This window comes from Drosophila innubila, assembly GCF_004354385.1.
Source record: "Drosophila innubila isolate TH190305 chromosome 2R unlocalized genomic scaffold, UK_Dinn_1.0 1_C_2R, whole genome shotgun sequence".
NCBI lineage: Eukaryota > Metazoa > Arthropoda > Insecta > Diptera > Drosophilidae > Drosophila > Drosophila innubila.
The window spans coordinates 9,138,240-9,249,744 of record NW_022995374.1 but is presented as its reverse complement, the minus strand read 5'-3'; the positions used below and the strand labels follow the sequence as shown (position 1 = coordinate 9,249,744).

General features: G+C 38.1%; 1 protein-coding gene and 1 long non-coding RNA gene across 2 annotated transcripts; both read right to left on the bottom strand.

The window, feature by feature from the left end:
• Positions 1–28,590: 28,590 nt before the first annotated feature.
• On the bottom strand, positions 28,591–92,420 carry LOC117783422. Its single transcript, XM_034620823.1, has 21 exons — positions 92,222–92,420; positions 89,094–89,114; positions 55,088–55,220; positions 52,371–52,576; positions 49,971–50,084; positions 49,069–49,278; positions 48,841–48,992; positions 48,236–48,380; positions 46,931–47,061; positions 46,097–46,256; positions 40,980–41,194; positions 40,642–40,723; positions 39,807–39,966; positions 39,375–39,511; positions 38,832–39,026; positions 37,234–37,599; positions 36,913–37,161; positions 36,381–36,391; positions 35,000–35,281; positions 31,629–31,976; positions 28,591–29,712 (listed from the first exon to the last, which is right to left on the bottom strand). The coding sequence occupies exons 1-21, from the start codon at positions 92,358–92,360 to the stop codon at positions 29,602–29,604; spliced, it is 3,567 nt and encodes a 1,188-aa protein (XP_034476714.1). The 5' UTR covers positions 92,361–92,420; the 3' UTR covers positions 28,591–29,601.
• Positions 92,421–92,631: 211 nt separating this feature from the next.
• Positions 92,632–98,347, bottom strand: LOC117783423. The gene is made up of 2 exons (XR_004617368.1): positions 97,970–98,347; positions 92,632–92,674 (listed from the first exon to the last, which is right to left on the bottom strand). It is a non-coding gene; the product is annotated as an uncharacterized LOC117783423 (long non-coding RNA).
• Positions 98,348–111,505: the final 13,158 nt, after the last annotated feature.

Below are 111,505 nucleotides of genomic sequence, written 5' to 3'. Positions count from 1 at the left end.
AGTTTACCCTGAAACCTTAAGGATTATAAAAGAGCCATTACAATAGGTGAGAGGCAGAAAGTAGAAAGAATTTTCAAATTTTCTAGTTGTTAAACAAATGCTTTATTTCTTATAATTTTGCTTTGGTTTTTATTTAATGTAAGGCAGTAATTTCTCCTCTTCCTTCTTTACACAAATAATTGCATGCTTCAACACTTTGTGCTTTATATTTGCATTGCCTACTTTCAGGCTGGGGATTAAATGCGCTCCAGTTCGTATCTTTCGCCTACTTACATTATTGAATTTCTGCAAGTCATATCTTTTATGCATTTCTCACTTTGACCGGCAAATGCAACAGACAGCTGCAATGGACGTCAACGACTATATCCAGCTTCCCCAGATTTTTCGCCTTCTTATGTCCGGCAGCTGGGGGATAAAGAGAGAGAGAGAGAGCGTTGTGTGTAAATTTAAATCAAATCTTCAGGCATGGAGCGAGTGCTGAAATGAAATCAATTTCTTTTGTAAGACATTTGAAAGGTTTCAAATGATTTTCAATTGTTGTTGCTGCCTGTTGCCTGTTGCCTTGGCCAAGTGATGACAATCTCCTGGAGCAACCAATGTATTGACTTCTTCTTATATGAGCTTCATAATCCGATTTCAGTGTTAAATGATTTTCCATGTATTGTGCTGCCAAGTGACATTTTCATTCAGCTTTGGCTTTTGTGTGCATATTGTGCAGTTCAACTTTAACCCCGCCGCGTGAGTTCAATAGACATTGTTGTTGATGTTTTTAAATTCTTGTACTTAACCCTTTTGACTGCACTCGCAGGCGAGTCGACTCATTACTTGAGTGCTTAAATGAGCGTTTGCTCTTGCCTCTGTTGCTGTTGCTGTTGTTGCTGTTTCTTCAACCTTTTGTGGCAATTTTGAGTGTGCACTAGAGTTTTTAGCTAAAACAACAAGAGGCCAAAGTTGTCGCCCTGCTCGTCATCATCGTCTGCTTTCTTAGTTGCAACGCAGCAGGTGCAGGATTCTGCCTCGTTTTGTTTGTTGCAAAGTGCACGCCAAGCGTCATTGATGCTGACGTTGATGTCGACGTCGGCGTCTACGCTGGAGTCTACGCTGGAGTCTACGCTGGAGTCGTCTACGTCGGAGTCTATTCGTCGGCATCTCCTTCATTCCTATAGTAGTCGTCAAGCTGCCACTTGTCACATGGCAACAGTTTAGTTTTCTAACCACTTGCTGCCAGTCGACATACACAAACATCTACACACACACACACACACTCACACACTTGAGTGTAAGTGCGCCTCAAGTTGCACTTTTACATACAGCAACGGAAATCAACGCTGTGCAAAAAGTGCCCCCAGTCGCCGGGCAAATGAATAGAAAACAGAAAACAGCAACTATAAAGGACAGAAGCCTGAGAATCGGTCGAGTCGACGCTTATGTAGTTAAGTTGTTGTCGGTAGAAAAACGATTCAGAGACAGGGTATGCAGGACTTGTCAATAAAACTTTTGTAACTGAAAGTAAGTAAGAAAATAAAATTAAATGATTTCAAAAATATAACTCACCATATACTCATTGTCACATTGTCTTTTACAGGGTATACCATAGTTGCACACATTCCTAACACTTGTTGTTATTGTTGTTGTTGTTGTTATGGCGGTTTGTCAACGTTGCTTGGCTTTTTAGCAAGTGCATGTCAAGAGGTCATTGGTTTGGCAAACGGCCTGACAGTTGATATAGCATATATATATATAGACTAAAGACTGACTGAAGGGATCTCGTTTTGGGAGCTTAGTAAATTTTAAAGTAGAGAAACCACAAGCTCTTCAAAAATTGGCACACTTTTTGACTAAGCGGAAGGCGGCTTCAATTAAGTTTACTTAGTTCGTTTCATGGAGCATGACTTTGTGCAGCTAGCATTTACCCCCCGGTTCTCTACACCCCTGTCCATCCAATTGTCTACCATTTTCTCGTGTTCTAGCTGCCACTTAGTTTAGCAGAATTTTCTCCCTTGCGTTGTTTTGTATGCATTGCAGATATTCTTGTTGTTTTGTTTCTGGCAACAGCTGGTCTCAAAAATTGTGTTAGTAATTTAGTAAAATGTTATAAAAATATATGAAAATAAGCATGAAATTGCAAAACATTTTTGGTCACTTTGGTTTCTGCATGCTTTGCCACAGCTTTTAGAATCAGTTTCAATTTTATTGTATTTGTAAATATTTTTGTTGCTTTTTTTGTAGCGTCTGTTTTGGATTTCTTGGCTATCGAATAATGCTTTAAAGCATATGATTGGTTTTTGACTGGCTTTTGGGCATTAACACCTAAACGTTTGACTAAGAGAAAAAACAAAATAAACTTAGGTAAGTTTAGCTTTAAATGCGTATTTTTAAATCAATTTAAAATGTAAATTCACTTTTATGTAAGAAATGAATTTGTTTAAATTTATTAACATGTCAACTCTATACTCTGTACTTTTTATAGCATAACATAACTTTATTTTCGGTAATTAAAGCAGATAATAGTGTAGTTTTTGGTCTAGAAAATCAAGTAAATATTGAGGCAGTAAAAGAGCTTTTATGCAGCTGTCTTAAGTCCATAATCTTAATGTAAGATCATTAAGCAGCTGAGCAATTTTATAGTTGAACGAGATTTTAATCGTTGGAGTTTAAGGTATATGAAATTATATAAAAAAGCAGATTAAGTTTATTAAAATATTGAATAAACTCAATTTATTTTATTTTATTATTTATTTTATTATTTTTTGGAAGTTTTTATAAATTTTAATCTACTACTTATATTGAAACAAAAATATAGCTTTGATTTCACATCTCTAACTGCCTATTTATTAAAGGTTTTTTTTCGGTAATTTCTAATCGATAACAATCGTCTCCGTGCGCATCTCTAAGCTGGAAGAACACAAGCGTTTCTTTAAGGCAATCGTCTTGGCACACCTCGTTTAATATCCTAGGGTGTGTGTGTGTGTTTTGTGTGGCACAATATTTGTGTACATGTGTGCATTGTTGCATAAGTTGTAAAAATAACCTGATGGCAGCCACTGCCGTTTGCCATGGCGCACACATGGCAAATATTTAGTTTCGATACGCTGCCTTTGGGCCAAACTCATTTAAATGCAAATTTTTAGCCAAGAAGCTCGTAGTTGGCACGCAGGCAAAGCTCTTGCCCAGACAATATGTGAATGGGCGGTGGGTGGTAAAGAGGGAGGGGGAGACTGTGGCTCTTGGTAAATTACTTGCAGCAAGTGCAGCAAAATTTAATAACTGCTACCAAGTATTTAGCCACAACATGGATGACTAAGCGATTAGAACTTGCCCTAAGGCTCTGCTTATATTTGTGTGAGTGTGTATCTGTGTGAAAGGATACTCTTTGGGAAATTATGCATAACTGCTTGATGAAAAATTTGGCGGATGTTGACCCCAAACTTCAATTTCAAAGAGCTGTTGCCCAGCGGGCATGGGGAAATGTGAGCCTTGCCTTTGGCATCAAGTGTGAAAAGAATTTTAAATGTGTGCAATTACTCAAAAGGATCACACACACACTCTCACACACACATACTGGCATGCATATGCACCTTTTTGCTGGGCACAGATTTATGTGTCTTGGTTTTTTTTTGTGTGTGTGTGCTAAAGTTTTGACCATCCAACAGCCAACAGTTGACAGAGCAGCAACCAAGTCCTGAATCCTTGCCCAGTAGCAGCTTTTCAAGCTAATGTCCTCAATCCGTTGGCACTTGCAACAGCAACACCAAAAGCAGCAGCTGCAAATGTTGTTGTTGTTGTTGTTGCTGCTGTTGTCGTTGTTGTTGTTGTTGTCTGCTGTTTCATGACAAATGCTTTTGTTTACCCCAACATAATTCTTTTGTGATTGATGCCCCTCCTTCTTGTTCCATCCATTGCCTCAATGATTTTTTCCCTGCATAGTGAGTACTACATATATGGCAGGACTATATATTTTTGTCGCCTCGCTCTATGACATTAGTAATAATTCTGTGCAGCTCGGTTCGTTGCTTGGCCAGTTGTCTCTGCTCTGCTTACGTCCTGTCAACGCGGCCTGTGCATCCTTATCTTTGGCTCCAGATATGTGCACTAGTTGCCTGTGCCTGTGAATTTGCCTGCGTATGAAGTATTTATGTTAAGGTAGGCAGCTCTTAAAGACATAAAGTATTTGAGGTTATCCATGAGAGTGGCAGTGTATTTTATGTGCGATAACTGAGTTAAATTTATAGCTGAGAATTTAATTATTTTAAAGACATAAAACTGCCACAATTTTGAATCAGCCTAAAAGTATGCTTTTCTTTAGTAATGTGTTTTAAAAATACGATTTTCGGTATTCTAATTCAGAATCAATGTCTTTGAAATGAAATATATACTGTTTAACCTTTTGCCATTGCCTAAATTAATATAAAAGTTAGCTTTTACTTAAAAAATATTAACATACTCATATCTTTTGCCATGACAAATTGAAAATAATTTATAGTTTATAATTGGCGTCGAAACTGTCAAACATTTTGTCTCTGCGCACATAAAGGAATAAAAAAACTCCTGAGCGAGGGAAAAACTTGGATTACTGGAAAATGTGTGGGATACAAGTTCATTTTACAAACTCCTGACGATGTGCAGCAGGATATTAAAAGGCGGCAGCATAAGTTTCAGACAGTTGCTGTCAATATTTAAAGTTCTTGCGCACTTTTTCCATTTGTAGGCTCTAAAATTATGCAAAGTTTGTGCGGAGCGTGAAGAGGTCACAAGGGGAATAATACAAAGACCTTAAATTATAAGTGAATACTGCGTGGTTGTTCTACATTGTTCGGGTATAAATTTACCGTTATATGGCAATAAGAAAGCTCGTCACAAACTTGCGAGCAAAGTGCAAATCAAACTAGGGGCAGAACTTAAAAGTTGACGTCGTCTTCGTCGTCGTCGTCGTTGCCTTCGCGTAAATTGACAGCACATTTCCGTGGCAATCTCCAGCCCGATTCCAACAGCAGTGGTCGCTGCAGGTAAAGGGAGACGGAGTGGGAGAGCGGGAGGAGCTGGGACAGCTAAGCTGTTAAAACAACTGACAACCACAGAAGTAGTGCGACTTTTACTGCGCTGCCGTTTCCGCTGCCTGCCTGCAACTTTGCGCTTCCGGCGACAGCCGCCAGTCGACGACAGTTGTTCAAAAGTCGGCAGGCGGCGTAGTTCTTTAGCTTCAGTTGTGTTTCTCTGCTTCCCTTTCTACAGCTTCTGCTTTTTCTATTGCCTTGGTGCTTTCATGTTGTTGATGTGCATTTGGCACTTGTTGTAATTGCTGTGCTTCCCCCCCCCTCGTGTCGTTCAGCGCTTCTAAGTCGCATCACAGTGCTGTTGAAAAAAGGCATGGCAAAGTTCACAGTTTTTAGGGTCAACTGAACAGCTCAGTGCAGTTGTAGTCTGTTTAACCAACTCATTGCGAAATTTATTACAAAATTCCATTAGCTTGGCTTGGACATTGTTCACAACCACAAAACTATGCAAATAAGCTGAGAATTTATTATGTAATGCGCGCAATGCGCTGCACTTAGGCGCTGACTGCGGCTCTGGCAAAGATTGGATGCCAGTCTGGTCAATGCGAACGGGATGAGGGATGGGGGATGAGGGATGGTGGGAGGTGTGGGCTGGTGTGGAATGGTTGATGAGACCGCAGCACGTCAGCACGCGCCGCACTCTGAAGCTCCGGTTGCTGGCCTAGTTCTTGGCGTTTTTGCGGCTGGCTGAAAGCTTTTTGGCGCTGGCTAAGGTGGAGGTTAACGGTACACAATGGACCGAAAGTGTAGATGTACGGCCGAGAGAAGCGAGAAACTGTGAAAGGGTCGACCCTAAGCGGTTGCCAGCTAATTGGGGTTACTTGCAACTTAAACTTTAATTTCATTTGCACTTAAGATATTAGTTTTCATTTTCAAATTCATTACGCTGTTTTCTGTGAACGCTGCCTGCATATTTTGCTGACTTTTTACAGATATATGGTATCATGCAGGAACTACAACAGATAACATAGCAACTGTTATAGTTAAAACTTGTAGACTTATTTAAGTATACTTGAATCAATACATTTATTGAACTTATACGTTGGTAAAATAAAAATTAAATATAGTATGTTTGATAATTTTCTCGAATTATGCATTAGCATTATTATTTTTCTTTTATATTCTATTAATATTTAAGTATTTAAGTATACTTGAATCAATACATTTATTCAACTTATACTTTGGTAATATAAAAATTAAATGTAGTATGTTTGATAATTTTCTCGAATTATTCATTAGCATTATTATTTTTCTTTTATATTCTATTAATATTTTTTAATATTTTTCTTTAATGAATGTAGTACGCTAACCTCTGATTGATAGAATGAAAATACAAATATAAATAAATATAATAAATAAAATATAGCAAGTATTCTTATTTATATCAACTGTCAATATATTCCGAATTCATTTGCAAACATTTTGTGACCTTATGGAAGCGTTTATTCTGTTAATTTGCCAATTTATGCGGCACAACAAAATACAAATATCTCTGGATATAACATACTTACAAAATTTAAATAAAAATGAAAACCATCAGAAGCAGAATCAGTAGAGAATTGAGCGTCTGTAAGCAGCAAGTGAGCAGCAGGCAATTGCAGGTCCGATTTTGCATTCAGATCAGGACATAGAGTCGGAGAAGGAGTTGAAGTCGGAGTCGGAGCCGGAGTCGACGTTGTTCAATTTATGCAACGGCAACAACAAAAAAATTGCATGCAAACATATATTTATATGACTGCGCCCACCAGCTGAGTGTGTGTGTGTGTGTGCGTGTGTGTGTTGTGTGAATGTGTATGAATGTGTGGATGCTTGTATGTGTTTGTGCATGGTGCCATGCATAAATTCGTAACTTGACCGCTTTTAAGTTGCATAAATTCTCGAATCCAAAGTGTCAACAGCACGAAATGCTGCTGTTGATTGTTGTTGTTGCTGTTGTTGCTGTTGGTGTTGGTGCTGCTGGTGTTGTTGGTGCTGTGCTCAGCTCAGCTGGCCATGCGTTGATGATAAGCTTTACGCGTTCGCTGCTTGATGTCGCATTGTTGTAAAATACAGCAACAGCAACAAACAACATAGCACAGCACACGACAACAACAGGAAGCGGGCATTGTGTTGGTGCAAGAAAGATGGCCGCTTTGATCCGTGTTGATATCAGGCCACTGCAACAGCAGCAACAGCAACAGCAGCAACAGCAGCAACAGCAGTTGCAACAGCAACAGCGAGCCAACAACAAGACAACTGAGGCTGAGCGAGTGTTAAAAAAATGGTATGGATTATGCGACAAGTGCAACGTCTGTGCAGCCATTTTGTAACTGACAGAGAGCAGAAGAGAGAGAGAGAGAGAGAGACACCGAGTGTATGCGTGATAGAGATAGAGTAAAAAATAGTCACACTTTTTTTCAGTTAGTCTGCGTTTAGTTGTTGACTCGATGCATCGCTGGGTCACCTATGTCCTTTTGTCAAGACCTCTCTCAGACTGTCAGTCACTTTACATTCAGTCCGTCTGCCGGCTTTTCATGCTGGACAGTTGCCTCGTCAGTTGGTTCTGTCTATTGCTAGTCTGTCACACATTTCCCATTCATTTAGTGTCATTTCCCTTTTGGTTGCGCCTTCCACCCCTTTGAGTTGAAAGTGTTGAAATATGCTGGGTTAGTGTCAATCGTTTTAGCAAAATGTCATTTTATGTAAATTACTTGCTTCGGTTGGTTTTAGAAAATACTTTACTCTCCAAGTATTAAAAACTTAATATTCAAAAGCTATTTTAATCAAAATAATCAAACATCATATCATTACGAAAAATTCTAACTGCCATAACTTTAAAAAATCTTAACCGATTTTCCTGCGAAATGTCAAATTTTTCATTATTTGACCTCTATTTTTATTACGCATAAAAATTCAAATATTTAATTTTTCAACATAACTGTCTATTTTTTTCTTATTTTATAGGCTACTTTTCATTATTCCTGTTATTCTTTCTTATCAAGAATATTATAAGTATGTAAATAATAATTAATAAATTTTTTTTACGATTTTTAAAGCAATAAAATTATAATATTCAAGTTTGGTTTAGCAAATGATAGTCTTTAGTAACAAGACATGATGTTATAGAAATGTTGATAGCTTCGTCAAGGTATAATCTGTCTTTGGCTTGCTTTGGCGTTGGCAAACAAATAAAATTAATGCCAAACGAGTGCACAGTATCGCAGAAGTTTTTCGGCAGCCAAAAACAAAATTAAAAAAACAAAAAGAGAAGCTGCTCAACTAAATTTTAGCTGCCATTTGTTTGTCTTAGACAAAGGCCAAGAAGTATCAAAAAAGCTGCAGTTGCTTGCTCAAGCGTCACACAGATACACACCCACACACCTACACACACCAACACACACACACACAGATTGAGAGCGAGCCGTAGCGCATTTTAATTTGATACCTTCATTTATTCCTGTGCGCGTACAACTTAAACAAAAGAAACTGAAACTCAACCTGAACGGGTTGTGAGTTGTGCATCTGCATCTGCATCTGCATCTGTAGCACAATTTCCATCCTCATTTGAAGTTGCAACTGAATGTACATCTTCACCTGCCGGTAACTCTTAGTGCGACTCTTGCCCAACTTCGAAGAAACTTCACTTTTAAGTTGCTTAAAAAGTTGTCACAGCGCTTAAGAGCTAAGCAGCTCAGTGCCCAATTGTGAGGCAGCTGCTCCTAGAGCAAGAAAAGGAGCCGGAGATGAAACTGAAGATGCAACTGAAGCTGAAGCTGGGGCCCAGCTGCAGTTGAGTGCAAATGAGTCCGCTGTCCGGAGGAGACCCATCAAGTTGCAGCTACGTCTCCAAAAATCTGTCCTGTCGCTGACTTGCAGCTGCTTTTTATTGCCGTTGTCGTCGACTTTGCTTTTGTCTTATTTCTTTCGTCTTCCCACTGTTTGGCTGCTTGGCTGTTTGGCTGGCATTTATTTATTTTTATGCTGTGTGTTTTTTATCGCAACTTTTGCTTGCTTTTTTGTTTATGCGTAATTGTTGATAACTTGCTAAAGTTTTTATGCTCAGCCCCATAAAAGGGTAACTTGGGTGCATTTAATATGTTAACTTTTACGCAACTTTAAATATTTTTTTTTATCTGTCTATTTTTATAAATAGATTAACATAAGTTAATACCTAATATATATAATTTTATTTAGATTTCAGTCTCACAATGAACTCATTTATTCTCTCTACAGGGTATGCCCAAGTCGATCAGCTATTAAAAACTGTACTTACTTACAGCTGCCTTCACTAAATGCAACTTTAACTGCTTTGTCTTGGCCATTGTTTGTCCTGCTCTCTAGCGTCTTCTGCTTGAGTGATCAAAACTTTTGTAATTTTATTAAGGCACATGCCCGAAATTCGACAACAAGTTGACAAAGCCCTGTCAAAGATTTGTAAATGTTGTCATTAGCTCGAAGATACAGATACATATACTAAATACGCATAGATATTATAGAGGTGGCAGCTGCTTGTTGGCTGCAACTGTGCTGCCTTCATTTATGAGCATTGGTCCATCAATGGCCCAAATGCAATCAATGCCGCACAAAACTTGTGCTCCTTTATCCAGTGTTCCTCTATACATACTTATGAGTATGTATGCATGTGTGTATGTATGTAAGTATGTGTGTATGTATGGGGTATAGGCCATGGCTTTGAGGTGGCTGCATATTCCTAGTTGGGCAGTTTGCTTTTGTTGATTGTGGAGCCTTGCGTTTGATTTCACTTTTACTTGGTCGACTTCAGCTGCTCCTCCTCCTGCTCCTGCTGCTTCTGCTCTGTGTGAGTTGGTGAGCTGGCAAAGTGCTCCTTTGGCGCAATTTCATCACAATTTGGGTCAATTACACGCACTTGTCCAATTGAATATGCACGTGTGTGTGTGTGCGTGTGTGTGTGTGTGTGATGACCTCACTTTTTGCCATACTCTATCAGTGGTGGAGCTAAGCGGCCTAACGAATCCATAGAAGGCATACGGAAGCCAATGTTGCCAGGGTTGCCATGCCACTGAGCTCTTTCTGAGCCACTGCGTTTCTTCTATTGTGTGTCAGGTTGAATGTGTATACTTTACTTCAATGTTTCGCATGCTTCCTGATTTCACATGTGCTTTTCAGCGAGCTTTTCTCGTAGCGCCTTCACAGCGTCAGCTTGAAATTAGCATATAAGCATATATATATCATAGAAAGCGTACACATACAGCTACAATGTATATTTATGTGCGTTCAATCAACGTAATGAGCCAGTTCATTGAGCAATCGCCTTTGGATTATGACAGAGCGCAGTCATTAGAAGGCAACCTCAAGACATTTAATCGATGGCAATTTCATGTAAAGACTGTCAATAAAAAGCACAATATTTCGAGCAGAAAAATGTTAAGTTTATTACGGTTTTCAGTTTTATTATTAAACATTAACTGCACTGCTCAAAATAAAAAGAAACTTAGAGGCAAGGGCAGAGAGCAAGAGGGGAAACGACGGACGCATAGAAAGGAGGATAAAAGGAAGAAAAAACAACACTGCAACGAGGCGAGTGCGAATAATTACTGGCCATATAAAACTGCAATGGTTGCTGACCGAAAAAACAATAACAAATGTCCTGTATGCTGGCGGCTGCGGTGAATGTTGACAGGGCTGCTGCCAGTTCTGCTGACAGTGGCCCCAGTTCTCGTCCCACCGTCCCCCCATCCCCCCGTCCCCGTCCCCTCGTCACCGTGACGTCCTCTCTGTCGGTGGTGGTTCTGTTCCTGGCGCTGCAGCGTGCTGTGAAGCCCCAATGATCGATGTCGTATTGTCAGTTTCATAAAAATTCAAACAGCCAGCGACCGAAGCTGGCCCCACAGCGCGTAAAATGCTTTTGTCAAAAGGCTTAAACTGCCAACCAGCCACGCCCCCCTCCCCCTCCCTATCCCCCTTCCCTCGTCTCACTACGTATTCGCTCTGCTCAGCAAACAACTGCAATCCCGTTCTCAAACCCCAATTCTGGCAACTGCAACCAAGCTGCCTGGCAGTCATCTAGCCAACCAGTCGAGCCACTCCTTTGCTTTATTGTTGGCCATTGACGGCAACAAGAACAACAAGGATAACAATAACAATAACAACAAATACAAAAACAAAAAAAAAGAGTGGCCAGCAAAAGGCAAAAGACGGGCACGCTGCTGTAAAATGCAATAAATTAAACAATATCTGCGCCAAATTGCTGCTGCATTCGGTTTGTTGGGCAGAGGGGATTTTTACTGATGCTTTTGGCGTTTAACAATTTTTATGCGGCTTCGAACTTTTTTGTGTGCCAATTTTTTAAATGTTTTTAAATGTTTTTTCCTTCTCTCCTTTGTATATTTGTTTTTTTTCAATATTTTTTTCTCTCTATTGTTTTTTTTTTTGCCTACGAATCCCGTGCAGGTTTGGCATTTTATTTATGATCGCGTGTGGTTTTAATTTTCAATACGCCCCCGCCCCCGAACTCCCTGCTGATGATACTCGTAGTCTGTCCAGGCAATAACTTGGGGTTAGACCAAGTGCGATGTGTGTGAAACTTGAAATCCTAACACGTTCGTTCGACTGGAGACGACAATGGCAACTGTCAGGACATGAAAATGAATGAATGGCCGACATGGAACATGGCGACATGCACAGGAAACATGAAACAGGACCGGGCCACTAACAGTCGTACAAGGCAAGGCAATTTAATTCAATCAAAGACAAAGCTGGACACTGACAAGCACTGAGTTGCATTCCGACGAAGACTTATCGAACGATAGTTGTGGTAAAGACTTAAAACTGCCACCAACTGAACTTTATCGAAGGACTGGCAATAAAGCAAAGAACAAAGAAGCTCCAATAGTGTTCAAATGAAGTAACTTTTGATTTGATCTTTTGAAAAAAACAACATCTTCTATTGCTGCACTTAATTTCCCATCTAATATCAAGGCTTTTATGGTATTGTTGAATTCCCAGTGAGTGCAATTTACATTTTGACCTCACGGTGAGAATTTTGTCATTTGAATTCAAATTTTGGTCACGCTGATTACAAATACCAGCAGTTGGATGAAGGGCTTGAAAACGCCAGCTATAAATTCAGGCAAATATGCAAATCAGTTGCCGCATGGCTCATAAAATATTTACGCTTTAACTGATTGCGCATACGCCGCATGGTGCGAGTGGCGACCGGGCGACCGGGCGACTGTTGGATGCCGAAACCTGACCAGGAGACATTTGGGCAATTGACGGGCAATGTGGACAAGGTGGGGAGCCGAGTTAATTGCTCGAGTGCAACACTTTACACAGGCTTTTTGCTACTAAATTGCAATTGCTGTTGGCGACAACAACAATTGCAACGGCAACGGCAATGGCAACAACAAGGACTATAACAACAATAACACTCAACAGTGGCCATTAACATGTGGTATGGGTATCCAGACAAAGCCACGCCTCAATGTCGCCTCCGTGTCCCCTTGATCCTATAGAGAGCATGGTCCAGTTTCGGGGCATTGAAGCTGTCATTTTGCATTGTTCGCAAAGGTTTCATAATGCTGTCAATGCAATTAATTGCATAATATTGGATACTCACAGATACGCACATAAACTGATATACACACACTTACAAACGTATAGACAAATAAGTATTCAGCTCTTAAATTTGCACACACACACACAGAGTTCGACAGAAAATTCAAAATCAGAATATTGTTAACTTTAAAATTTCTGTCCGAGCTCATTCAATTCAGCACATTCAGCTGGCAGCTCATTGTTGTAGTTGTTGCTTTTGTTGCTGCCATTGAAGTCGCTTTATCGCATTACATAAATTTTATTAATATGAATTTAATGTAAATTGCATGACAAGGCGCTCGACACAGTAGTGTAACGTGTGTTCTCCGAGCGTTATAAAAAATCCTTAAGTGCCACTTGATTTCATTTTTCCGCGAGCTGACATTCAAGAGTTCTCTTGAGTTTTCAATAAGTGAAACTAAAATAACCGAAATAAATATACACATTATAAATATATATATTTTTCACTTTCAGTGAAATTGAATAAAACAAATCGATTATATAATTTAATTTTTTAGTTGATCTTTATTTTATGTTTTCTGATCTGTGATAATAGATAATAGATAATAATACATTATGAATATGTTTTACTTATAATTAGTGAGATGCTTTTAAGATTATGCTGACAAGTTTTGTAAAGGAACGATTTTAATTTCATCATAATATTTAGTATATAATTTTATTGCAAAGAAGTAATATTTCATTTACATTTATGTTTATGCACACTTTATTTCCATTGATATAATTTAATAAATGTAAAATAAAATAAAATAGTTAAATGGTTAACTAAATACCTAAATCATTGCAATTTATTCATATTTGAATTTTTCATTACATTTTTAAAGATATAGTTAACAAATTAGTGATGAGAAATAGTCAAGCTTTTAAATTTGCTGTTAAAAGTGCTGACAACTTCATCAACGCTCGTTGGCTATGTGTGTGTTAGTGTATTAGTGTGTGTGTGTGTGTCGGTTATAATCCTTAGTTTAATCCTTTCGCCATGCTTTGACACGCTTACAATTCACTTGAATGTCAGCAGCTAATCCGCGTTCACAATGAGGTCGTCTGCCGCTTGCCACATCCCACGCTCCGCTTACCACTCCGCTCTGCTTTTCTCTACACTCCTCTACTCTCCTTTACTCTCCCCGCCCCTTCGTATTCTATTCTCGGCTCTGCGACTTCATTGCGACACTTGACAACGACATTGGCGACACTTGTGACCCGCCTTAGCTCAAGTTTTCATTTAATTTTTGCGTTTCGTTGCCTTTTTTTATTCCTTATTTTATTTTTTGTCATTTTAATGCCCGCAAACAATTTAATTAAGCGGTTCTTTTTTTGGGCTCTTTTTTTTTTTTTTTTTTTTATATGCGCTCGTTCTTGGCTCATTTTTTATGCACCCACATCGCACACATTGTGACTTTCGGGTATTTGCCTCGCGCTCTTGCTGTGGTTGTCCCTATCTGCATGTTGTTTGTGTTATTTTCACTTTGTCAAACATGTTGACATTTCGTTAATATCCTGTTATATGCACCCCGCACACTCACATCACACACCATCACACCCATCAGACGATTCGCTCATTTTTATTTCGTTACACGTTTGTTTATTTGATTTCATTTCATTTTAAGTTTATGTGCTCGCCTTATTGTTGTTGGCTTCATAAAGACATTTAAAGTTTATGGTCGTTTTTCGGTATTTTTAACTTTTTGGTGGCCATAAAAAATACACACGCACACACACACACACATACATGCTTCATATACAAGCACAGACGAGACGCATCGCCTTGCGTGCCTGGCATGTATTTGGCTTACTTTGTGATTTGTATAAATACAGGAAACGGAAATGACAGTCACGACACGGAAATGGCACGCCATTTAATTTCCATGCAGTGTGGTCGTGACTTCATTGCTCCTCTCCCTTAACTTCCCATTCCCCTCTCTTTATTTCACTGGCTCCCTTCTACACATTGTTCCTTTATATCTCTTTGTGCCAAACAATAATACGCTCACACATACATACAAATACATGTAAGTATATGAATGTATGTGTACACGTGACTCTTACAGTTGTATTTATGCAGACATTTTGAAAATGATTTTATAATTTTAATTAATTTGTGAGTATGGTTTATTATTTGAGTAAGAGTTGACCAACTTCCAACTTTCATAACTTGAACAAAACCGATCCGATTTTTTAACGGAATGTCATTTTGATCATGGTTTGGCCTCTTAATTCATTCTGTATTCAAATTTTGTTCATATAGAAAAATTAATTATTTTCGACCCAGATTCGATTTGGATGGTAAGGGGGGACCCTTTGAAATTTTGAAAATTCAAAATTTTAAATCTCAAGTTGTCACTTTTAATCAACTCCTTATATAGTAATTAGTATAAAACAACACTTAAAATTGGATTCTGAGACTTTTCATTTTCTTGTAAAATATCATGTCAAAATTAAGAAATATTTTGACTCGTAATGTTGCTAGATCAGAGGCTTGAGCAACTTCGAATCGTCATAACTTTGTCAAAACCCAACCGATTTTCAAGCAGAATGTCATTTTGATCATGGTTTGGCCTCTAAATTCATTCTGTATTCAAATTTTGTTCAACTAGAAAATTTAATTATTTTCGACCAAGATTCGATTTCGATGGTAAGGGGGGACCCTTTGATATTTTGAAAATTCAAAATTTTAAATCTCAAGTTTTCACTTTTAATCAACTCCTTATACCGTAATTAGTATGAAACAACACTTTAAATTTGATTCTGAGACCTTTCATTTTTTTGTAAAAAATCATGTCAAAATTAAGAAAAATTTTGACATGTAAAGTAGCTAGGTCAGAGGCTTGAGCAACTTCGAACTGTCATAACTTTGTCAAAACTTTACCGATTTTCAAGCGGAATGTCATTTTGATCATGGTACGGCCTCAAAATTCATTCTGTATTTTAATTTTGTGCATTTAGAAAACTTAATTATTTTCGACCAAAATTCGTTTTGGATGGTAAGGGGGGACCCTTTGAAATTTTGAAAATTCAAAATTTTAAATCTCAAGTTTTCACTTTTAATCAACTCCTTATACCGTAATTAGTATAAAAAAACACTTTAAATTTGATTCTGAGACCTTTCATTTTTTTGTAAAAAATCATGTCAAAATTAAGAAAAATTTTGACATGTAAAGTAGCTAGGTCAGAGGCTTGAGCAACTTCGAACTGTCATAACTTTGTCAAAACTTTACCGATTTTCAAGCGGAATGTCATTTTGATCATGGTTTGGCCTCTTAATTCATTCTGTATTCAAATTTTGTTCATTTAGAAAAATTAATTATTTTCCACCAAAATTCGATTTGGATGGTAAGGGGGGACCCTTTGAAATTTCGAAAATTCAAAATTTTAAATCTCAAGTTGTCACTTTTAATCAACTCCTTATATCATAATTAGCATAAAACAACACTTTAAATTTGATTCTGAGACCTTTCATTTTTTTGTAAAAAATCATGTCAAAATTAAGAAAAATTTTGACATGTAAAGTAGCTAGGTCAGAGGCTTGAGCAACTTCGAACTGTCATAACTTTGTCAAAACTTTACCGATTTTCAAGCGGAATGTCATTTTGATCATGGTACGGCCTCAAAATTCATTCTGTATTTTAATTTTGTTCATTTAGAAAACTTAATTATTTTCGACCAAAATTCGATTTGGATGGTAAGGGGTGAACCATTGAAATGTGCACAAAATGTGGATCTAGATATAGTATGTTCTTCGAAGTCATACGACACCTTAACATTTTGAAATGTTTCTAAATTACCGAAATAGTTGTTTCGGCCGGAACTGAAACCGTAACCTATATTGGCTTCGGTTTGATTCGCTGCTGCTCAGTTTAATATTTAATCATATTTTGTAGGTCTTAATTTCTTTTCTCAATTCGATATGCAGTTAAAGCTATATTAATTTATTATATTTATTTGTTTTTTTTGTCAATACAAGTATAATACTTAACATGCAATTTTTTGTGTTAAACTTATTAGCACATTCACCAATATTAATGCTACTCATTAGTATTTAATTGCATATATATATATATTGATAAAAATATATATTCATAATTTGCAATTTTAACAATTTATGGGCTTGTGCATTTTTTTTGTGGGTTGAATCAATTAATAAATTAAATTATTTGCTGAGCTTAATTGCTTGTTGCTCAGCCTCGTTGGCCAAACAAAGGTTCAATTTATGCAATTTTTCAACGCTGTTTAATGCTTTTGTTTTTAATAATAATTTTACATTAAATATTTATTAAAATAAATTTTATTATCACACATTGACACATCAGTTTTCTTTTTTCTTTCTTCTTTTGAGACTGAGCTGGATTCTACACACTGAACTTTAGATAAAGCGCAATTTAACGTTATTATTTTTTGTTCGTGTTTTAGTTTTTAGCTTATCACACCGTAGAAGAGAGGGAGAATATTATTATTTGGGGAGCAGCTTTGAGCTGACATTTAAATTTCTGGCAAAATTTGTAAGCAGCAGACAAAGTGAAAGTCGCTGCTGATCTCGGAGCCTCAAAGTGCTGGTGTCATTCGCAGTCTTTGTGTGTAAGTTTGTGTCTGCGTCTTAGTTGCGTATCATGATATGCAAATTTTGGAAAAAACATCAAAGGCAAAAGCTCAAAAAGACAATGACATCCATCCCCTATCCCCTATCCTCTTTTCGCTATCCCCATTCCCTATCCTTCATCCTCTATCCAACTAAGAGTCTCTTGGCTTTCTTTCAGCGTCTCCGCTTTGGCGGCCCATTTAATTTCGACAGCTTTTGTTACAGCCAACATTTTATTTGCACGTTTCGTTTTACGGTTTTTGTCACTTGGCGTCATTTGATATTTCTCAGAGGCGGCACAACTGTCCCCGTCTCCCCGTGTCCCCTTGCCCCTGATCCGGACCCACCCAGAGACCAAGCCTCGCTTCGCCTTGGCTTTTGTTTGCTTTAATTAAAAGTTAAGTAGGTGCGAGCGCCTGAACAATGAAAATTGAGGATGGGAGGAAAGAGGAAAGAGGGCAAAGTAACATCGTACCAACGTTGCAAATGAAGTTGTCAACTTTCGCATTTCTAACCATTCCACTTCAGCTTCCACCACATTGCTACCCCTTAGGCACTTCAGTCTCAATTTCAACTATTTCCGCAGCCTGGCGAGGGCATTTTTGCAATTAATAAAGTTTTTGTGTATAATTGTTGCTGGTTTGCTCTGTTTGTGTAGTTGCAATTAGTTTTTGAGCTGCTTTGATGCCTTTTAGGCACTCAAAATTCCTCGCAAACGGATGGACACTGAACACTGTTGTTCATTGCAAAACTGCAAAGCTGCAAAACTGCATAACTGGCTGACAGGTGACGAGTGTCCTTGCCATCTGAGGCTGCATCCAATTTCAGTTTGTCCTGGCAGCTGTGTAATTAACGTGAACATCAAATAAAAGCCAGACGACAACATCAAGTATACGACTTTAATTATTTTGAGACAGAGTAGAAAGATTGATGTAATGCAGCTTATAACTAAGCAAAGCATACAACTAAATAAAGTATTAATTAATGGATTACTGCTTAATTCGTAAATAAAATTATCAAATTATTATTTTATTATTGAACAAATTTTCAAAACATTTTTTCCAAATTTTAATATCTTAGACATCCATAAAGATCTGCAGTGCAGTTAACAACTGTGATTTATATGACATCAACACAGTTGTAAATTGTATTCGGATTATTGCATTTACAAATAGAAATTATTTTAATAGCATAAAGAAGGTATCAGATATTTCGATTTTCCAACAGTCTGACAGCTTGGCATCAGTTTGTCCCTCTGTGGTTTGCCAACTTCACCTGCAGGGCAGCGGCATCGACATCGGCAGCGGCAGTAACTGCAATAACCAGTCAGCAATGAGGTAGCAGCTGGACTTGGTATAGGATGCAACCGCATCGTGTTGGCAGTCCGCAGTTCTCTATGTGCAGAGTCAGAGTCCGACCGATATTCTGTGGTGTTTGGGTTGTTTTAACAAATGCCCAGAGTGTCTATAATTTTCCTCCTTTTTTTGTACAATTTACACATTGTTTTTTTTGGGGTAGTTGCGTACTCGTATTTAAAATTGTTACTTGCTTTCTGTTACAGTTTCTGTTGTCTGTTGGCTGTTTCCTTTTTGTTTTGCAGTGTATTGCTGTTTTTCCGCTTCGCTATGTTTTGTGTGCAAATAAAATGCAAGTGCGCTACAAACAACCAACGACCGCAAATTGAGTGTTAATAAAGTCATGTTAATAACTTACACAACAGACCCAAATAATACAGAAAGAAAGCGAGAAAACGAACTGCAAAATGATGGCAAGTATGTACAAGCCCCTTCCCCCCTCCTCCCCCCTTCTTCACCACCATCCCTTTGAGAGTGGAAGGCAACTCGAGTGGGGGTGTGGCTCAATCTCTGGAAAATTAGCAGGGACTGGCCTCCAAAATTCATTGCTGGCTGCCACTTGCACGCATATGTGAGCCGTCGACTTTAATGAATTCCAGCCAATGCCCAACGTATGGTTCAGACCACTGGGATGCTTCACCCGGCCAACAGGCCAGGACATGGCCAGTAAGAGTAAGTAAGTGCGTCTGTCGTCGGTTTGTCTGTTTCGTCGCTCGATTTCTAAAACCAAACTTCCGGCTGCAGCAAAGAAACAGCACAAGCAAGAATATTGTCATCTACTGCGGCTAGACTATAAGATACGCTGGAATATATGACAAATATCTGCTCTGCTTGAACTTGAGTGGTTTTCTAGCCTATCATACCCTGTGAAATGTGCAGCCACAGGGCAGAGAAACTATTCGCTTTGGCTGTTAGCCAAGCCACAACAAAAGTTGTGACTGACGACTGCCTGGCAGGCGTTGCTAGCCAGCCAGTCAGCCAGTGAGAGCCAAACAACAAATGCCCTCACCTCACCCTAGGCAATCCCAGAAACAGAACAGAACAGAAATAGAAACGGAGCCAGTCCCAGCTTGTTGGCATTGCTATAGTCTCTGACAAAATTGCCGTATGCAAAAAAGAATAAGTCTTGCCTCAAAATTTCATTGCAATTCATTCGGCAACGTCGCCAAAGGAGAAAGTAGCGACGGCGGCTTCTCTTTTCCTGTGACTGTGACTGTGACAAAAAAAAAAGAAAACTATGCAAATGGGCGAGAGGATGCAAAGAGACGAAGGCTTCTTTTACGTCTCTCATCGTCGCTGAGCTTCAAACAATGCAGCAGCAACAAAACAGCAAACAATTTGAGGCATTCAAATGTGCAACCAGGCGGTCGCTGCCACCAACGAGCACCCTGCTTCAATCCGAGCAACCCCTCTGAATGTGTGAAAGTTACAGTGTTCTCCTTTTTTTTTTTTTTTGCTCCTTTTTGGTGTTTGTTGTTGCTGTTGTTTCTGGCTGCTGCTGCTGCAATTTGAGTGCGAAAAAGTTTGCATACCAAAACAGTAAAAGGCATTTATTCCAGCGTGAATCCGTTTGCCAGCCCCGGAGTGAGGAATGGATTGAGAGTGGGAGTGGGCGTGGGCGTGGGGGCGGTTGGCTGATTCAGATGCTGCTGAAGTGGCACTGAGTTCGACTTGCCTGCTGGCTACTTTGTTGGGGCGTGTAAGTGCAGTCAATTGCCTATGTGGGTCAGCATTGCATTTGCGCTTAATGAGCATAAATTATGCAGCAGTCGACGCATTAAGGACAGCATCGGCAACAACAACAACAACATCAGAAGAAGTAACGCGCTGCGAGCTGCTGCAACTTTCGCTTGTCGCATCAGCCTCATAAAATTTATGGCGTCTGCATGTATTTTAAATTCTAATAAAATGTAGCAAAAGTTTTTGGGCGCAACCCCACAAAAAGAACAACAACGTGTTCTGCTTCGACAGAGGCAGAGGCAGCTGTAACTTTTTGCTTGGCTTTTAAAAGTTACTTTTGCCACACACTCACACACTTGAGCACTCACACACTCACACACACACGAGCACTCACCTGCTTGCCACCTTTTGGCAGTCGAGGCTGGCTCACGGCAAATGTGTTTTGCAATATGAAGAAGTTGTGCGGCTGTTGCCTGCGTTTTCTCAGTTAAAGTAAAAGTTTACAAATTTCACTACAACATTTACTCGTAAATTATAATCAAAAAGGTGCCAGAATTCCAGAAGTGTGATGCTGTACGTACAAAATAAATAAACACACCCGTACAACAGCATGCACTTTAAAGACCAAAACAAGCGATTTTCAACAGACTTTGCAGTAAACTTGCCCAAAGGAGCAAATGTGCGTACAAATTGGTCTGCAATTTAAAATAACCAAAAAAAAGTTATGTAAATATGTATTTAAATATCTATAAAATGCTAATATTCTGGTGATTAAGTATGCAAATATATCTTTCATCTTATCTTTTTAATTTACCTATAGTCAGTAGTATTTAATTGAAAATAATAACAAATTTGCCTTTAGCATATATCAAAGGCTTTAAATGCTCATCGATTTGGAGTCTAATACTGTTGAAATCATTGGACAATTAACCTAATAGCAATTACAATTATTATGGTCCTGAATTTGATATTTATCAATAATGTTGCTTGTTAGATTACATTAATAAAGGTATCAAATTTGACATCGACTTGGATTAATGCCATATTTGAATGTGTTAAAATGACGATACATGATTTGAATGGATATTTTCGTAATTACTCAAAAGCAATATTGCGTGAAATGTGAAAGTTTCATGCAATGTAAACTGCAATTGCTGGATAATTAATGCGCATTGTATGAACTATGTAATTGAAGTAACCGCAAATTCTATTTGACACCTCAGACACAGACTTACCATACACATTGCCTGTCGGCTGTAATTATGTTTAGCATTTGTTTTGTATGTGCGTGTCTGTTTTTTGTAACATCTCCGATTTTCTCAGCTCTCACGGCTACCTTAATTCTCAAAGCCTTTGCCACGAAACTAACTTCAAATCAGCGACATTTTCTTGAAATTGCATTTCATTTCGTGTCGTTTGGCTTGCCAACAATTCAATTTATATGTTGTCTTTGTGCGATGGTTTTTAAGATGGGCGACAAGCACACTCACACACTCACACACACACACACACAATGTAGTGAGATTGAGACCAGTTCTAGTTTTTGCCTCTATGTAGCTTTCTATGTACGAGTAAGCGACAATTTGTGTTAGTGCAAATTTAATGCCGAAACGTGCACAGGCAGCAGGTAAGAGCCCAACCGCTTTGAACATCGGGCCAACAACCGCAGCTCGGTGAGTGTCTCTCACTATCTTGCCATTTCATTGCTCCTCTTTGTCACACCCTCGTCTTATCTCTTTCTCTCTGTCGCTCTTGCTTTGTCTGTGTGACGTTGTTGGTTTGGTTTTTGGTTTCACACATGCTTATACATGCATGCAGCAAGCAAGCGCAAGTCAAACAACTAAGAGTGCTACCTGCGACACAGATTGACTAAAAGATACCCTGTAATGTGATAAATATTTAATTAAAATTATCGAATGGACTGCATTTTTGTTATAACAAGTCACATTACTCTTAGCTGAGATATTTAGTTCGCTAAGTTGATCAGCAGTACTCAACTATACCCATTTTTGGAATTTCATTGGTACAGGGTATAAAATACTCAGTTGAGTGCAAAGCCCAAGTGCAGGCAATGCCAATGGGCGAGGCTGTTAGCTGACTTGGCAAAGTTAACTTTTGCCACGACAAAGTGACATATTAGCGTAGTCAACTTTACAAAGCACACACACACACACACACACACAAACATACACACATACACACACAGAAAGAGCGTAGAAGTTAAAAACTAAACTCTCAAATTCCTTAAGAGCGTGAAAGACACTTAAGGGTTAATTTTCTCGAGTTTAAACTTTCCCGAATAGGCAAGTAATGATCGTATGCATTCAAAGTACGGGAAAACTCGTAATATTTCCTAACCACAGTCATTTAGGCCATGTCCAAGGCCCAAATCAAAAACCAATTAGTGCTGCTATCCGTCAAAAAGTTATGCCGAATAATTGGCACACACAGTCAGAGTTTTAGCTTCATAATTTAAATCATTGTGTATACGCAGCGTGGTCCAGCTGAAATTTTCGTTTGCTATGAAGTGGAGAACGAAAGTTAATAGTGAAAGTCCTCGCGGGAGCCAGGATCAAATATTCTATGCAAATTTCATAATTGCGAAAACATTTTCGTGTTGGCTAATTATAGACTTAAGACAACGACAACAATCTGTAATTTGTGGGGCTAACATAGCTTAACTGGCATTTTAAGTTCTTCAAATTACAGAGCCTGGTATTAATTAACTCTCTAGGACAAAACTAATCGGTTTTGGATATTTGTCTAGAGACAAACATTTGTCTACCGTAAGCGCGAATAGGAACTTTTATTAATAACACTTTTAGTTACAGTCTTAAACTTTAGGTCGTATCTAATTTACTGTTTATAAAAACTATTGAAAATTAAAATTTAGTACAAAGGCAAATTATCTTTATGCAATCATTAAATACATATATTAAACTATGTGTTAATGACATAAGTGGCATATTAAACCGAGTACACTTTGAGTTTTTATGCATCTCGACTAAAATGGTATTGTAAATTAAAATTCATTATTGACACGTTAATGTATTGGGGAATAAATGTGCGTTAACATTGTGGAAAAATCTAATTAAATTTGAATAAAAATAATTAGCATATTAATGCAGTTGCAGTTATTTGATTTGTGCAGTCAACCGCAATGTCTGGTTAGTTGAAGCTCCTCTCTTCATGATCTGGCAGCTATTGTTATTAGTACGAGGATGTGAATGTGAAAACGATGCGCAATTTATTAATTATCTATAAAGCACTTTTAATAAACCAAATTACAAATACAATGCGCCATTTCATACCTGTTTGTACACTGCCTTCCACATGTACGATATTCAATATTATTCATGTCAATAAGAGTTATGTTTATTAGTTTTCCATCTACAAAAACAAATGAAAATAAAAATGCAATTTGCATTTATTGAAAATATAATCAGTCAGCGAGCTACTGCGGCGACTATGGACACTCAAATGGTTTGATGCAAACATTCAATCAAAATAATGAAATTGTCCAATGAATTTCATAGAATAAATTATACAATTACCTGACAATATAACAACTCTGCGGTTAGCTTGTCAGTTAAGTTTAAACAATGGCCACTTACACTAGGAAACCAATTAATTTTTTTTTTTGAAAACTGATAATTAATATCCTATTAACAACAATTCTATATTTAGGTTTAATAGAGCATAATCAAACTAGTTAAAAATAAAGATGGGGTGATGAATATTCAAGCATATAAACAATGTCAAATTTGAAAATATCCCTTCGATAAAAATTAAGGAAACCGTTCCTTTGTCAACACAATTTGAAATCCAAAAAGCTATTAAAAATATAATTTCATTTGAGTCGATTTTTCATAAATACTAAGTAAAATTCACTTTACATGAAAGTGCTAGCATATAAATTTCTGAATACGCACTTAATCTTCAAACACATAAAACTAAACAACTCAACAGCTATTCAGCTTTATCTCCATTCCACTTTTTTTTTGGACATCATCATCCTTTCATCGCACACGTGCGTTCAGTTGTTCTCCTGTATTTTAAATATATATATAAATTGCCATCACTTTGGAAACCTAATCATCGCACCCAAGAACTGCGTGAATACCCTGGTTCACACGCAGAACATGTAAAAAATTCAACATAAATTAAAAAGGCCACATTAGTTAGTTTTTTATATGAACACACGTATAAGGACACACAGGAAGCACTGTCAATCCCAATTCCTGAGAGAGAAAGAAGCCCCATCACATTCACCCGCATCTTTACGATTTATTTACGATTTAAATCCGCGTAAGCAGAGAGCGAAAGACTCGATTCTGAACCCAAATCCAAAGCTGAGTGTGCGCCTAATGCGCATTGAATAAAGTACTAAAAAAATAATTTGCAAACTGTGTGGCATGCAAACTGTGTATATCCTTGATATGGGGCATAAAAGGGCAACCCAAAGCGGGACTCCCGACCGTATTACCTTGTCTCGCTTTTCAAATTTTATGCTTTTATGTACGAGCATTACGTATACGCAGTGCGTGTTATACTCACTTCCGGTTGCCGGCATGCGTTCCAGGTCGGTCCATGTTTAATGTTGTTTTGACGCCGCCATATTAACCGGAAAGTGGGTGAAGCAAGGGAAGTCCAGAGCATGGAGCTAAAAGACAGGAAATGTGCACCGCCAGGTACTTTCTATGTAAATGTGCGTCACATTTGTTTAACCCTTTTTTTGGTTCCGTATCCCAAATATTTATGGCTGCCGGCGTTGGGCATATGTTTGCCTCCTGGCAACGTTGCTTGGCAATTTATTTAACCTTCGAATGCTTGCCTGTTTGCCGCCTGCTGCGTGTGTCACATAGGTGTCGCCACCTTAATGTATATGTATGCCCCATTCCAATGCTTCCCCTTTGATTGTCAATGTGTATAAGTGTGTGAATGTGTGCAGTCGTATTAAAATGGATTTGTTTGCATGAAATTTGCGTAGATTTGTTGCGCATTATATATATATATATATGTTGCCTTGTAGCTGCCTGTTTATTTGCCTGGCAATTCCGTATTGTGCTTTTCCAATCGGTTTGCGGTTGCCAGACAAATCAATGAGATAGTGTGTGTTGTATAATTCACAGCATGAATAAGTGCTGTTTAAACACACTATTCTATTATATAGGTATGTTCTCAATGTCTAAGATATCAGTTATATAGAAATGTATAGAAATTTATAAAATTTAACGTATATTTAATATTAAAATAAATAAAAATAACTTACAGTCTAAAATAATAAAATAATATTAAACGTATATTTAATATTAAAATAAATAAAAATAATTTACAGTCTAAAATAATGCCTCTTTTCAAGAAATTTTACCTTTTCTCACTCAAGTACCGTTCAGTCTGACATACTTTATTTATTTATTTTTTTGTGCGCTTCTGCCATTTTTATTTAAAATAAATTGTACAAAGCGTTCGGCAAGTGACCAAACTGGCCGAACAATAAAAGCGGCTACATTAATCTTCTGTGGTGGCAGCAGACGCGGGTCGGAGTGTGGGGATGGGAATGGGGCTGGGGCTGGTGGTGATGATGGGGTATGAGGGCACGAGATGCACCCTTTTGACTCAACTGCTTGCCAATTTCCGCTTGCAATGCTGTGCATTTCCTGATGGCGTTTGTCCAGTAATTCCCCTCCTCATGCCGCACTCAATGGCTGGGGCGATGAAATTGCTTAAATGTAAATAAATCAGAGTGGTAAGAAAATTTCAGTGGTCAACTGGCAATGCTTCGCGTTGTGGCCAGCGTCGTTGGCGTTGTTGTCGCTGCGTTGTCGTTTCTGTTGTAAGTGTCGGCTTATAAATCAACAAGCTGCAGTGTGCTCAACAAAATGGCTGACAGACAGACGCAGCACGGACGAAAGAAAGCCGTGAAGTCGCATTAATGGCGGCTTAAGTGTGCAAGGGCAAAAAAAAAATGCGCTTAATTGCATGACGTTCATTTTCATTTTTCGCACACTTTCAAGTGCTTTTATTAGCTCGGCAATCGCATAAATCACACGGCGTGACCACAGACCGAAGGTCGTTTGTCATTTTTAACAATCAATTAAAAACAAATGTTGCATAAATACATGAAAACTTTTGCCAATGCACTCGAACAATTACAAATTGTAAACGAACTCGGTTTGCCATTTATCATCGTTAGATTCAACCAGCGCAAAGCCAGACAGGCAGCGACAATTAGAGGGATAGAGATAGAAACAGAGAGAGACAGAGAGAGAGAAAGAGAGAGAGAGAGATAGACATAGTAATTCGCCTAATAAAAATCAAGCGCAAAATGCAACTGCTTTAAATGGCAGCTCCTAAAATCGAAAATGCACTTGTCGAGCGTCACTTTGGGGTTGAGTCATAGGGGATGACTATAAGTATGAGTACTCGTATCTGTCTGACTGAGTGAGTGAAACTCATTCACTGAGCAACAACTGAAATGAAGATTGCATTTTATGTACCACATAAAGAAGCTGCAGATACTTAAGTTAACAGACAGGGGACTTAAATTTCCACAGAGTCTGTATAAATAGTAAGTCTGGGGTACTGGAAAATCATCAAGAGCCTTTGGGGTTAAATCAATCTGTCAGTGAAGCCTTTTGAATATTTGCATAAATAATACAAAAGAAATACAATGTTAATATTCCCATTAAAAATATTTGTAGGAATACATTTTCAATAAAATATTTCAGCTTTTTATTTACTGCATTTTATTTTTGTAAAGGTTATTGTGCTTTCGCTCTGGGATATTGCGTTTAGTTTAAAAATTGTATTGTTGTCCACTTTATATTTTGCTGTCATAAAAAACGGAAATATATTTTTGTACTTTGTGTGCAGACCGGTGTCATAAAATGCAAATAAAAATCACATTGCAATTCATTTGAAATATTTATTTGTGATTTAGAATACAATGGAATGCTATTTTTATGTCATCAGTCTCGTTAGCTCGTTCAAAACAATATGCAAATAAAATAATAATAAATTAAAGATCTCGGGGGAATGCTCAACTCTTGTCTCGTCTAATTGCCGCTTGATTGATGACGCTTAAAGGCAACACTAACACTGACACTAACACTAACAACAACAATGTGGACGACGAGCATAAACAGCCATTTAATTTATAATTTATGTAGCGAATTTTGATTAATTAATTTCCATTTAGCGTGTTACATTCTATTCCTATGCCATCCTGCGCCATCCTGTGGTCTGTGGCTTTACCTTTTGACATGTGACCGAATTAATTTGATTTTGTTGCTTTGCCTACCGTTGCTTGAGGCTTAAGTGCTGGTATTCATATCGTGCCAAATATTTGCATCTATCCTGTGGCTCTCAGTGTGTGCTTGTGTGTGTGTGTGTGAGTGTTATGCTTACGGTTTGGCATAACCTCACATCTAAAGAGGCTTTAACCGAACTGCGCTACCAAAATTTACAAGTCATCGACGCTGCGGTCAAAATTTGCATAATTTGCTTTCCATGTAGGCCCAGTCATAAATGATGTCTATAATATGCCCCTCAGCCCGACGACGATTTCTGTCTACACCTGGCAGTTGCTGTCCCTGTTCCTGTCCCTGTCGCTGTCTTTGTCTCTCGAGCATCGCCACTATCCTTCTGTTTAGTTGAGTCCCTGTCTGTTTGCACTGCTTAAGCGAAAATGGTGTTAAGTGCTTTCGCATACAAAATTTACATGGCTGACAATTTTTGAACGATGTATCGGCAATGTTGTCGTTGTCGTTGTCATTTCTCGTTGTCGTTTGTAGATTGTCGCTGTACTTGTTCTCATTGTTGTACTTGTTGTCGTTGTGGTCGTGTCGCTCAGCTTGACTTCCGTTTCCGTGTGTTTGTACACGCGCCCTGTAAATATTTGGCGTTTGCAACAAGGCACATGCCAAGCACACACATTCCCACACACACACATGGGACACATCCATGCTGCACTGGCCACGCCCACTATTTACCGCCTACGGTTAGCAAAATGTTTGTGAACATCAAATTGCAGCATTCGACTGATGATGTCCCTAAAAATGTTTGTCATCTCCGGTTCAATTGCAGGTCAATGAACTCCAAAAAATGGTGTACCGACAAAATAAAATTGTGTGTAATAACAAGTCGGAGAAGTATTTTTTAATAATACATTTTATTAAATTTAATTTATTAACTATTTTCATTTATTTTATAAATTTTAACTTAACTCTAAATACATTTCGAGTGTTTTCAGTTAAATATTTTACATGCAGTTGCTTATAATTTTATTAATTAATGACTTCCCATTTATTGTTAGTATTTATATGTTAAAGTTTTAGTTTTCTTTCCATTTTTTTTGGGCCACCATCTTTGGCGGTTTTTGTTCTTCGTGTTACGTATAAAATGCAAACATTGTGTTGCTAAATTGAATTAATTTCTGTTAAGTTAACCATTTATTATTAAGTTCACTTATCTGAGCTTGCTTTTAAATTCATTATGCCCTTTTTCTGTTTCCTTTATGAGTATGTAAACAAATCTGGTAATTACATTTCCTTTTTACGCTATGCTTAATGGGCCTTAGGACTAGACGAATTTGATTTACTTGTAATAAATTGTATTTATGCCTTAAGATCAAGCTAAATGTTAATGTCCTTTGGGGATTTTTACTCACAAACATAAATTAACAACAATAATCAATTTGTTCTTCTTTCATTTTCACTTACATTTTCACTTCCACTTTCCCTTTCACTTTCACTTTGCCTTACAGTTTTTCATTTACTTAGCTAAAAGTTTTCTAGATTATGGCGCTTAAAGCTGTTATTTAAAAATACATTAACAATTCATTCAGTGTTCACATCGTACAGCTAAGTTAATTATCATTTAAATGGATTGAATATTAATTAGAGCTCTAAAAGTAAGTATATAATTTTTTACACGGATGCTTAAATTAACCGGAAAATTTCGTTTTAGTTTTGTCAGCATGTTTGCCTCTGCGTTTAGTTTGCATTCTTTAGACATTTCACATGCTTTGTTTATTGTTAGATATTTTTTTACATTATTTGGCGCATTTTCTTTGCTGCTTTAAAAAGTGCTACATACTTTCAGTACCTATTCGTTTTCTTCCCAACCCCCCCTTTGCTATCAGTTCCTCCAATTCCCCTAAATGCTTTGGCGACAGTTCGATTTCAGATTTAAATTCTTTCCGCGCACATCACATAAGTTATAGTCAATTTTTACTAGGTTCCCCCGATACGTTTTGCGCTTTCCTCTCCATTCTCTTCATCTTATCTTTCACTTTATTCTTATTATTTCTTTTTGATTTGTTTCTGGCTTATATGATTGGCTCGTCTTTCATTTAGCGTCAAAAGCGCGTTCCCGTTCCATGATTGCGATCCTGGGTAATGAGCACTTCCTCGCCATTTAGTTGATGATGCAGCTCTTCGGGCACGGTCTTTAGAAGTTGTGGCTTGGCCTGTTACATAAAATTAAATGGAAAATGAGAACAAAATTTATGAGCTTTCTTCTTTCGTATCTAAATTTAATTTGAGTGCTGACCATAAACTATAGACTTAATCTTGAATAAATAAAGTATCTTATATTATGTTTCTTTGCTTCATAGGAAACTGTGAACACCCCTTGCTATTAAAAAATAACAAATCCATAGTCGTAGACACAACGACAAGTTGAAAGCAATAAAAAAGCACAAATAAAAAGAAAGAAGAGAATGAGAAATGAAATAACAGACAGCTAAGTGGCGTGGGCCATGGTCGAAAACATGAAACAGTAAAGAGCTCTGCTTTAAAATTAACGAGGCGCGCATTATTTGAGTACCCGGAGCTATTACGAATTCGCATTACCCGAATACGTCTCATCGCCCAACGCACTGGCAGGAAAGTGGGCAGTGTGAGCACACAGATGTATTGCTGGCTGGGATAACTGGGCGTATGCGTGTTATTTGGTTTCGTTCAGTGTACCGTTGTGCTAAATCTAACCATTTCCTGGTCGACAACTCCCCGGGCAACACCGCAACAGTCACATACAGTTGCCAGTCCCAAACCCTTGTCCTCCTTCTTTTTGTTCCGTTTCGGTTTCTGTTTCGGGTACTGGTTCTGGTTTTGGTCTGCTGTGCGCCTCGCTGCCTTTTGGCTTGCATTTTTCAAAAACTCTGGGGACACACACACACATTTACACACATTTACACACACATAAATGTAACAACAAGTCATTCAGCGTTGAAGAAAAGGCAAAATGACAGAAAGGGGCGAAAAAACATTGTAAATTCAGTTGCTGGTGTTGGTCCTTTTTTGCGGGCCATAATAATTGCAATCATTAGAGTCAAAAGTTGCCACACCGCAGTGTCCTTTCGCATGAAACTGTTGCAAAAAAAAAGTGCCATGAAGCATTACTCTATAAGTGCGACAGGGACGGATATCTCAAGTTCGTGTAATGCGAATTTTCAGCAAGGAATAAGGACAATGCAATGGCGGCAATGCCTGAGCCTGCAGCAGTCGCCAGGACTAACGCAATGCGCGTCGCCAAGTGTACACATAATGGCATATTTATAGAGCAACTGACAGAGACAATGAGAGTGACAGAGACAGAGACAGCGACAGCGACAGAGTGAGAGAGAGTGAGTGTGAGAATGAGAGAGGGAGCAGTAGAGCAAATGGCGATGGTTCTTTTTTTTTATTATTATACTGCGGCTGTCATTTTTATGCACATTCTGAGGTCATTTACCGTTTTGAACTTTTCCACTTAAATTTGAGTTTAAAATTTCAACTGTCAAGGATCAAGTGGTCCTTGTAAAGGTTTTTAAATAACAGAATTGTAATGTACTACGCTATGAATGTGCTTGCGGACAAGAAATAACACTTTTGTGATTAGAAGTTAATGAAAACTATTTTAAAGAATAACGTTATGTATTTAATTTAAGCTTGAGCTTAAAAAATAATCCTTTGATCTTAAATATAATAGCCTAATTAATAAAACACACTGTACCACCTTTTGCTTGAACTTTTTGTGAAGCGTTCAATACAAGTACCCGGAACATAAGGCATATTACTCAGCAATCCCTTGAGCAGTTATCAGACCAACCGCAAAAATCCATTTTCTGCCCCAGTGGCTGCAATTTATATAAAGGGCACAAAAGAATATTCGGGAGTGGGTTGGGCGTGGCCAAAGATAAATGTTTGCTTCCTCCTGAGCCACCCACCCTCCGAAAATCCACTTTGCATATTGATGCTTTCAACGTTTTGGACATTAAGCGACTTGTCTTCACTGGTTGCTATCAACAAGCAGCCAGCAGTCGAAAGTCGAAAGTCGAGAGTTGGAAGCTGGCAACCAACAACTGCCCAGCCAGGACTAGAAGTACATCAAACTGACACTTACCACATCGCTGCCATAAAGGCTCATGCCAACGCCGACGCCGACGTTAACGCCAACAATGCTTCCGTTTCCGCCGACGCCGACGCCAACGCCGGTTGCCGTTGCATGCTGCTGGACGGGCCCATTGCCAGCCGCCGCCGCTGCCGAAGATGTGGCCACCACTCCCATGCACGTCACTGGCTGCAGCAGACCATCGCCAGTGGTGACCACGCTGTGCGCAAATATAGGAGGCGGCGGCGTCGGCGAGAAGGTGGCCAATTGTGATGGATGTGACATGGTGACACCGGTGATGGTGCTGTTCGTTCCAAACATGGGACTCGTTGAGTACATTGGATGATGTGCCAGATCGATCTAAACGTGTGCGTGTGATAAACAGGAAGAACAATGCGCATAAGCAGGAATATAGAGAGAAACAGACAGAGAGAGGAAGAAAGACATGTAATGAATTATATACAAAAAGTTGGATGCGAATTTCTTAGATTGTGTTTGGTTTGAGCGGCAACAGCTGTTTACTGTTATAAGCATTAATTAACTAGGGATTTAATATCAAAATTAAGTTAATTCAATTAAAATAAATAAATAATTTATTTTAAATAATTATGGTAGATCAATTAATCAAAAAAAAATAATCCGAGATTCTGGGCTAAAATTAATCCAATGCGGTGTCAGAAGTACGGTAATCCCGGATTCTACTAAACCAAGTATAAAATACTTAAATCAAGCCCGGTTTTTTGGGGCTCTGTAATATTTGTTTTCAGTTAGATCAAATAATTTAGGGCTCTTAGACTTTTTTAGTGTCGATTTTTTTAATATCGTTGCCATTTTATCTACGTATTTTCCTAATTTAGGAATTATATCCTGAATACATACTTCAAAAAATTCAAGCTAAAATCAAGTTTTTTAAACTTGCTTTATAGAATGGATTTTTTTTTTCTGTGTATATATTTTGTACATATAATAAAACAATTCAAATTTAACATTTATCGTTATACTGGTATGTTAATGATTAAACATTAAACATGTATGTTTTAGATTAAACGTTTATTACATTTATTTAGTTACTATACTGGTATGTTAATAATTAAACATTAAACATGTATGTTTTAGATTAAACATTTATTACATTTATTTAGTTACTTGTTGCGCAACCCTCGCTGGCCTGGTGGCCCTAATTACAGTGGCTGCTTTGTTGACTTACACGCTCAAATTAATATATTCGCTAGATGTACTATACTATATGTATGCATGTTGTTGCGGAAATGTGGAGGGGAGCGCGAAGGGAAGGTTGTGTGTGTGTGTGTGTGCGAGTATCTGGCTGAGTTTGTGAATTTGTGTACGCATGTGTGGCTGCCCCGTGTATATTTGTGGCACAGCCAGCAAGGTGGTTGACTCTAGCACTTTTGTTATTGTAATTGTTGTTGATGTTGGGCTTTGTTATTGTTCTTCTTGTTGTTGTTGTTGCAAGTTACCATTGCCGCGCTCTGTGCTTATTTAGCCAATGTGTTCCTCTCCCACTCACAGCGCAACAATAATTGCCCCTTGGGATAAATGTGTGTGTGTGTGTGTGTGTGCGTGTGACGTTGTGGGTATGAGTTGTCCAAATGTTTGTGCGAGGCATATTTATAATGCTTACCCATGTATGTTTATATGTGTGTGCATGTGTCTGTGTGCGAATGTGTGGCCACAATTTATGTTGTTGTCTTAATGCTCTCAACGTGCTTTTAATGAAATTAATTTTCAACGTTAAATAAATTAAAAGCGAGTACCACAGATCGCAGTTAAAATGAGAAAGCCAATTTATAATTTAATTATACATTAAAAACAAGCTACACATAACATATTGTTTATCAATTAATAGTCGGTAATTATTTAAACTTCTTGTTCATTAAACGAGCATTTAAAAACTTGTGTTTACTAATTGCATTTCTAATAATAAAATTGACCACTTGTAAATATGTCCTTTGTTCAGTAGAAAACTCAAAGCTGATTAAATTATTTGTTTCTGTCCCGCTCCAATCTGTAACCTCAATGACGAACAGAATGGCAAAAACTGTACCACTAAAGCGCAGTTTGAGAACTTGGCAAAACAAACAACAAGAGAACACAACACCAACTGCGGGAACACAAAGTACAAATATAATCGAATTAAAATAATTGCCAGAAAAATAAAATACAAAACTGAAAGCTGGAAACTGGAAACTGAAAACTGAAAACTGAAAACTGAAATCGACGGCAAACAATTTTGCCTGCTGGCCAGAGAGTCTGAGAACTGTGTCGTGTACAACTTTTCGATAAATGACAATAAAGCCATACAATGTCATTAGGTAAATGGTTGCCATGGTTGTTTTGTTCCTGCTGGTCCTACAGCTTGTTGTTGTTGTTGTTGTTTTTTTGGTCCATAAAAGTTGTTTGCTGTGTGCACATTGAGAATGTTCCATGGCAACGTAAACGAACACCCTCACATACTGCTGAAGTGCATTTTAAGAGCAGCACACTCTGGAGGAGACGAGAACAACATCAATTCACAACTACAAATGTTCGAGTACAACATGAACATAACTCAAGTCATTACAATAATTGTTGAAATCAAAGCAAGCCATAGACAAAGGACCACAGGAACAGGCACCATTGGATGTCCAGCAAAACTGGTACATAAACTTTCCACAGCCTTGCACTGGTAAATTTTAATTGAATCCCTCTACCTTACTGGTCCAACATGTGAAGTATGAGTACAAGCTATCTGAGTATCTATTATTAAAGTTGAAATTTGTTTGAGCCAGAAAAATCAACATTAATTTAGGACTGTACTTTTTCGACGAGAATCTTTTAGACTGTTTTCCATGGAACGCATATAATCAACTCACATTATCAAAGTATTATAAATTTAAAAGCACCACATTACGTATACGTCGTGTTGGTATCAAATGGATTTTAAATTCCTTTCAGAATCAAGTTTGTATGTCCCAGTCATGAACAACCTTGGGAAGCAATACTCACTCTGTGTTACGCTGCGTATGCGTAATATTGTTGATATTTTTTTTTTTTGTCAATAGAAGACCAATATCTGCAAGTTGAATGCTGGGTTTTTGTGTGTGCCAGCTGTCAGTTTTCTAGTTTAGTCAGCTGCAAATGATTTATGAGTTGAATGTAATTGATTTTGCGCCAGCCCTTGAGACGCAATTAAAAATCTTATGGCATGGGCAAGCTGCTGCAGCCATAAATAAAGTGCAACACACTTTCCCGGGTGCAATAATAACAAAGGTTTCTTTCCAAATTTATTAAAGCAAAAGATACAAAACGAAAAATGCAATTAACAAAACATAAAACTAAACAACACTACGATAAGAGTCGCAACACTTGCGCAGAGTCTACACACGCGTCGCATAGCCTTGCATGAAGAGTGGGCCGGCCCCGCCCACATTATCGACCACAGCGCCGGCCACATAGCTGTTGCCGGTTGCCGTGGCCGCCTGCCAGTCAGCCAAAATTTCATCATCCATCATAACATTTACCTGGGAGTAGATGTTCGGCTCGGCTCGCTTTAATTCCGTCTGCCTCGGACGTCCCAAGGTGGCGCTGCAATAGGGCGTCAAACGCTGGACGCCGACGGCGCTGCCCACCAGTGGGGCAGTCAGCTCGCTATAGCTGAGCTCAGTCTGTGAAGTAAATAGTGAAAGGGAAAGAACGAGAGAGAGTGAGAGAGATTGTCAAGTCCAGTCAATCACTTTCAGTTTGCCCGACAGTTGCATAATTATCAAGTTGCCAGTTGAGCAAGAACTTTTCACCTGTCCTGCGACCAAATTGCAGCAGAGCTGTCTTTAAGTTTAGTTCATTGCAGGTTTACTTAAATCTTGGCATTGAAATTAACTTACATTATTGAGTTTGCTAATACAAAACTGACAACATATCTGTATTTTTCACACCTCTCAATTTGTTTGCTCTGAGTGTTGCACTACAGGAGTAGGCAGTGCCACGCCCACTGTCACTGTGTTAGACTCACATGCAGCGTCTGTTTCTAATGTGTCTGGCTGCCCCACAATAGTTGCCCCCTCCCTCAACCTGCTCGTTGCAAGCAACCACTTCCAGTTAGCAGCTGCAGTCCAAAGTCGAGCTACAATGCACACTTGCCGTTTATTGCATTTTGAGTTTGCCAGCTACCAACAACAGCAACAACAACAAGAACCACATTCACACACAGACATACATATAGGACAAGAAGAGATAGAAAATGCGCTGATCCTTTTTCAGGCTTTGCTCCTTAGCGATGTTTCAGCTCTTGCTCTGGTCTGGTCCGCCTGCAACTTATTTTTATTAAATTCGCAAATGGAAAATTTATATTGCTACAGCTGCTGCTGCTGCTGCTTCTCGTTGAATATCTGCTGCTTGTCCTTGTTGTTGCAGTTGTTGTTTCAGTTGTTGTTGTTGTTGCTAGTGGGCGTCGCATACACACAGAAAATTTCTACTTAAATGATTTTCAAATTATGTTGGTTTTGCTGCTTCTACTGCTGATACTCCTACACTGCCACTTTGCAACGCCCTTTTTACGGTCGTCGTTTTCTATTTATCTGCGCGACCTTCACCGATTTAGCCCGCAACGTTTTTTGTCTGCAATGTTCTTTGAATTTACAGCCAACGATAACATATTGCTGTTGTAGGTGTTGCCCCATGGAATCGCATTAAGAACGCTAAAATGTTGGCTAAATTTTTGGTATTCGCTTATGAATTTATTACAGTTTGTTTTCACCGTTAACTAACTGCCTGTTGAGGTCAATTTCATAGTTTTGTGAAAAGTTTTTATAATTTAAATAAACTCTTTTGAATTAAATTAAAATTGAACGTTAGTTGTCGGACAATGATCTGTCCGTATCATTTTTGTTTTTCTGTTTGGTTTGCTTGGCTGACCAGCAAAAACACCTGCAAAGCGGCCATCAATTGTGGCTTAAATAATGAACTGTTTGCTGGCCATAAAAACCACTTAACCTAAAATATGCGCAACGGCAACAGGAGTAACTGTATGGAATACACTCGTTTCTCGAGCTGCTTGCGGATACTCGACTGACCCGCCATTGGCAGACCCTTTCATAGGGTGGGTATCGTGGCTATAAATTAAGATGGCTGCCAGCTTGGACATGGCAACCATCTTGTAAAAGGTTAAATGTTTGACTGCCGGCTAAGTGCGGATTAGAGCTTAGTTGGGCATAACTCACCTTCTGTTGCTGTTGCTGCTGATGATGCTGCTGATGTTGCTGCTGTTGATGTTGCTGCTGCTGATGTTGCTGCTGCTGATGTTGCTGCTGTTGATGCTGCTGTTGATTGGCATAAGCGCCCATTTTGCTAACTGGTATAAGCGTATTATACTGTATATACTGGCCATGAGCCGTTGGGGGAGCAGACTTTTTATCGACCACCGCATAGGTGGGCATAATATGATCATATGTGGTGGATGTAATCACCGCATTCTGTTCGGCCAACGCAGCCGTTGCATAGGCACGATTGTGACCCTTTGTTGTCCACTCATCGTCGACATCATGTCCATCTGTCAAATGTCGAATGACAATCGGCATGTCAATGCATCTCTGGCAATTGTCAAGGACAGTCGATAACTTACCTTGTGGTATTATGTCTGGATTCTTATCAATGCTGTCCAGGCTGCTCGTCACATGACACGTCTCCCGGCCAATGCGATGCATATCCTGCACTGATTGGCCCCCATTGTGTGCCAATGTACCGATGCCCAGGCTGCCATTGTTGTTGCTGCCGAGAATGCCGAGGTTCGCATTGCCGTTGGCCGTGCTGCTGGTCCCGTTGCCCGGATGCGAGTAATTATTACGATCGCGGCCCGACGAGCCACGAACGCGAACCACGATAACTATGATGATGGCCACCAGGAAAATGCTGCCCAGAATGCCGGCGAGAATGCCAAGGAATGGCCGGATGTCCTCGATGGCGGGCGTATAGGCCATAGGCGATTGGTCTATCAGACAGTGGGAAGGGCAGAAGGCGGCAGAAGAAGAGATACAAAAAAATAACAAGAGAAAATTCGTAGGATAAGCGAGTGCTATAATAATTTTTCGAGAATGCATTGCATATTTTTCTGAATGCCTTTTTTCTAGTATTTCTCTCTCTCTCTCTATCTCTCTCTCTCTCTGCTTCCCTCACTCTATTTTGTTTCCTTTTTTGCATTGTTTTATGAGCTGCTAACTACGTTCCGTTGTCGGTCCCGGTTTCTGTCCTCGTTGTTATTGTCGTCCTTGTTGTTTTTGTTGTCGGTCCCAGATCCTGCCGCACGTGCTTTGAATTTATTGTTGCTTTAATGAGCTGCATGTGTGTTGGTTTGTGTGTGTGTGTGTCCAGTACTTGTGTGTGTGGTCCGTTGTAAGCCGCTCAGTGTTAAGGTTGCTAATTTTTGTCTCAGCCGCCGGCGGCATGTCGAGCATTTTTAGTAGCCAAATCTCCAAAGCCAAAGTAAAGTCAGAAACAGAAACATTTGCTCGAAATTTTGTCCGGATTTATTGTGTGGTTCTTGTTAGGCAAATTTAAAGCGAACAAATTATTCAAATTGTATGCAAACTTAGTAAACAAATGGAAAAATACGATATAAATATAAAATAGAAGTAATAGACAGATCTATTGCCATCGAATTGGTAACATTAAATTTTAATTAAACCAAGAAAAACTTATCAATTATTATGGTGTGTGTAGATTGAAAAAAAAATTGCAAAAGGAACACAATACATGTGAATAAACATTAAAAAAAATATATAAATAGTAAATATATTGATCGAAGGATTTAAACAAAATAGAAAAAATAATAAAATAGCAAAAGACATTCTCAACTTGAATTATAAATATGCATTGAAAAAACAAAAAATAAGGTAAAACAAAAGTAAACACAAGAATTATTTATTATGAAACAAAATAATAATAACACATTATAAACAAACAGATATCAGTTTAAAGTAAAAAATAAATGTAACAACAAATAATAAGATACAGTAATTGACTTACAACAAAATCAAACGTTTAAATTTGTGCATGTAAAATTAACAGAATTATAATAATATAAAAAATAACAACAAAAATAAAAAATATTAAAAGTGTTAAAGTTAATATACAAATAAATAAACAGAAGTTTTGCATAAAAATTAAAAGTATTCAAAATATATGTAGATTAAATAAAGATCTTAAGGTGAAAGTAGCCACTACCTTCATCATACGCCCCGTTGCCTACGCTCATAAACTCATCTTCCTCGCAAACACAATCACTTGTTGTTGGCTTTGTTGTTGTTGTTGTTGTGTCTGTTGCAGTTGCAGTTGCGATTGCAGATGGTGTCTTTGTCTTCGTTGTTATGTCATAAGCAGGCTTAAGAACTTGGTAGGTCTTGGTAAATGTTATTTGAACTGAAAGCGTGCAATCAAAGCGAAAGAAAGTAAGATAGAAACGTTAAGAAAATAAATGTTAGAGAAAGCAAAGAACTTAAAGCAAATTAAAAGACAAATCAAACCGTCATGCCCAGAGAGTCATGAGTAACTGTAACTGCAGTCCATGGCAAAACCAGTGGCAATTAATTTGTAGGCAACGACTGAACGAACAGGACTACAGGAAAGCCTAGGATAGTCCGGGACAGTGCAGGACATGCATGAAATTGCAAACCCATTTGCCTCTTCACACGGACACGCACACAAACACGCACACGGACACGCACACGCACCCGCAGTCCTTTTGTGAATCCCCGTCGGACAACTCACCCGTTTGCTTCTCGGGATCCTTTAGCGTATAGACCTGCAATATCGTCGCATTGCTCCGTCCCTTGCTGTTGTGTGCAATGAGGAAGACATTGTAGCCCATACCGGGCACCAGACCGCTTACCTCAAAGTACGGCTTCCTGTCATCCGTGTTCCCATGTAATGCGCGTCGAATCGATATTTGAATGTCCAAGGCAAAAACCACAAAAAAGATGGAGAAGTAGAGGGAGGAAATGAACGATAAATGAACATTGAAGGCTATTGAAGGCAACAGTAGGCTAAAGGAGGCTTGAGGATTGAGTCAGAATTGTGTCTCCTCAATGTCCTCATTGTCCTTTATGTCCTCCATGTCCATGTGCGTTGGCACGCCTCGTTGAGCTTTGTTGTGTAATGCAAAAGTCACACGGCGTGTGATTCGCATATCCGTCTACTCACTTTGATTTGTAAATTTTTGGATAACGCGTCGTTCCGTTCACATAAACCTCCATGATGAAGTCCTGCTGCAGTCCGCCATCGAAGCCTTCGATGCACTCGATTTGGAAGCCCGAGGATGTCTGATTGAGGAGCGTACAGTTAAGCAATGGATCCGGTTCGCCTGTCCAAGCACAGAAATTCATTTGTTTACGATTATTCGAATTCAGATTGAGATTCAAATTTAGATTCACATTGGGTCAGCAGTCAAGCAACAAATTGCCAAAGTTGCACGTGCCGCGTGACTGACTTCAGAAATCAATATGCCACAATCTAGCTGTGGCAACACTACCATCTGTAGAAGCAACAAATGCAACATCAACAGTTGCAACTTTTTGACTAATCCAGCAAAGCACCCAAAGTGCCAAAGTCATCAACAAATCAGCACAGCGGGCTGCCATCTGCCTTCCAAACTAAACATAAACAAAAACACAAAAGAGACACGGACACAGAGCAAGTAAAGACTAACAATGGATGACCCTATTGGATACCCTACAAATGCAGAGTTAGCTAGACTAGACAATGGGTCGGATTTGATGGCAAGTTTAAATAATTTTAGTATTACGCTGATCTCATACGAAATCCAATGAATTTCATATTAATATTTTATAGATGTCACATTCATGTATACCCTACACTTGGTTTTTACACCCTACTTAACTACCCAACGGGGTTTTGTCCGCTGTTCGGAAATAAAAGCAAAGGGACAAACACGCGAGTCACAGGCAGAAGGATGAGGTGGAGGAGGAGGAGTAGGAGGAGTGTAACTCCTTTACTGCATTCTGTTGTTGGTACTCACCTGCTGGGGCTATTGTGTACACGCAGGGTTCACTTTGATCGCCAATTTCGTTGCTGGCCCAACACAACAACGTGCCATAGTCCTGTGAATACAAAAGAAGAAGCCACACGAGGTGTGTGTGTGTGTGAGAGTGTGTGGATGTGAGTGACAATGCAATGGCATTTCGTTGACTTAATTTATGCATGCAATGCGGCGTTGGCGACACACCTTTTCAACCTTAATTGAAAATTCAAAACCGCAATTCGTTTGGAAAATTATGTACTGCCCGTATGGGGAAGTACATGAAGTGATTTATGTGCTGCCATTGTGTGTATCGGTTGGACCGACTGGATACTTACATTCTCCATCATGGGTGTATAGTGAGCAACACTGCGTCCACGGTCGACTGCCACGAGTGATGCTGGTATATCGGCAACCTCGCCTTGAGTTGCATTGAATTTCCAGACGTATGTTGCCTCCGCGGGATTTGCATCGATTTCGCATGCAACTTTAACGGTCTCCTGGCGTCCCGAACTGTAAGTAGTTCGCTGCCCGGCACGACAAACGGGCGCAACTGTGCCAAAAGAGATGCAGAAACGAAGAGTGAGTACGTGTACGTGTCTGTGCAAATTGGCAAGGCATTTGCATAATTAAAGCAAAACATTGTGAGACTTGAGTTCAATTTGTGTTTAAATGGCAACACGAACAACACGAGCAACACGAACAACTCGAACAATACGAAACAACAAAAGCATTCGTTTGCCACGTTTGACTCGTTTTGCTCAATTTGGCGTGCAGCAAACTGGCAACTTGCAACTGACAACTGGCAACTGGCAACTTTTTCTATAGTCAAAAGTTCTCTTAATCCACAGAGAAATAGATAAAAGTGCAGTTGCCTTGTTGCTTTTTATTCATTTGCGCCTGAAAGCAGGCAATGAAAATATTCAACTCATTTTGTTTAATCAATTTGTGGACTTGTTATTTAATATTTATTTCAATTTGTTGCATTGTTGTGCATTTCTATTTTGTACTTTTGTTTATTTTATGGATGACAACATCAATTTGTCTGGTGCAACATGTGGCAAGGCTAATGAAAGCTGATCGCTTGTCCTTTGCGTCTTGTTTATTGTTTAGATTTGTGTCTGTATGTCTGTCCATCTGTCTGTTTTTCCTTGTGTTTCTTGGGATTTGTTATAATTGCATTGTATTGCCTGTTAGTTAGTCATAACCAGATAATAACACCGTAACCGGTATCGGAACCGTTAACCGAAACTAACGGTTTGATTTGTAAAGTTGCTAGATCAGAGGCTTGAGCAACTTCAAACTGTCATAACTTTGGCAAAACTGTACCGATCTTCAGGAGGAATGTCATTTTGATCATGGTTTGAGCAACTTCAAACTGTCATAACATTGTCAAAACTTTACCGATTTTCAAGCGGAATGTCATTTTGATCATGGTTTGGCCTCTAAATTCGTTCTGTTTTCAAATTTTGTTCATTTAGAAAAATTAATTATTTTCGACCAATATTCGATTTGGATGCTAAGGGGGGACCCTTTGAAATTTGGAAAATTCAAAATTTTAAAACTCAAGTTTTCACTTTTAATCAACTCCTTATATCTTAATTAGTATAAAACAACACTTAAAATTTGATTTTGAGACCTTTCATTTTCCTGTAAAAAATCATGTCAAAATTAAGAAATATTTTGACTTGTAAAGTTGCTAGGTCAGAGGCTTGAGCAACTTCGAACTGTCATAACTTTGTCAAAACTTTACCGATTTTCAAGCGGAATGTCATTTTGATCATGGTTTGGCCTCTAAATTCGTTCTGTTTTCAAATTTTGTTCATTTAGAAAAATTAATTATTTTCGACCAATATTCGATTTGGATGCTAAGGGGGGACCCTTTGAAATTTGGAAAATTCAAAATTTTAAAACTCAAGTTTTCACTTTTAATCAACTCCTTATATCTTAATTAGTATAAAACAACACTTAAAATTTGATTTTGAGACCTTTCATTTTCCTGTAAAAAATCATGTCAAAATTAAGAAATATTTTGACTTGTAAAGTTGCTAGGTCAGAGGCTTGAGCAACTTCGAACTGTCATAACTTTGTCAAAACTTTACCGATTTTCAAGCGGAATGTCATTTTGATCATGGTTTGGCCTCTAAATTCGTTCTGTTTTCAAATTTTGTTCATTTAGAAAAATTAATTATTTTCGACCAAGATTCGATTTGGATGCTAAGGGGGGACCCTTTGAAATTTGGAAAATTCAAAATTTTAAAACTCAAGTTTTCACTTTTAATCAACTCCTTATATCTTAATTAGTATAAAACAACACTTAAAATTTGATTTTGAGACCTTTCATTTTCCTGTAAAAAATCATGTCAAAATTAAGAAATATTTTGACTTGTAAAGTTGCTAGGTCAGAGGCTTGAGCAACTTCGAACTGTCAAAACTTTGTCAAAACTTTACCGATTTTCAAGCGGAATGTCATTTTGATCATGGTTTGGCCTCTAAATTCATTCTGTATTCAAATTTTGTTCATTTAGAAAAATTAATTATTTTCGACCAAGATTCGATTTGGATGCTAAGGGGGGACCCTTTGAAATTTGGAAAATTCAAAATTTTAAAACTCAAGTTTTCACTTTTAATCAACTCCTTATATCTTAATTAGTATAAAACAACACTTAAAATTTGATTTTGAGACCTTTCATTTTCCTGTAAAAAATCATGTCAAAATTAAGAAATATTTTGACTTGTAAAGTTGCTAGGTCAGAGGCTTGAGCAACTTCGAACTGTCATAACTTTGTCAAAACTTTACCGATTTTCAAGCGGAATGTCATTTTGATCATGGTTTGGCCTCTAAATTCGTTCTGTTTTCAAATTTTGTTCATTTAGAAAAATTAATTATTTTAATAATCAACTCCTTATATCTTAATTAGTATAAAACAACACTTAAAATTTGATTTTGAGACCTTTCATTTTCCTGTAAAAAATCATGTCAAAATTAAGAAATATTTTGACTTGTAAAGTTGCTAGGTCAGAGGCTTGAGCAACTTCGAACTGTCATAACTTTGTCAAAACTTTACCGATTTTCAAGCGGAATGTCATTTTGATCATGGTTTGGCCTCTAAATTCATGCTGTGTTCAAATTTTGTTCATTTAGAAAAATTAATTATTTTCGTCCAAGATTCGATTTGGATGCTAAGGGGGGACCCTATGAAATTTGGAAAATTCAAAATTTTAAAACTCAAGTTTTCACTTTTAATCAACTCCTTATATCTTAATTAGTATAAAACAACACTTAAAATTTGATTTTGAGACCTTTCATTTTCCTGTAAAAAATCATGTCAAAATTAAGAAATATTTTGACTTGTAAAGTTGCTAGGTCAGAGGCTTGAGCAACTTCGAACTGTCATAACTTTGTCAAAACTTTACCGATTTTCAAGCGGAATGTCATTTTGATCATGGTTTGGCCTCTAAATTCGTTCTGTTTTCAAATTTTGTGCATTTAGAAAAATTAATTATTTTCGACCAAGATTCGATTTGGATGCTAAGGGGACCCTTTGAAATTTGGAAAATTCAAAATTTTAAAACTCAAGTTTTCACTTTTAATCAACTCCTTATATCTTAATTAGTATAAAACAACACTTAAAATTTGATTTTGAGACCTTTCATTTTCCTGTAAAAAATCATGTCAAAATTAAGAAATATTTTGACTTGTAAAGTTGCTAGGTCAGAGGCTTGAGCAACTTCGAACTGTCATAACTTTGTCAAAACTTTACCGATTTTCAAGCGGAATGTCATTTTGATCATGGTTTGGCCTCTAAATTCGTTCTGTTTTCAAATTTTGTTCATTTAGAAAAATTAATTATTTTCGACCAAGATTCGATTTGGATGCTAAGGGGGGACCCTTTGAAATTTGGAAAATTCAAAATTTGAAAACTCAAGTTTTCACTTTTAATCAACTCCTTATATCTTAATTAGTATAAAACAACACTTAAAATTTGATTTTGAGACCTTTCATTTTCCTGTAAAAATCATGTCAAAATTAAGAAATATTTTGACTTGTAAAGTTGCTAGGTCAGAGGCTTGAGCAACTTCGAACTGTCATAACTTTGTCAAAACTTTACCGATTTTCAAGCGGAATGTCATTTTGATCATGGTTTGGCCTCTAAATTCGTTCTGTTTTCAAATTTTGTGCATTTAGAAAAATTAATTATTTTCGACCAAGATTCGATTTGGATGCTAAGGGGGGACCCTTTGAAATTTGGAAAATTCAAAATTTTAAAACTCAAGTTTTCACTTTTAATCAACTCCTTATATCTTAATTAGTATAAAACAACACTTAAAATTTGATTTTGAGACCTTTCATTTTCCTGTAAAAAATCATGTCAAAATTAAGAAATATTTTGACTTGTAAAGTTGCTAGGTCAGAGGCTTGAGCAACTTCGAACTGTCATAACTTTGTCAAAACTTTACCGATTTTCAAGCGGAATGTCATTTTGATCATGGTTTGGCCTCTAAATTCGTTCTGTTTTCAAATTTTGTTCATTTAGAAAATTAATTATTTTCGACCAAGATTCGATTTGGATGCTAAGGGGACCCTTTGAAATTTGGAAAATTCAAAATTTTAAAACTCAAGTTTTCACTTTAATCAACTCCTTATATCTTAATTAGTATAAAACAACACTTAAAATTTGATTTTGAGACCTTTCATTTTCCTGTAAAAAATCATGTCAAAATTAAGAAATATTTTGACTTGTAAAGTTGCTAGGTCAGAGGCTTGAGCAACTTCGAACTGTCATAACTTTGTCAAAACTTTACCGATTTTCAAGCGGAATGTCATTTTGATCATGGTTTGGCCTCTAAATTCATTCTGTATTCAAATTTTGTTCATTTAGAAAAAATAATTATTTTCGACCAAGATTCGATTTGGATGCTAAGGGGGGACCCTTTGAAATTTGGAAAATTCAAAATTTTAAAACTCAAGTTTTCACTTTTAATCAACTCCTTATATCTTAATTAGTATAAAACAACACTTAAAATTTGATTTTGAGACCTTTCATTTTCCTGTAAAAAATCATGTCAAAATTAAGAAATATTTTGACTTGTAAAGTTGCTAGGTTAGAGGCTTGAGCAACTTCGAACTGTCATAACTTTGTCATTTTGATCATGGTTTGGCCTCTAAATTCATTCTGTATTCAAATTTTATTAAATTCATTAAAAAAAATTTATTCCTCTGGATCTAGATATTTACTTCGATGTCATATGTCAAATGATTCAAAATTAATTTGGTGTACCGATACGTACCGAAATAGAACCTTTTACCGAAATAGTTGTTTCGGAACGTACTGAATACGAAACCGTAACCTTTATTGGTTTCGGTTTGATTCCTTGGTCATAAAATTTGCCAACAATTGAACTTCAATGTCTGAAGCATTTCAATTGAGTTCTTGTAATCGCTTCTACTCACATCGTATGTCCAACTGGACGGGATTACTCTCGCCGTCGCCTTCTCGATTGCTGCCAACACAGGTGTAAATTCCGGTCCTTGCTCTGCTCGCATTTTGCAGGACGAGGCTCTGATTCGCCACGACTATGCCCTCGGCGGGGTTGTTCTCCAGAATTTCGCCCTGCAACGAAATCAATCGACAAAGTTAAAAGTCGAGTCGATGATAAAATTGAAAATTCGCACGCGCCAATAAATTTTAGATATGTTCAATAATTTATTGAGTTAAATTCAATTTGGCGATAACTGTGCACTGAAATAAATTTAATTTGAGGCTAATAACACTTTCATGTTGCCGCACATATATGCCCCGTGGCACAAACGGGATCCCTACTCTCTCTCGCTCTCTCTCGCTCGCTCGCTCTCTCTATTGGATAGATGGGCGTGACTGCATAATTTAGGGCCGATGCTGCATAAATTGTTAAGTGCTTTTACAGCTAAATAATTCAATAATAAATTCTATAAATTTCAATATATACAGCTAGGCATGTGTGCGGGTGTGTGTGTGTGTGTGTGTGTGTCGCTTTTTTGTGTATGCCTGTTAGCTCTAAAATATGCAACAATTATGTGAAGTAAGTGGGACGGATTTGCCGGGTGTGAGGTGCGGTTTTCGATTTGTTATGTGGCCTCAAGGTAATTTATGTATGAAATATAATGAAAATAATAACGTAATTCTAATAAACGTCTTCAATTTTTGCCTGTTTGGCTCCGGGCAAATGTTAAGCTAGGAATTTAACACATATATAAAATATACTTATATTAAAAAAAGAGGAAATTTATAGTGGCAATCGTACTTACATTGTGTCGCCAGCTGACTTTGTAGATCCACGGATTTGATTTGATGTTGCACTCAAAGAAGACATCGACGCCCTCACGCAGTGTTGCATTCAACGAATTTGTGCCCAGTTCTAGACTGACAACGGGTATATCTGTAAAATTTCATAGTTGGTGGTGAATAAAGGCGCTACCAAGGCAACTCTAAGCTGCACATTAAAGCCACAAGTTATTTATAAAGAGAACAAATTAAGAGTAATACAAATAAAATGTTGAAGCCCTAAGATGAAATTACTTTGTAAGCCCCACAAATTAGGCAATTTAAGTTGTGAAAATACCGTCGGCTGCCTCTAGTCTCTAGGGTGTTTCTGGCAGGCAATTAGGGTGTTAGTACTCTTGTTTTCTATTCGGTACATTTATTTATGTAAAAGCGCCAAGTGTGCGAAAATACACGTATTGAGCCAATGGACAGCTGAGATTTGTTTGGAGTGCGGGAAGGGCTCAAACAAGTACAATTTTAACTTAATTAAATCAAAATTGGTGCGCGGAATGCGCGAATCAATTAAGCTTATTAAGCAATCTATCAAATTGTGCAAACAAGCCGAGAGTCCGTCCCATTCCCATTCCCAATTTCAGTTGCTGTCTAAAGGGTTGCTCAATGGACCAAAAGTTTCAATAGAATTGGGGCAGCAGGAGCTGCATAAGTTGTAGTAAGTATTCAAAAAAAAAAAAACGAGTAGAAGTTAAAAGGTAAGCAAGCAAACGAAACCAAAGGCAAACAGGAAGCGGAAGCGATGCAAGGCGGGGTGGATTGCCATTTAAATTTTGTGCAAACAGGTCGAAAAACTGTAAAAGCGTAAAGATGGCTTCGCAGTCAGCTTCGCTGCTTGCGGTGTTTGCGGCGGGTTAAAAAGTTTTGCAAGTTTGGCCCAAAGTTTTGCAGGCCGCCGCTGGAAATTAATTTGCCAAACTTGCCACAAGTTGGCACACAGCAAAAAAAAAAAAACAACCAAAAATATAACAACAAAAACACTGTAAGAAAAATATATTATATCCGCTGCCTTTTGCAGCATTTTTGACGCAAGTATTTAAAGTCGATATCGGCAGAATAAAGCTTGCAGGAAAAGGTTAGAGCAGTGCCTTTCGTTTTCATTAAAAAGTTGCCCACAGTCAAATTAAATATTAAGCATACGCCACCTTGGAGCTTGAGCTTTAGCTCGTGCTTTGATTTTGCCATTGACAGACAGACAAACTGTAGCGACTGTAACTGTTTGATGTCTATCAGTGTGCAATTAATAAGCAGAGCAGGCGTATGTAAACAATACTCACGATAGATGTCCAACTTCCATCCATCCTCCATTCCCGATTCAGGTATCATGCTCTGCTCGGCGCGGCAGGATAGAAACTTGCCGCGATCGTCGATGGTGGGCGTGAATGTCAGTACCGATGTGGTCATATTACCATCCGGATTGGCCTGCAAAAAATATAAGAGATGGCGAAACAGTTAATAGCTTTGTGTGTCCTGCCAACCGAGACAAAGGAGCAGCCAACTCCCCAACTGGCACGTGCAATAGTCAGTCGTTAAAGCTGGTCTCTCTCTCCCTGGAATTAATTGAAGGCAGCTACGTGACTGCTGTTGAAGTAACTTCAATTACCACAAAGCATGTCTACCAATCGTGCCTTGGAGGTGCTTTGGCAGGGGAATGATGAGGATGCCAAGGCTTGGACTTGGGTACGTTTTAACAAGCTTCTCATCATTGAAATTTGCATGTGCATACCCTGTAAACTGATTAGCTAATGTAGAGAGTCTCTTACACTGGCACCTCGGAAAGAGTGCACAGTTACAGGTCATAGCTTAGTCGACTACTTGCACAGCTCGAAGTCACTGGTTTAGAAGGGTTTCCATGGGGGTAACTTGATACTTGGGTACTTACAATCTCATGGGTATTCTTCATGGGCGTGCTGCCCTTCCACCAGGTAACCGTTGGTGCCGGACGTGAGCCGATGACAACGCAACTGAGCTGATAAGAGTTCTCCGCCGAAAGCGGACGATTCTCTCCCTGCAGCTTAACAATCAGCGGACGCACTGCAGCACAGAGACAATGAGAGCAGAGTAATTTAATTAGATGCTGCCGATCGAGTTTCGGTATTGCAATACTCACAGTTCATGTCGAGAACGATGCTGCTGATAATTGGCGTTGTCAAATTATTATTCTCCGCCCGACACGTCAGCTGCATGTGAAGATTCTTGCGCTTCAGCTTGGGCAATGATAGCACATTGCCCACACGTCGCTCCGAGAGCGGATTGCCCAGACCAGAGCTGTTGAACATTGTATTGCCATGCCACCAGGTAACTCTCGGTTGTGGTCGACCTGCAGCAAGAAAGAAAGCAAAATTATTGAGTACATTTTAGGGGATGGCTGGGAATAAGGATGAAAAAGACGGGTCAAGAGTAGAGTACAGGGGGTGGTATATATCTATGTGTGTGTGTGTGTGCAACTGATATGTTTGTTATACGGCTTAGACTTGAGCTTGCCACCCATTTGCACTGCCAGCGTCAAATGCTGGCAGCGATTTAGCTGCTGTCTTTGACTGTTTGTTTATGTGCTTACGAGTGCAAGAAGTGCCCCTATGTGTGTGTATGTGTGAGTGAGTGTGTACATCTGTGTGTGTGTCTGTGTGTGTGTCTGTTCAAGTGCCTTTCGCTATTTCATTTGTTGTCTTGTTTGGCTTTTAGCAATTTTCAAGTGCTCTCAATGCAATTTGTGTGGGCATTGTTGGTGTTTCTTCTGTGTGTGCTCGTTGTGTGTTCGTTGTTGGTTCGTGCAGTCGACAGCGTTTCAGCAAATGTGAAATTAAATAAAATGCGAAATCTTTGCCTGCATTTTCATGCTCATCACTTTTAATTGTCAGACACAAAAAGCAGCTTCAACACTTGGCAAAAATACTCGTCCACTCGACTCGTCGACTCGTTGACATGATGAGGTGAGGTGAGAAATGGAAAGAGTGGGCTGATGAGCACTGGAGCACTGGTGGAGCGTGTGAGACGTGTGGATGAACTTACCGCCAATGGCCACGCACGTGACATTCACGCTGGAGCCCTCATTGTAGGGTCCCAGTGTGTGATCCATGATGGTGGCACCCTTGCTGTCCAGCACGATGATTGACTCGGGCGGAGCTGTTGCCAAAGAAGAGGAGCACATAGAAATTGAATTACAAATAAGTGAAATTGCCAAGAGATTTTTGATATTGACAGTCCTTAAAGAATCATTTGATTTTGACAGCAGTGCAACTAGTTAAAGTTTACTTTATGGTTTATTCTATGGTTACTACTTAAGAGCAGCAGCTGTTAATTTATTTGCCTAAATCAATATTTAAATTCCATTTAATTTTCATTCCCTAACAACGTTTAAGTATGCCAGTCTGTCAGTCTGTCGCTTGAAAGAAGAGCTGTCCAAATATTAAAGAGCTGCCTTGCAGTCACGACAGCCTGCCATGTTTCATTCGCAGGATCCGAGTCCTGGCTAGAGCCAGCTCAATCCAGGTGCTGCCTGAAGGTTGCAAGTTGCAGGTTGCAGGTTTCAAAGTTCAGCTCAGCTTTGCGCCATTTCTTTTATATATATATATATTTTTTTTTTTTGGTTTTTTGGTCTGACCACGATTTTCTTTTGGCCAAGTCTAGGGTCTTGCTGTGAAATAAAGCCGTAAATTTTCACCGACGTGTTGAGCAAACTTTTAATTTTCGCAAATTCGCCTGTTTTATTTGCCCACTTGCCACTATTTTGACTTGTTTGCTCGGCTGGCACGCGCCACGCTCCGATTATTCACTTGAAAATATTTTCATTTTGCTTGTAGGGCTTGCTGCTGGAAATGGGCAATGGGAAATGGAAAATAGAAAATGGGCTATATGCAATGGCTATTATGTCGGAGCTTAGCTCAACATATTTGCTGGCAAATTTGCAAAACATGTCCAGGACTTAGTGGAATCGTTTACCTTCTCTCTTTCTCTTTCTCTGCTCTGTCTTATTCTGCTGCTCTTCTCTGTTTCTATCTTCTGCAGTTCGTTATCCCTGTTCTTCCACTGTTGACCCGCAGCGTCTTGTTACCGCTCGCATTAGCAGTGGCAAGTTGTCTAAACTGTCCACCCAGGGCTGTGGCAACTTTTAATCTAATACTCGTATCTTCTTTAAACTTTTTGCCAACCGACGTATAAAGTTCTAAATCCAGCCATGGTTTTACGCTTCACATGTCTCAAACACACACGCAGACACACACACACACGCACACACATTGAGACACACACGCACACAATCACAGTTGGCAGAGCATTGCATGTTGAACATGCTCAAGAAGTTTGTAAAACATAACCACGCCCCGTTGACCAATGTCTCTATACGCTTCATCTAACAGCAGCGGCTGCGGCAGCAGAGGCAGCGACGCCAGCGTCGACGCTTACATCGAAGCCGACGTCGACAGCAACTATTTACCTACAATATTTTTATGGCCAGCCCAAGAAGTGGCCGTATATTTCAGCTAAACGCCTTTGCACTCGCAAATAAATTTTAATGGTAAATTGCAAGCTGTGGCCATTGCCTCCCCCCCGCCCCCCACAACCCATTGACCATGCTCACCTTGTCCCTCAGTTGGTAAAACGCGCCACAAAAAAATGTTAAGAAAAAATAATACTTCTGTTAAAACCGAAGTTTTAATGCACTCATACAAGAGTTGAATTTAATCAAATAAAAATACACTTTTTAAAATTTTATTTAAATATTTTAGCTCTCTGTTTCTATTTTTTTGTTTTCTTGACAAATTGTATTGGGTTATTACTTTTCGAAAGTAAATTAAAATTAATGTATATTAAAAATATGCAATATTTTAAATTATAATAATAAATGTTCTAAGTGACAACCTCTTCCTCCTACTTTAAAGAGTGTTAAAAATTAGTAATATCAACAGTTGAATAATTTCATTTGGATTCTTAAACTATTAATTTAATTTATATTTGGCACTACAATTTCTAAAGAAGCTAAAGAACCCAGAATGGGTAGAGAAATGAACGTAAAAACCATTTAAATAGCAAAAATTCAATTCAGAAGTTGCACGCTGCACTTTTTATACTCATTCAGCTTAAAGTAAAGGGGCGGGGGGGCGAAAACTTTTTGCCAAGTTGGCACTTTAAAAGCTGTTTGCGAAACTGAAGCAAAGTTACCAAAAGACAGAGGAAAATTGAGAAAAACTTGCTGGGGAAAAGTAAAGAACATATAGTTGGCGTCTCATTTTGTAACTAATGTGTTTGTTCAAGAGCTGAGTGCTGGCCCAGGATACCGAGGATGTCGCTGCACAAATTAGCTGCTCAATTATGCCACTATGTCATTGCAACTGCAACTGCAACTGCAACACCAAGAACTACATAGTGAACGGTGCACGGAGTAAGGTACACGGTAAAGTGCTCAATACTTACTTATGACAGTTAAATTCACTTTGGAGTTGCGTGTTGGGCTCTTTTGAAAGTCGACACGACAGCGATATTCGCCCGTGTCGTCCTCAGATGTTGACTTGATGGTCAGCGTGCCGGCACGTCCTTCCACGTGAAAGGACAACCGCTCCCGATACGTTTCGTCCGACCAGTGTGTCCCCTGTGCAAAATTCGAGTCGCGTGTATCGACACTGAAATAAATTAAAGAAGAAAAACAAATATAGCGAGAAGTAAAAGTAAAGCCAATTGTATCAAGTATACAAAAGTAAGAGGACCTCCAGCATTTTTCTCTAGTCGAAAAAACAAAGCTTAAAGCTGCCAAAGCGGCAGTCTCTCACCTTCCGTTCAACTTTTCCAAACTGTGTAATTGGGTTCTGCAATGAATTAATAATCCCCTTGATCCCTCCATCCCTCCAATTACGCTGTCGTAATTTATTGTTTTAGTTTGTAATTGTAGATTATTGATTAATTCAGCTGTTTTTTTACATTATTATGTTTCTTTTTTGTAGATTTACAGGAGGGTGTTATAAAAGTAACCATAATGAGCTCATTTCAGCGGTCAATCAATGTTCTTAAAGTTTTTCTTTTCTCATTCTGTCGAATGTTTGGCAATTGGCTTTAAAAGTTTCCATCAGGTTTGGTATTAGCCGAAACTTTTTATTGTTCTTTTCTGTGGCGTTAGGATGAAGTCTGTTTATTCACAAGTCTGATCAAAGTGAAAATGTGTTGAGCAACATTTTGAAATTTGTTAGTCTTAAAGGCAAGTTTAATTTATGCAGTATTTTTGAGCTGTCAACCTGATAATTTGATTAAAGCCGGATCTGTTTTGCTGTTTATTTGTGTGTTTTCTGCAATAATTTGCCATTTGAATTGGAAGTCATTTCGTTTGGAATTTATACTTGGCCTCTTTCAAAATTTGTTCAACTTCTTTGGTCAAAATGTACATAAATCTGACTAGCATACAAGATAAAAAGGCAAATAAACAAAACTCTAGATAGTATAGGCAATTTTTGTTGGATAGCTAGATGAGTTATATATTTGTTGATCTGGCTGATATTTATAAAGTCTGCCAGGTAAATTCGTATTCTTATAGTCCCTGATTATATGAGCAAGTTCCATGGCAACCCTCGATAACTCGACTCAGTTATTAAACTTGCAACTCTCAGTGCGCTCTTTGACAGCTTGCCAGCACTTGTCAGTGTTTTATTGCATTTCAGTTTTGATTTGCAGACATATGGTGCTGTAATGTTATACGCAGCGAGAGCTGCCATAATGAGGCAGACAGCGGGCTGGCAGCTCGGCAGTCTGGCAGTCTGGCAGTCTGGCAGCTCACATGTCAGTTGGTAATAAAAATCGCACTCGAATTCATCGATGCTAAATTGAAATGCCAGCTGCGAGATGATGCCAATAAAAGTGGGAAGTAAATTAAATTTTTAGCATTGGGCAAAAGTCCGAAATAAAAAACTGGCAAGACAAATGCCAATCGCAATGGCAATGGAAATGGGAAAAGGCAAGTTTCGTTTTATGATTAATTTACTTGCTGAGTGGTTTTTAATTACAAACAAGAGTTGAAGCGTGGCCTGCAAGTTGGCTTGCCTGAACTGTCGTTACGCAACGCTAATTACTATTTTCGCTCTAGTCATTTGCAAGTCCTTGAAGTGCTGAAGTTCAATTAGTTTCAGCCGCATGTCAATGGCGTTGACTGCCTGCTTGGCAGCCTTAACTAGCAATCAGCTAATCAGCGTCTCACTTTGAGTCTCGACACGCACACACAAACACACAAACACACAGACATACATATACACGTATACCAACCGCATGTATGCGTCCGAGTCTTACAAATCCAATTAAAGTTTTGCTCCTTTGATGTATGCAGACATAGTACTCGTATCTATAAGATACAAAAACCAAAAGTCTCTCTGGCAACAATGCCATAATGTTCGGCATGAATAATTGAAAAAGTTTTTGTGCTGTAAATGTAACCTTGAGAATTCAGGTCGTCCTCGAAGCCAAGAACTTTACTCAATTTAGAGGCTCGTCCTCGTCTGCCCCGCCCAGCCTGATTGCCGCCCTGGCTGTGTATAATTTTCTAGTTATGCTAATTTAATGGCTGCAGTTGAGCAGCCCACAAAACATGCAAAAAAAAAATGGCTTAATTAGCAGACATTAAATCAAAATGAAAAAGTGCCTTTCCCCTTCCCTTGCCCCATACGAAATACGCAAACTGACATGTGCAGATTCCATTCACTCTGCCACCCCTCACCCCACAACCCCTCACCCACAATTCCCTTGTCTGTCGACCAGTTGCTGGCTTTGAGAGGGTTGAGTGCAGATTGAGTGTGCTGAGAGGGTTGAGTAAGCAAAAGTTGTCTGTGGTAATCAATTTTGTTTATTTACGGACCTCTGCATGTGTATATGTGTGTGAGAGTGTGTGAGAGTCCGTGTATCTGTGGTGGTCGAAATTATTGTAGTACGTTTAGTGGATCTGCACTTGACACAAAAGCTTAAATCTTCAATGGCGAAACAGAGCTCAGAAGTGAGAATAATGTCACTGAAATGCCTGCTTTTAAATTAAAGCTGACACAAGAAAACAAAAACAAATATTCGATTGACTTGTGATGGAAGAGTTCACTCAGTTTAGAAATAATTATCGACAATTGTTATAATAAAGACATTCCCCAGCTGTACAATTTTTTACTCACCTGTAGATGGGAGTTTTCAGCCCAACCTTATACCAAATGACCAGAGCCACACGATCCTCATAGATGGGCGGGGTCACATTACAGGGCAGACGTCCAAGGGTGCCAATTATGGATTCCGAGAGAACGGGCGGACCTGAAAGCACAAGAATAAAAGAGAGATAACATGATGAGCTGATGTGAAAGCAGAAAGAGAAGGAAACAGAGAGAAGAAAAAAAAAACAAATGATGCATAATTAGCATGGGACATTAGCACTTTGTTATTGGGGCAGGCCAAAGCCATAGCCAGAACTAAACCCAAAGCTAAAGCTGAAGATGCCGCCAAGTGGCAAGCGAAATGCGAATGAAAAGTGGAAAGTGTAAAGGCAAAGAAAAATGCCACGATCTTTTACTTAGTGCCACTAATAATGCTATAAATAAAAGACAAAAGGCAAACGCAGAGAGTGGAAAGTGGAAAGTGTAGAGTGTAGAGTGAAGAGAAGATGGGAATGCGGAGGCCAGAGATAAAAGTGATGTAATGGCAGCGACGTCATCGTCGCAGTCGCCGCGTTTACATTAAAGTGAAATTAGCGAGCAAATCCTTTTTTTATGCTAATTTGTTCTGCTTTTTTTTTTTGTTCTGGTCTCGCATTCAAGGGTTTTGTTTTTGCCTACATTTCTGGATTTCTTTTTGGGTGCCAGTTTTTGAGTTATGTCTTTGGGGTTGGCTTATTTTCCGACTCTTTTGCTCTTAACAATTTTCTTTCACTCGTCATTTCCTTGTGTTATTTTTGGACAGCTCTTAAGTTTCGCATTATTAATGCATTTGCCTTTGTTTCGGTCATTGTTTAAAGTAAAAGATTAGTGTCAGTCTAAAGTATTTCATTTTAAATATTCTGTTTTCAACTGTTTGATTAAATAAAATATTAAAATTTAAAAAAAATAGCTGGTTTTTGGTTTAATATCTACATTAATTCTAAATTTTGTGATCATCATTTTCAGCTGATTGCTTAAATAAAAAGTTTGAATGTGATCTCCTTTCTGATTGTATTTTATTTTTCTAATTATGCAATTATATTCTTAGAAATTTCTTATTTCGTTTCTGTTTTGGCTTTGCTTTTGCTTCACTTTTGTAACATTTAAAAATGTATTTTCTTTATGTGGACCGAACCCAAAAACTTGTTAGCAGCCCTTTTGGCCATGTCTGTGTCTCTGTTTGTATTGTTGTTGCTAGTCCCTCGTCACTTTTTGTATCTTATTTAAATCACTTGTAAACTAATTTGCATTTCTTAGGCTCAACAATTTTGTCTTGTTGCCCAGGCAAACAAAGTTATTAAAATTTGTAAAGTATTTTTCTTGCATTTGGCAGCCGTCGTTGATTTTATAATTAAGCTGAGCGTAAAGGCTTTTCACGGACTTTGGGATTTCAAATTTCTTGAAAGTTCACATTGCTTTAAAAATAGATAGAAAAATGTTACTCCTACGATACTTTCTCAGTGTGTGTGTGTGTATTTTTATTTGTGTCTGTGCTTTGCTTTTTTAATTGAAAAGTCAGCGCATAATTTATTACCAGCGTAAACAATTATTATGATGGCTAACAATTTTGCATACCAACTAATCGAAGTCACATGCGGGTTATCTCACAGCCCACACACACATATACACACACAAGCCGGAAATCGTTCCGTTTGGTTTTTCGATGCGTCTCGTGCCTGGCTGTCGCCATGTTTTGATTTCCCGCTCATTTCATATGCAAATATGTTCGATTTGCCATTAGGCTTTGCCGGCATTGCTGGCGACCGCAATAATGACGCCCGTTGATGATGGCATAAGCACACACATTCATACACGCACTTACACACACACATACATATATAGATAGGGCGCAATTTACATTATCCTTGCGTTTAGTTAAACGAAATGCCAACATTAGCAAAGCATTTAATTATAGCAATTAGCTAATTGGAGATTTTTACTCAACCCCAACACAATTTATACGTAAATTGAGCGTATCCAACAACTTGAATAATTTCAACCAAAGACTGCCAAAAATCAATGGTTTAATGAGCAGGGAAATGCGAGTAAATATTCTGCTGACTCTGCAGCAACTATTAAACATATGTATATTTGAAAACATATTGCTATTGTGTAAGTTGTAGCATTGATTTTCTGAGTATTTCGTTAAAATACTGCTAAATTTATGTAGTGTATTCCGTTTAAGATTTAATGCAGAACAAGCCCAGACATGCGACTCGTAAATTTTAAGTGGCAGCCACGCCAACGTCTCCATTCCGGGACTGCAGGAAGTGCAGCTCGAAAGGATACTCGTTCGAGTAATAAGCAAGCAGAGAGAACTTTATGCACACAAAGTGCCATACAGATACATATACATATATGTATAAATGTACGCCAATGTCTGAAGTTTATTATACACATTCTTAATACTGTATATGCAGTGTCTTTATAAATTTTTATGCGGCGATTCAGTAAAAAATTAAGAAACGATATTCAACCTTTAAGCAAGGTAGCTTTAAAGTTAAATTTAAATAGATGCCAATGAATCGATTTAGCATTGCAATTGAGTTTTGTATCATAAATATTTCAACTGAAATGTAGTTAGTTTCAGGGAAAAACTAAAAGTTGCATTCCATCGAGCTGAGAAAACGTGTGTTTTATTTTCTCTAGTTGAAAAAATATTTTTTCAGTTTGATTAAATTTGTTTTGTCATCTGGTTATAAAACTTTAATTAGTTTTAAACATGAACATGTACGTTGAACAAACTTTATGTGTTAATTGTGCGCCCGCAAAGTATGCTATACTATTTTTATTTTGGGGGCCTATAAAAATGCAATCAACGTTAATTGCAGAGCACGACAGCAAAGTGGCCATTAAAACTGCCGCCGTTGCTGCTATAAATAGCAAAAGTTTGTGCTTGTCAACATTAGCCTAGACATAATAACAGCAGCAGTAGCAGCAGCAGCAACAACAACAATCATTACAACTAAAACACAAGCAAAAACAATGGGAACAACAGAGATAGCAAGAGAGAGCAACAGGATGGGCTTAAATGCAGAGTAGGCTCATTAGTTTGCAGACGCAGACACATGCCCAAAATGCATTAAAAGTCTACACATATGTGTGTGTGTGTTTGTGTATGCTGTGCATGTGTACAAGTTGTCTACGGTGGCAAATTAATGGCACATAAAATTATAACTCAACGCACTTGAAAGCGAGTGCGACAAGCAGCCAAAGGTAGCATAAATAGCTGGTGCCACATTGGATGTGGCAGCATTCACAGCTGCCAAGTCGAGTCATAAAATACTAACGGGAATCGGCAACAGAATGTGTGTGTGTATTCGTGTTCTAGTAAATGTGCCACCGCCACTTGGCTCTGTTGCTTCCATTAATTAAAAGCAATGCCATCTTCAGCAGCAGTCGCAACTTTGCCTCCTTCACTTTCTGGCCAACAATTCGCGTTGTTTTGACTTTTAGCACATTTATAGCCAATTATTTTTATTGGCAAGCCATGGAAAGAAACGAACACGCAAAGGTGTGCAAATAAATGGTCTTAAGTATCGATGCATGTGACGTTCAATTTAATTGCCGAGACTGTGGCATACAACAGTTCACAAAAGTCATTAAACGTCAAGTATCGGGCGAATTTAACAATTTCAAATACAATTAGGATATCGACAGATAAGTATATTAGAAAATATATAACATATTTGACATATGCACTTACTCTCCACTTCAGTTATTCATTTGTTGTTATAATTACTTATGAAACAATGATGTTAATTTAATATATCTGATATGACCACATTGTATTTTATGTGATGACCGCAACATGAAAAACACAACCCTGAAAGCATTTGACTTTGTTACATTGTAGAAGCAACAGCCGGTGTATTTGACATACAAACAGTAACTGATTTAAATGACTTTAATTAATAATGCCATTTAAGGTAATTAAATTTTATTAATCAGAAAAATGCTGGTAAAGCCACTTCACAAATGTGCAACAAGCTGCAACATCAAATGGTTAAAAAAAAGGTTGGAAATTCATTCATGTAGAAAAAAGAACTAATACAATTTTAACTTTAATAGAAAGAAAAGTCAGTTCAAAAAAAAAAGCTGACAGAAATTATTATGCAAATTTGCTTTCATATTAGTGGCACTGTGCAGTGACGAAGACAACAGCAACGGGAATGGAAAAGTATCAGAAAATTATAAGAAAAAAGTAAAAAATAATAAAAGCGACTCGAGACATGGCAGGGCAAAGTCAGTTGACAATGGCAACATTTGCTGATTTGACAAAAATGTGCTCAGACAAACGCAAGGCAAGCCAAAGGGAAAGCTATAGATAAAGAGAGACACAGAGATAAAGAGAGAGAGAGAGACAACAAGAGGCAAAGGGAAGCTGACAATGTTGGAACTTGAAGCCAAAGCCAAGAAATTGGCAACAACTGACAACACAAATTTAAATAAAAATCCTGTCAATATTTACAAAATAATAAAAATGAAAATAATAACAAAAAAGTGTAAGAAATAAGCATATTACAACGAGTAACGAAAATGTTGTTTCAAATGAGTGCAAACATTTGCATAATTTGCCAGAATCATGAGCCATAAAATAAAAGACAATAGGAGTCTTAACCCCTTAAACAGCTGATATTTATGGCCACGCTCCCAAGCCATTTGCTCGCTTTAAACTCAAATAAGCGTAAATGCTTAAATTCTAAATCATATTGAATCAAGTGCAAGGGCGCGCTAATTGTTAATGGTCGCCATTTTAGGGGTTGGGAAAGTCAACGCACATTCCCCTGGGCATATTTTCAAAGGTACTGTAATGGAACGTCATAAAATCAGAAGTAAAAACGTGAAATAAAAATCAAATAAAAATGAAAATAAAAATTTTCGAGTACAATTGAACGTGAAATCAAAGAAAGGACTTGACTTGACTCGATTCGACTCGACAGTTAAGCAAAATTCATCTACAATTAAATTAAATTTAAACTGTCTACCGCCTGGCGGGAGGTCTACAACTATTCATGTGTAAATTCGAACAAAAGGCGATTCTGAGGAAGTCGCCCTGTTAACATGGCGACAATTACGGTCTATGGTCTATACTCTACGGTCAATCTTGGCCTTTATTTTTTTCGCCATCCTTGTTCGCTTTATAGCCATTTGCTTTATGTAATGCTGCCAAGTGTTGTTGGCCAGGCCACGGCATAAAAGTAAAGGGGCCGCGAAGCCTCGGCCTTCTTGGCGCACTTTTAATGTGCAAGAAACTGTAACGATAATGATTATGCCTTATGTAGGGATATCTGGGTGATGGGAAAACACAGGGGGGGCGGGACAGCTGTAGTCGTCTGTGGGCGGGCCATGCAGTAGTCAATTGTGGGGTAAGTTGACTTTAATGTGCGCCAAAGTGGCAATTATTGGAAGTGCTTTTTCGACCAGGCCAACAGAGAAACAAAAATCATTTGCTCGACTCCTGATGATTTTAAGAAAATTATTTTAGTATTTAATTTAATTTCGTTGTAATCCAGTGGGAGCATCAACTCTCCCTACTCCAAAGCATCAGTGACTTGTTTAAAATTCTCGGAAAAACAATAAAATTGATGTTCTCTAAAACCGTATATGATACAGAGTGAATCTGAGTGCAGTTATCATAACTTTATCTCACATATATTTATAGATATAAATAGAAACGTATTTGGTTGCTCTAAAAATGCAGTATAAACTTAGATGGAGACCCATTGACTACGACCAAACTGCTATTAACCATGGCCCAAGAGCGCTTTACTGTCAAGTTTTAGTAGCCATTGTGTGTCTGTTACCCTTTCGCATAACATTATCTGTTGTCTATGTTTAAGGCCAAGTCTATAAGTACCAAAAGTGTATCCTTTGGCTATGCCTGGGCATATTTCTTACATTTTATGTCACCAGCTAAAAAGACGCTATTCGAATGGCATGTTAAGCCTGCCAGTCTGGCAGTCTGGCAGTCTGGGAGGCAGGTGGAAAGTGAACACATTGTGCGGAGTATGTAAAAAATCTATACACACAACGAAGCTCACACATCTTTAATGCACAAATCAAGTCAGTGGAGCACTTTTTCTATAAACATTTTCATTTTATGGATACTTAAAGAGGCAACGGGCTTTCTGGGCGCTTTTGGACAGTCTGCATTTCAAGTGCCTGTTATGCGGGACTCCTGTTACTCGGCCTCCTGTTCGGTCTCGCCTCTTGGCCATTACGAAAGCTCTTTGTGCTTGTCCTCTGATTTTGGCCAGCTTCTCGAGATTGTTGCATTAAAAAAGGGGTGCCAACACGTTGTCTATGTATGTGTGTGTGTAAGTGTGTAACCAGTTCATTGAAGCAATGCTCGTTTTCGTGTCGCTGCTTTTACTTTTATCTGTGAATGGCATCGGGTAATGCGTTTGCAGTTGCTGACTTGCCAAAATGCGCAGTCAGCCTTTAGTTTAGTCGAAAAGGTAAGCCCGAAATAACCCAATGAATTTAATGTGAATGGAAAAATGGAAAGATAACCTCACGTAGAAATAATGAAACGCACTTGCTCTGGCATTCTCCAGCTTCAACTGAGATTCAACAAAATTCCACAGAATATTTAAAGAGCGGAACATATTAAAAATTAGCCGAGAGTTTCCATTTATGAGAAAGCACAAATTACGCAGCTTAATGAATTTGTTGTGTGTAAAGCCAAGATACCGAGGAGAGGTTCTGCCAGAATAAGCACAACAAATCATCATCCAACACTGCCTCACACACATACAGATACACACACCCAGGGACTTATAAGTAGCATTTTGACTTAATTTCTACGCAAGGAATTTGGAAATGAAAATTTCATCAAAAGTCTTTTGCTTTGTATTATTTCCCATTTTATTTTCACTAATGACTTATTTTTTATCTGTATTTCGCCCAAGCGCTTTGTAATTTTTGTGTTTTATTGTTTGAAATCATTTTTTCCTTTCTGCGTCTTTTTGCCATCTTTTTCTTCTTGTGCCTTTTTGCCGCCTGCTCTTTGCTGTGAGAATATTTATTGCTCCCTTTATATATACTATACTTTATACATATACGAATATATCTTTTTCTTCCATTGGCTTCTGTTGGCCCATGCTCATTGATGTATTTTTTGGCTGTGCATATAGCCCAGGGCTGTTGTTTGTATATTTTTTGATAGCATTAGAAATTAATGAAATCAGTTTCGCAAAAATAAATGCGAAAAAATAAGGGAAATACAACAAAAAGCAATGCAGGGCATCAAATTGGAAATAAAAATTAAGCCCCAAGGCGTTTGTTTTGTGTACACGTATCTGTGTATGTATTGATTTGTTTGAACATTTATTTTATATTTGTCGAGATTGAATTTGGCCTTAAACTGCTCCAAGTGCATTCCGTATTGAAAAATATTCTATAGCAAATATGATTTTTAATTAACTGCCAGTTGTCTGCATTTTTGATAGGAATTTTTTGATTTTTCGCACAAATCAACACAAATTCACTACATGCAACTCTTTTGCCAAATAATGTAACCAGAAACAAAAAGGCCAACGAACATATTTATACTATAAAATATGGAATAGCCAACCGTCGAAAAAGGAGCGCACATATTTTTTATATAAGCATATAAAATACAATTTTCTTTGATTTATGCGCTCGTAAAAAACAAATAAAATTTACATGCACATAAAAAAGCAGCCTCTGCATACATATAAATGTGGATAATATAATATTTTGCAACCTAATATATTAAAAATATATGAAAACCAGAACCAAGTCCGACCCAGACAAATGTGCCGCTAGCCTCAAAGTGCGCAGCAAAGTATGCAGCAGTATTTTTTTACTCCCTTAAAAAAAATATAAAAAAAACTCAGACCGCAACATTTCCGCTCGGAATGGGTTAAGAACAGTAAAGAAAACGCCGGCGAGCAAAGCAAACAAAAAAAAAAAAAACACTCACATTCAACATACTACAAACAACACACAACAAAAGCGTAATGTGTGCGTAATGTATGGCAAATATGTGCACTGCACACAAATACACAGACACACATGCATAAATATGAATATAAGTATGTTACTCAGTTATGTATATGCAGTTGGGGGCACATAAATATTTCATTTAGTGTGTGTTGTGCTCCATTTACGATGTGTTACTTCGTTCGACTATAAAACTGAGGCGAGTTTTTATGCTCGCTTTCAACAATTGTTTCCAATCAGCTAAGCACTTGATTTTATTCTGATATTCAACTGTATTGTGAACTATTGTTTAATAAACGTTAAGAAATGAATAGCAGGAAAACGTCTCTCACTGTAAAGACCTATTTTATAGCTGATCCTAAAAGTATGCAACACATATTTTGTTGAAATTGATACCGAATATGTGTTCGACATAAGATTCATAAATATGGCATATTCAAATGAATGATTTAAGCTAATGTTGATTAACTGTTAAAACGTTCAAGCCACAACTCAATTGCTCGGTCAACGCTGCGGCAGTCGAATTAGATGGGCATTAGATTGCGTCTGAGCAACCGCGATCCGTTTACTGGTCTGTCAGGGAAATTAGCCAGCAACATGCACTTGAATACAAACTTGGCTATGGTCCGTGATGATGGCTGGATGAATGGACTGTCTGTCCATGTGTCTATCTGTCTGCATGTCTAACTGCTTGTGTACGTGCATGCAGCTCAATTACATGTGCCTATGGCGAATGCTTGAATGGTTGAGCACTGCTCGGGATTGGAAAATGTGGTTATAAGAGGCGCGTTAAACGGTTAAAGCAGTGTGCGTGTGTTGGCCAACGTAATTATGGAGTGGCAGTCTTAATGATTGGCTGAATGGTTAGGCACATGACCTCTTAGTTAGCCAAACACGGAACTCAATTAAGTCGGAGCCTGTTGGTTGCAGTTCGAGTAACTGACGCCGACACTTCATAACTTCATAATTCCCAGCCACACGATTAAACATAATTTATCTCAACAGAGTTGCCAGAGTAATACAAAAATAATATTTTCCCACAAATTCCGACTTCTGAAATAATTTCTATACAAATGCTTTGGGTTTCTGCAATGCAATCTAAACTAATATGGCAAGCACTTGGCTATATTCTGAGCTAGTGTTGCCAGGCACTGGAGCCGACATCCCTGTCGTGCCTTACTGCCAGCGCCGCACAACAAATGAAACGCTCTGTCATGTGTCAGTGCAAAAATACAACAGTTACAATAACAAGAGCAGCAACAACAACAACAACAAATGAAGGAACCAAAAACAAAGTGGCAACAACAGCACAGAACAATCAGTGGGTACATGACGCCAAGGCACACAATTCCCCCATCCCATTCCCCTACCCATTCTCATACTCATTCTCATTCCCAATGCCATTTCCATTCTCATTCCCTGACTAGCGCTCACAGTCATTGTCATTAATTTAGCTAGCTCTGCCCAAAGCAATAGCTTAGGAGTGCTCCGAAACTGGTCTGCTCGGTTCTGTTCAGCTCTGCTCTTGGCGTCGGCATGAGAGTGCAAAAAACTTGGCAGTTAAACAGCATCTCCCCGACCACCAACATATATTCAACAGAGCGTACAGTGGGCACATCAAATCCATAGTTTCTCCAAAAAACAATATGAATGAATTACGTAAATATACTCATGAATAGGTATTTTAAGTGATCTTGTGTCATCAATTCCTGGCTACAATATGTAATTCGATAACTCTATGGTATCTTATTGTTCTTTACTATTTTGTGTTGAGAAATACTTATTTTAAAACTTAATTTAAAAAACTTATTTATTTTAAAATAATTAAATTATGGAGATGGAATCCTAAGAACTTGAGTTCGAAAAATAACTGGGTTCGATTTCCACACGTTAAAAACTGTTATATATCTGTCTTGTTAAAAATCCTGCCATGATACTTAACAATGCTTCAGATAGCATTAAGCGTGATCATTATAATAGTTAAAGGAAAAATTACATTGTATACAATTTTTAAAGTATAACAAATTTGTTGTTAAATTAATATATCAATTAATAAAGCGTTTTTCTTTAAAATAAGTTTATTTATTTAGAATACTTTTTAAGGTATTATGTAATCTATCAATTTAATTATGATTTTTTATAGTTTACGCATTTACAAATTCTATTTCTTTATAAGATATTGACCATTGTACCTTATGCTACTAAGCCTCCCAGTCTCCATGGCCATTGGCATTGCAAGAGGTCTGGCGCAGTGTCTAAATTAAATAATTCCCACAACTGTTACACAGTTTCATGTTGGGACTGGGGCTGCCCCCATCTATGTTATGCTTGTGCTTGCTGTGTGCGAGAATGTTTGTGTGTGTATGTGTGTTGTGTCTAACGGTGTTGTTGTGTGTTTCATTTTTGCTATTTTGGAGCAACCGGCGGACTGATAAATGAGTCCCTAATATGAGCGCTGTTAATAAAAGTGGCAAATTAAACGTCAACCTCTGCAATTTTGTGCCATTTGTTGGGTCTCCTTGTCGTTGTTTTGTGTGGTTGTTGCTGTTGTTGTTGTTGGGCCCGCTGTTGCTTTCTCAACTGATTATTGTTGTTGTCTCGCTTTTTTAATGTCTATTTGTTTGTATTTACTATTCGAATGTGGAATGTCGAATCGCCCAAAGACAACTTTTCCTGCACTCGCACTACGTTTGTGTCTCATTAGTTGTTTGCCAGTTGTCGGACACGCCTCCAATGCGAGTAGACGAGACACTTGTTTGTGGATGGGCGGATGGGTTTCTGTTGTGGCTGTGTTGGTTTATAGTTTGTCGCATGATTTTGCAGTTAAATGCTTACAAAATGTCTGACAGCATCCGAGTCGGCCCTGGTCGGGTCGAACATGACTTTTGAGTTGTTTTTAATGAGCATGTGTTGAGCATTTTAATAAACAGCTCAAAGGGGTTTGCCTGTATGCATAATTGGACAACTCGTGTTCGATTCAAGGGCGTTAAGTATTTAATTAAATTTTCGCTTCAGCCACAAAATTATTTTTTTTTTTTGGTTGAAACTATTTAATACAGGTGACCTTAGTAATTAAACAATGAAAATGTCACAGATGCATTTAGGCACAAATAATTGTGTGTATTATTTAGATAAGCTTTTATTTTCTCGCAAACAATGTGCACAATGGGGCGTATAAGCAATGCGGATCTGTGTGTGTGTGTTGTGTGTGTTTTTGTGTGGGCAGCTGGCAAATAACATACAATAAAAGTCAAATCCATTGATTATCGATAATTTAGGCAGTCAGGCGTTTAGCCAATTGGGTCACAGGCAGCTGCCGTTGTGCGTGCGAATAAACAAATGAAAATGACCGGAAAAGAGGGAAATTCTATTAACGCCGAATTATTAACGTCACACTATTTGTAATTTATACGTTAATTATGCGCCAATGGAACTGGGAAAAGCAACAGCAATAGGGGCGGTCTGTGTTTGTGGGTGTGTGCGGCCTATAAACATTGATTATTATGGTTTAGTTGTTGGCAGCAACAGAAGCTGAGAGAGGATTAACGAGGAGAAGACGGGAAAGAAAAGTTGTGACAAGTGGCAGGCTAAATGCGGTCAAGCAACAAGCGCAAATGAACTACGAAAGTGACATGCGGCAAGCTGAATTCCTTGCGCCTTAAGATATGCAATGAAAAGTGTACAGTCACCGTGTCCCCTTTCCACTTCATGCTTAGATAACAGACTTAAAACTAGGCAAGTAAAAGTAACAGCCTGACATATTACGACTAATGTTGCCTCGCCTTGAGTCGCTCGAGAACTGAGCAAGCAACTTGAGAGTCAACAGCAACTATGACGACGATGACTCTCAGGCTAGATGCTCGGGGGCTGAGAGGGCGTGGCAACATGCATAACTAAGACTGCAAATGATAAACTTGCAAGACACCGCACATACACATACATACGCATAAAAGTGAAGGCAGCCTAAGTGGAAAGTATGTCAAGCTCAGTGACACAATAAGTACAGCATTGTGGATGGGGCCAGGGAAACGGATAGGAAGATGGCTGAAAGGGCTGGGGACTTGCCACAGTGCCACGTGCAAATTATAAGCCTGCATGTGTCGCCCACATCATCATCCCGTTTGTGCTATTATCTAAGCTTACGTTCAGTGCGTCTGTATGTGTGTGTGTGTGTGTATCGTACTTTCTTTAACGTTGCGCATACGCCGCATGTGCCACTAAATGCGTTTATTAATGCTTCTCCTTGGCCTAATTCGCAACACTTGTTTACTCCCTCTCTTCTATATGCCACATGCCGCCATTTACATGCATACATCATTTTGCATACATGATGTATTGTTGGATCTCGAAAGTTATGCTTCTGCCTGGGGAGGCGCTTATGGCTTATGCTGCTGCTTCTGGCAGTGTTCTTCTGTTTGTGTTTGCCTGAATGTCAGTGCAGAAAAACAAAAGCAATGAGCGACAGCAAAGCCAACGACAACAACAATAACGACAGCGGCAATGGCAACAACAATAGCGTAACAATGATAATAAAGGCGACAGGCAGATGGCCTTGTTTTCAGGTACTGAAGCAGTCAGGCACAAGGCGAAAGGCGAAAGGCGAAACCGACCCATAATAAAGACAAATGCGCACAACTTGCACAGGACACATAATTAACACAAGATGAGTGGGCAGGGCACCAGGTCCTGGAACCATTCACCAGGCAAATGAGGTAAAATTCAAGCTACTACAATGACAATGAAACTGCTCAAGCCTCTCAAAAATCTTGAGAAAACTACACAAAAATGCCGTCACCTGGGCATTGTCTTGAAGCACAAAAGCCAGCTAAGTAAAAATAAAAACAAGATGGTTATTATCAGAAATGTCAGAATTGCAGTCAGGTTTGCTTGACATTAAAGGAAAAATGTAAAGAAAGAGAGAGAGAGAAAAAAAGAGAGAGAAGTGCATAAAATGATTGGAATATGTACTTCGTTCTCATTTAAATATTCACTTTACAAGTTTAATTAATCTCAATATCGACCTAAATAACACTTCTTTCTATCACTCTCACTCTCTCTCTCTTTCTCAGAAACATCACTCAGCCATTGTCATTAAAGACTTTTAGGCATTGTATTGTAAAGTCTGCTTGTTGCTGAGTACGATGGGATACAATATAAATCGGCGCCAAAAATCACGACCCTCGACCTGCGGCTCCGCCCACGTCCTCACTCCCGTCCAGGTCCCCGACGTTCGTCACGTCGAAATGGCATAACATTAATCAAATTTGCGACCTAAAAATACTCAAGTCGAGTTTCATTTTTGTAGCGCAGACAATCAAAAAACTTTGCCCCCGATGCCAGCTCTTCCCTCTGTCATTTCTTCCTCCTCAAACGTAGTGTTCTGGAGATAAGACCATTTAGCAACGTTGTCATTTCTCTTGTTTCGTAACGTTGATTTCATTTTATTGTTACTGTCTGCCCCGAGTTCCAAGCCCCGGCCAAACTGTGGCTGGATACCCAGTAACTCTCGAACTTACAACTTGCCCCAACCCGAGGCAAGCGCACGCCTGTCATAAATCTTGTTTTGAATGTCCTGCCAGCGTTGATAGCGGCCGAGTCAAGTCAGTCGAGTCATCGATTCGCATATAGCCATGGCAACACATTAAATTAGTACACTTGATCGAGCAAAAAATATTTATGGCAAAGACCCGTTGAGTCAGTCGAACCAAAAACCAGCCGAGCCTGTCGAGCTTCACTGGGCCTTTTCAAGGACATGTCGCCAGTGAAGCGTTAACCGGCACGGGTGTGGGTGTGGGCGGGGGCGGAAGAGTGAACTGTTTCTGTAGGCAGCGCATTGTACCAGTTATAAATCTCGAACGCAAATTGACTGTGCAACGTTGCGACGCCTTTGAAGTGGACGGGAAACAGGCCAAGCGCCATTTTGTTTCTCGTCCTGCCAAACATTTCAGATCCGTTTGTTGCCGGTTTGTCGAGAGATACGCATTTGATTGGCATTTTATGTTTGTTTGTCGGTTTGACTTATGTTTCATTAATTTGTTTCTTTTTTATTGGGGTTAACAATGAGAGGAAGGCGCTGGCCAAACATCCTTAGACAACTGGCGATAAAAATTTGAGGTTAAATTATGAATACTTGATGTTCTATGAGGTAATAAACATCAAAGTGAATATTAAGTTAAGTGCGATACAAGAAAGATAATTTTCTGTAAATAAATAATTACTCAAGTAAATTCAATTCAACGGCCATCAAATATATAGATTGATAATTAATTCATATTCATCATCATAAAGCCGATTCTCAATTAAATTAAAATTCTGCAAAGATGTTGCATAAAATTTTTCATTCAAAATTAAAAGTTCGTCAATAATGCTGAATATTCAAGTACAGAAGTCGACAGCAGATGGTGAAAATGAGTTGCCACATCCATGAATACACTCATGAATGGTTGCTTGTAAACAATATGAAATTACAAAGTAGTTTATATATTCACACATACTCGAATAGCACGCTTCGAGTGCGAGTAATATTATTTAATGATTTTCAAGTTGAATTATTCTTATGTATATTTGCAACGCACTGGCAAAGATGATGCACTTCATAAATTCATTTGATTAAATCCATGAATTTTGCTTATATTTTATATGTAGGCGACAGATGGCAGCGACTGAAGGGATCAATGGGAGGGGGTGTTTCGAATATTTAAACAGCTTGAAGCAAATGAATGAAACTGGCGCCGGATTCCGGTGTCTGAGCTGTGCGTTGCTTGTCATATGCAAACGAAATTAAAATGCACTACAACAGCGGCAGCAACAGAAAAAGTGCGCATGAATGCATAAATAAGTGGACGAGAGAGAGAGAGATAGAGATCGAGTGTTTGTGTGCATCTAAAAGAAAGAGATGGAGAGATGACTGCTGTTCAGGTGTAGGAGAGACATTGGGGCCTGCATACTTCATTGAATGGTACTCGAAAGTATGCAACTTCAACATCAGCCAACGCTTAGCAAATTTATACATACCTACGATTACTTTGGATGCTACGAGTAGACCACAACAATAGGAACCACTAAAGCAGATATTAAATTCTAGAGTAATTCGTAAAAGTAAATATGCACCTTGAAGTTGAATTTATGCATGCAAAACATTTTCTGATTTCGTCTTGGTCTTCCTTTTTGTTGCAATAAACTTTTACAAATAAAGTGCATTTAAAAAGTACACCATTCCCATGCTACAGCATTTTCCTGTATCCTGTATCCCAGTCACACACACACTCACCCACACACACACACCCACTAAAAATGGGTCAAACACTTTGCAGCTCATAAGGAGTGCATGCCAGGCACGTACTTTCATACATATGTGCAACAAGACTGCAGCAAGAGAAACATATGGCGAGGGGTACAAGTGAAGGCTGCTCATGAGTCAGCCAAAGTAAAGTGCACACACGACAATGCGTATACGTCACGTTGTGCCGGCAACCTAATGCAATCGCGCTGCAAGCTGCGCTGCAGTTTGTCATGTGTCAGGGCTTCATGGAATTAACATACGCATTCCCCCTGCTCCTTCATATTCTATACTCTATTTCCTTTTCGACTTCTTCTTCTTCCAAGTTTACCCCTAAGTGCGGGCTTTGAAAATTATAAAACTAATGCAATTTAATGCGATTTCAGAATTTGTTGGTTAACTTTTTCAGCACATGTAAATATGTCACAAAACAAACTTTTCCATATGAAATGCTTGACTGAATGGCGAAAAGAAGATAAAATAAATTTGAAAGAAATATTTATAAGTTCTCACTTCATATTGCATCTTCAAATTACATACAAAAAATAAAATACATATTCTCTGACATTTCCTGTCATAAGTATTTTTGTCATGTTAAATAAACTTAAATTAAATTATGGACTGACACGAATAACAATACATATTTTTCTTTCCTATTTATTAAAGAAATTAAACATAAGAAATTCTTTGTTCTTAAATAATTTATATAATATAATAATAAAATTTTACAAATATCATAATTAAAGCTTCAAAGATTCTACACTTAATGTATTAAACATCTGATACTTTAAAGTCAATGAAAGACCAGTTTATTTTTTAAAACTGATTCAAATGAAATGATAAGCAATTATTTATCTTAGGTAAGAAGTTAATTCTAAGCATCTACATATGTAGTTGTTAGATATCCGGAAACATCCTTTGTTGACAATAAATTAGCATTTCTGTTGTGACCGCACTCTCGTTCGTTGAGTCAGCAGAAAGTTCCTGAGCAGGTCAACCTTTGTGCAGTAACTACCCTTCTATTGTGGTCTTAAATGTATATCTATCGATTTTGTCAAGCAGACACACATATACAAATGCCTTTGGCAGGCACTTTGCAGCCAAATTGAAAACTACAAGCCCACAAGAAAAACCAGAAAAAAATAAAAAAATAAATGTAGAGTGAGTCTTGACAGTGACCAACAACAGTCTGCATACAAGTGCAGTTGCAGTCTCAGGTCTCAGGTCTCAGTTTCCCACACAACGCCCGCCGGGTTATTTGTTGAGTTTTGCAAAATTTATGCTTGGCAGCGAGTCAAACGCTGTGCGGCAGGCGAGTCAAGGCAGAGTTTTTCGATGCCCCATATGGCAGTATGGCAGTGGAGCGCAATTCCCATATAAATTTAATGCGCCAACAGGCAAAGAAATGTGTCCTGCTCACTATGACTTTGACTCTGAGTTAATGCCAGGCAACATAAAAATTGCATTAAGCGCAACGAGAATTATGCAAGTCTGGCCACGGATACGGACACGGACACGGACATGGCATAGCAATCTCAATCTATTTTATGCCCAGCGGCTGTGTACAAGGACTAAGTAACTGGGCAGGCTTCTCTATGTGGGCGCTACAAAATAAGCTAATTTTACACATGATAGGCCTGACTGGTTTGGGCTTCGGCTTGGGATTCAGCCTGGTTTCTGGTCTTGTTTGTTCGGCAATGGCAATGTTGGAAATGAGGTTACGGTTGCATTTTACACGCCACTGAACTGAGTTGAGTGCATGATAAGGATTCATAATGCACACAGTCAAACATAATGGCAGCTAATCAGTGTAAAGAACTGAGTATTCTAAGTATTACGTATTCTTTGGCTACTTTGAATGGTTTACATTTAAATTTCTAAGCCGCTGCTTTTAACGTTAATGCAAAGCTAATACGGGTAGCTATTGAAAAGACGTTTAACAATGGCCTAACCCAAAGGAATGGGGTTCGAGGGCGTGTGGCTCAGCAAGCGACACACTCAAAGCTGGAACTCTACTTGACGCTGGGAGCTTGGGGTTTGACCAATTCCGGTGTCCTGCCCTCTCTCTTGACATTTATATAATTTTAGCAAAAATGATTTCTTCAAGCGTTTCTCTTGAGTAGACCTTTGGGTAAAGTTAATGGACTAGAAATTGCCAGCACAACAGAGCCCCGGGTTCGGCAAAAGGATAAACCATTGCAACAGTGAATAATGCGCATAATAAAGTGTCCAAAACATTTGTTTTTTTTTTTTCATTCTCCTTTATTTTTTTCAGATTTTTTTTCTGTTTTGTTTCTTTTACCGCTTTTTTGGCAGAACTTTTGGATGCGGGCTGGCCCAAGTTCCAAATTGCTTTAAATTTGTTGTAATGGCGCTTTAAGTAGTTTTCTTTTGGGGCTTTTACCGTGTGATTTATGACAGGCATGGCGCCTCCGGGTTGCCAGCATCTATAAAGCGTCGCATTCTGACATGCAACATATTTGGTATTGGAAAAATGTGTGTCAATAAATTGGATCAAATCGATGAGAGACTTTCTAATATCAATTGAAAATTGACTCTACATTAAAGCCAGTTATAGAACATTTGAAGGGGTTGCCATTTGTTTTGAACAGTCTATAAGGAGAATAGGTAATTTGACTTCATATTAGGAATTACCTTGATTTTATAGTATTTATTATTAACTAAAATTTACTATAAATAATATAAGTCTACATACAGATGACAGAGTTCAATGCTATGTTGGTGACATTTTCCGAGTTTGACGTTTGCATTTGGATCTGACCTCCCAAGGCCATTAGTAAATATTGACACAGATGAAAACGAGGCAAAAAAAAAAGAAGAGAAAGGAAAACAAACAGTGAACCCACACACATGAATACTGATAGACAAACCAATCTGAACGACGCAGTCGACTGTCTAGTCAACTTCCGCTATAGAAATTAAATGCGCACCACGCACATGTGTGACCCATGTTATTATTGTTGTTGCTGTGGTTGTTGTTGTTGCTTGTGCTGCTGGTGACTCTCTTGATGTGTTTGCTGAAATACAAACACTGCGGTGTTCATGTGAATCTGTGTGTATGTGTGCGTATGCCGCAAATAAATATTGCATAAAGTCAAATAGGCGCACACACAAATAAATAAACACACACACACATGAACACACACACACGCACACACAAACATACCCAGAGCAAACATGAAACGCTGTTCAGGCTGTGCCGGACAACCAACATCAGCATAAAACATAAACAGACGCATTAGCAGCAAATCATTTAAATATACAGAGGAAAAACGAGGACTCTGCTTCTGTCTGCGCGTCTGGAACAACCTAATAGCCACCCACACAAATGAGCCACCCCAACGAGCGACTAACTGACTAACTAATAGTATAAAGCTGGCAACAGAGGAATAAAGCCAGCGTTAGACACTGCCAATAAGCGAATTCGCTAGTGCTAACAATATTTTGCGAGAGTTGCCTCAACAATTTATCAATTTTATGTATACAGAAATTTTCGACGTATACGTAATAATAATTATGAACATTTCAAAGCACAATTTATAAATTGTTGACTTTCAAATCTTTTAATAAGATATACTGATTCTGATAGCAGCCCTCGCATAACTTCTATACTTGGATTGTGGTTTAAATTTGATACACGTTTCAAGGACAAAACCTCAACCATTGACCATGTACAGCATTTTATTTTATATTTGACCTAAAGCATTCCCCAAATGCGGCTAATTATGTATGCTTGGCATAAAAAGTAGTCCCAAAATGTAATGTTTGTGAGCAATGTTGCCATCTCTAAAGATGAATGTCTAGACACACACACACACGCCGAGTGACAGAGAAAGATAGAGAGGGAGAGGGAGAGAGAGTGAGGCACCTACAAAATGCTATATGGGGCTGTTGTAGCAGCCGGCTCCTCTCATACTTCTTAAGTTTACCCTACTTCCGAACCCCTCTTGGCAGGCAGTTGTTGAACAAAAATTCTTCAACTAAAATTGCAAAAGTTTTACCCCAACTCTGTCATTTGTTTGTGTGTGTGTATGTGTGTGAAAAATGGCCAAATAGCAACTAATATGGCGCACATTAATTACGACAAAATGGCGCTAATGTCGTCAGAGCACACTTCCGCTGTGCGTGTGGCTATGTATGTATGCGTGCATGTGTGTGTGTGTGTTGGTGTCGCATTTGTATGCGTGTCATGACGCGTTTTTCAACAGCGCAACATTTGCGCTGAATGTGTGGAGTGGCGTTTTAGGAGCACACAAAACGGCCTTTGATGGCATTGTGTTGGCATTTTATTATACTCGTAACTACGGGCCATATTTGTACTACAGCATATTATTCGGCTGACAAGGTCATAGCAACTGGGCTATTCATAAATATTTTCATTTTTAAATAAGCATTTATTTAGTTTTGAAATTTATATACTTTAATAATCAAGACATACTCTTGACAAATATCTGCACTACTTATAAAGTATTTAAATTATTAAGATTAACATTTTTAAAAATTTAATCAATTAAAAAAAATTACTTTTATTTATCCAAATTATTTAATATTTGCAAATTACTTAGTTATGTATAAAATTCCTACTGCTTAGATAAATTAATCTGCGAGACATTTCAGTTATACCACTTGTCTTTAATATTCATCTAACCAACATTTATTACTTGCTCTCTGTTTCGTTTTAATAAATATTTATACAGATTTACTACTACTATAAAAAGCATACAAGTACAGGACAAGAGATCCCCATTGTTTGCTACTCGTCTGTGGCCATTGTGGGTCAGTTGACATGCTCGACCCGAGTCATTGTTATAAATGTACACGAGCAGTTGTTGTTTTTCTTGTTGCGGCTTTGTGTGGCGACTCTGTCGCTTAGGTGCGAAAAGGCGTATTGTATTGCCGAAAGAGGATGAGGATGTGAATGTGAATGTGAATATGAATGTGAGTACAATGTGCGAGTTCTCATCCTCAAGCGCAACGCTTAAAATGTCCAATAGCTGACACTGTCCCCTCTCACATGTGGGTATATCTGTAGTCAAAAAATATAATATATCTTTTCTCAATACGAGTAGTTACCGCTATTTTTGCTGATATTATGGCCGGCCTTTACATTTTGCTTTATTAGCCATACAATGCACGTAAGCGCAGGAAGAACGGGAATATCGCTATCGGGCTCAAATAAAAACATGCCACAACCTTATACAATGTGCGGCCATATAAGGTCGACATATTCAACCGCCTATAGGTATGTGAGTAAGAACAGAAACACGCTCATATGGCAGCTACATATGTATATTATATATACGAGTATGTGATTTACGGCATTTCAATGCGTCTGTTTGCGCATCTTTTGAGTGGCTGTACAACATAATATGAAAAAAATAACAATATATATACAAAGTGGGCGTAAATGTTGTTATCAAAAAGGTACAAAGCCGTCATGGATCACAAAATGTAACGGAAAAAGGTCAGACAAATACACCTTTGTAACCATGTCCATGGCATTATGTAATGCACAAGGCAGGCCGACAATCAAATATGTAATATCCCACAATTTACTGTTATACGTTCATTTGAGGCAACAGTTGAAAAAAGCAACAAAAATTTCAAACGAAATATCATTGAAAGAAACTGAGAATATTCGATTCAGTTATCCAGGTTATGCTCGTAGTTGCCTAGCGAACAAACAGTTTTTGATGTATCGGATTTGGTCTAGATAAATTAAAAATAAATCCTTTTCATGTGCAAAGTCATTCAAATCGCATCCCCACATAGACTTAATTGGGATTTTAAGGTATTTTATTCAACAACAATGAAAAATTTAATAAGAAATTTGAGAAAAAAAATCTTACGTACACATGTGTAGTATTTAATACTTTATTAATGGAAAACAAATAATTTATATAAACGAAACTGCGATTTTTATGATTATTATTTTCAGTATAAATTCAGAGCATTTGAATGGGAAAAGGATTATAATATTACGAGGCCGGATATTTCGGAATAAAGTACAGTTAAACGTCAACAAATCCGTAACATTCATTTAATCGTATTGCGAAGGAACAAAAGAAGAAACAGGACAAAGCACAAACACACATTAGGGAGCGCAGTAGGCCAACAAATGTAAAAAGGATAAAAACATAAGACCCACACAAAAACAGGCAGACAGAAAGGCCAAAAGCAGACTCGGAGGGAAAGTGTTTGAAAATATGCACGTGGGATATGAGGAAAGAGCAGACAAAGGGGACGCTAAAGAACCAAAGCAAAAAGCAAAACAACCAAACAGGCAAGGCAAACAAACAATTGTTTAAAACAACTAAAGTGCGTAGCTGGCCTAAACAATACCGAGTGAAGTACAAAGCCGGGGACTGAGCCACAGTCAGAGCCAGTGGCAGAGCCTTTGGCTTTGAGCTCTGAGCTCACCTGCCACCTAAGCCCATTGCGAGGCGCAGCTGTCACGTGCTGGCAATGTGTGCGTGTGTGTGTGTTTGTGTGTGTCTGTGAGTCTGTATGCGCCTTGAAGCTGACTACAATATATGGCACGTCTTAAGCTTTAGCCAGGCGACTGTTGCTTCAGTCGCGCCCTTTGCTTTTAATGCCAGCAACAACAATAAAAATAACAACAGCAGCTACAACAATTGATGCTGTTACGCGCGAGCTCACACCCACGCACACCCAGACACCCACGCACACACACTTAAACATTTTTAAAATGCTACTTTCACGCAAAATTTAATCTCAATGACATTTGAGGCGAACTACTGACAAACAGAGAGAGAGGGAGAGATATAGGGAAAGGGGCGAGCTTTCTCTATTTAAACTCGCATTTTTTTTATTTATTTTGTTTTGTGGTGCTTTCGTTGCTGTGTGTTTGCTATTGGGGCGTGGCTTGCCTTCACATTTGACACACATTAGACAGCTAACAAGCATTCGTGTAATTGACAATGAAAATTTAACATAGCATACTTTTGTGCGCACTTCGCTTCGTTGAACTCCCTTCGAGAATTTGTTGAATGCGCGAATCAACGTTCTTTTGTGCGTGTGTGTGTGTGTGTATGGGCAAAGCAAAACCAAATTGATAAACATCAAATTAAAAACGCAGCAGAAACAAAACCAAGCAACAAAAACAGTCAGTAAATAAAACCACATAAAAGCCATAAACGACTGTGTTTTGTTGTGGCCTCCCAAAAAATGAAATCAGACAAAAATGCAGGCACGCACGAGTGTGGGAGAAGAGAAGATGCCTGCAAAACGATTTAGCCACAGACAATTTTGCAATTTAAAATGTTAGCGCAAATAAATAATTTGTGCGTGTGTACGTGTGTGTGTGTGTGTGTCACATACTGGTATTTGTAGAGATTGCAATTGGCAGATTAGCTTGTTTCCATATTTGGCTTTGTCCTTATGTTTAAGCGCTGCTAATACGCACATTTGTGAATTGAGTGGGCAATGGTTTTAGGGAGGGCGTGACTGGCGGTTGAGGATGCTTGTGAAGCGGACAAAAGATTAATGGTTTCTGTATACCTAATTTCGATTTGATTTTAATACGTCTGGCCGAGCACATTTGATTGCGTGCCACTGGCGCATTGAAATTAAGCACAGCAAAAAATAAAAATAAATATCACAATAAATGAAATGAAGTCAGCGATAAGTTGAGTTTGATATGGGTAAGCAGAGAGCTGGCAAGGATTGAGTTATTAGGGTAAATATCCTGAATCTATGGAAAATTTTGTGTCGCTTTGCAAAAGTTTGTTTAAATTTGCACATATAATACTTTAAGTTTCTAAACTCCATTCCATGATTGCTTTAATAAATTAAGATGAATAACATTAAAATATTTAACAGAAAGTGTTTTTGTCTAATTAAATAGATGCATATATTTTTTATTATCTACAAAAACCACAATACTGTGTCGTGTAGATTTCAGCGTCATTTCAGCTTGGCCATAATAGTGGTCGTAACAATAATGGTAACAGTCGCACAAGTTGTACATGGCAATTGCAATTCCCGCTCGAGTGGCGGCTTTTAAATTTTAATTAACTCAACGGTGCAACTACAATGAGAATGGCAATGCGAATGGTTACACTCACAGCCACAAACACACACACACGCACACACCGACACACACATCCAAAGCCAGAGCCATGGCACAGTCGTTGCAAAAAGTTATTATTTATTTCATGTTATTTTGTGCTGTTCCAACGCGCAGTAAATGGCGGCCATGCCGGGGCCAGTGACATGGCTCATACCCAGACAGAAGAGTGGTTGGCCAGTTTGGCTAGAAGGAAACTGCAACTGGGCTAGGCCATGTTCATTTATTTATGAGCATTTTACACAGCTCGGCACAGACAGTGGCGGCCTCAAAAACTATGCTCAGCCACAGGCTGCTGCATCGAATATTATGCAAATTTTTTTAATAATTTTTTTTTCTTCTGCTGCTGCTGCTGTTGATGTTGTTGTTGTTGTGGCTGCTCTGTCCAGTTTTAGGTTCCATTTCGTTGGCCATGCACCGCACAGCCATTCAAAAGTGTCATGTCTTTGTGATGGTTGATGGTTGTTACTCCCCTCCCGCAACCACTTGCCCTGTTTCTGGACTCGGAGTGCAAAAGTTCAACTGTTGTCTGTTGTTGTACGAGTAGGTGGCGTCCTTGTCAACGCAGCTTTTGTGCCTGCCTAGAATATATAACCCATTTTTGGCTTTTTACGACAACTACAAGGCGAAACTACAAACTATGCCCCATCCTGCCCTATCCTGTTTCGTTTTATCCTAACCCCTGACCTCTCGGTGTGTCTTTCTGTCTATGTTGCGGTCTCCGTCACATGCAAAATTTGTGTGTGGTCTAACAAAATCCCCGACAGAACCACCATCGTCATGTTGTTGTTCAGGCAAGCGAGACCCAACAACAGTTCACTCAAATTGCATTTGGTATCCGGTGTCCGGAATTCTCTGTCCTCCGTCCAAAGTCCACAGTCCGGTGTTCAGCGTTTTGTTTACGAACCGGCCTACAAAATAATGCAACTGCTGCTGTCACTGTTGACTCATGTTAAGAGTGCTTTTATAGTGTACACTCAGCACAATAAGCAAATAGTTGCAATTTTTAAGTGCATACCTTAAGGCGTGCCATAAAATCCATTTATCGCTGCATTTTTTTATTATTATCCTGCAAGTGTCTGCTTACGCTTAAAGTGCATTCATCCCATACACGAGTATAAATCATTATTTTGTCATATATTGGAAATGAACTCAATCTCGCTTTAAAATATGCAGACCTGATAGACATCTGTTAATATCATATTTCACTTTATTTAGCAACACATGGCGAGTCGCACCTTTTGGCAGCTTTGATATATGATAGATACATTAATAAAAACTCCTTCAAAATATTGTAAAATTGCAAAATATTTGCAAAGCATACAGACGTAGGCGTCGACTGTCATCTGTGTATGCAAATGATATGATTGAACGTGTGATATCATTCAAAAGTAAGTAAGTAAACTAAGTACTCACAGGGGAAAAGCACATTTCCTTTTGATAACTCACAATATTTTTCCATTTGTCAAGGGCGTCGAATGAGTTTCGGGCATATTTATGATATTAGCTTTGACATTGTGGCAAAATTTCATTTAAATTGTTTATTTCAGTTACATTTGTTATACACCAAAAAATTTTAAAAACATTTCGTTGGAATATCTTTTAGAATTCACAGAACTCACTGAGCATTTATTAAGGATAATCAAAAAATGTAAGGACAAATCAAAATGAAGAGAGGTTCAATTACAAGTCTACCAACCGCATTTCTTGGAAATTCTTTTTTATAAACACCAAATCTTTGTAAAATAATATTTATTTATTTTATTTCATTTCACAGCAACAGAGATTTTTTCTTTGAGCAATTGTGATATTGGTTTTGTAGGAAAATATGTAGAAATAATGAATGGAATTATAACGTGTTTTATTTAACAATTAAGAGCATGCATTGTCATTATTTTCTGTACTTTACAAAGCTTTGCGCTTTACGAGTAATGATTAAAAAATTGTATTCAACATTATTCGCGTTGTGGCTGACACTGCATGCAAGAACAAAGGCAACAGGGACAAGCGCCCAAGTTGCTTGTATTGCTGGCAGGATAAAGCGATAAACTGACAGGTTAATAATCTCGACTCGATAATCGACAGCTCGCAACGGACAGGCAACATGGTCTGACAGCAATGCTGAGATAGCTGTGCAACATACACGATACAGCGCAGGACGCAGGATACAGGACGAAGTATCGGGGCTTAGACAATAATGGCCAAGTTCTTGGCATCCTCGTATATGTGTGTGAGTTGCACATAAATGCGGGTATGAGTGGGTGGGCGAGTGTCAGAGTGGGTGTGGATGACGGGGAAGGGCGTTGGGCAAGGACCTGCAAGGAGCTTATTAACGTGCCGCAGACAGCTATTGGGAATTCCTCGGAATTCTTTGTGTTTGTGCGTTAAACTTTGCTCCGTTGATTGGCAAATATTTCAATTATTTTTTCATTTTGTCAATAAAATGTGGCAATCGAAATTTCTGTCGATTTGGCAAAAACATTTATAAATCTCATACTCCCGATACAAAACAAAATGCGTGCTTTATTTATGGGAGTCCAATTTTTTTTTTTAGCTCCAACAAAATTGTCAAGCGTCTGACACACATTCTGCCATGGAAGAGAGTTTGTGAAATACAAAAAAAAAAAATATCAGCAACAGAAAAAATGCAAATAAAATCATAAATTTATTAAAATGCAGTAGCAGAGCGAAGAGCTCCCAGTGCAAAGCCAAAATACATTTTCATGTTCCTGCAATGGAATTTACATGCAAATTTAAAAAACCAGAGCACAACACACACACATATTTACACTTGAGTGTGTGTTTGTGTGAGTGTGTGGCATATTTGACATATAGCCGCGTCGGTTTTACAACGTCATTTCTGGTTCTGTTGAAATATTAAAATGGATGGCACACAAATGCATATGGCTGTGGAAAACTCCGCCAACAAAAAGAAAAAAAAAATAGGAAACTATGAGAAATACATATTTTTAGCGCTGACAGATATTTGCTTAATCGATTTATTATTTGTTGCACAATTTCATAATGAACCGGCATTAATAATTCACGAGCAGACTTAATGTCCACTAAAAGATTAATCACAATTCCAAATGCAAACAAAACAAATAACTGTGTAGTCTTACTACCAATTCAGGAGCATAATTTTTAATTTTAAAAGCTTCTCAAAATATTTTAATAACAATTTTCGAAAATAATCAAGTTGGTGTTAAAAAAATGTATTTATTATATTCATAAATACAGCTGCAAAGGATTACTGCGACCTCATCACTTTCCTTAATTTTGCAATGCATTTAAATATCGTTGAAGAAAAAGTCGTAATTTATATATTTAAAGTATTTAAATAACCATTACTTCATATAACTTTGAATTTATATGCAATTGGAAAATGTATTAAATTTCATTAAAAGAAATGTTGTGCTTGCGGCTGAGAATCTTCTTGAAAACTTCACACATCTACTTTTAAATCGAAAATTTAAAGTAGCGAAATTGAACTTATCCTAAGTTGCTAGTCTTAATTTTACTTCGAGTGCAGCCAAAATTGCCACTTAACACTCAGTAAAGAAGCAAACAAACTTAACGTGCAGTTCAGTCACTTTCTAGACTCCGCTTTCTAAGCAGGACTGCTCAAGTCCTGGTGTCCTGGTGTCCTGTTGGCAGTACCTTAAGCTACTAACTGCCAGACTACCACTGGTTGACCAAGCTCTCTAGGGCTGAGGAGCATTGGCCTGTTACGCCTCTTTTGTTTAGCTTTGATTTAACATTTTGTACGTTTACTTTACAGTTTAACAGCCGGCAAACGCACGACAGCTTCCACACTGCCTCAGAGTCCTTCAGCCTTTGCTTTTCGTCCTGGCGACCTGCCTGTAGTTTTGTACGCTTTCACGTTGGCAATTTCATTTGGATCGGGTCGCTGTGGGAGTTCAAGCTGAAATGTGCTTTTAGTTTTTGCTTTTCTTTTACCATTTCGTGTGCCCACTTGCCCCTTTTGCAATATCCTCTGTCCTGGGCAAAAATAGTGTGCCGTAAAAGTGCGCGAAACTCAACTACGACTAGAACTCGACCAAAAGCTAGAGTTTGAGTCTGAGTTCGAGATGGTGTGGCAGTTGGAGCTGGAGTAGAAGCTGCTTTGGCTATTGCTGTCCCATGTGGAGGGCGAGTTGACAACTTTTTTTTTGCTGTCGTCGCTGTTGCCGTTGCCGTTGCCGCTGTTTTAGTTCTACTTTTTTAAGTGTAGTTGGTTTTACTTGCAGCGCAATGTTGACGCTTTTTTTATGCTATTTTTTTGCTTGCTTGTTCCAGAAAGTTAAATGTTTCTACGTCGCTGATGCGCAACCGGGCGGCACAAATGCGAAATGGCTACAAACAATTTGAAGCAATAAAATAAAGAGAGCATGCAAAGGGGAAGGGGGGGCGGTACTACAACTACAAGTGTAACAGCAACAACTACAATAAGTACAAGTACAACTGCAAGTACATCTAGTACGACAACACAACTGAATGCCACAATATCTGGCAAGCGAAATAAAAGCGAAATTTAATTGTAAAATTGTTATTGTGCTTTGAAGTGCCCGCTGGCAGCAGGCGGTTGATTCAAGTGGCATTGCGCTGTGCTTTTCGAGTGGTTCCTTGTGTCACACATTGCCCGCTTTCAACTCCACTCCACTCTCTACACTCCACAACACAACCGCGATTCTAATTGCCATTAGAGCACGTCCTGGCCGACTGCCTTGACTCGCTGCAATGGTGCTCCATCTGTCACATACTAGGAGTAGGGCAAGTTAATCAAATTTCGAGCTGCAAGCTTAGTACTTGACAATTAAGTAAGGGTTCTGCTGTTGGTGTTAATAAATACCTAAAAGATTATACTATTTAATATCAGCAACAGTCCAACATCAATGCAAAGTCAATACACCCTAAGCTACACTAACTGAAGGGAAAGCAAACAGAAATGGGAGAAAATGAAACGCAGCCATTGTAAAATCCTTGCCTTCTGCTCTATGGCAACAATTACATGTTTAATTAACTTTTTGTTATGACAAGAAGAGAAAAGGCGTTCGCTTTTCGTTCAACGTTCTGTTCTCTAATTAGAAAAGTGCAGTAACAAAGACGAGCAGAATGAACTTCAGGGCTGTACAGTGTACACTGTACATGTACATGTAACATGTATATGCAACGCAAGAAAGTATGCAACAAAATTGCCAGAGCTTCTACTACTGCTGCTGCTTTGCCACATCAAAGTCAGAGGTATTCAGAACATCGTCAGTTCGCCAGACGGTTAGTCAGTGTCAAATTTTAATTTAAATTTTGTATGCAAATGGCCTTAAATGTTGCATAACAATCTTAAAGCCCTGCAGTGCCTGCAAATTGTTATGAATGTGCATGTGCAGCAGGGCCTGTGTGTGAGTGTATGAGTGTGTGAGTGTGTGCATGTGTCTCTGCTAGGCTTAGTACTTACAATTGCAAGTTATGGTTGCCATTTGCAGACACAGACAGAGAACTTTGGCGTGGCATTCCACAGCTTTTCACTTTAAGCCTTTAAGGTGTTGCCCAGCAATCGGGATCTTCATCTCTCTGTGTGTCTATGTATGTTTGCGTGTATGTTAAGTGTATTTGTTGAGCTGCTAACGACTTAAAATTTATGATTGGTGTGCTGGCAAATTGGTAGGCTCATACTTGGGGCTTTAACTGCACTAATTTTCACTGTGTGACAGGCTCACCGACTAAATCAATCAGATTTAATCTTATATAAGGGTTTTGTCTTTCTCCCTCTTTCTTTCAAGCTAATGCATATTGACTACAACTTTTAGTTGTTATCGAAATTGTTTTAAAAAACTTTACACACCATGTAAATATTTACTTGTAATATTTAAAATATATTATTAATATTCTTTCCTTCTGCCAACGTTTTTTTCTTACTATTTTGCTCTAAAAGTTGCCTTGTATTTTATGCGAAAAGTTTAGCTTGTTAATTTTTAATTTTGGCAGCTCTTCTAGCTAGCATCATGTGTGTGTTGTGTGTGAGTGTGTGATGTTGGAAAGTTTTCTTCAATAACTTACAAGAAAAATATAAAATGTATTCTGTGTTAACTAAAAATGTAAGCTTGTTAAACGAGCAACTGCATATAAACATAAAACAAACAGGCAAGTGAAGCAATTAACAAGTGGGCGGTTACAGTCAAGCACGCTCGACAGTATAATACTCTGAGCCCAGGTACTCTGTACTGAAAGTTGATTTTCGATCGATAGTTCCTATGGCAGCTATATGGTTTAGGCAACCGATCTGAACCAAATTTGACCAAGATGTATAACACCAACTAAAATGCATATTTTATCAGTTTGGTTAGGACATCTCGAAAAACAAAAAACTTATTCAAAAAACTTGATCTGCGTACGGTATCCAGGAACCTACTTACCAAGTTTGAAGTCTCTAGCTATTATCGTCTCTGAGATCGACGCGTTCAAGCAGACGAACAGACGGACAGACACACAGACAGACAGACAGACGGAAAGAATTAAATAATTTGAAATTGAATTGTAGCTCGCCTGTTCTCAAAAGTATGGACTCACTTTTGGTCAGCCTGGACTCAACAGTTGTGTAGAGGGCAGAATATTTATGCATTCAGCTGTTTATAAAGTCGGCAGCAAGTCTAAGTATGCAAATCCTCGGGAACAGCAGTGAGAAGTGCCAAAGATTAATGGAAAACTTTGGCATTTTTAACGCAGCCAAAATAAATCCTAACTTCTTGTTGAAGAGATTTTGATTTTGACCAGCAAAAAAATATGAACCAAGGAAAGCAAAAAAAGGAATGAATAAACTTTTAGAGTCTTTAGCATACGCAACGAGGCCAGACACGCACGAAAGAAGTTTGGTAGCCTGCAGGCGCAGGTAAAAAGGCCACAACTGTTTATTTATTTATTTATTATGCGACCGACACTAAAATGTAACTAAAAACACAAAACACAAAACACGACGCCTGCCTGCCGACACATGACGTCTACACATGTTGAGTGGCATTTGGAGGAGGTAAATTCTGTTTCAGATTCTAATGCTGATCCTGATTCGAAGGCCTTCGTCGAGTTGACGTCGACGTTGACGCCGCTTTGATATATTATGCAGGCTTGAGGGCGGCAACAAATAATCAAGTATCAAATTCCACACGGAATGCTAACAAAAACACACAAAACGATTTTTTGTGCCCAGACCACAAGGGAGAGCATGAGAGCTGTTCAGGAATGGGATTTGTTTAGGCTGACTGAGTGGTTGTGTTTGCATGGGAGTGACTGTACATCTTCGTTGTCCTAAGCTGGCAGCCAAATGAGGCAAGACACAGGCCGCAAAAGCTCCCAAATTTTGTGGGATGCAAAAACAAAGCCAACTCATCAGAGTTCTTCACCCAGCTCAGGTGGAGTTTCGACTCTGGCTCCGTCTCCGGCTTTGGTTCGTGGTCTGAGTTTATGGCGCGTGCGACAAATGAACAAACGCAGAGACTGCAGACAATCTGCCTAGGTCACATTGTACTCTCTTTGGTGGGGGACTCTTCACCCACAACAGTCTTGTTTGTCTGAGCTTCTGGCTTTGTCTAGTAAATCGTCACGCAGAGCGTAAGGCAGGCAAAAATGCCTAAGCCGATTAACAAAGCATAATAGTTGCCAGTTGGCAACTGGCGACTGGCGACTGACGACTGGCAACTGATTTTCTCTCTCACAGTCCACCGACAATAAACTCTGAATAGAACTCGTCCAACTTGAGGATAGGCCAGAGCCTGAACCAGGACCAGGGAATAGGCAGCTGCAAACTCAACAAAGTTGTTTGATTTCTCTTGTTGACTTTATGTGCGTCCAGCTTGACACACACCCACACACCACTTTCAACACACACACTCTTGTTGTGGCCCTTGTTACTTATTGTTGGGTATTAGCAGTTTGTGGTAAAGCTTGCATTTTGCAAACTGTAAACATCTTTGGGCCAACTAGGTCAACTTGTAACATTCTACCAGACAATTATCACGCTTTTTAAATATTTTAATCAAGAGCTTATGATGTACAAAATGATGAAGAGAAAAAATTTAATTAATTTCCCAGCAAATAAAATTAAATTTGTATATATTTCGATAAAATGTTCTCTTAGCTATATCATATCAGTTTCAGTAGCAAAAAAAGAAATGTTATTCAGAATCAAGTTTAAAGTGCTGTTTTATAATAATAAAGATATAAGGAGCTAAGTAAAAATGAATGATTGAGATTAAAAAAAAAGTTTTTGGAACGAATTTAATACAATTTGAATTTAGAATGAAATTAGAGGAAAAACGATGAATAAAGTGACATTTTATTTCCTAATCGGTCCAGTTTTGACAACGTTATGAATGTTTAAAGTTGGTCAGACTTTTGATCTAGCAAATTAACAACTCAAAACTTTTTTTATTTTATTTAATATAAGCCATAGTTATATGCATACATACAGAACTTTAAAAAAATTATTTTTGGAAAAACCAAAATAAATTGAAACTACCTGAGAAATAAAGCAAAATTTTTTTAAGACTAAATAATAAAATTGTAAACGGATAAACTTGCTTTGGAGTTTTCATAAATTATGAAGAGAGTATTCTCAGTTCGTTAGAACAGTCCAAAATTCGTTTGGGTTTAATTTTAACATTTTTTTGTTGTGGCTTTGGACATTCTGTACGATGGAATTTGCGTAGAAAATCTCATAAGTCAAACATGAAATTCCCATGCAAAACTGTTTTGTCATTTTACTTGGCTGCCGTTGCTATTGCCATTGCTTCGGCTTTATTTGCCTGGTATTTGTATTATTTCTTTTCTGGCAATGATTTATTAGAACCTACTCGCATTGAATTTTTTTCTTTTTGGCTATGGCTCGCTAAGCTTTATTTGTTCATTAGTGAGTCGCTTTAAGGCGCTGAAAATATTGTTGCATATGCTGAAGGAAAGTTTAAGGAAACATGTTAAATTGATGCCGGCTTCGTTTGAAATGTATTTATAAGCAGCAGTTGAACTCTTTGGCTGTCTGGCAATCAGTTGCCTCAAGTGGCTATAAGAAATGAACTCATCTCAGCTGTCAGACTAAATGAGCGCAAATAAATTCAAGTAGGCTTAAAATTTCCACTTTTTTGCCTCGGCAATTGGGCACTTTTCCCACGTCTGGCGCTCTTCTGGCTAAAATATCCGCAGAAATTCATATACAAAAATAATATAAGAGGACAAAAAACGTCATGAATATCAACAATAGAAGGCAAAAGAGAGTCAGAGAAGGAGAGAGCGAGAGAGAGAGTAAGAGCTAAATAAGAACCGCAAATCTAAAACTAAGCAAAATGAATTCTATTTAACATTTGGGTAAAATTTCAATTTTTTTCTCTTTTTGGCACCCCACCCTCAAATAAAATATAGAAATCAACGATGGACTGTTTGGGGGCGTGGCCGGATGGAGGCTGCCTTTTAGTGACGTACGCGCTGTCTACTTAACAAAATGATAAATGTCCTTGTAAAGCCATGAAATGAATAAGTATGCGTCGAGTCTAAGGATGTGAATGTGTACGTGGCGTATACGCGTTTTGGGGATATAGGCCAAATAAGGCAAACAAGGACAATGTCCTCGGCAAACAGCAAGTAATCACAACAACATACGAGCGGCAGCAACTGCGCTTGAACTGGAGTATGCCAGTCCAACTCCTGACCAGCTATCACTTTGGACCCTAAATAGGCTACTCCAAGAAGCGGGCCAAAAGAACATGCAGACAGTTTGCCTCAAGAGCCTGTGGATTGCGAGTAAAAGAAAAATGTTGACAAACTCCTCGCAACGGCGACTTTTCCTTGCCGTTGTCATTCAACGCGATGTCAGTTTATTTTTCTTTTCTGCTTTTTTTTCTACGCTTACAGGAAACTGGCCCCAAAAATTGCTGCCCCACAGGCTGAGGCAGTTCCATAAGCAGCGATGGAATTTTTGCCTTTCAAGTCGAATCAGTGGCGAAAGTTTTTGGCCAGCAGCGAAAACTGCAAACGCACACAGACAGACACACAGACAGTGGGAGCAAGTTGGATGGATAGGTAGATGGCGATAGTGGGACAGAGAGCGACAGAGAGAAAGTGTGGATGCTAAAGTGAAGTTACGGAACGGGAACTATCCATTGTTGCTCATCGCTTTTGACCGACTAAAAGTTGTTTTGGGGCTTGTTTCCAGCAAGTCGCATCGATTTCATGTCGATGCTGTTAGCATTTGATTTTGATATCTTTCATTACTAAGCTGATTTTTGTTTTGGGGTTTAACCAGAGTTTCCTTTCCTTCCTTGGTTTCTTGACTTTGGCCGTGTGTGTGTGTGTGTGTGTGTGTGTATGATTCTATTGTTGTATGTTGTCTGGGCGTGGCAGCATCTGTTGTTGTTATTGTGGCATCTATTTGCTCTGGTCAATTTTGTGTGCAAATTGTTTGGGTTGTGTCCGAAATAACATCAATAATATTTTTGATGTCTATGGCGCACACAAAATTGTTGTTAAATGTTTGAAAATTGTTTTAGGGCTTTTTTATGTTTTTGTTATTTTTGCTGCTAAAATGGGTTTAATATGTGTGTTAAGCAGGATGTCTTTTCAATATCTCTAAAGAAAATAAAAAAAAAACTTACCAGCCAAGAGGTTTAATAGTGCTGTAAAACCAGAAAAAAAACATAAATTAAATAATAAACAACATAAATAAGAAAATTAAAGATAATATATAAGTTAAAGTAAAATAACCAATAAGAAGACTTAACAAATACAACGCAATCAAATAGAAAAAGTTTTTCAAAATATAATTGAAAATTCTTTTTATTTGAATTTGAATTCCAAATAGTTCGATTCTGTAATTAAATGCTTTTCCATTACACATACGCCCCATCTCACAATTTAACTCCACTAACATGTTTTACACTTGTAAAATCTTGGGAATCTCCCATTAAGCCTTCAAAAGTTTTACACTATGCAACCGCTTAGCAAACAACTTGCCGCTGTGGGCTACTGCAGCTTAGAAGTAACTCTAGAGTATAGCATGATATCTCTATTCAATATCTATATATGCTATGTATGAAGAGCAGCAGGCCAAGTTTGGAATGCTTAAAAGAGAGAGGAAGAAAGGAAGAGGAAGAGTGGGGAGAGAGAGAGAGAGAGAAGACGCTGGAACTTAACTCATCAGATTTGCCTCTAAATAAGCATTTATAAAGCTGCGTTGCGGCAACAAATGGCAAACTTTGTCCAAAAACAGACAACAACAAATCGAGTGAACAGAAACCCAAACATAATTTGAAAGTTTTTGCAGAAAATTTTGAGTACGTTGTTTTCATAGAAATGCGATAAATACTCGTTGTAGCAGGCAAAGGAAGTGGTTTGTGTGAGCCGTGGCGGTTTTTGGCTTGCAGTTAACTTGGAAAACATTGAAATGCCAAAGTGAAAAGTTTTTGCGCCAGCGCCTACAACAACAACAACAACAGCAGCAACAGCAACAACATCGAAATTCAATTGAAAACATATAAAATCTAAATTTATTAAAACCCTAACCACACTTCCTTCCTTATCGCATATGTATGCTGCATGTGTGTATACAGCAGCAAAGCACACACACACACACACACACACCCTGAAGAGTTTTCGACTGTTACCAACTTTGGCACTAAAGCGTTGTTCAAGCTACTGGAACAATATGCAGCCCAGCCGTAGGCGTTAGTCCTTCAGTTGGACGATTGCAGGCTGTGGATGTGGCTGTGGCTGTGGCTGTCGCTTGACTTGAGTCAAGTGGTTGTGGCTATGCTGTGGCTCAAGTGGTACTCGAGAGTGGTTGGGTCCGAGCATGTCTGGCCTCTAAATTAGTTGGCAACTACCCATGTGGCGTATAAGCAATATTCATATAACTCATACGTCATGTTGGACAGGCCAAGCGAATAGCACAAACTAGTTGAAATATTTATGCATACAGTTTTATTTATTCCTACAGTTTTCTGCCCTTAAATGCTTTTTAGCGTGATAACACATACGCAGCTTGGACTTACGGTTTATAATATAAATAAAATGTTTTCGAAAACTTAAGTGATTGTATTTTTAAAGGCGAATATCTCCACAATTTAAGGCAAAACAGTTTATAATGCTTCCATCGCCATTAGCGGTGTGTCAAGGTGCATTCTCTTACTTTGTGTATCGCTGTCTTTAGAAGCCATAAACTTAGCAAACTTTGCACAATGTTTATGTGGCTGCCAATGGCCGCGCTTATTGTTCAATTTGCTTGCCAACTTTGAGATGACTGAAAACAAAAGAAAAAAAAAAAAACACACACAAACTTTCCAAACTTTCTTAGCATAACACCGAAATATGCTACGCCCTTCAGCTTGCCCTTCATCTGGTGCCGTGCTTTAGTTGGCTTATTTATTAGCAACATATTATTATTTGGACTGCAAGTGGGCAAAAGTGATGGCCAGTGAAAGTTTTGGTGGCTGACCAGCTGGCGAGTGATCTCGACCCTCCAAAAAAAACTCAGACAAACTGAATAACAAGCCTTGAAAGCCATCGAATTGCGATGCCAACAGCTGCTGCTGACCATTAACAGTCGAGCAAAGTAAGTTTTCTTCATTTTGATATTGATGTTGATGTTTGTTTGTTTATTTTTTTGTTTTGCTTCAATTCGAGTCGAATCGAATCGAATCGAATGGACTTTAGGGGAAAGCATTAGACGATTACAAAGATTTTTTGCACATTTTGGGCAGCTGTATTGGGGCTTAGCTCTGGATTTGAAGCAGCCATCAAAATCAATTTCACATAATTTAAACTGTATTAAATTTGCACATAAACTTTGTCAAAATAAACCAGAAATTTCATTTATTCAATAATGCAGCAACAAAAGCGTCAGCCACAAAGGCGTACGCATATTCCTCACACACAATAAACTTTATGCTGATTGAATAAAAGTTGCACAGACACACAACGCTCACTCACACACACACACACACACACACACACACACTCCCGCACACATATACGTAGGCTGGCTTAACGGCAGTCAAACTTTTCACTTTAAATTAAATTTCACACAGACTCACACACTCACAAGGGTGCAAAGTGGAAAAAGTAGAGCAGCATTTGCCGCCAGGCGCAATCAATTTTTTGGCTCTGATGCCAAATGAATGAATAAAAGAGTATGATTTTTCTAGTCAAAACTGCTCAACTGAACACACTCTGCATGATTTAATAAAGTTATGCTTAATAGATAGATAGGTATATCAAATATATTGCCAACAGCAATTAAAACAGTAAAATCAAGTATACATCTGTTTCTCTATATTTATTACTATTATTCTTTATTTCCAATTTTTTTTAATTTAATTTATCTCCAGACAAAGATTTTCTTGTCTATAATAAATAAAAACAATATTAATAATTTATTCAACATGAAGTTCCAGTAAATAAACTCAAGAATTTATTGCCAACATTTTCTAAAAAATATATTACATAAAGCATATTTTAGAATTAAATTGCACTCTGCTCTGTTAAATTTGTTATAAATACAGCTGTGAATTGGATAATGGATGGAAATTAAATCACAATCACAGTTTAAAATAAATAATACTTTGTACGATTCTCAGGACTATTCTCAACTGAAAGTACAAAAGTTGTTGATTATGTCCTTTTCTATTTTCAGTGCTAATTACGGGTATTAACCTTAAATATAGGGTATTTATAAAAGTATCTTGAGGTTGGTAATATAATAAAGTCAGAAAATGAGTTAACTTACCATTCTCTTCCTCAATGTTCCGCGTCATTGTCGTCGAGGAGCTGACTCGAGCACGTGTTGCTGCCGCTGCATGGCCATTGAATGCGGGCAGGACGAGGCACAGCAGCAAGGACAACAGGCAGCTGACAGACAGGCACATGGTTGGCTCACTCTTTGATTGTGTTGAATTCGTTGCAAGAGTGTGTGGCTTGTGTCTGAAGTGTGGCACTTGTTGTTGCTGCTCTTCCAGCTCAATAGTGCCAATGACAATGTGTGTGAGTGTGTATATATGTATGTGTGTTTATTTGGCAGTTTTCGATGGCTACTTTCGGGCTCTACAGTTTTTTACACACGCACAACACTCCAAACATTTGTTGTTGTCGTTGTTGTTGTTAACGTGGCTTATTTGTGCATATATTAATTTGATTTAATTTGGCATTTTCATTTGTGTCCATTTACAGATTTTCGTAGAGGCTGCAAAAGAGAGAAGGGGAAAAGTAGAGAGGGGGGGGGGCAGAGTCAGCAAATTGTTGACATGTCAATAAATAAAGTAAAAGTACGTTGCCATTTTGGATAATTGCTGCTGCAATCGATGCAATTGCAAATGCAATTCCAATTGTTGTTGTTGTTGTTGTCGCAGTTGAAATTTATTTAATTGCCTTTATTTTAGGTCCACACAAATTTGGCAAGCACACACACAAGCATTGAGATTTATGTGATTTTTACAAATTTTATTGGGTTAATTTGTTTGTTTTATATTTATTACAGCTATATGCAAACGTTATTTATGTGGCTAAAATTGTTAATTTATGTGTTCAGTTGTTGCATTTGCCAACAGTACAACAAATTCACAAATTATGCAAAATTTTATGATTTTATTTAAAATGTTTTATAATTTACTTTTTTGCATGTAACCTGCTGAAACGTCACTCGAAATAAGAGCCTAATTTATTGCCAACAAAGTAAAACTGTAATTGATTTGAGCAACATAGCACAATGGAATTTATTGTAAATTATGTGAAATATGCGCACAAATATTTCGCAAAGAGAATTATTAATTTGCATTAGATTCCTTTTGGCATTAATAATGTAAATGTTTAATTAACTCAATTGACAATTTCACAATTGAATATTGAATTTCCAACAATTTAACAGGTAAGAAACGTAACTTAAAATGCACAAAAGATAATAAAGAATTCTGTCTTATAAAGTGGGTAATGGTAGTGCCGTCTCATCTTTTGATTCGGATGGATCCCAAGCTCATTACGAACCAGGCTCAACAGGAAGTTTCTTATCTAAAAATGGGAGCACATACGACTATTCCGGCTAGACAGCAACAAATCAGAACTTGAAGGCACCGTCAAGCAGCAACACGTACAAAATGGTAGGCATCGTCTCAATATTTTACAACATATTGCACTCACACTGAAGCGCTTTTAATTAAAGTATATTTATAACTTGGTCCAGGTTCAGGTCGAGGGTGGAAGGACTATGACAAGATATGGGGAATGGGGAGAGTTGTGGGAAATCATTTAAAATGCCGCTTGCGTACATATTTGTTATAATTTATGGTGCCCATATAAATGACTAACAACACACGGAGAACGAGAACAAGACGAAGACTAAGAACAAGAACAACTGGCAACGTGCTGGGGCGCAGAGTGGAAGATGTAAGCAAAGGACGAAGAGCACAGACGAACCAAAGCAGGGCCAAAAGAATGGCAAAACATGTGCCCAAGTATGCGCGCGTGTAGATCTTTAAAAGGAGCCAAGGAAGCGCACAGAACGTGCCAGCATCAAAGTTCAATATGACGACAGCCTGTAGATGTTGAAGTAACGCCAAAGAGCTAACGAGTGCAAATTTCTCTTTAGATTTTGCGTTGGTTTTTCTGCTGTTTCGTCTACCGTCGAAACAAGTACGAGTACGAGTAGAGTCGAGGCAAAACGAATCGAATCGACTCGTGTCGTGAAGCAGTCGCAATGCTTTTACTTTTACCGTAGCAAAAACTCAATAAACGATAAACAGGAAAACGGAAATCGGAAACTGTATACTTTCATGTTTCTACTCTACACAGAAACATAGGCAGAGAAACAGACACAGACACTAACACAGAGGCAGTGTCGCCAGTTTGCGAGACATTTGAGGCAGTTCGACGTGCTTTTATGATATATTGACTTGCTCTGTTTTATCGGGCCACGTCTCCGATGCTGCCAATGCTTTTAGCTCGGTGCACTAATTTTATTTTGCCACAGCCTCGCTGTTGACAAACTCGACCCATTTAAACTTGTACTATTTCTGTATCTCTATTCATTTTTGTTGTCGTGCCGCACACAGATCATAAATAAAAATTTATTAAACTGTGCAACTGTGACTCTGGAAACCGCAACTGTCAGACCAAACTGAGAATAGAGCACATTGAAAAATATTCAAATTTAATAATATTTTTTTTAAGTGGCGCATAATAAATCTTTATATGTTTATTTATCATACACTCCGTTGCATGATTGCCACGTTTTTTAGTCGCTGCGGCTACTGCAAATGGATTTCCATTTCAATGCCAACAAAACTAGCAACCATAGTTAAGCGATTAATGTAAATATTTTTAAAAAATTTTCACATCAAATATTTACTGAATAGAGCAGAAAATAAAGAATGCACCACGCTTCCTATTCAAATTGATGAAAAATATTTACAAAAACTGGCAAAACTGACGAATTCCATAAATCTGCTATTCAAATATTCGCTGTAATAAAATTTGAGTGAAAGCTTTGAATAAAACTATCAAAGGCCTGGCAAATATTTCGACACATATCGATGGAAAATTTTATTCAATTTGGAATCACGTCGAATTTCAGCTGAGTTTTGAAATAAATTTTTTTGAAAATGTTAAATTACAGAAAAATAAGGTTACAACATTAAAATAGTTTATAAAATGTCAGCAATTTTTGACAATGAATTACCAATTACTAAAGTGATATAATAAGCCCTTAAAATATTCCATAAAATTCAAAATAATTTTATTTACACTTTTTGTGGCTCAACAAAGTAGAGAATATAGCAAATGTGCTTCGGTGATGCTGCTGCTGCTGTTCAAAAAACTTTTGCTACATTAGCTAATATGAGTTCGAGCTGTTGCCCGTGTAGCGTGGCGTATACGTAACCTGGCTGCGTAAAGTACGTTGTGCCAGTTTTCTCGATCGACGTGCACTTCAATTTACAAACTTGGCATGCTCTGTGTGCTTTGTGTGTGTATGTGTGTGTGTGAATTTTCCGGCTACAGCTGTTGTAAAGTGTGTCGACGCTTTTTCCATTTCCGTCGTTGTTTTTCTTGTTGCAATGTAATGTAATGAAGTGTGTTTGCATTAAAATGCAATTTGAAGTGCAAAGTTACAATATTATTATGGCATGCTGAAAGCTAGCTATGTGTATTGTGTGTATGTGTGGGTCTATATGCACTGAAGAGCCCTTTAGCTCAGCCGTGAGCTGTGCTAGTTGTACCTGGCCCAAGCTCCGAGCGTCAGAGTTGGCGTCATTCCTTTTTTTTTTTTGCGGTTTATGTGCGCTAAGTGAGCCTATAAAAATCCATGCATGACTGCGTCTGCTTTTGCCTCCGACTCTCTGCCACTTTGCCGGCTTGGTGTGTGTTCAAGTACATTTTTATGAATACTAAAATTCCCCGGGAGCAGTATCCACAGCAACAACAGCATCCACAGCAGCAATCAGAGCGTTCAACACTTGGCATCATCATCATGCGCAGCTGTTGTTGCTGCTAATTTTGTAGCATACTTTGATGGAGGTGGCAGCTAACAATATACTCGTATTTGCATGCCAGGACATGACACGTCTTTGCCTCGATGACCTTGCAACACTCAAATGCTGGACACTTGATATGCCAAAGGCGTCGAGCCTTCAATGGATGGCAATTGCTGTCAACTGCATGCATTTACAAAGCTTTCAGTTTTGGTATCGGTTTCACACTGGCCGCAATATAAATTGCATATTGAAATACATTTCACTATGCAATGTATGCACTTTGTTTGGGGCACTCAATCCATCCATTAATTGTGTCATGTGCATACAATTTCGATTCTGTGGTGCATTGTGGTCTCTTGTGACCAGTGGTTACATTCAATTGTTTGCATCAGTAAAATTAATTGAGTCAAAAATGGTTTTAGTAGCTGTTTAATAATTCATTAAAGTTTCAGCTTGGGATAAATTGGCAAGAGAAATCGTATCGAGTGCTTTAATTTATGTGTGATATTTAAGAGTGTCAAAGCTGATCAGATTCGCAAATGAATGAATACTTAAAAAAATGCAATTCAATTTGAATTCATCCTACAATATAAGGTAATTGAAGATACAATTTGTTGAAATATAAAACAAATTATAATATTTATAATACCAAAGATTATTTATCCAATTTGCAATTATTAAAAGCTGCATAACCTTTTAAGCAACAAATTAATACAAAGGTATATTTATTTTCATTGGCTTCATATTATATTACCAGTTGTCTATCATACTCAAATGATTTATTTCATTTATGTTTGTATTTAATTTCAATTAATTTTGTTCGTTTATAAAAATTTAATTTTTTTATTTTTCAGATACCGTTTTTATCTTTTATCATTTCATACTAATCTAATTCATTTACAATATTTTTGTTCTATTTCTTATTAATAAAAATTAATTAATCTGTATATTATATTTAATATATGTATTAAATATTTAGCTTTTTATGTTATATTTGCAGTACATAAATCAATTTAAATTCAATTTATTAATGCGTTTTTTATGAATTATAATTATATTTATAAATTATTATTTATTTCCTTATTAATCCTAAGCCATATTTAATTCATGCAATTTATATAAACAAGTTCCTCTTACAAAGTTATCTTAATCAGTTTATCTGCCATTTATAGCGGCTGTCTTTTGTGAAAATTCAAGTGCCTTTTAGTGCTCTCTATGTAATGAAATTACACGCACACTTCAACAATTTATCAATTGAACAAATGTGCATCACTCAACACTTTCAGCAAGCAAACAACGCTTGACATTTTGTTATCTATGTATTTCTCAATTTGATTATGGTTCATAGTCGCTTGGTGAATTTCAATGCCAGCAATTTATCACTTGATGCTAGGAAAGTTGACAACGCTCGAAAGAAATGTTATGGATAAAGCATGCTAATGCATGTTGCATAAGTAACACACCCCTATAAATACTGAATGGAATTCACAACAATAACATATTTTGTGCAATTTGTATGAGAAGCAACAACAAAGAGCTGCAAAAACTATTTCAGCTAAGCTAACAAAACGAAATTGTCTAAATAGTAGAGCAATGGCAAAAACGTTTCATGTGCCGGTTGACACAGAGGCACACACGCACACACACACGCAAACATTCACATACACACGTACAGCTTAGTGGTATACACGCTAACTGCCAAGTAATCCAAACGACGCCGATGCTGAGATTCGCATTTTCAGAGCTCTGCTCGCTGGCATTCGCTGTGTTTTCCATGAAAATCATTTTCATTGAGAACGAGGCAACAACGATGTCGGCGTGGGAGGCCCACATTCAAATCGTATTGGATCGGATCGGCTGAGAACGTGCCCCTACGATGTCCCAGCGACAGACAAACGTTGATTTGTAAATTTAGCATCAACGTCAACAACAACTGCAAGAACAGCGACAGCAACAACAACTACTGTGACAATGACAACAAATTGTTTGTCGCTTACAACAAATCGACTGCTTACATTTGCCAGCTAGTAACGTGCTGAGATTACGCGGCACACGCGATAATAATCACACCCAAAAACTCAGCGCGTGTTAAGTTTTCGTATTCAACTAACGAGTTTTGCGAATTTCCTCCTCTTGGTTTTTGCTCAAATAGAATCAACGCGGCGTATGCGCAATTTCGAAAGCCACATTTTGGTGCGTTTCACATTTCATAAAATTAACAATAACACTCTACAATAGAAATTCTCTAGATAATTTGCTAATAAAATTTTCGGTGTTTAGCTGCACGCAACGTAACGTAACGCAACGCAACGGGACGCAACGCACAACACGAAACGCGAAACGGAATAGCGTAACAATAAAGCAATCGAAAATCCCGTCAGTTTCGACCGTACCCGCGGGATCGCAAACTCTCACTGAAACCATTTTTATGGTACACACAGAGCGGAGCGACCAAAAAATGTGGCCACAGCCGAAACGACGACAGCATCCCGAATTGTCCACACGAATGCAGCAACGCCGCCGCCAATGAGCGAGTCGAGCGAGAGAGCGAAGCTGCCGATGAGCGAGCCGAGCGCAGCAGCCCACTAAGTACTGTAAGCTGGATGCTGTTATCGAGCTGTTATCGTCTCATTAACAGCGCTCTGTTACTGGAGCAGCCGCTGGCAGCGAATTTATAGCAAGCTTAGCAGCGTTGAAAGCTGCCTTCTGGACCAAAACTATTGAAATTTATAGCAAAATTAAGTTGTTTTTTAATGAAGAAATTGATAATATTAAAAAAAAAAGATAAACTGTCATGCTAAACAAGATATTTAAGAATTTATAGCAAGTTTTCTGACTGTTTACATTTCTCGGTAGCCAGCGGCCTCATGCACTCTCTCGCTCTCACGCAACGCTAACTCTCCGCACGCTCTCTCACGCAGCTTGTACTAAAAACAGCTGTTTCTATTGTGCTTAAAACATGCTCGGTTAAGAGGTTATTACTTTGTTTTAGTTTTTAGTTACTTGAGAACACTGTATGAGCAAAGAGTTCGAACTGTAAATATGCGTCGTTCTTAAAAATATATTTTATTACTAAATTTTTAATAGTTATTAAAGCCATATGCATAGAACCCCTTTTCTGTAATGAACAATCTTTTTTTTTATCATTTTATTTATAATTTTTTATGTTACTTTCTACAGTAACTGACCTGGCATAAAATTTCAATTACGATTAAAATTTCGATGTACTCACCTCTGACATCATTTAATATATCATTGGCTTCTTCACATCAATCAAATTCACACCTGTTGCCTCTTTGCGCTGTTTGCCTGTCAATCAATGCAGGTGCGTTTAACATGACAATGCAAATTCATTAAAAGAAACAGAAAAGTATATTTAATACTTAAATGAAAAGACTTATGTATATTAAACACAAAGATTAATCAATTAAGTAATGTTACCATGCTGTCTATAAGTAAATATTAAAAATATATATATAACTTTACTTTGACATTCCCATACTTAAATATTTTAAAAAGCTAACAGCAGACTGTTATTTAGCGTTAACAGAGCTGCTCTCTGCTGTTAACAGTTGTCTGCCCTTTTAAAAGTATTGTTCTGTTTAGTTTATGCAAACTGTTTCAAATTTTATTAAACAATGTTAAGCTTTTTAATATCTGCTATTAAGGTGTAAGAAAATGTTAAGTGCAAGTTGTTAAATAGGCCATATCAGTTAGCCAATCAGCTGTGTGCCAAAACACAACCTTGGATTGGCCGAAAAGCTTCAAGTAGCAACTTAACAGCAGTAATTAGTACTCTAATAGACCGGAATTATGTATGTATGTATGGCAACTTTAAAGCCAAAACAGAGAACACATCTTAAATCCGCTTTGCAACGGAAACGCAGCGACAAATGTTGGTCAACTGTTTTTTATCAGCTCATAAACATGGCGTACAAGTTCATTTCGGTGTTAAAATGGTGTTTTTTCCAGACCGCCATGTGCTAGTGTGTGTTCTTTTTCAGCTGTGTGTGTGTGTGTGCCTGTCTTCATTTTACAGCTGCAACACTCACAGACACACGCACACACAACTGCTGTCATTTTTAATAGCAAACACAACACGCAGCGACTTTTGCGCATGAAATAACACCAACTAAATGTACGATGTTGTACTAAGTAGTCCAGTTTCTACCCAAGCGGATCGCGCACAGTGGGCAGAATATTACTATCAAGTGTACAATTTAGTAGTCAGATTAAGAAAAAGTTCAGAACCTTTTAATCATTATTGAATACTTATATTATATTATATATTTAGTCACCTGTGAATTACCTCATTTGTTATTGAACATTATTCTACATACAATTTTCTACATTGAGATTTAAATATTTTTAATTTAATTTTTCAGAAATTTACAGAAGTGCTCATTTTTTATCTGTCTTGTCCCTCTGTGCGCATTCCTTTGCTGTTGTTGTAGTAATGAAAGTGTTTTTGTGTTGTGTACTAGCCGCATACGCAACATGCGTTGCCTCCTTTTTGCCTGCCTCCTGCAACTGCTGCTGCCTCCATTTAATGCTGATGCTGCTCCATAAGCAGCCAATGTGCAATTCTGTATGTGTGCCAGTGTGTGCGTGTGTACAACTGTGTTGGCCAGCTAGAGAAATATGACAAAAAGCATGCTACAGTTTTTTTCTGTTTGCTTTTGTTGCCGTTGCTGCTGCTTTTTGTCTGAGTTTCTAATAGCTAAAGTCAAAGGGTGTAGTGGAGGCGAACTCGCATTTCCAACCCGAAACAACTACCACTACTTGAAAAGAGTCATCTTTATTGTTATGCGTGTGTGTGTGTGCAATAGCAATAAAAATATATTTTACAAACTGCTGCCAACAGTTCGCGACCCTTGCAAAGCATGAAAACTGCTTAGGTTTTCCTTTGCTTCTCCTGGCATTCCCATAATATTGTTGTTGTTGATTGTTTGCTTTTTATGAAATATGTAGAGCAGCTAACAAGCATACACACACACGCCCACACATGCAAAAACAAGTTCGCAACATCAAATTATTGGAAAACTGAGAAGTTCTCTGAAATTTTTTTTCTTCTAGAACGTATGAAAAAATATTTAAAAATCTCAACAAAAAAGATATAAAAAAAGGCAAGAAAAACTGTGGAAAAGTTCGCAAGCCAACAACAAGCGAATAAAATGTATTTTTGTGGGGTGTATTCAGACATGTGTGTGTGTGTGTAATTTTGAGAGTGTGTGTACAAATATGGATTGTATTATTGTTGTTGGCACTAAAACGCGCTTTGCTTAACGCGCTTGAATCGCTTTAGATACTTTCTTTCGTTTCGTTTTGTTCTTTTCTTTTTGTTTTGTGTCAACCATAACGATTTTCTTTTCAATTTAGTTTTACTGCGTATTTTGTTCTAATTTTATTGCATGTATTAAAATTCTCCCAATTTCTTCTATTTTTCTTGTTTTTTGGTTGGGCTGCATTTTGGATTCGCAATTGGCAGCTGGTAACTGGTAACAGGCGTTAGTTTTGGGCCGCATCGAGTGCTCTTAACACACAATTTGAAAGCACACAAGCACTGGCACCCACACATACATAATAATATATTTTTTATGATATTTATAGCTCTGACATTTTGCTTAGCTAGCAGGCGATTTATATATCTCCAACTCCAATCCTGATCCCATCTCTTGTGTTTTACTATTTTCAGCCATACATATTTATGACTGGCCAACTCTTTGCCACATTTTTCATAACATTGTTTTAGTTTTCATTTCATTTATTTGTTTTTGCAGTTGTTGTTGTCTTCTTTTTTTGTATTGTCTCTTGATTTTTGTTGCATTTTTATGTGTGCTTGTGGCTGTTTACTACCCCATAGATACACAGTTATTGAATGGCCTGTCATATTGTGGCAACTTTTTATATGCTCCAACACGTTTCAACGGATTTTATTGGCGGGACTATTTTGAATATACACTAATACACTGATTCGCATATTTGCAAGAATAACTATTGAATGTAAAATACATTTTCAGGAAATAACAACATGGATTTCAAGCTTTACATTTTTTGTATCGCTTTTGTCAGAAAATACCAAATAAAAGTCTGTAAAGATATTTAATAACTAAAACTACATGCAGTCAATGAATATAGTATTAAAAACTTGTCACAAATTGACTTAGCTTTTTATATGTTAATATTACATTTATATTAGAATTAGAATTGTAGTTTTCTATTGAAGTTTAGCTAATTTTACCAAACATTTTTCTGTAAAAAAAACAAAAGAAAATATAATTTCAATTATTTATTAAATATAAATATATAAATTAACATCATTTGATATAATGCTTAAAGAAATATTCAAAACAATTAGAGCTTAGCAGCTCAAACAAATTCCTCTGGCCAAAGTCTTAAACTGATAAACCAAGCCAGAAATATTATGGGTATTTCTAATACTGGCCACAATCTTGGCCTGCCACTTGTGTGTTAACTTGATGAGACAAGAAAAACTGTATGGTAGGCAACAAAATGTTTCGTAATGTCCGAAATAACTGGCTTGGTTAAGAACAGCTTTTGGCTTACCAGAGCTACAAATGAATTTGTTGTAATGTAATTTACTGCAAGTAGGAAAAATATACTCGGAGAGAGAGAGCGAGAGATAGACATACGAATTTGCTACAGTTTGCTGCATCAGGTTGGAGTTATACATATTTATTCTGTCTTTTTAAATAATTTCAAGTGCAATGCCGTTTGGAATCTTTAGTCGACAGCTTGGTAAACAACATGTTTGGTCGATGTGGAGAAGTCGAAGATGGTGTCAAGGGGGCTGCGCGGGTGGAAAACATTTGCGTGCATGTTGCTAGTTAATTATTGAGCAACGAGCACGTACAACTCTGTCTATGACTGTGTGTGTGTGTGTGTGTGTGTGTGTGTGTGTGTGTATGTGCGCTTCTGTATGTTCGAGTATGTTTGTGTGTGTGCGTATGCAAGTCTGTTTGCCTGTGTCTATGTTTAACTTAATTAGTGCTTCTATGCGCTGCATTTTGTGGTCTGCATTTAACGCAGAGACCGCCAAAGCGCACACTGACGCTACCGTCGCTGTCGGCAGCGGCAGCGGCAGCAGCAGCAGCAGCACGAGCAGCAACGGCATCGGAGACTCATTGGGACACACAACTGTCTGTCTGTCCCTCAGTCCATCTGCTTCTGCCGGCAATATTTAAAATTGCAGCGCACTGCATCCGCCAGCGCCATGGGCTTCCTCTGATGCTGTGAACAGTACGCTGTTTATTTGTTTAAATACACTTGGCAAGCAAAGCATATATTAGCTATGAGAAAAGCGACGCAATAAGCAACTTAATAAGAGCGACTATAACTATAATTTTTATCAGATTAATTATAAAAACAGTGAAAAGGTTCATGAGTTCCAGCACCTGTATCACTACCTGAAAACTCTTCCAAAATTTTTGAAAGTTGCAGCCTGGTCTAATGTAAATCTATTTAATTAATAAAACTATTAAAATATGGTGTATATTTTACAATTTTTCAAATTTTAATTATCAAAATGTATCACTATTGAGTTAATAAATAACGTTATGTTAAAGAGCATTACGTATTCGACCAGTTTACATTAAGTGTAGTGCAATTTTATTTTGTTTTTAGTGTATTATACTGTTGTTTTTTTAGTATTTTGCACACTCGTTGCAGGCAGCACGTAATTTGCATTGTTGTTGCTTTTAATTGCTTAGTGTTAATTGCTGTAATTGCGGTAAACTGAACTGCGAGTAAAACAGGAAAAACTAAGAATAAAAACGGTCGTATGTACAGAAAGTTTCACTATTTAATTAGACGATGTCCTTGTCGCGACTCGAGGTCAATCAGCTGCAACGGAGACAACAACAGCAACAACAACATTAGCTATTCAGGTGGTTTGGTGTAACATTTGTCATACGATCGACCCAGTGCAATTTGTTTGCCTTTAATTTGACGCTGTCATTCAATATGTTTGATGCTGTAGCTGCTGCTGCTGCTGTTGCTGCTCATTAACGTCGAATTGGGAGCGGATGCTAGTTAAGCCCATTAAAGGCAATGCCAAAATATTACGGCAGCGAGACTTTAAAATGTCATCATACGATTGGGGCGAAAGGTCACGCCCACATTGCTTGATGCTGCTGCTGCTACCCAAAAGCTGACGAAGGATGTGGGCTCAAATGTCACAGGACCTGGCCATAAATTTGGCTCACACACACACACACACACACACATACGCACAAGTGTTAGTGTGAGAGCTAAAAGCCAAAACCAAGGCCAGTTTTGGACGCTTGCTTTTAGCATTGTGTGACTTTTTTTCGACTCACCTGATAGCCTAATTTATTAGCTGGCATTTTGCGGCATGTATTAATTAATTAATTAGAGAGCGAGATGGCGATACAAGCATGCACACACGCACACACATATTAATTATCAGACAGTGCCATTAAATTGCTAGCTGTGTGTGTGGTTTATTGAGCAAAACTTTGTGCTTTACTCTGACCACTTCTTGTTGTTGTTCATTATGCAGCCTTTAGAGGCATTCAAATGGAATCTCCAGTCAAACCGAGAGTTACATTTCGACCTGAAGTCGAACTGATTGAAACACAGTGTCCAAATGCGGTTGCCTTGACTTCCTCTGTCATTCTGTTTGTCCATCTTCCTGTCAGTTGTTCTCACTTTTGAATTGGATTGACTTTTTGGGGTTTGTTGTCTGATTTGCTCTACAAATTGAGTATTGGGTCTCGTGTGTTGCCTGTCAACCAAAAAGTCAATTTGAAAATTAATTGATTGGAAAATTATGCTCAAATTGGAACTTCATCAAATAAGTTTTAGCTAAAAGTTATTTCCTGAAACATAAAGATAATTTCGTCATTGCTTTTGCAATACAAACTTTTGAGGTTCTATCAACAACAAACTCCAAAAATAATGGTCAACCACAAAGGGACATCAATAAACAGGATTCGGGCAGCACAGTCGGCTACTTTAATTGGTTGTACTCGCTCCTGAATGCCAACTGGGATTGAAATGCTAAAAACATCTCATTCGAGCCTCATTTCTAGGCGCAGTCTCTGGTCGAACATAAAAATTATTACTGCACTGCGTCGCGGGAGCCTATCAAAAAGTAAATGATTATTTTTACAAGCAATTTGCCGACCAGCCAGAGCAGATGCTTGGCAACAGGGCGGATGGGTGATGTTCCTACATTACCCGAAGGCGAGTTAATGATTATGCATTAAGTTGTCATTACAAAATTAGGTTTATTAGTTTTGCAGTGTCGTCAGACAAAAAAGGCGGTAAGTGCGTCGCCATATTCTAATGAATTGATTAATTGAATTAGACTCTGTCTTTCCAACAATCAATAAACAGGCAGACACCAAGTAAGTGACTGTGTTTGACATTAATGGACACTTCCTTGTCTCAAAAACTTGCACACACTTTGTAAGCGCGTCTAATAAAATTACAAATTAAATTTAGTTCCAATGCTGTCAGTCATAACTCATGATTGATGACACTGCTGCAATATTCGCATTATTGTTAATTAGCAATTTTTAGCAGTGGTATCTTCTCGAAGTGTGGTTGTTTTATATTGATAATATTTCAACTTAAATTTAGTTACTACACATTTTACAAAATAAGAAGAAACAAACAGATTAAATTATTCTATTTAAAATACAACTTAAATTGTTTCAATGTTTCTTTGACATTTTATTAATAAATAACTGTCGTAGTTTGGTTACAGCCAATTACTATTTATTTGAGTTTCTTATGCTCAGAATGTCTGTTATAATAGTTCTCATGACTTCATAGAGAATGCTCTCATCATTAATCAAAAGAACTTAATAGAGCTCTCCAGCAAACAGTTCAAAGTTGAAATGCCTTTTCACTTTACCTCATGCACCGTAAATGCCAACAAAGTGTTGACAAACCGTAAAAAAGGATGTTAACGAGTATAGGGCATAATAAAAAGAGCAAAGACAGAAACAGGACCGCTAAATGATTACTAGTCTGGCTGATCACTGGCGTCACAGCTTATGCCCCCCCTTTCCACTGTATCCACTGCCTATCCTCGGCATTCGATTTATAACATTTTCCATTTGAATTGTGACTGCATTCGATTCGATTGATTTAATTTGCCAGTTCGTCGTTTGGTGGTTATAAAAATTCATTGCGAACGTTTTTATATGTAGATCTGTGGCTCGATTTTTTCACTGCTCAGCTCGGCATTCTGAATGACGATTGAGGATTTTGGATTTCGGTTCCCGGATTTGTTGTCAAATCATTCGTGTGCTCATGCCAATAAAACGTGTGCAGCTCGCAACTTCCATTTCATTTCACATTTGGAATAATATGTGACGCCGGCGTAAGCTTAACAGTTGCTGCTCTGCTGCATTTTTCATTTTCGTCATCGTCATCGTCATCGTCATTGAGATTCTCATTCTCATCGTCGTTCTCATACTTCTCAATGCGCCACTCAACGCAACTCAACACTTTTGGCAACAATGCAACCAGCCAAACAAACCAACACCACCAACAACTCCAACAACCATCCAATCAAACCACCAACAACCATTTTGCCATTTACATGCATTTACGCTTATTTGAGCACAATAATTTTTGTTTATTGGCCACAAAAAACTGTGGCGACATGCCTCAAAAGAAAACAAAATAACATGTTTTTTATGTCTTTTAAATATTTAAGTGCATTTTTTCCGCCAGTGTGTTGCATTTTCAATGCGATTTTTAATTGCGGCAAATATTCAGCATACATATTGCATACTTATGCAGTAAATATTTTGAATATTTATTACTTTATTGAATAATAAAACAAACCTCCCTTTTCAATTCAATTTAAAATATTCACTCAATAAGTACTTACTTTATTAAAATTATATTTGCTTATAGTATTGATTTAGTTAGTCCATTGGTTAGGAGTTTTTGTCGAGACTTTTCTTTCTTAAAATTGAATTGAATTGAATTAAAAAAAATAAATGATTTTCAAGTTTCTTGAAATATTACAAAATTATTTAAAAACTATGCCAACCTTTTAAAAAATTATAAAAAATTAATTAAATTGAAATTTAAATAATATAATGTTAGTTTTATTGATCTTAAGGCTTAAAAATATTTAATTACTTAAAAAATGTTCAACTGTCTCCAATAATTATATTTAACTAGTAAAATATTATTTCAATTTAGACCAAAATAGTTAAAACATTTTATATAATAACATGTTGTTATTAGACATTTTAAGTCAAGTTAAGTTTCTTAGCCAGACAACCTCACTAAGTGTTTGATTGAACCTAAGTATAGACCAATGAGTGCTTAGAAATTTGCATTTTGTGCAAAATAGAAAACAATTTGAACAATGGAGCACCCACTCGCCCACCCAAATGTAATTTACTTAAGTGTTTCAAACGCACGCACATAAATTTTGCTTTTACAATCCGTCCGTCTCAATGTCTGTCTGGCTAAGAAATATTACAAATATGCAAATTTGTCTCCTCAACAGCAAAATATTCTTTTATGTGCACACACAACCCTTTTTATTTTGGTCAAACTCAGCTACAGCAACAAAAATGGCAACAGTAAAAAAACAGAACAGTTTTCTCATATAATCCGAATAGTTTTGACTATGGGAAGTACACACTCCATTTGGCAAATATAATAAATGTTTTGCTTTATGAAAATTGTTGCCGTTTTTATTTGTTTCATTTTATTTTTCTTATAGCATTTTTTTGGCTTTTTGGCATGCTGGCACTCTGCTGTCTGGTCAACAGAGCGTTCCAAAATTAATGTGCGAAATATTTTAATGTTGCATTAGACTGTCGCATTATTCTGAGGCCAATTGAGCGTAATAAGTGGTCCAGCTTTTGGGTTCACTCCGACGACAATTGTTGGTAACAGCTCAGAGGCTTAAAGCCGAATGCATCTTTCAGAGAGGGTGGCAGATACTATTAGTTTACTAGCTCGTATAAACGTATCTCTTTGTTTTCGCATTCTTTGTTGTCAAACAAGAATGACTTCCACATTTTTCAGATGACTCAATTTCAGTTGACATTCTCGGCCAATTCTCAATAGAACTGTGTCAATACAGGAATTTCTATTTGTACAACCAATAATCATCACATTTCCGCAAACACTCGACAAAAAAGCGGAAGAGACCTGACACAAGTCGCATGAAAATTTCATTGCCACTGATTTGCCAACAGCACAGTTGCCACTGCAACAAATTCAAATGCTCATAAACGACGAAAAATGACAGATTAACACAAATATTGATACAGCGACCGGCAAATCAACCAACACACACAAACACATATACACTCGAGCACACAGGGAGATATTGACCCAAGGGCCTGCCTAGCACTTAAGCCCCAGTTCGAGGCGTTGACTTTGGGCTGTCACGCGCTGTGACCGCAGGATATCCACTGGATAGACAGGACCGTCCGACAAGGATGTTTTGTCGATGCTGCTCGCGTTCATCTTGGCCCGCATTGTTTTGAATAATTTGCACTAAACATGAAATATTAATGAGCATTTTTTGTTGCTTCTGCTTGAGGCCACATTGCGTATACGCAATAAAATTGAATATGCAGCAAATGTTGCACAGTGCTTGACGCGAGCTTGTCGATGGACTACGGATAATCACTTCAAAGACAGCGTCAGCTGAGATTTCTTATAATTCCCAAGAAAATTCAGAGTTCCTAATTCATTGGCAAGGCGGCCTGAGAAAACAAATTTTAATCAATTTTGAATGCTAAAGTTCATTAATTTAAAGCTGTCAAAAAAACAAACTGGATTTACGAAAGGATAAAATTATGCTTTGTAAAACAATTAAGTGGCGTTATTTATGGCGGCTGACCCTATGCCTACTACGTAGACCCACTTACTCCCACTTACTTATAGGCCATGCCAAATGGTGCGTTAGTATACGTAATTGCTGCCAGGAGTTGGGCCCCAGGAGCTAATTTATGAACCCTCCTAATGGCGTGGCTGCGAGTAAACTATGATGAATGTACTTAACTCTTGATAAAGTGAATAACATGACATTATGTCTAGTGATTATTTGTTCAGTTTATTATTTAATTTATTTAACGAATAATTTACATGAGTGCAAATTAAATAATAAGTTAACAAAGTCAATGTCAGATATTGAAATGAATTAAACATTTTATTTCTGATGCAAGCAGCGTCTCTAAAATATTTAGTTACCTTAAAAGGAGTTGAAATGTTGAATGAAAAATAATATAATATATCTCGAATCGAACAAGTATCAATAAACATGTTTCAAATGGGATGTTGCCTTGCTGCCAACTAAATGGCTCTCTACATATATAAATACTGAGTATATACTCCTTCCTTCCTGTCTCCCTGCTGTGCCACTGCTCCTACCCCTGACTCCCCTGACCATGTTCATACACGAAATATAAACCCTTTAGCAAATTTACAAATTTCCGCAATAAACCAAATAACTAAAATAAACACAAAGCATTCACAGGCAAATGGCAAGCGCCAAAAACAACTTCAAATCCCAATGCCAAAAAAAAAAAAAAAGAAGACGAAGACGAAGACGAAGAGGATGAAACTGCTGACATATGCAGCATACTTTCTGGGGCTTTCCGGCATTGGCAATAGCGTTAGCAGGAGCTGTAGCTGCTCCAAGTGGGTCGATGACTGGATTCGAGTTCACAAGTTTGAAGTGTGCACAGCGACACACGCGAGTTTTCTGCTGCCAATTTGGAGGCGCCTCAAGTGAGCAGCTCAAAAGTTTAAATACCTGACAAAGAGAGGGGTTGCTTAAAGCATACCTTGGGAAGCATACTCGCATAACATGCGTGTACCGCCTTCTTACATGCCACCTAATAAGTAGTAGCTAGCAGCTATTCGCATGGAGTCCCCCTCCCCTGTTTACCTCCCGCTCCCGCTCCAGCTTCAACTTTTTGCTTCACCAAATGCAAAAATTGCTTACTGCGGTAATGAAATTTATTAGATCATTATAGAGACAGCCTCCATTCCATGTTCGTTCCTCCGCCAGCTAAATTTGTTGACGTTGATTATCATTTTCAAGTTCTGACTTTTCATTTTCAATTTGTGCGTCGGGCACAAAAAATGTTGTACTTTCTTTGTCTACGTGAAATGAAGGTAGCTTTTTTCCGCACTACTCCTGCTCCTTCTACTGAACCTTCTTCTGTTTCTGCTGCTTCTCTGGTTTCAGGAGCCGACCGTTAGCTGGGCGTTGCTCTCAGGGCTCAGCGCAATTTGTGGTATTCTTTATTGGACTTGGGCTTTGTTGCTGTCGTTGCTGCCATCGTTGATGCTGTTGTCGTTGACTGTGGCATAATTTAACTTAATTTTTGGCACAAATTTGTAATTTGCATTAAGTTTATTGAGCTGAGCCCATGCCTTCACTCAATTGCCAGCCGCAGCACAGCTTCAATATCTTTGACTTTAATGAACTCCACATTGTCGAGCACAACTTCAACTTGGTTGCCAAATGGAAGACATGGAGACTTCATCAATTCAACTCAGCTGCTCTCAAATTTATAGGAATTTCATCTGGGCATGGCCCAAATACATATTGGCTGACAGACTGATGGCAAAATAAAGCTCGTAAAAATGCGAAGTAAAAGTTGCATATGCGACAACTTTAAAATAAAATTGACAACACTGTCAAGTAGCTGTCGGCCTGACTTCCAGCCAGCCTGCCAGTCAGTCAATCTGTCTATCTGTTTGTCTCTCAGCCCAGCCAAAAAATTAGATGCGGACCCCGGAAATTGTAAGCCAAGAATAACAACAACAACTGCGAGTATACACAACAAGAAGCTCGGCCGCGTGGGTGTTGAACATTCCCGCGGGAATTTTCATGCCATGTTGCCTGAGAAATTCGCTTAATAACTTTCGTTTGTGCGTGCTCCAGCACACAGACGGAAGCGGATTTGGTTGCTGGTGCCTAACCACTCACCAGTTTTGGGGCTGCTTTTGTCTCACGGCACGGTTGAGGCACAGGACACGCATTGTGGCATTGGGGACCCCAAAAACAGCAACCAGACAGTAATTTGTTTTAACAGCGCCTTTTAAAGATATTTACAGCCAGGTAGCTGCCGAGTCTGAGTCTCCCGCATCGGAACTGACTGCTGCCACCTGCTCTCTTCCCTTTCTGCCTGCTACCTGCTGCCTGCTGCGGCCGACGATGCCATTTCATAAATTATCCGACACGCGGCGCTAATATGGCGCAACATCATTGGCAAATACACTTCATCTCCCTCGCCCTCACCCTCACCCTCACCCGCCCCGTCTTCCACAGTTCTGTCCGACTGTGTGCGTTTGTTCACACGTAACGTTGAGTCAGTCGACGCTTGGGCATTTTGAAGTTGTTCTTGTTGTTCTTGTTGTTCTTGGCTAATATCGAATTCTCTTTTCAACTTCTGTTTACGCTGTTGCGCCTGCTACACGTGTCGGGCAGGTTGAGGCAACAACTTGAGTGGCTACAAGTTGCGCTTGTTGCGTCTCATTTGTGTTGCCCAGGGGCAGCCCTT

Bases quoted from the DNA above. Each gene is read 5' to 3' on its own strand.
- LOC117783422 (XM_034620823.1), bottom strand. From the start codon at position 92,360: ATGTGCCTGTCTGTCAGCTGCCTGTTGTCCTTGCTGCTGTGCCTCGTC. The intron at 55,221-89,093 runs GTAAGTTTTTTT...TTGTGCTTTCAG, and splicing joins ACTATTAAACCTCTTGGCTG to GTCCGCCCGTTCTCTCGGAA. The intron at 39,027-39,374 runs GTGAGTTGTCCG...GCACGCTTTCAG, and splicing joins GGATCCCGAGAAGCAAACGG to TTCAAATAACATTTACCAAG.